Source organism: Drosophila albomicans, chromosome 3, assembly GCF_009650485.2.
Source record: "Drosophila albomicans strain 15112-1751.03 chromosome 3, ASM965048v2, whole genome shotgun sequence".
Taxonomy (NCBI): Eukaryota; Metazoa; Arthropoda; class Insecta; order Diptera; family Drosophilidae; genus Drosophila; species Drosophila albomicans.
Window position 1 is genome coordinate 1341358 of NC_047629.2, and position 138624 is coordinate 1479981.

Consider the following 138624-nt stretch of genomic DNA (forward strand, 5'->3'; position numbering starts at 1 on the left):
ATAATGATAATGATAATGATAATGATAATGATAATGATAATGATAATGATAATGATAATGATAATGATAATGATAATGATAATGATAATGATAATGATAATGATAATGATAATGATAATGATAATGATAATGATAATGATAATGATAATGATAATGATAATGATAATGATAATGATAATGATAATGATAATGATAATGATAATGATAATGATAATGATAATGATAATGATAATGATAATGATAATGATAATGATAATGATAATGATAATGATTGTATGTACATATGAATGTATCTATGTATGCATGCGCATCTACGCATAAAATTCATATTCGTATATGTATGTGTGTACGTGTAAAAATAAGCATATTATATATCTAACTAAATGTATGTATGATAAAATAAACATTTATTAGCTGAAAGACGAAAACATTTGAGCATGTAAATTACACTTAAATGCATATATTGCATATTAAATCACAATAAAGAAAATAAAAAAGAATGAATAATGTACAAACATTAATTGAGATTACCAATAAAATATGCTCTATATTAATTCACAAATTAAAAATAAAAAGAAACCAATTAAAGCTTCAATATATATAAGAATCTTGACATCCACAGCTAAAAAAAAAGTTAGAACTTAACTTAAAACTTACTTTTTGCTCAAACGCGTATTCTTTGCATTGCAATGGAGTGAAAGGAACTAAAATATACCCATTGCATTACTTATTAATGTATGTATGTCATGGAGTAAATATTTATACTACTTATGTACTTACTTATATGTATGTGTATCTATTATGGTTGTGCTGAGGCATGTAAGGGAGTCTTTGGAGTCCCAAAACAAATACATACCTATTAAATATGCGTTAAATATAAGAGAATGCTAATAAGTATATGTACTTTCACAACACTTTCTTTTATTTTTATTTTAATTAGTATCATAACTAATTTTGTATTACTCACGGATGTAGTGGATGGATCAGAATAAGATCAGAATCGATTTTCAGACTCCTCCATTGACAGGGCTTTCGCATATTTATTTCAACGCCCACATTGTACCCTGATGTAAACACTTTGTGTACCTAAAGTCCAGAACCTGACAAAAGTTACATATTTATCGCAAATACCAAACCATAATATACCATCTACATATATCTATTGTTAATGTTGGCGTATAGTCAAATGACCTGTTAAATCGACTTAAATCGAATCTTTAGTTAAATTCAGACCATCCACTGCTGCCTCGGCCAGAAACATGAATATTATTACAAAATAAATGGTATTTATAAGCAGAAGTAATTATAATTTTTTTGTTTGTCGTTATTTTGAATATGCCGCCAAAAAATATCAGTAGTTTAAAATACAGTTCATTTCTCCACAATAAAAAGTCGCAACGAAATTATGAATTATAAAAAAAAATATACAACAAAAACTAAAATCAATAAGAGAATGATTTTAAGAATACGATAAAAGGATATATATACATAAGTATATAAAAAAAAACAATAAATAGTATTTTTTATATACTTAATAAAAATCCAGTTGTATGAAAATTATTGCATACTCGTAATACCGAAATAAACCAAGACATAAATAACCTCTAGCTATAATGAAATATTAAAAATAATAAAGTATAATTGAGGTTTTCATTTATATGGTAAATTATTTTGTTACATTTAAAGCAAAAAAAAAGAAAGCAAAGAAAAATATAAATATAAATTTAATGATTAAATATAGCGAAGATATTGATGAAGAAGTAAACAGAAACGTAAAGACTAGAACAAAACATTTTGTAAGCAGAAATGTGAGTTTAGATTGAAAGAAAGTTAGTGAAAAGTGTGCTAATAATACTAAATACTCTTAAAGGAATGTATGCAAATTTAAAATTGTTAAATGGATGAAAAAATAATTGGAGGAAGGGGCATTGATAATGAGAACAAAAAGTATATTAAATTTAAACCACTTAGCTTACTTACAGAAATAATGAGTCCATTTAGTATGTACTGAAATTGCATAAATCCCTCTCAGAGCACAACAGATCAATAATAATAAAAATCTATGAGAACACACAAAATAAACATTTGCTGAAAAATTAAAAAAAAATATATCCTTAATCTCACTCAAGTGGCATATTATTATAAAATCGTAAGAAATGTCTTTAAATATTCAAAATATGTTTGAGTTGTAAATGAAAACAACTAATATCATCTCTCAAATAATCTACATGTCTCAGAATCACATGCCCCTTTTGAAAAGTTTGTGAAGCAATTTAATTGAAGACACAAACAGAAATGTTCAACATATATACGAGTATTTGAACATTGAAGTATTGAATTTTTTGTATGCTACATTATTAATTTGTGAAAATCAAATTGACATTGCTCTTTTAATTTCGATAATCAGATAAAAAAGAAGATAAACTGAAATATGTAAGTATTACATACATATATATTGAATTCCAAGAGCCGATGTAAAAGACAATTTTAAAGATGGTAGCGTGTAAGCGCATGAATTGTGAAAAATGAAGTGAAAAATAATTATAATAAATGAGAATTCATGTGTACAAAATAATAATGGAAAAGTGTCCTCATTTCTGCCACTCCACGCAATATTAAAACACATTTTTAATTTATTTTATAGTTTCCTTAATGGTTTTTATTTTAGGTTCTCTTTTCAATTTTTTCATCTTCACTAGTGAAAAATTACTAAGTTCAATTATTTGCATGCCAATATAAACTAAAACCGTTTAATAGGGTTTTACAATTTATTGTATAGATTTGTATTTATATAATTGTTATAGTTTTAGTTTGCTTTCATTTTGCCTAGTCTCTAATTTATATATGTTATCAAAAAATACGAAAAAAAAAACTAGAACAAAATGAAAAATCCGACTTTTAAGTTATATTCAATAGGTTTATGAGTTTAAGGTTAAATAAAAAGAAATTGAATACATTTTTTGATTATTTTGGAAGTGTATTTTTTATTGATGAGCTGCAATTTTACAAAACGTTCTTATAATCGTTTAATATAAAGTAATAATAGATTCTATTCATAACATAAAAGTATTAATTGCACGAAATGTTAACCCCAAAACTTACCCAATTCATAGTTCGGACAAAAAAAATTGAATTGAAGAAAATGAAAATTGGGAAATTGCGGTGTAGATAATGCAGGGAAAATTCTGAATGAATTGGATGCCCCGTTTCGGTACTAACTGGATGGAATGTTCTTACTATATGTCATGTTTCAAGTTAAATTTCGCATTATTAGTTCATTAATTAATATTATAATATAAATTTAATAATGCCATTTGCTAACTGTGTATACAATCTCATGTCAAAAACATCGGTCAGTTTTATATATATATAATTTATTTCTATTTTGCGGTTTTTCTTTCATCCTCGCTGATTACGCTTAATTTTTAGGCTGCAAATGCTAAGAAATTATGTTTGATGTTTATATAAATATATTTTTTGTTTAATTATTTATTGGTTTTTGTCCGTTTGTTTCATTCACGCCATATTTGTTATAATATACATATACATAAATTTAATTTTGTATATTTATAAACTTCAAATTTTGTTTTTTTTTTTTTTATTCTCCACTTGAATTAATTTCATTTCTGTTCCTCATTTTGTATATAATTCTGGATTTGTTTTGTTTATTTTTTTTGTTTCTTTGTAATATATAAATTGAAAACTTAATTGTAATTGTAAAAATGTTAAAACTAGTAATAATATTTATAATTAATTAATTAGCATAGTTTACGTTACGTTCATGTAATTTAAAGCAATAACAAGCCATTTTTATAAATTTTTTTTCTTTCACTTTTTTGTTAAATAGTTTTATGTTTTGTATATATATATTTGTTTTGTTTCTTTTGCAAACTTGTTTTCGGTTTTACTAATTACTGCAAATTACTTCATTATCTTTGACATAGTATGTTTATAATCCATAATCCGTAATAGATAGATGAATTTATCTCCTTCCCAAGTATAGTTTTGTAGTTTTTTTGTTTTTTATTCTTTTGTTTTTTTGACATATGAACTTGTTGTTTGTTTGTTTACGCGAAGGTGGAAATATTATTATGTATATAAGTAATCTATATACCATTTAATAAGTTATTAGTTATATTTTCGTTTTTAATTTTAATTTATATTGTTAGTTTTACTTGTATTTTTTGTATTAATATTATTTTTATTTTTACTTAGTTGACTGCACAAAATTTACAAAAAGTACGCCTTCAACTCGCCAATGAGAGAACCGACACCCATGAGAGGCATAAAAGTATCTCAAAAATTGCACAATTTGCGTCACACCTGACAGCGGACAGGTACTGCTGGCACTGCAGCTGCATTTTGTGTGTTTGTGTTCATGTTTATTTGTGTTTGTATTTGTATGTGTATGAGTTTCTTGGTATGTGTGTGTGCGTGTGTGTGTCTATTTGTGAGTGCCTGTGAATGCCATTTTATTCACCCGATTGTTGTTGTTTTTGTGGTATTTGTTTACTCGTTTTAACATATATAAAAATATGATTATAATTAATTGCTAAAAACCTCTAAAATGTATGCCATGTTTAAAGCATTTAGAAATTGCAAAGAAGAACATCACCAGACAAGATTTTTGCTGCTTTGTCTCGGTCACCAGAACAGGTGCCGAATTATTACAAAAATGGTATCAAGCGCGCTATCTTCAGCGCGTTTTCCAGAAATGCGCTCCACATATCATTCAGACGCTTCGAACGTGACATCAGGAAGCGCCAGGTGAGCAGCACAGCAACCACTTTAACCAGCTGATGCAGATAGTATAACCTAGAATACGATCGACGTTATCTCACATTATTTAATTAAAAATTGATTTTAGTTTCAATCTACCCACCTGACCATACGCTTTCTGCTGGCGGGCAACGATTCAGGGCGCTGCTTGAACAGAAACTCCCTGAAGCCCAAAACATAGCGCTCCACATACTTGTCCCAGTTGATGTTGCGCACATCGAAGATGAATATTTCACGATCCTTGGGACTGAGTGTATGCAGCAGTCCATGGACATTGTCATCCTTGAAGCGCCATTGACGTGTTGCAAAATATTCTAAGCATTCAACAGCTTTGGCAATTTTGTTTTGTACGTTGACAACACTGTAACGAAATACAAACATAAGTCGCAAATCGCTGATGTTAGTGAGCTTTGAACAAACCAAACAACACTTAGCCAGCGAACTTGGAAAGCTCTGCTGCACTGAGTGTTGTCGGTGTGAAAGCTCCCAATGTAATGAAACTTACAATGGCTTCTTGCCCATTATGCGCGCCACTCCATCCAGTATGTAGGCCGGTAGAAAGTGTTTTAGTAAACAATTCAGCGTGTTCATTGGACGATTCATGCGCAGGTCTCCAGTTGGATACCACAGGCAACCCTCTGAAAAATGACAAATGACGAAGTATATTAGAATGTGGTTTGAATGTAGTTTCGAATGTAGCCAAGACATACCCAAGGGATGTTTGCGAACACTGGACATTGCAAATTTGACAAACTCAGACCATATGATGGGATTACGTTGACCGGTACAACAATTGTATATGAGTAAATTATTGGATTTACGCGTCGCTGTACGCCATGCGGCGGCAATCATTAGATTAATCACAATATCGACAGGTACCATATCGGCCACATAGTTCTTCTCGCACATCATTGTCCGGAACATGCCCTTGGCCAGCGCAGAGACTAGACCCGTTGGCCCATTAAAGTTATCCACCCAACCGGCGAACGGCTCATTCAGACTGGCAGTCACTATGATGAGGATAATAAATTAGACTTTGAACTATTAGGCTATGTACTAGAAAAGTCTTACCAATTGAGGGCCTCACAATGGCAACGGGCAGATTCCCAGCCTCCTTAAGTAACATATGCTCCGCTAAGGCTTTTGTAAAAGTGTAGGTATTGGGACGTTTGCCAATAAGACGCGGTGTCAGCTAAAGGTGGAAAATAAATTATTAATTTTGTTTACAGTTTGTATCAGTAAGTATAAGATACAGACCTGATCGAGTATATCTTCCGGAAGCCAGTTGATTAATGAGATTATATCGTCGGGATTATAAGGTGGTGCATAGATAACCTCCGATACATCGGTTCTATCGCAATTGCAATAGGCAGTGGATACGTGAATCAAAGCCTAAAAGTACCGTGCATATTATAGTCAGAGTCACTAATAGATTAACGACCTTTTGACTTACGTCTAGGGACATCATGCGATGGCAGAGCTCAACCAAACGTTTCGTGCCTAACATATTGATTGTGACAGACAGTTTCAGTTTCTCGTCGAATTTAACAGTGGCAGCTGAATGAAATACAACGGAAACATTGCGACAGAGTAGCGTCTAAAGCGAAAGAATGAGATATATTATTGTTCCCTTAATTCATTTAATGTTATTTGCTTACCTGATCGCTCTCAGAGATACCCAGTTCCTCGGATGTAATATCGCCTGAAATCGGTATAACTTTGCTTAATTCCTTGGGCTTCTCTCGACGCAACGATTCAAAAAGCTGTCGGTTTATAGATGGATTAGCCATGCTTCGATTAAAGACTTTATTTTCAGTACTCACCGGTGCATTTAGGAGTTCCGTAAGTCGCGCCGAGACCTCTTGACCGCGTTTCGGCCGTATCAAAAGATATATATTCCTTATATCTGGACATGAACGTAGCAGTTTCTCAACCAGCACCTATAAATAAATTGCAAACAATTTAAGGATGAGCCCGAGACAATAATTGAAAGCAGTACTTGAGTTTGATTAATCAATTTCCCTGTCACCTCACTTCCATACAAACAAACCGCGTTCGTTAGACTACAAACTATAATTACGGTCAGTCAATCGGACAGCCCACTAACTAACGAACTAACCCCGAATTGCCGTCTATTGTCGGTGTCAAGTGGCAGCCAAGTAATCGGACATGAAACAGAATGAACTGCTATCAATACTCATTCACGCTTTTGGCTGCGAGTGAGAGAGCTCAGAATATTGACAGGAAGTGCACGCAGTCTGACACGCCCTAAAAACGATGTGAAAATTGTACACCCGAAATTACACCCAGACAATAACAATGTGTCTCTGGAGGGTTTTCGGATGCGGAGCGGCTGAGCGGCAGGGGCGTGGTCAGTTATGACGTACAGGTTGCAGGTTATAACATTTAAATTACAGTGCTGCGGTTACAAAATCGATGATTGTGACGCTCCGAAAAGGTTTCCACTATTCTTGAGAGCGTGTGCCAAACAAACAACACTTGCTACACTGTGCAATCGAGTAGCAGTCTGAGTGGCGCCGGTGGTAGCGATTACATGTCATAATGACGCAGGCAGGAGGCATGCAATTCAGCCAACAAACATAGGCAGAAATTGGCACAAGAACTGCAGGATGTATTAGAAGTCGAGCCGTAGTCGAGGCCGAGTGTATACTATATATACGATGTGTGCGTGTGTTCACCCACTTGACAAACAATTAGAGCTGATGTCGTTATACACACAAGCACACACAGAGCAACTGACGATGAGTCAACAAAGAGTCGCAGTCCTTTATGGTAAGGAATGCTAGCACCCCGGCTTAGATGCAACTGCAAATCATTTCTTAGCTCAAAACCCTTGACATCTGTAGTCATCTTTCGCCTTCAGATTCCCTCCCATCCCCTTGCCTTGTCTTAGCAAACTATGCCGTCACACACAGTTGATTTGCTTATAAGTATTAAGTATATTTAAGTCTGCTTGTGAGTGGTTGCTAGGCGTGGCGCTGTTTGCCTTAGGCGAGTTCAACAGTTCATGCTGCAAATTATGCGAACAAAAAGTTGCACGTAAAACACACGTGACGTATGCGTGATGCCCGCCAAAGTAGGCAATAAAAATTCCCCAACTGCAGGAACAATTTTACACTAAACTTAACTTAAATGTTCGCTGAGCTCATAGCACCCGTTTTTACACATTGGATATACATATACTAAAAAGATTATCTTGTGGGATTTATCGATCACTTACCTTGCCCATAAAGCCAGTGCCGCCTGTAATGAATACACTGCGTCCCGCATAGAATTGTCCGATGGGCACATAACTGGTATCGTCGGCTCTGTAGCGTTCATAGGGCGACTGCAATCCCCCATTGCTGGGCAGCGCTGTGGCCGGCGCAGCGTTCAGCAGAGCCGCATTGATGCCAGCTGCTGTTGCACTAGCGCCACCTACCGACGACATTCCGCTATTGCCGGAACCACTTCCAATGCCATTGGCGCTGCCTCCGCTGGCATAGCTGGCAGCCACAGCAGCTGCCGCTGCATGCGTGAGTCCGTTGCTTCGCTGATGCGACGAGTGGTTACCGTTCAGTAGAGTGAACCCAGCATCGCCGTTGCTGTTGTTATGGCTGTTGTTGGTGTTGGTGTTGTTGCTGTTGCTATTGCTGCTGCTGCTGTGCGGTTGCTGCGCAGGCTGTGGCGACTGTTTGAGGTTGCTGCTGCTGCTGCTGCTGCCGATGCAGTTTTCCGTTTCTGTTTTCTTGGCGACGGCGTGTGACATGTTCGTTGCTTTTTTCTTGTTTTTTGTGTATGCGATTTTGTGTGTATTTGTTACCCTTGTGTTATCCCTTGCGTTTAATATTAATTAGGAAGCAGTTTGATCATTTGCGATGTGCGCTTTCTTTTCTTCTTATTTCCAACTAAAATTAATGCGTTATTGTTACAAGTTTCGCTTGTCTTCTAATGTCTTTTATGGAAGTGTATTTAATTTAATTTTATTTCTTTTCTTTTTTTGTTTTGGGAAGTTTTCTGTTGTTGCTGTTGTTTCCGTGGAACACCTTTGCTCATCAGCCGCAGTACTTAATTATCAAATTGAGAATTATACATATATTTTAAATGTATAATATATTTAAATTTCACGGTAGTTTGTTAAAAATGTTGCTGTCGCCGTGGAGCGTTTTTCCATTTTCATATTGCTAACGACTGTAGTTGCTCCAAAAAAAACCTGGTTAAACCAGTTTGATCAGTAAATGGAACAGGAGCAGGAGTCTCCCCGTGTTCTCGTGTGCGAGTAAGTGAAAATGTGTGTCACGCTTAGCTATCAAGCTGTTGAATTTGAAAGTGTATCTTAGCTGAAAAAAGAAGAACAAAATTTGATAATTAATATTATTAGTTTTGACCTTAAAATAAATAGAAAACTCAATTAGTTCCAGTGTTATACTGGAACCATTTATATTTAGATCATTAGGGAGTTTGTGTTGGAGACCCGCAGCCCTTACTCTCTCTTTCTCTCTCTCTCTCCGGCTCAGCTGTCTATCAAAATGTCATATGCCTAAAAATAGATGCCTTTGACATGGGGCATTTTCATGAGGAAGCCCCAAAATTGTTGCCCCAGAATTGCCAAGCTGCGACTGAAGCAACATAAATTTTTGTTCGTGTTTTTGTTTTTTTTTTGGCCAAGTGTCACAGCGGTTGTGACGTCATTTCGTGTGATTCCAGTCCCTGAAACACAGTCTGATTTCAAATGCAAATGCTAGCCAAGCAGTGACGCTTATATCCTTTAAGAACGACACACATGCAAAACAAGACACTCAGAAGTTGACCCACAATTCTATTTTACGCACAATAGAACAAAGTATGTAAAGCTCTTAACGACTTTAAGCCACTTAATCGTCACTAAAAGGCATTAGCCAATTGAAGAGCGAAGAGCCAACTGAACACGAAGTGAAAACCGCTAACAACCGTGGGACACTGCTGCCTGTCCGCCTATCGATATCGATGACAGAACACGAATGCGCACTCTGCCGTCTGTGGCCAGGCATTCTATATTGAAATGTCCAACTCTGAGAGACGCTCCACCAAGTAATTCTATTTGGCAATTTTTCACACATCATCAGACTAGGAACAAATTTGAATTTACTACTAAATAAGCTTTCACACTGGCAAGAGTCGCCAGTTAAATGCTCTATAAACAATTAAACTTTACATTACGCTTTTCACACACACGCGATTCACCGACACATAAAAGCTTTGCCAGTCATTGCAATCACAGAAAGCTCACTAATACTCGCACGATTTGGGGCAGTAGGGAATGGGCAATTCATAAATGGTTTGCAATTTTCGAACTAACCAAAATACTCAGCCGGAATTAGTGAATTTCGAATGCAAACAAACGTCATTTCTACAGCAAGTTGAAGTTGTAAAAAAAATGAATGAATTTGTCAACAAACGCAAATCTTGCTAAGTGATTGTTTTGTTTTACAAATACCAGTACAAATAGACGAAAAAACCCACTTCGTAGAAACAAAAATAATGCCTCAACTCCCCGCTAACCGTAGCGTGCAAAGGAACACACCCAATAGGGCGAATGTAGGTAGATATATAGTATAGTATAAGGGTAATGAATTGCATATACATTCGTATACTTATATGTCGATCAAAGTACAACTCTTGTCACACACGTAAACGAACAGCATCCGCATCAGTCAGTTACTTCCCCTTTGGCATTAACATTTGTGTTTTCTCTGAGAAAACTTTGCACCTTACCGTAATTGCCTTTTGCTAATTACCATTAAGCCAACAATAGCTACAGCAATAGTAACAACTGCAAAAGTAACAGTAGTAAAAAATTCAAATTAAACACTGTCCAAATATTGATCATAGGCAGGAACTAAACAAATTCGAAATATGTAGACGATAAGGCAACGTCCATCTGACGATATTATAATATTATATTAGGGAACATCTCTCGCTGCTCCGAAATACGCCTCAAATTCAAGTTTAAGCAGCTTGGGTCTTTGATCCAACCCATACCCATGGCTTTCACTTTTAAATATCTAAATTCCGCAATGTTTTTTTTTCTTTCGGTTTTTTTATTTATTTTTTTTTTTTTTTTTTTTTGTCGTATTTAAATTTTGGTAATATTTTTGGTTAGCCGAAATGTTCAAACTTTCGTTTTCATTTAAGGTACAACACACAGAAATATCTTTTCAAAGCGTTAGAGGAAGTCATAGAGTGATACAGAGAGCTGTAAAAGCGAGAGAGCAACAATTTTTTTTACATTTCTCTCTTCTCTTACTTCTTCTGTTGGTCATTTGTATACATACATATATTGAGTTTCTTTCACTGACGCAGCATTTATTGTTGTTTATTGTTGTAGTTTCGGTTTAAGAAATGTATTAAAATGGCCCACGAAATTGGCACAGCTTTTTCGATGATATTATCGAATCATATCCGCTGATGTTTTGGCCAAACTAGCTGCCGTATAATTAAAGTTTAAACAACTTAGCCAGCCATCTGACAATCGAGCGGTCTCATCACGTAACTGTAAATTTATCAATGGACCTTCCCAGGGAATCCAGTTTTACGGTCAGCCACTTCTTCTGCCTCATTCTAAAGTGAAATTTCTTGAAATTCAACTTTTTTATCTCTCTCGGTCTCCCGCTTGCGCTCGCGCTCGCGCTCTTTTTCTTTTTTTCTCTAAGAGAGCGAGAGAGAAGACTGAAAAATTCGCGCGGCTAAGCAAAGACACAAGCCACAGAGAACCGCCATGTAACAAACCACTGTCGCACCACTGCACCACCAAGTGAACCACGCCTCTGCGCTGCGCTGCGCGTGTTAACCAAACATGAAGACCAATCTGTAACTGCAACGTGGTGTGAGAGTATTCAAGTGTGCATGTGTGTGTTCGTACGTGTGTGAGAGCTGTTAAACGGTAAACATTCAACCTGCCTTGACAAGGTAGTTACACTGTTATGCCCGTGTACAAGTATTGTCTGACCCATTTCCTATAATCGTGCCGCATATCATCATCGTCAGCGTCATCGACTTCGACAGCAGCAAAGACAACAACAGCAATAACAGCAACAACAACAACAACAACAACTACTGACCGTGGTCTTTCATTCGACGCTGTTCGTCTTTGGCTAACCATTACTGGCTTCGTTTTAGGCCAATACCCTCAGCAAAAAGCGGGCTTCACAACTTCCATATCGAATGTGTAACCTCTCCCCATATTTTTCGATATTTATATATTCGTCAAATATTTCCATACTTGATTTCAAATATGCATATGAAATGGCGTCAGAGAAGCCAGTTTTATCATTTTGCAACTTGTGCTCAATACAAAATTCATAATATGAAAATAATGAGCTGATAATTTTCGGTCTGTTAATCGTTTTGTGCAAATAACAGTCTGTGCATAGCTCAAAAGAAAGAAAGTTAATTCTCATTCTGAAATCGTAAGCCGAGAAGAAGCGTATTCATGCTTCGTTGCATCAAAACACAATATTTTTATTCTTTCATTCTGCTTTCTGATTGCATTTGAAGCCATCTCTTCTACTAGTTGTCGCCTCATTTCTCCGATTCATTCGCTCATAGCCTTGTTGTTTTCGGATTACAAGTATTTAAGGGCCTTGAAGAAGCTTTGTGTGTTTGCTTTTAGCTAGACTTTCGTCTCTCTATTTATTTTGACAATTTTCAGAAATTGTCTAATGAAAGTTAAAGTTCAAATCCTACGAATTTTCACTTTTCTACGGGTCTCCCAATCGACCCGGCCTCACATCAGAGAGTGGAGGAAGGAGGGAGATGGGGAGGGGGAGGGGGTCTCATTATGTAAATGTAATGCTCAAAGCGGATGCTGGGCACAATTCATAATGGGTCTGTGCCCTCTATATTCTATTGAACCTTTAGAGTCTCGGCGAGTGTCTCGTTAGCTGTGTTCTGTCTGCTCTGCTGTGCTGAGCTGAGCTGTGTGCTGTGCTGTGCTGTGCTGTGCTCGAGAGCTGTGCAGAGGTGCCTCGTCCCTCCGCACACCCCTTTGGGATCTATCTACTTTTACAGTTATCGTAAGTTATCTATGCTTTGTGTGTAATTGAATAAATCTGTGATGGAATCTGTGCTGTGCTGACCTGAGCTCAGCTCAGCTCTGCTTTGCTTTGCCCACAGATCTCTGCAACTCGTGCCTCTGTATCTGTGTCTCTGCCACTGTCACAGAACTTGTCCCAACCCCAACCCCACCCCACCCACAGCCTCTCTCGCACTCACTGTCCCTCTTATTCTTTCGCTCACTGTCTCTCTTGTATCTCTCTTTCTCACCACCGCCCGGACCTGAGCCCATAATTTGCGTTTTGATTAACAAACAAAGCGCTTCGCAGTTTACAGCATAAAAGTTAAATTTAAGTGTGTATAATGGGGCCCCCGCCAGAGTGAGACTGTTGTCGCTGCTGCCTCGTACCTCCATTTCTGCCCCCTCCCGTTTTCCTCCCCGCTTGTGCAGTCTCCAATTTCCATTGCCCTGTTCGCGTTCGCAGTCAGTCCGCAGTCAGTTTAGCAGACCAATTGAGACTCGACTCTCAACTGACGGTCTCTCAAAGTTAGATATTAAATAATTTACAATTAGAATTTATATTTATTTTTAGTCTTTTTGCATGAGCTAAGACTATACAAAAATATAATATATACTCTCTAACATTCTAACCAAGCCAAGAACAATGTCTACAGGCTCAATTAAGATAAAACCCATTAATTAACCGACAAAATATATATAAATTTGTCTCTCATTTCCCGCATGCCAAGTCGCCTTTTAGGCACTTTTGATTTATGAAATTGCGTTGCAATTTTCTCAAATTCAGATTTATGAATTGCGCGGACAGCACGTGAGATTGATAAGACTATATTATATCAACTAATTTCAACCCAAACGGGCAAGTTATATTAGTAGATCAAGATGCTTCTAAAGCCTGCACAGAAAATAGAAAAAGTTTACCGAGAAACTAAAAACATTCTTAAAATGAGATATTGACCAAGAAACTGTCAAACTAAATTTATACAAATTTTGATAAATTTAGAGATGACGTCTGAATATTTTCAGGAAAAGGAAAGTTCTGTGAAAAAAATAATTAACCACAACAAAACAGGTACGCAAAATGTGTGCACAATAGTTAATAATAAAATTTAAAATTTGCCAAGGAGCATTTTTTAGCATCTTAAAACCAGAAAAACAGCATATATAAATAGGAAGACAAATATTAATGGCAATCGATTCAGTTGATTCATTTTCAAAATAGCAAAAATTGTATAAACGCGTCGCTGGGCAATTAACGAGGCAATCAAAAATTCTAATCGGGTTATGCCAATGCAGACTATACACGTTTATGGGACTGTGAATCTATTAAAAAGAAAAACATTGACAGTCACATTGCAACTTAGAATTCAAGAGCGTGTTCATAATTGCGAAAGTGTTTCAACAGCAATGAAAGAAATTTCGCCAAGAGCTGATCTGATAAACGAGGCACGTATTCGATAGAAACACAGTTGATGAAATCGCGCGCATACACATTTTGACATATAAATAAATATATACATATATAATTTTCTTGAGTTGCCAAAATATTGGCCAAGTAAACTTGGAAAGCCCATGGAATTTCGACTGCACTTACGCATGCGCAGTGCCTGATTAAGTGGGTCAATGCGTTGTTGAATTGTTGGATTGCTGCTGCTCAGCAGCAGCAGCTGATGAGGCCTTTGCCTCATGCAATTGTCAGATGTTGCATTGACTGAAATACTATATACTATACACAAGGCAACGACGCATATTCAAATCGACAGCTTCCAAAAATGTGACAAGATGTCAGCGAATCAAGAGCGCATAAGTAAATAGCTTCAAAAACAACAACAACAACAACGTTAACTCTTTTCGCAACTTTTTGAAACGGAATTGCAATATGGTTGAGGTAGCTATGAGTAGTTGTTTCTGTAATCGGTGGTGTATCTGTTACGGTCTCTAGCTCTCTGTAGCTGACCGTGATCCATGTTTATTTATTATGCTGCGTCTTCATTTTCGTACAGACTCTGCAAGTGTATGTGTGTGTGAGTGTGCAAATTTTATTTGTAAATATGCTGTGATTAATATTACAAATACAAAAAAAGGTTTCGAAAATATTTGTGCTGTTGTTGTAGCAACTTTCTCGTGTTGAAGACGAAAACGACGTCTTTAGTTTTAGACTAAATATTACGTCAACGTTGCATAAGCAACCCCAGCAGCAGCATCATAGCACAGCACAGGTTTTTCAGCTCTAAGCTCTGAGCTCTGAGCTCTCAGCTCTTGCCTCGGCTCGGCCGCATGGCATTAACCCAACCCCACACCCTTAAACGGCAACGGCAAATATTTGCGATCGGTTTGCTTATTTTTAGCCACGCAGTCTCTCGGCCTTAGGCCTTACACTTACTTGTCGAAAATAAGTTAAGAAAACAAATTAACAAATCGCCGTCAAATGTAGCTAAAGATGCGGAAAGTTGCACGTTGCACGTAGCACGTTGCCAGCTACCAGCTGCCAGTTACAAGTTGCAAGTTTGCAGGTTGCACGTTGATTAGAAGATTGTTTTCGTTTTTGACCGTTACGGCGCGAAATTAAAATTTAGGACAATGACATTTGTCTGCAATATTTATGTATGTTGTTGGTAACACTTTCGTTTTGCGCGGGGGATGGCGGAGTATGCATATAATTCTATTATGAGTTGAACAAAAAAAAAAAGGTAAAACAGGGTCAACTATTTGTGTTGAATTTGACACTATCAAGGCTGGGCAATCTTTGGATTTGCTTAAATAGGTAATGATATCTCGTATGCTCGTATCGTCGTCGTATGTATGTATGTATGTGGTTGAATTGCTGGTTACTCATATAAAGCTGACACACTAAAAAACTTGCGATCGACTGAAATTCTGCTCAAGAAATTTCTCCAAATATTTTCACTTTTGCGCGGAGTCACAAAACGGAGACGTAAACGCAGACGTTGACCGATACGAACGATGTCGAAGACGAAAGACGAAGCGAAGACGAAGACAAAGACGAAGACCGAGACGAACGAAACGAAGACAGAGACAGAGACGGCGCATGCGTGTGTGTTGTCTTTTGAACCGTTGCGCATGCGCAAAGAAATCCAAAAGAGAGTGCAAGACAATGGAGAATGGAAGAGAGAAAAGAAAGAGAGCAAGAGCAGCACGCACACTATCTCACACAGAACACACGCACGTACGCAAGTACACGCTGCGACAGAAAGAGAAATATAGTGTATTGTATAGGAGGAGAGAGAGTGTTTGTATCGTAATGGGAGCGCTTTACGTTCTATTGCTCGCTTATCGGTTATAGCTGTGAACTCGATGTTATTTTCGATGTACTTCGATGAATCCCCGGTGTCGGATCGATCTCGCAAGACGCGTCCGCTACGTACGCCGGCTGGAACTTAACTAAACTTGGATGGCAAAGAAGTGAAAGACTTTATGCAGCGTCAGCCAGCGTCGACAGCGACAGCGACAGCAGCGGTGACTGTGACTCTGGCTGCAGCAGCGGCCGCGGCAGTAACTTTATGGACAAGAAAGGCAGCCACAAAGCGCACAAAAGAAAGCCATGGACATCACGGACGGCAGGTGCGGGCAGCTGTGTCACGAAGAGCGACACGTAAACGACGACTGCTACTGCGACGGCGACGGCGACTGCGACGACGGCGACAACGTCGACAACGTCGACGACGATGACGACGACGACGATGATGATGACGATGAGAGCAGCCGACTGCCGACGATGTTGATGCCGAGGCAGATGCGGCAACAGCAACAGCAACGGAACAGCGATGGTGGCATGCAACAAGCTTTAATTGAAAAAGCCGCAAAGAACTGTGAAAAACGAGTCGTGGAAATGATTGTGAGCCGCCTGAGCATGTGTGCTGTGTGTTGTGGAAAAACCTGACTGACTGAGCGAGTGAGTGAGCGAGCATGCAAAGAAATTCAATCTGCCGCATGGAGACTAGTTCAAGCCCAAAGCCAGTGGCCAACACTGACATTGACCACGGCGAAGCGCGGCGCGATGGCCAAAGAGGTCAAAGTACACACAACATAAGCTTTACGACCAATACTGTAATGGGAGTATGTTAATGTGTGTGCGTTTTAGTGCGTGTGTACGACTGTGTGTGTGTGTGTGTGTGTGTGTGTGTGTGTGTGTGTGTGTGTGTATGCACTCGGTAACGGTGTCACAGTGAGCCACATTTGCTGCCGTCTAATTAAAAGTCGAGGCACATGTGGGAGGGACAGGCGAGTGGAGGCGAAGCAGGAAAAGACGAAAATTCCCCAGTCACCAGCTACGCAATAGTTCAATGAACTAATGGAAATGAAAATGTATGTAAGTACGAAAAAAACAGCTAGAGATCGTTAACTACTATTATCAACACAATTCCGACTTGTCACTATACAATAATAATGCGAACAATATTCCAAGTTGGATCAGGTCATTTATATTTTTGCCAGCAGCATCATACATGTATAACAACCCAGTTATTGACCTAGTGTAAACTTCTCAGAGCTGACCTCATCAGAATGCAAATAATGCACGTTAATAATAATCGACTACTGCACTGGGAATTTTCACTAGTTGTTTTTTTGCTCTTATAACCAATTGACGGCCTACAATTGCATAGCTGATTTGTCAACAGTGATGATGATGACAACACTTCAGCTTGAGAGCACATTGTTGGACTGAGCTGCGACTGAGACGTCTTGAACGTTGAGCTTGCCGCTGATTTGGTAAACAACAACAAAAGCAACGACAACAGCGAAAACTTGAACTCGAATCCTAAAGCTCAACAACTAAAAAGACACACCTTAAAACGTGATTCAGACAAGTCCAGCGAAGTGAGCTTACAGCAGCATCCATCAATGGTGCTAATACTTCGATATTTGCTCAACTGAATGCAACTCAAGGAAACGACTTTGCTTCAGTCACTACTAACGTCAAACTTGGCGAATTCTGGCTGTAATTTTACTCAACTTGTGGTTGGGTGGGGCACGTGCCAGTGCCCATGCTAATCTGTTAGTTAATATTTGAGTTGATAATTGAATTTGCACACTCGCTGCCCAAAAACGGAAATCGTCCGTAGCTCATCGTCAGTTTGCCCATCCAATTGACTTGCTTAGGGCAAGTGACTAACAATTGTTTTCGCTCAGTGCAGAGCGGCGTCATAAGCATAAATACGCGCTCAGCCGCGACAAATTTAAAGCATTAGGAGGGGGGAAAAGTGAAGAGCTCAAATCAAAAGTGTTGCCTACTTTTAGGCAGCACACATAAATTGCAATCAGACCGGAAGTAAGCTAAACTGTAAATCAAAGAAAAGCGAGTCATATCTTTGGCATTTCCTAAGCTTTCTTCACTCTTATTTATGTTGCCAATTTAATATAAATTCTATTTGTAGTAGTGTATGGTAGATACATATAAAATGTGGCACATGTTCCCACATGCTCTGACCCTTTTAACCCACAATCACCAGAGCGTCAAGGGCTGCCACATGAGCCATATTTCAACTGACACACACACACACACACGCGCACACTCATGCACATTGGAATAGTCATAGAGTTGCTGTTGCCGCTTGTGTGGTCAAGTCGTTTAAATCATTATGATGACGCCTCAGCTCGAATAACGTTAACGGAAATTTCAATTTCTGTTTTTCATCAGTTTCAGTTTTGTTGCTCAGGGCGGAAATTACAATTTTTTGTATGTATTAATAACAAAACTTGTACACACACACACTATCAAGAGTGAGGGTGTGTGTGAGTGAGTGTTGATGGACATAATCCCCGCCTTGTTGCTTGTTCTTTTTTTTAATTACACACAGTTACGGCATCAAATGGCGCCCTGTTGACAGACAACGAGCGCTGTGTCCTCGTCCTCGGCTTGGCAAAATGGCAAACAATCACACTAGCACTACACGCACACACAAACACATACACACACATGCACACTCGTACTCAGAAGCACGCACACATTGAAAGCACAAAGCACACACAAAGATAGTCTCATAGGCAGGTAGACAACAAAGCGAGGAATATGACATAATGCACTTGAAATGTTATCGCCTCGTTTGTTAACAGCACAACCCTACTGCTGGCTGCCTGGCTGACTGATGATCAAACCGATTCTTTTTTCATATTAAATTAGTTAAGCAGCTCAGCAAGAGTAGCAACAACAAGCAGTAATGACAACGCTGCGAGTAATCAATAAATATCGAAACTAACAATGCATTCTCTAAGAGAAGGCGTCGAGAGCATAGCATACTTTTTGGGTTACTTCACGGGCGGCAAGTCGGTCGGTTGGTCGATTGGTAGCTCGCTTGATGGGTTGATGGGTCGATGGGGCAGTGGGGCGTTTCTACACAAACATTTTTATGCAATAGTCAGCCACTTAGACTGCGAGACACTGCTATCAACTCATGCAAAATATTTGTAACGCATCTTCGCATACATTTTCACTACCACACAAATTCTGTTTTCAATTTCACTTAATTGTTATTTGTTTTTCAAATATTTTATCGGAATATTTGTACTTTTTGACGACACCGCAGTATTAAATATATAAATTTCTTTTGCACAATGTCGGCCGCCTTGAAAATCAATTGGGGGAAAATGCCTGTTTTTTTTTCTCATGGGGTCGGTCTACTGCTCCTTTTAGCTTTTTGTAAGATTTTTCACGCGCCTGCTCTCACCAATATACACATACTAACACAGATAAGCGTACTCACGCACACAAACAAGCAAGCATACACCCACACGGAGAGTCGCTCTCGCGCAGCTGGCAAGCAACTAACATACTACTACTACTACTACTACTACTACTACTACTACTACTACTACTACTACTACTACTACTACTACTACTACTACCTTTTCCATAGGCTATTTCTACTACTGTTTTCACATCAAATGTCTACTCCCAAAGTGTTGTGTGTGTGGACTTTGCTGCCGGCTTTTGCTCACCGCTCACCGCAACAAGGGTGACCTGTTATATAATATATTGAATCATGTGTTATCTATTGATTGATCAACTTTTCTATCTCTCACGTCACTCGTATCTTATCTCACTTCTAGATAAGGCCAATAAATCCAAGTTTGTGCTCTGATGGTGATTAAATACCTAATTTCGTATTTAGTGCATTTAAGCGCGCCACTTAAAATTGCTGTCGCATACTTAACAAGCAATTTTCTGTCACATACTTTTAGGCAGCGACCAAAAAGCTAGAGCACAGCAACACTGCAGAGATAGGCTGAAGAAGCTGCTGCTGTTGCTGCTGTCGCTCATCTCTCTCTTTCTCTCTCTCTCTCTCTCTCGATTTAATCCTCTCTCTCCTTTTTTCTCTCGCCCTTACTCTCATAATTTATTTTTCTCTCCATTGCTGCTGCTGCTGCTTGCACTTGCTACGCGTGTTTGCGGAAACAAGCAACGGAAATGTCTGATTTTGCGTTAAATTTTTTACGAGCGCCGCCGTTTCCAATAGCGACATCGGTATTGTCGATGAGATAATAAATCCACCGACATACATTCTGTCTGCCTCAGTAAAAATATCATTCACTGTTCCTTCTCGAATTCTCATTCATACTCTCTACTCTCTCTCTATCTCTCGCTCTCCGTGTGGACTATGGTCCAAAGGTGTCTCGGGGCTCTAAAAATAAATGTGCCTGCTGTAAGTTATAATTCTTATTTTTCTTGTTTGTTGGCAGCAATATTTGACAACAAACTGGGCACATAATTATGCTAAATTTATACTGCACATACGTAGGTGTCAATGGGCGACATTGGAACTTAGGGGACTATAGAATCATTGGTGGGGTCTGGAGCAAGGGGCGTTGTACATACCGGCACAAAAGTGAGGTTGGAATCGTCGCTGGATGCTGCACTGAACTGAACCGAACCGAACTGAACTGAACTGTGATTACGCTGAGGGATGACAAGTTGAAGATGGCGGAGTGGAATTCACTTATTTCTTGCAGCTTCTTAATTCTTATTTTCGGCTTGCTGGTTTGTTTGTAAATTTCTCTCTTTTCTCTTTATTTGAATTTTCCTTCTATGCTTATGCCATTCATAAAACAATGAGACACACACACGAATATCACACGCGACGCACGGGCAAAAATTTGGAAAAACTGCACCCTGCCCAGGTTTGGAATAAATGGATGAGGGCAAGTTAAAGACGCGTATTTGTTGTTGCTATTTTTTTGTGTTTTTTTTTTTGTGTATTTTTTTCTTTTTTGCTTGTTCCTATAAGTTTTGTTGGCAGCAGGCGCTTTTTGAGCAGCACAGCTCGAAATACGACTAGCGACTGGCGACAGGCAACTGGGCGATTGGACGACTGTGACAACTGACTGCTGGGCCAAAAACCGGGCCGCCAGCAATTTTCACCAAGCAATTTAGGGGGCTGGCTGACTGCGCTCACAATGTCACACGCTCGCACGCTCGCACACTGAGGGCAACTCCACCCTCTTTTTGCGCCCCGGTGGTGAGTTTTGGGCCCAACAACAATTTCGTAATGAACACGAAACACTCACACACACCCTTCGATAAATTTTTTTCTTGTTTTTCTGTTTTTCCTCCTTTTGTTCCTTACTCTTCTCCTTTGCTCGTCGTTTTAGTATTTTTTTTGTTGTTTGTTGGCTCGTGCTCGCAGTTTGCGCAATGCACGTCGTCGCTCGCGTTTGTGTTGGTGTTCGTATTCGGATTCGCCTTCGACTTCGCGTGCTCGCGTTCGGGTCGCCTGATTTTTCCACCACCTTTCGATGAGATTTTCCTATTGAATGAAATACACTTCTCGCGCTGTTGCCGTTGTTCTTGTTGTTGTTGCTGTTGCTAGTGTTGTTGGTTTTGTTGTTGTTGTTGTTGTTGCAGTAGTTGTGGCCAGCGCATGCGTTTTTCAGCAGCCCGAGAAAAGAGAACATACAAATTAGAATGGATGAGAGCAAAAAAAAATTTGTTTTGCCTACGACTTTTTTGTTCGATATAGTCCGTATCAGACAATTCGAAAATTTTGGCGCATGCTGAGTTTCAAACTTAATGTCGCGTTCTCCAGCGTTGCCATCTGCGAGCGTTGCCCAAACGGCAACGTCGCAACGTTGCCACACTGCCGCCTGATTTATGTCTCCAATATATACGAAATACCATTTTCATTTCAAACAAACAATTATAAACAAAGCGACAAGATATTAATCAGTCATCAATTTCAATGAATCCGCCATGTAAGACTTAACCCAACAACACAAGAAGGGGGACCTTTGACCTTCGACTAGTAAATATTTGGACAATGCGACTGAAGGTCACAGACGCATGGCATGCAATGATAAGTGCATTGTCATCGCTTCAAAAATTTAAAATCATTGGCTCAGCATTATGGTTTACTCTGCATAATAATCAATTTCCATTTAGTTAAAACAAAGCCTAAATTAAACAAAGTCGAAACCAAAGGCAAAGAGACCGAACTTAAAACACTCTTTTGCCCTTATGGGGAACACATTTCAAATGTTATGCTTATCTACATAACAAATTAAATGCAATCAATTAAATGTAATCTCTTCAAATCTATTTAAAATTATTATTATATGATATTATATTAAATGCTTGCAATCACTTAGAAACATTCCGTTTTATATATTATATCAGTGTTGCGATCGATTTAGAAGTTGTAACATGCTTAGATTGAATATTAATTGAAGAGCATATAATCAGCACTGTATACTAAGTATACTATATATTATGATCTTTGGCAGCATTTGAAAAGACAAAACTATAACTCTAATCTCTAAGCAATCTTTCTTCTCCCCGCGCACATAAATATTCAATGATTTATGATTGAATCTCAAAAACACAATTTTATTTTGTTGACTAATTTATACACATAGTGAAATGAAAAGTTTTGAAGTTTTCATAAAGCGAAGCGACTTCAAACGTGCTTCCAATTCCGAGCGAGCGACTAAAAGAGCAAATAACAACAACATCTAAACTCATTATTCATGCACATTGTATGACGTCGCGATGTCTTGAACAATGACGCGATCCCATCCACGTGCAGGTTCCACTCGGAGACGTGACTTGCCAAATCGCTGAAAATCCCAGCCCCAGTCGGTGCCACAAGTGGCCACCAGCAACCACAATGAGGCGAGCTCGTTTTAACATAAGAGTCTCTGTCTGCGTCTAGGTGGAAAATCGATTAAATTGTAAGAGGTAATTTTCATTGAATTTTGTGGTTTTGAAATTGCTACTTAAATGTAGATTAATGCAAATTTTATTGCCATTTGTTATGGGTAATTTGCAACAAACGATAAGGATATGAATAAGATGAAGTTGTTGTTAATTATGTGAAGATACACCGTTGTGATTATGTGAAGATACACCGAATTTTAATTTCACATTTCACCGATCGGAATTTATAAATATTATTTTCGTTTATAATACAAAGAAGATAAGATAATAAGGAATTTTTAGCAACTTTTTCAGACTAATGACATACCAGATGCTATGCAATAAGTTTGCTACTCTGCATATTTCGATTACCATATTTAGATGAACCTGATCAACATATTTTCATGCTCGTGCCAGAATTTTGCCAAATACCTATTATTAGATATTTATCTTAGTTTAGCTAATCACACACAGATTTATTTATTTAGTAAATGCTGCTAGAAGCGCCTTATAATTTATGCCAATCATATAAATTATATATTCTGTAAATAAATTAATCGTAATCACTGCAATTAGCAAAGCTTAGAAGGCAATAATAATGGTCACAGTTTTCAGAAATTTGCTTAATATATGATAATTGCATTCAGTGCGCAATGGAAATATTTAATCATGGAGGAATATTGAATAGAGGTGTTAGGAAACGTACTTTTTTTGCTGAAAGTCTTGTCGACATTATTCAACAATTCATTTCTCTTGTTTACTTCAGTTTTAGTTGGGGCACGACCTGCTAATATGGCCTTGTATAGGTGATCATTGACAACACGTGAAACTCTTTGGACCCACACATAACGCATACAAAGACACGCCCCCATATGCTCACACACATACACCTCTAATAACCCACCCACTTTCTTTATTTTGCGTGTCGCACAAATTACTGTCAAATTTTTTTTTTTTTTTTTTTTTTTGATTTTTTTGGTATTTTTGTCGACATTTCTTTTGTGAGTCCAACACAAAACTTATTATATATAGACTTTGCTTGTATTTGAATGTTACTTTTGTCTGGCGTTTCTTTGTAGTTTACGGCCGTGTGGGTTTCTTTTTAGGTCAGCTGCAATTGAGCCTAGTACAGAGATCGGTAAACATAATTGATAATTGCACAATACTTTTGCAAGTATCTTCGCATTAGTTATTTGAGTATTTTCAGCTGCAAATAAATAAAATTTTATTGGCGTCAGCAGTGCAAAAGTAAGCACAATTTTATATATTTAAGCAGACCTTGCAATGAGTCCAATTTCCAATGCCGATGAAGAAGGTGGCCCCATTAAATGAAGAATTAAAGAAGTCAGCAATTCTCACGAAACCATTCCAAAGAAGAGCTCATCATATCATTGTAAATAATGTCACAATAAATGTAATTTATTTTCAACAAATTTCAAATTATTAAATTGTATCATTTACATTTAAATGGGCCCAAATACAATAGTAGCTGATTTGTTTAATGGTTTTTATTGCGTATTTCCAAAGTATCTCAGCTCTGAGAGTGACTCAAACAAGTGATAAATGAAGGCAATCATAGTATGTTGTTTTGTTGCTCTCACTCACTCTCAAAATAGCCACTCAGATGCGACATTATCGGAAGAGATATGTGAGTCCACACTCAAATAGATACGCTGCACTCGTAACAGATACGAAATTAGATAGACACGAGCTGAGCTTGGCTTTCTCAGTTTGGCCAAATAGATACCGAGCGAGCCCAACGTAGCGGGACTTTCCTGAATGACAGTTGTTGTTGTTGTTGTTGTTACTGTTGTCTTTAGGCCACTCAAAGCTCTCGTGGTATCTGTTTCGGTCTCTAGACTTGCCTCTCAAAGAGACACTATACTAAGTTAAGCTATTTGCTGACTTTGCTTTTCGGTATTTTGACTTTTAATTCTCTCTGTCTCTCGCTCTCGCTCTCGCACTTACTCTCTCATTCTCTTGGCCAAGCTCTTTCCCCTTCCAACTCGTTCACTGCGCAGCTGAGCTTATTATTTAGTGTTCCGATTTTCATTACGTCGTTTCGTTGGCCATGCGGACGTCTGCGTCTGCGTCTGCATCTTGTTGCTGCTCCAATCGTTGTTGTTGTCATCGTTACTGTTGTTGCTGTTGTTGTTGACGGTAGCGGTGGCGGTGGCGGTGGCTCAGCTTTTGCCTGCTTGGTGGGTATTTAAAATTTCCTCATGTCGACGCTCAGTTGAGCTCAGTCAGTTTCAGTTTCGGTTTCAGTTCGAGTTGAGCGTGCGTCGGCATTGGCAGCAACTTCTTCCACTAAGACCGCATATTTGAACGTTTGATCGTTTTGCTTTGGATCTGATTGAATCCAAATATAATTTTGGTTAGTTTTCAACGACACAAATTGTTAACCGTAATTATTTTTTGGTTAATTTCTAAAAACTCAAAACTCAAGTGCAAATCAAGTGAAACTCGCGTTGACTCATCGCCTCAAAGCCTTCAAGACATTTTAAGTGTGATTTCTAAATGTGCTGAAATAGAATCGAAATCGATTTAAGAATCGATTGCCAAACAAATCAAACGGAAGCACGCTCTGACGAAAGCCAAAGCTATGGCCAACCAATGTGGAAACAATGCAAAAGATATATGAAAAATTAGCTGATCTATTGAAATAAGTATTTGTTGTTTGTTTTTCCTAGCGCTTTTCCTAGTGCTTCTATTGACACGCTGCCTTTTCACTTTGCTTCCAAAAACAATTTTCAATTGGCTTTTTGTATGTTTGTTTGCTTTAGCTTTTCAACGACAGGTGTGTGTGTGTGCGTGTATGTGTGTATGTGTGTTTGTGGTCTACGTAGTATGTATGTTTGAGTGTTGTGTGCCTGTTGAGTTTTTCGCGACGCAAAGCAAAAAACTGAGAAGTCAAAGTCTCTGAGTAAGTTTGTTTTGTACGTTTTTCGCGCTCTTGCTGGAAAATTCATTGGCGTTGCGTTGAACCTTTTAAAGTGTTTTCCCCTTTTGTGTATTTCAATTTTGAAGGTTTCAACTCGAGTTGTAGCTTACAGTTTTGCAGCGTGGCCAATTTGTCGTTTGTAGTTGTTGTTGAGGTCTTCTGAGTTTTTCGTTTCTTCCACTCTTGTTGTTGTATTTTAGATGATTTATTTCATCTGTGGCCCACGGCAATAAATTGATGGACCAAAACCGGTTCGCCAAAATGTCCATAAAACTCTATTTTATTTATTTATAATTTCTTTTAACTTGACAGTGGCTCTCGTAGCCGAAAACAACAAAAGTCAATTGTCTATTTGCTATGTGTTGTTTGACAAAACACTCACAAAAAAAGGAGAAAAAATAAGTGCGAATTGCTCGGTTAGCAAGCAGCAATAAGAGCCATAATTTCACACAACACAGCGTGCATAGCATTTTAGGCGTGGCAAGTTCGTTGCCTAAGTCTTTTGTTTTAGCCCAATATCTGCACGCGACATTGAAAGCGTCAATTATGCGAGCACACGTCAATTTGATTGAACTCGTCAGACCGTTTGTCGTTTCAATGTTAAGGTCTAACAACAAAAATAAATATGCTAATGCCAACCAGCTAGCAGCAGTCAACAACAACAACAACAACGATATCGGCAGTAGCTACCGCTAAAACAAATGGCCAGGCCCAAAAAGCAAAGTGCGATATCGTTTCAAACCCGCCGCGCACTTAATACGCACTATATAAAATCTCATTGTAATTATACCCGCTACCCATAGGGTAGAAGGGTATTATAACTTTGTGCCGGCAGGAAATGTATGTAACAGGTAGAAGGAGGCATCTCCGACCCTATAAAGTATATATATTCTTGATCAGCGTCAACAGCCGAGACGATATAGCCATGTCCGTCTGTCCGTCTGTCCGTCTGTGTGTCTGTGTGTCTGTGTGTCTGTCCGTCCGTCCGTATGAACACCTAGATCTCAGAGACTATAAGAGATAGAGCTATAATTTTTTTTTCGACAGCATTTGTTATGTTTGCACGCAGATCAAGTTTGTTTCAAATTTTTGCCACGCCCACTTCCGCCCCCGCAAATCAAAAAAATCGAATAACAAGCGTAATTTTAAAGCTAGAGTTGCGAATTTTGGTATATATAATAACTACTATAGTAGTTATGATTCCTGAAAATTTGGTTGCGATCAGATAAAAATTGTGGAAGTTATTAAAAAAAAATACTTTTGTATGAGCAAAAACGCCTACTTACTAGGGGTCTTAGTTGCTTTGGCGGACAATCTGGTATATTATGCCGTCTATGGTATATTTTGAATGTGGTACTATATCGATATAACAAAAATACCATTTGGTATATTTTTAGTATTTTTGCATTTTTGGTATATTTTGAAAAAAATACCGCAATATTTTGCTTTTATTCAAAATGGGTAGCGGGTATCTCACAGTCGAGCACACTCAACTGTAACTTTCTTACTTGTTTTTGTTAGTGCTTTTGCTTATGCTGTTGCTGTTGCTCTTTTGTTTATACTCGTATGCTGACTGACTCGCCCCCAAAAACGGCTATCAAGTTCAGCCAACGCATGCCGCGAATAAATAACAAGAAATTGTTACACATTTTGTTGCTATGGCGGAAGCATCAATTCCTATAGATATGCATACCAATAAACGCACAGATATGTGTTTGTATATATCATATATAGAGTCATCAAATCAAATCTAGTATAAGAAAAGGCCAAATGTGAGAAGCGAGTTGACAAAGCGCACGAGTCAGTTGATGTTCAAGATAGCGACAAAAAGAGATCTTCAAACAGATCTCAAATTGTAAAATAGAAAGTGCCAAAATAAAATGATGTGAGATCTATGTATGTGTGTGTGTGCGTGGTTTATTCATAATTATATTCGTCACAGTTTTGCTGGCCCTTGCAAACGTCACAATGATGTTCGATGTGTTTTTTGACCGTTATTGTTTGCGAAATAGGTCAAAAAGCTGGCAAGACAAATGAACATGTGCGAGGAAAAGAAATTTCATAAGATATAATATCCATAAACGGTTTTGCTCTCTCGCATACTTAGCTGAAGATAGGCTCAGATAAATTTTACACAGCTACAGCTATAGATAAATTTACATCCACAAATACAAATGCTGCTAAACAGCGAGCGACTCGCGTCGCTGTCTTTTTTGTTAAGCAAAATTAGCAAGCGAAACGCAAAACGTCGCAAAATTATGCAAAATAAGCCACTATAGCTATACACATACTTATATACATATATGTATATACAGCAGGCAGATGGGCTTTTGTATTTATTGTACTATATGCACATGCTCATTTCGTACAAAAAAAGATATCTAGCAAATAAAAACACTTTTAGCTAGTCTAAAATCCTTACGCTTCATTGCATAAATTGCGAATTTTCTGAGACGCACTAAAACTCGTCTGTCCGTATCTGAAAAACCTTCAAAAATCAATCAAATGCATAGTCTGCAATATGCTATAGAAGCACTTCCGCTGATTTTGAATTGAGAACACACTGATAAACATATTCATACACACTCGAATAGATTCGACAAACAAGTCTATGATGTATTCAATTCAGCTTCTATACGTGACCATTCGATTAAGGGTTTTCCAACCAGACAGCCAGCACATATAATAATTGTACTTTACGTATACACAATATTATTATTGTTGTGAATTCGCAAGTGAATTTTAAATTCCACGGATCGCACTATTAAAGAGGATAGGCTTAATATCAGTTCATTGACATCATTATAGTGTAGCTTGTTGTGACCCTACACCAAAATAAAAAACAAATAAAATGATGCTTTGGGTCAGGCAAAATTATGCTGATTTAGGAGCCAAGACCTAGTCACATATAATACATATAAAAGATATTGGACAGCGACGAAATGAAACCAGTTTTTTGTGTGTTGCTGAAGTTCAGCATGATGCGGCGCATTATGTTCAAGATTTTTGGTTTGTTTGTTAGCAATTCAATTCATTGAAATCTCTCAGTTTACATAATTCTGAAGTCAATGTCATAAGATTGAAAACACCTTGAGAAAGATTCAAGTCATTTGGGCAATTAGCTCAAATGCGCGCACGTTGACTCACTCCCTCCCAAAAAAAATGTTTGGAAACGTTTTCACATGTGTGAAAATTGTTACTCGAAATTGAGCGAAGGTTGTTGAAATACATATATTGCCAAATCAGTATTTAGCACGCCCCCTTTTTAGACCACCGTCTCTCCGTCCCTCCCCACCAATTAGTTGGCTAATTAAATTAAAAGCGCAATCTCGAAAATTACCCAAACAAAAAAAAACCAACCAAAAAACAAAAAAATAAATGCAACACATTTTCAATTAGCGTAGAGTTGCCAAAAACTACGTGTCAGGGCAATCAAATGCCAATCAGCAAGAGATAAAGCCACAGTTATGCCGGAGGGAAGTACTAAAAACCCAGATGCAAACCACTAAACATAGAGCGCGGGGTATCTTCAGCTTATCGAAATCGAAAAATCGAAAATAACGAAAACGAAAATGACCGTGACCGTGCGTTGTTGCAGACGATTTGATTATTTATAGAAAAACTATGCTCACCAAATATTTGTTAGATATTGTCGAAACATAAAAATTCGGAAATATGTAGTTGCTAGTCAGACTTTGAGTTACTTTTCAACACGGCCTTGACACAAATACAAGCGTCAAACAAATCACTGAAAATGGTCAAAATTAATCTCAACACACACGAAAAAGAAGAAAAAAACAGCTACGCATGTTTTCTCGATGTTAGACCTCAGAAAACAATCATTGTTAGGCCTCTTCCGAGCATTTATGTGTGTTGTTTTCATATCTAAGAGATATTCGCGTAATTAGCAGCTAACTTAATATACTTGAAAGGTCGCTAACAATAAAAACTATTGACATACGTATAATTGTATGTAAAGATTGTTATAAAAGATTAAGTCTTTTTTTTTTAAGACAGAAAGCTAATTTTTGTATAATGCCCAAAAATAGTTTAAAGTCTGATCACGATTTTCAGTATACATTATCAGCAAAAAAGATCGCGAAAAATAACGATGATCTTAGTCGAAGATGAATTAATTTGCTTAAAAGTTAAAAGAAATGAACAAGTAAAAACTTTTGAAATAAATATTTCCATATATTTATATATAAGAATTATTGGCACCCTGTCTTCCCTTTCCTTCTATAATCTCAGCTATGAAAATGCATTACTACCTAATTTATTTTAAAGGCCGTTCTTTAGTCGCCTCTTGGTTTTGAGAATGCATTTGACTTATATATATACCTTTCTGATCTCAGTTGAGAATGCAATAGTAGCCAATTTACGTAAAAGACCACCAAAGTAAAAAACTATGGACATGCATATATTTGGAAGTACAGATGCATAACCAATATTATTGAGGCCCTGTTGTATATGAGATAAAGGTCTTCCTTTTAAAATGAAATAAAAAAAATTTTATATAATGCCCACAAACTGCTTAGTTTGATCTCGGTTTTGAATCTTCACTGCACTGCCAACTACCACCATTGTTGATCCCCTTCCAGATGTTCAGCAGATGGGCTTTAGATTGTGGGCATTGGCGAAATTGTGCCAGGCATCGCAGACACTCAGCCGTCCGTACCCCAAGTATTCACTGTACGGCGTGAACTGCGTCTTCACGGCCAGCTGATTGGAGAAGCTATCGATGGGTGTTCGCTGGCGTGCCAGTCCCTTGGATCTGACAGTCATACGGAATCGCGGTGGCTGCAGACGTTTCTTTGTGCTACTATCCAGTTGCTTGCGAGCGACCGCCTTCTTGATGCTCTCGAACCGTTTGTAGACGGGTAGGGGCAGACCGTGCCACGCAAGTTTCATGCGCGGTGGCTGTTTGGGCAGCCCAATGTCTTCCAACTGCTCCACCTTCTGCTCATCCGCATAGACTGTTGGCGACGACCTGAACACATGAGACTGCAGCAACGATGTGGGTCGCTTGAAAGACTTGTTGACCTCCTCAACGCTGTTGTCGCTCTCATCGCTCAATCTGTGGATGCGAGTGGTGAAGTCTCGGGCCAATAGATATTGCTTCTCCATGCCGCTGGGCCGACGCCTTACCGCCGATCGCTTTGTTTTCAAATGCTTCCTGCCTTCGCTTAACTGCAGGGAATGCGTCTGGAAGCGACGCACGCCGCCGTCGTAGGGTCGCGAAGGCTTCACAAAACCCCGACGAGTTTCATGGGTACTTTCATAGCCAGGGGAGATCTCCTCCGCGATATCCTCGGCCTCTGCAGTCTCGGGGTCCTGCCGCTCTGAGGGACACGTCTGCCATGTGTGCCAATATTGCTGCTCATTCTCTTGCTTGCGCTTGGCCAGCCAAGATTGGCTTGCAAACTGATTCTCGTCCGTCGATGAGGTGCTATCACCCGCCTCGCTCCTCAATGGTCGATTGTAGCCGGGCAGGTCATAATCCTTACGAGATTCACGCAACTCTTTCTCCTGGCGTTGCTTCTCCTTCAAGCGCTGCTCACGTCCTGGGCGACGCGGTTGCTGTTCCTGACGGCCCGGACGTCTCTGTGGACTAGCGCCATAGATGGGATGTTCATACGATACGCGAAAGCCTGGCGCAGTTTTGGGCTCCGTACGGCGCTGCCACCTCCATTTGTTCTCCTGTATGATGCGCGCCTGACGACGCTGGTGGTCCAATGAATGCTGAGGCACGCGTCGTCTAGACTCCACGTCCTTTGTCATTCTATTGTTGGCATCGTTGCGCTGATAGCTCTTGTAGTGGCGCTCATCATGCCGAGGATCAAACAACTCATCGCTGTATGTGTTGCCCAGTTTCGTATCTCTCCCATCCCCCGGATTACCAGTTGGCCAATTGAATCGATCGTCGTAGCGGTAGTTACGACGCTGTTCCACGCTCATGGGGGCAATCTGTCCGTTTTGTGGCATCTTCCCGGAGGCACCGCGTCTTAGCATGCGCACGCAGTGTCTCAAACTCTTGACGACATTCATCATAAAAGAAATGTTTTTTGGTATTCAACTAACTAAAAATATTGCACAGAATTTTGGCTAGGTTGCAACGAATTTCAAACCCTTTATTTTTGTTTTACTTGTACATCCAAAAACTGAAACCGAAATTTTGAGAACTGAATTCCCCTGGATCTAAAAAATAATAACTAGGGGATTACGAAGGGCAACTGAAACAATTCACTTAAGTCAACTTGAACACACTGAATTGAGACATTTGCCGACGCCTTCTCAGCACATGCGGAAAAGGTGTTTGAATTTTTCAAACCTATAAATTTTGACAAAAGACAAAACAGTCAGTGAACTAATCCTGACCTCTAAAATATTAAATAGTAATCAACAGGTTTAAAATATGTATATTCGCTGAATATAAAGTATATACTGCATATTTACTGCACATTTAATATATAGACAGTATATTCATATACTGTATTTTCATAATAAATTTAGATGACATAAAGGTTCGTTTCGCTAAAATATTAGTTTAAAGAGATATTCGTATTTTAAAATTAGTGCATAACTAATCTGAATTTATAGATATCTAATAATTTTTAAAATATATAAAAGTGTGTTTCCGAGGTCTAGTTATCAACAATCATATTTCATTCATGCAACTTTCTTTATATTCCTGCAAAGTAAATAATAACTTTGGTCAATTTTCATAATGAATGAATTTTTATTGGGATTGTAAATATGAACATTCTCTGTTACTGTTATAAACAGTTTTGTTGTGCGTTATGCAATTGTAGTTGAATTTTTAGGGAAATTTTAAATCTATCTAAATTGCATTTCCTCTTTATACACTTTTAATGACTGGCACTTAAGGTCATCAAATAAGCGTCAAGCACAGGGCAATAAAATGAGAGCTTTAGAGAGAAGGTTGATTAATTAGCATTAACATGACCGAATTTCGTGATGCATACAATCTATTGATATCTCAAAAGTCCAAAGATTAAGTTTAACGCTTATTGCACTTCCGGCGATTCGAAAGATAACTGTTAAAGTAATAAAGTCCAGTTGAAAGACGCTTTGTGATTTGTGAATGCACATATACGATTAATCAAATTGTTAACCCATTTGTGTTTTTATTATCACCTTCTGCAGCTCGCAACCGAAGACAGATCCAGCAGCAAGTTGGCGCCACCCACAAATCTAGAGCCCTATACCATGGCCGTCATAACGGAGCATGGCAACCACAACAACAACAACAATGACATCAACAGCAACAGAACCAACACGAAGATTGGTATTAGAAAACCAATAACAAATGAATCGCCACATTCCAGCCAGCGTCAGCTGAACGCAGCTCTCACCATACCCGAGTTCTTTGCCAAGAAAAATATTTTCATCACTGGTGGCACGGGCTTCTTGGGCACAGTTCTTATTGAGGCACTGCTGGACACACATCCTGACATTGGCACCATCTACGTACTGGTCCGAGGCAAACGCAATTTTGATCCCAACGAGCGTATTAATCGTCTTCTCCAGAAGCCGGTATGCATGCCTAAAACTAACAAACAATCTAACAACCAGTTGGAAAATTACTATCGAGTGCATTCGATTGTGATATACCCGCTACCCGTTCTCAATAAGATCAAAAGAAAGCCAAGGCTTTTTGATAGTTAAAGTATACCAAATCAAAATACAGAAAAAATGCTGATTATAGCAAATGAATATGGCTAAAAACTTAATAATATATGGTTTAACGATATTGTTACCTTTACATTCAAGATAAACCATAACATTATAATTTATGAGGTCGGAAAAGCCTCCATTTCCTGTTGACGCAAAGTTATAACACCTTTCTATCGTATCAGAAAGTGCTAGAAAAGCTAACACAACATCCTAAAGTTTATATAGCTGCCAGTTTATTATCCCATTGTTAGCAAATTTGTAGAGAGGTCAACTAGATTGTGTTACTGTTTATACCAACAAGTAAGAAAGCTACAGTCGAGTGTACTCGACTGTGAGATATCCGCTACCCATTTTGAATAAAAGCAATATATTTTGCGGTATTATTCTCAAAATATACCAAATATACTGCAAACATACTAACAATATACCAAATGGTATATGTCGATATATCGATATAGTACCGCATTCAAAATATACCATAGACGGCTCAATATACCAGATTGTCAGCCAAAGCAACTAAGACCCCTATAAGTAGGCGTTTTTGCCCATACAAAAGTATTTCTTTAAAACTTCGACAATTTTTATCTGATCGCAACCAAATTTTCAGGAATCATAACTACTACTATTATTATATATACCAAAATTCGCAACTCTAACTTTAAAATTACGCTTGTTATTCGATTTTGTTGATTTGCGGGTCGTGGCAAAAATTTGAAACAAACTTGATCTGCGTGCAAACATGCTGTCGAAAAAAATTATAGCTCTATCTCTTATAGTCTCTGAGATCTAGGTGTTCATACGGACGGACGGACAGACGGACAGACACACAGACGGACAGACGGACATGGCTAAATCGTCTCGGCTGTTGACGCTGATCAAGAATATACATACTTTATAGGGTCGGAAATGCCTCCTTCTACCTGTTACATACATTTCCTGTCGACACAAACTTATAATACTCTTCTAGCCTATGGGTAGCGGGTATAAAAATAAAAGCTGCAACTTATATAGAAGCTCACAATTTAGTATTGTTAGATTTGCGGAGGCGGAAAACGGCATTGCAAATATCAAAACAAACGTGGTTTGAAGTGCATTTTGGGTAGAGAGAATCTAAGTGTAAATGCGTGCAAAACAAAAACGAATATATAGTTAGAAAGAAAATGAGAGTCATGTAGTTATATTTCCTAGACTGTTTCAGAATATGCATACTTTATATTAACAAAGCTCTGTCCACATTAGTCACAAAATTGTATACCTCGCCACCATTTGGGTATCGGGTATAAAACCTGCAGACGCAGATATGGCTTAAATTAATGTAACAGGCGTGTAACGTCGCTGCACCTCGTCCACGCTCTTGACACCAACTTGACACCTCAACGACCCATTTTTCACATGGGTAGGAGGGGGCCCATTATCTCCAACAATTACGACGCATCTTAATGGCGCGCTAATTTGTCGAAAACCAAAGTGAAGTCTTCCGTCCGCCGTGTGCCTTCTTGGCATAAAGCTCTTTGCTCAGACTCGTAGTGCTTCTCTCTCTTCTGTAATAGCATTAGGTATACACTAGTCTAGCATGTTGCTTTGAACTAGCTTCTGTCTCGCCACCATCATTATACAATAAACACACAATTAATAGCGTAATAAAGAAATGAATTACGTTTTTGTACTCGTCAGTTGAAAGTCTTTTTTGTTGACTTCTCTTACGACTATTACTCCACAAGATTAGTAATTTATCCCATATCTTGCGTTCACAGATCTTCCAAAAGTACAATGAGAAAACACTGGCCAAGGTTGTGCCCGTGGTGGGTGAGCTGACCGAACCGAACTTTGGATTTGCCCCCGAGCTGCTAAAGGAGATCGTCGAGCGTGTGAATGTGATCTATCACAGTGCAGCAACGATCAGATTTAACTCGCCACTCCGGACAGCGATCTTCACGAACCTAACGGGCACAATGCGGACCATTGAGTTGGCCAAGCAGCTGAAGCAATTGTCCGCCTACATCTATTGCTCCACAGCCTTTTGCAACAGCAACAATCGTGGCCTGATCACCGAGGATGTCTACAAGTCCCAATTCGATCCATACGAGATGATGAAGATGGCGGAGAACGATGAGGCCTGGGTTGATTTCACGCCGGCCAAGTGTAAGGAATATCTCAAGGATCATCCAAATACATACACATTCACCAAGAATCTATCGGAGAATTTGCTCATGGCAGAGATGTCCGGTCTGCCAGCAGCCATAGTCAGGCCATCGATAGGTAAGTTCACACTCTTCCTATTCCCAGACGAAGATCGATTAACTTAATATGTATTTCGTTTCTTTAGTCTACGGCACACTGGAGAACCCAATGAAGGGTTGGGTAGGCAATGCCAACTCAGGTCATTTGGGCTTTTTGGCTGGCTTCGTCAAGGGCATCTTTCGCACGATGTGCGGACGCGCAAATGCCGTCATTGATATCATACCATGCGACTACGTTATCAACAGCTCCCTGGTCATGGGCTGGTATGTGGGCACACATCATGTTGAGAAGCCCGAGATAATCCACTGCACATCGGGCGAGGTTAACCCCTTGACCCTCTCTCAGTTCTGCGACATTATCAATGACAGTGTGGAGCGTCATCCACCCAACAGTTTTGTTTGGAAACCAGCGACAAAGTTACGTAACGGCTGGCGCTACAATCTGTTTTTCTACTTGTTCCATTTGCTGCCCGCTATGATCTTCATCATACCGGAGAAACTTTTTGGCATTGGCATGCCCCAACACACGTGAGTAGCTTGAAATCGTTTCACTTTACGTTAAAAAAAATAACATGAAAACCCTTTAGTTTAGTCGCTAAGTGAGAATTGGGTTTATATTAATATTTAAAAACCAAGCATATTAATATATTGCAATTGTTTTCCAACAGCGCCTATGAATACATGCGAGTATTTCAGAATGGCACCAAGGCTTTCGACTATTTCCTCGACAAGGACTTCCGTTATTCATTAAAGAACGCACTGCGCATCTCCTCCTTCATCCATGAGAGCGATCGCAAGCGCTATAACTTTGATGCCAGCCAATGCGATTGGACCGAGTTCATTGATCGCTGTCTGATCGGCATTCGTCGCTTCTACTTCAAGGAATCCGCGGTGACCACACAATGGCATCGTAACTACTGGAAGGTGTAAGTACAAATAAATCATTTAGTTAGAAAGTTTAACATATTTTCAATACAATGTCTTCCTTCACAGCTTCAATGTTCTGCATTATGCCGGCTTCGCAGCGATTCTTGCAATTCTGTGCTTTGCTCTCACCCCATTCCTGGGCTTCCAAATTGGTCTGACACTGGCTCTGCTCATATGGGGCTTTTTGATCTGGTTGTAAAGCTACCACAAATTGAATCAGCCCGGATCATTCACATTGTGCAATATGCAGTCCAAAATAACCTCTCACCTTTCACTCACCTTTAACTCAGTCGTCTTCATATTGTATTTTTACTATATAGTAAATTCTCACTTTGAGTACAAGTCAACAACTTTCAGAAGTACGTACGCGATAATGTATAGGCACCATGAATCTAATAAATAAATATATCAAATCTAACAAAAGCAACATACAACAAACAATGCAAACAAGTCCAAAACATAGCTCAAATCGTAGTCACATTAACAAATAGTCCTGGTATATAGTCAAATAGTCAATGTTTCAGCACTTTTAATTTACGAAACTAAATGTAATCGATAAAATAATAACTGTGTAACTACTATTGAAATAAATATGACAACTTTAATATTAAGGCAAATAACAATTCTTTTACTCTGCATATCGAAATAATAGAATTTGTCGTCAAATTAATTATAATTGGGAGAACAATATTAAGTTATCATAAAATCATAAGAGATCACGTTCATGTGGAACCTATTCATACGCTGTGGAACTTAGTTTTTGTTCGCCCTAAAAGTATGCAATACTTTTGATGAAAATTTCCACTTTACTTTGCGAGGTATTTTACATTTTAAATTTTCTTCTCACACACACATACAATTCAACTTTAAATGGTTATAACTTTATCTATAACACTTTTAATTAGTTAAAAACGTATGTACTTTTATAATCTAATCGTAATCTTTTAAAATATCTTCATGTACGGGTATCAAAAAATTCCCCCTGTGGAAGACGCCACTGCATAACAGGTTTGGAGCACAAGTTAATTATGAAGTTGCGAATGGGGATGATGATGATCGTCAGACGTTGACGTTCAGCGACACGAGATACTCGGGAGCTGAGAGCCGAGACCCGATCGATTGAATAGTTACGCTTCGGCCGGCAAACGTGCAAGTTGTGAGTTTGTGATCGCGCGCTTAAAGCTAAGTTTCTGTAGCGAGTCAAGTTACTCACCACATAAAGCAACGTAACTGTTCAGTAATACATATACGCATTCAAACGCATACGTGCACACCATATACGTACTTACTTGTATGTATGTATGTCGGTAGATACAGATGTGTTTGTACATTTTGTTTACTGCCGGAGCAACAGCGCTAAATCAAACAACCAAGTGAAAGAGGAAACAACGAAAACAGAGCCCCAGTTTAACATCTGACGAAAAAGAGAAATTTACGTTTGTTCTGTTTGCGACAAATCGGAGCTACGCACAAACTATTTTTGATATAAAAAAACAACAAACAAGACTTTTATCCCGAGTGTGACTGTTGATTCCCGTTAAAAATGGCCAGGTAAGCAAGATTGGGGATCGATTATACAATGGTCCATCTAACAAATATCTCTGGCCAGTTTAACTGCTTTTGCTAACACTATATATGCATGTATTTTCGTATGCACATACATACATACAGGCGTACTCGTGCTTTTCTAGAGTGTGTTTCATTGCATATCTTACATAAATTAAAATAAATTTAGCAAAATTTAGAGTACGCCAATCCAATCCACAAAGATAAAATGTGTTCGGGATGCACACAAACTCAGAATGTTCTGTTAACAACAGATGAGTTAACAGAGACGAACACATGTATGTGTGTGTTAACTGTCTAATGTTATTATTAATTATTTGCAGTTGAACAAATCTTTAATGACTTTGCTATATATGTATATTTACAAAAGTGTAAATAGATAGCAATGTGTATAAGAATAATAATAATAAATAATTTACGTCTAACGTTAGATAATCGCTTAGTTGCAACATTGTATCTAACAAGCAGAACGACCCCCAAAAAAGATACTCTTGTATTTTTTATCACCATCAGATGTTGTTGAAAACCTGTCTCTCCTTTCGAATAAACATTTAAATCTCAAAGAACTCCACCTCTTAAAATGGAAATTCGTCTACTGGTTTAGATGATACTAGCTCTCTAAATTTTGAAACTGTCCCAAAAAAGCTTGGCGGAAGATTCTCTTTATGCGCAACTTGGCAAGAACCGGATTAAATTACCAGATCATCATGATGCCATAGAAAGCATCTTACCAAATTCGACGGTTAATTAAATACATAAATTAAAACGATGGCAGTATTATTTAAAAAATATTCGTAACTGAAGTAACTACTGACTACTTCAAAGTAGATTTACCATCGAGTTCCCACAGACATCTGTCGCAGTACACGCCTTTATTTATTATAAACACACACTCTTCCAGACTTGAAGTGTGAATTATTCAAACAATTTGAAAAACTATGTAGTATCCGAAACAGTATACGCCTCTTAAACTTTGACCTAATCAATGCTTACCGCACCGAGTTTCAATTTATAAAGTTCCCAAGCGCGACGTTACCTGCAATCACATTTAGAATGACGTTAATTGTTATGCATGAAACTGGTTACCTTGACAGCAGAAGCAACAGCCTCAAGTCAAGTGGAAGAGGCGTTGATATATGATGCAGTGGCTCAAGTGGAGAAATACGACAGACAATGAGAACCACCGCAGCTGACGGCGGCCAAGTACAGTGCAAAACGAGCTCCATTACATGCAATTATGTCCGCTTCTTGAAACCACAAAATAGTGATTAAAACTCCCAATGTTCGTTCCGTCTTTTAACTGCAACAACAAGGTTGAATCAGTGTACACCTGCCTCTTGGCCCTGCCCCCTGCGCCCTCGGAAGTCTGAACATATTAGCGCTGTTTTGTTTTTGCGGCAAATTTTATGGAGCTACTTGACGAGACGTGAACATTAAGCAGCCTTCAGATAGTCATCGTAACTACTCCCTAGGCTGACCCATTTGCCGGCCCTTTGTAGCAACACTTGCCACATAAATCCCCAATTAATTATGGATACAGATAAGAGTTACGCTCTACTTGGGTCTGATTCAAGAAAACCTGTTGGCAAATTCTAATCACAGCAACTCACAACAATAAGATAATAATATAATTTACTGTAGCTTTCAAATTAAAACCCGGTAGAAAATTGGCGAACCTCTTGCGTGGCAAATTCACTAATTTACTAGCAAATCATCTAACTGGGTTTCGGTTCAATCCAAAGAGATAGCAAACTTGGGCTCAAAGTGAAAGCCAGCTAGTCGTGAGCTCAAGTGGCATCTATGAGATCTACAATTGTAGCGCTGAGCAATGACGAGGCAACTTGCAGTTGCAGCCGTTCAAGCTTTGAACTAACTTAACGCTCAAATTGCATACGATTACAACAAATATGTACTTATAGTATATGCATGTTATTTTCGTATGTAAATTGAACACATTTTCTTAATGTTGGTTTTATTTGTGCTTTCAAAACTTTCAACATCTAATTGCCAATGGACAAACTTGGACCATAAATACGAAAAAGCAAAAACGTCATTATAAAATCATTTGCCATGACCATATGAAGAGTGTCCAAGACAAACTCGGATGCGGATGCAGCGACTAACGCGAAATAAACTAATTGAGACAGTTTGTTATTGCGTGTTCGCGACTTGGCCAACAAAACCTGTCATTACAAGCGGCTTTTGACCCAATTGCAATTAGCATTTAATGTGGTTACGCGAATTTAGATTACTTTTTCTTTAATGTATTCGAAAAGTTTCCGTCTCGAGTGTCACCTTTGGTATAACGACAAATCAAAAGCTCTTTGGTGTTCATTAATGAAAAACACCTACGACATGTTGTTAGTTATATAAATACATATTAAAGTCCAACTTCAGATAGAATTCAACTATGATACCAGAAGTTCGTTCATTCGTCTTGAACTTTGGACTTTGGATTATTGTATAATCAGTTTCGAGAAGTGCGCCAAAAACTTGTTAACTCGGACCAGGGAAGCATCCACAGCCACGCACGCGTTGCTTTGCCTAATGATTTGATGTCGTAACCGAGTTGAGATGAGGCGAGTGACACTCGCCAACGAACCTGCTAGCGATTGAATGCCGACCCGACTAGGGAAAGTTTTGTCTTTTGTCTTCACTTTTTTGTATGTTCACAATGATGCTCGTAAAACAGAATCTGTAAATATAATCGTATATATGGGAAATAGCTGAGTTATATGTTAGTTATATAAACCAAACTGTGTGCGTTTTAACTGATGAATTTTTACCCACTCACACAGCACGCCGATTACAGACTTTTATGCGGGCCGCAATGTGTTTATCACGGGTGCCACAGGTTTTGTGGGCGTCACCATTGTGGAGAAGCTGCTGCGGGATGTGCCCAATGTGGGAACCTTGTATTTGCTGATGCGCGCCAAGAAAGGGAAGAACATCCAGGAACGTTTGGAGGAACTGAAGAAGAACTCGGTGTTTGATCGATTCAAGGAACTGCAACTGGAGTCGCGACTTTCAAAGATAGTTCCAATTGAGGGCGATGTCGGCCTAGAGAATTTAGGCATCTCGCCAAAGGATCGCCAAACCCTTATCGAAAATGTTAATGTTGTTTTCCATTCGGCTGCCACGCTAGATTTCTTCCAATCCCTTAAAGAAACCACAAACATCAATCTACGTGGCACACGTCGTGTTGTGGAGCTCTGTCAGCAGTTGACCAAATTGGATGCCTTGGTACATGTGTCCAGCGCCTATGTAAACTCGTACATTACTGAGGTGGAAGAGAAGTTGTATCCCTCGCCAGATGATCCCGAAAAGATCATTCAGCTGGCGGAAACGCTTAACGACGATGCTCTCAAGGAGCTGGAGCCAAAGTAAGTTGACAACGTCGCAGTCTATTTGAGAATTGTTCTTAATCTTTACGCTCTACAGATTACTAAAGGATCATCCCAATACTTACACGTTCACCAAACATCTGGCGGAACACGAAGTGGCCAAAGTTGCAAGCAAATTCCCCTGCGGCATTGTGCGTCCCAGCATGAGTGAGTTGACCGAATGATACGAGATCTTATGAACCTCACTTACATATTTTGTTGAATTGCAGTCACGGCTGCCTGGAAGGAGCCAATTCCCGGCTGGACGATTTCGAAGAACGGACCACAAGGCTTCTTCATGGGCGCTTCAAAGGGTATTTTGCGTCGATTACCCTTGGATCCCACTCTGATTATGGACTACATTCCCATCGATGTGGTGGTCAATGGCATCATAGCTACTGGCTTCTATGTCAATTCACTGAAGTGAGTTTTGCAACAAATTGTGCAAACTTATAGTATCTTTTGCTAATGACTTATTATTGCAGAGTTAAGAATGGCAATCGTCCAGCCGAGCTGCAGATCTTCCATCTTACCTCCAGCACATACAAGCCTTTCCGTTTCGAGTTCTTGACCGACAAAATCAATGGTTATCTACACGAGTATCCACTCAATAGTGCCGTCTGGTACCCAAATCTTCGTCTGGTTAAGAGCCTTTTCCTGTTCCGTCTCGGCGCCATTCTCTTTCACTTCATACCTGGCTTTTTCCTCGACTTGGTTACCAAGTTATCAGGTGGCAGGCCCATGTAATTACTATCCCTATCTACAATCCTCTTCCTTGATAATCATCCTTATTCACACTTACAGCTTGATGCGCTTGCATAAGAATGTATGGAACTCATTGAATACCCTGGAGAAGTTTATATTCACGGAGTGGCATTTTGATAGCAAACGTCTATTGGCTCTGTCGAAAACTCTAGATCCCGTTGATAGAAAGAAGTTCATTATCGACATTAGTGAGCTTACCTGGGATGAATACTTTGCCAACACTATTCGAGGTGTGCGTCAGTACCTGAGCAAGGAGTCTCCAAAGAATCTGGAAAAAGCGCGTCGCAAAGATAAAATGTTAGTAGACTTTAACTACCATCGGTATATTTAAATATCATTGCTCATTTTTTCGAATTTTTCAGTCTCTTGGGCCTCCACGTTGTGCTGCAATTAGTCTTCTACTACGGCATCTTCAAATTAATTATTGGGTTGACCGGGGTGTCTTCAGCGAAGGCTGCTCTCATTTTGCCCGTGTTTTACTATCTGTTTGGACTAATTTAGGGTCAAATTACATCTGAGCATGTATGTTATATATAGTTCTAACAGTTCTCAATTATTTATGTATCATTTGATCAAGGTTTGGTATTACATTTATTCATTTATTCTGAATGCAAAATATAAGATAACCAAGCTGTGAGTTACAGCATGAAAACAAAACAGTGTTATTGACTTTTAAATACTGTTGGGCGCGAGACTGTAAATCGACGACTTTTGATTGTTATTAATCGATCTTTTTAAAACAATGAATCGATTAGTCGAATCCAATTCCTATTTGATTCGAACGAACTGAAGTTCCAATACATAACAACATTTCGGTCATTGAAATAGAATACATTCATGACACTACTGTTTTATAATTACTTATGAGGAAAAAATATATATCAATGTATAACTTTTGGTATTTTCCATGTCTAATTAATTATATGACTCGCTACACTGACAATCATGTTTTTATATTTTGTCGATATAATATCGATATTAACTCAAAGTCGACTCCACATATTCGATATTAATTTTTATCAACATTGGTGACGTTAGATTATTGCTCAGCTCTGTTATCTATCTGTGCGCAGATGTGCTGTTTCAAATTCAGTTCAAGCAGTTTACGTGTTTTTCATTTTTTTTTTTTTGCTCTTACTTTAACCAGAATTTACATTTAAAACTTTTATTCATCGGTCATAAAAAGTGATGTTGATTCAATAAAAAACTAAATAATCGATCGATGCTAATAACAGTTCAGTAAAATGTTAGGTCTAGTTCACTGTTATCAAACAATCAGCTGTTTTCATTTGCTGCTAAGTTCGCGGATCAGACGGATCGCGTAGAAATCGAACGAAAATCAAAATAAATACAATTGTTGGATTAATAATAAATGTAAAAAAAAAGAGAAAATACCCTTGGCGAGAACGATACGAAACGGAAATTTCACGAGCGAGTACAAGTGCGTTGTTCTGCGAGTGCAAAGAATAAAGTGAAAGCCAAGCCAAAGGCCAGCAATAAAAACGGCCGCAAGAAAGAGAATAAGTGAAAACACAAAAGTTCATGCAATACCCAAGTGTTGTTGAGGAGGAATCAACACAAAGCAAAAGAGCGCCCATATTCTAATTGTCTTGTTTTCGTAAGTATACAATGTGATTAACTATTTTGTACATAGTATGTGCATATATGCACAACGACTACTATTACACATGCAACAAGTTGCATCCGTGTCTAACCCCCGTCCATAAATTTGCTACTGAAAATTAAGTGTGCGTGTGTGTGTACACAAAACTGGCTGTGCACCTTTTGGGCCATGTTTGTGTTTTATTTCATATTCTACTATGTAATTTCTTAGGCCAGACCAGATGGTATTTTATACATTTTATTTGAATTTTGTATTTTTTATCTTTTATTGCGTAGCACTGCTGCCAATGTCACCTGTTTTTATGCACTCGCTCTCTCGTTCGCACTTATTCAGAAACACTAACACATACATGCCGACGATCTGGCTGGTTTTTATCTTGCCATACCTTGTTGTTGCCGTTTCTGCTGTTAATACAGCGAGCCGAGCAGCGTCGCGTCGTCGCCGTTGTCGCTCTACGTGTCTCTTTCGCACATTCGCATTGTGTGAGTGTGTGTTTAAGTGCACGTACATACACATGTACACACAGCCATACGCGTTCATACACATACATATGTATGTGTGTACTTATCCACGTATGTATGTTTTTATATGAATATTTCCGCCCCCGCCCCATTACCACAATGATAACACAAAAACCGTGACAGGGCATAGACTTGGGAAAAAGCTATTTGGGACCCGGGACCAGGGCTCTTACCGATTTGCCATTATGGCCCAATTCTAACGAAAATATTTAAATGTGTTAGTGTGTATACAGGTATTTCTTTGGTTATATATTTCCCCATAATTTCTAATCTAAAAGTGCAAATATTGATTTTGTTTCAACGACTGTTTGCGTTCGGGGATTTTAGCATAGTTTTATCAATGGTCGTCGGACAGGTTCCGTTGTTGTCACTCGCCTACTAGAGATGAACACGGGCCTAGCACGGCGTGTCACGATCAGTTTCGATAATTGATAAGCTACGTCACCCGACAACAACAAATATTTTTGTCGACTTTTAATTTAGGTTCTCTCATTTCTTGATATAGATCACTCAATAATAGTTGTCATCTATATGTTGATGCGTGGCGCAAACTTTTGTGCTTGTACATGTTTTAAAATCTGTTGTTATTGTTGCTGCTTGTCGTTTCCATTTTACGTCTTTGTTTATATGTATGTATTGTTGTTGTTGTTGTTGTTGCGGCGGCGGCTACTCTCGAGCTGCTGGGCCTTTGTTGTTGTTATTGCGGGAATTTCCCTGCATATTTACGTATTGAAATTGTATGTACAATTAAATATGATGAACTATATACACACAACCCTCTATAAGGCTGATAATTTCAACGTAGTGTAGTTGGCAATCTAAGCGCAGAGACTATTAAACATTATTATTATTATTTCACAAAAAGTGTGTATACTTGTTTTGAGCACATTTATTAGCCTGCTCAAGCAAGCGCCTACTACTATACTTAATGTAATTAATTGCTAACAGTCAACATTTTATGTACCAGCAGAGACCTCAGATATAATAAAAGCTTAAAATAAATTTGATTGAGGGGACTCCAGTGTACAATATGCCAATCATGACTTTAAACATATGTAACTTTATCAGCACTTTCAGTTTTAGAAATTCGTAATCAACATCTGAGTAAATAATTTTAGCTCTTTAAACATGAGATGAATGTACATACATATAAGTATACAAATTTGCAAATTTGCCGCTAACCACGAAGCGGTTTTCCTGATTAGAAAACCCCAATTTAACACCATATTTTCCCTAGCAACCCCCTCAACTGGATGTCTTTTATTTATTTATTATTATTATTTTTATACCCGCTACCCATAGGGTAGAAGGGTATTATAACTTTGTGCCGGCAGGAAATGTATGTAACAGGTAGAAGGAGGCATCTCCGACCCTATAAAGTATATATATTCTTGATCAGCGTCAACAGCCGAGACGATATAGCCATGTCCGTCTGTCCGTCCGTCCGTATGAACACCTAGATCTCAGAGACTATAAGAGATAGAGCTATAATTTTTTTTCGACAGCATTTGTTATGTTTGCACGCAGATCAAGTTTGTTTTTCAAATTTTTGCCACGCCCACTTCCGCCCCTGCAAATCAAAAAAAATCGAATAACAAGCGTAATTTTAAAGCTAGAGTTACGAATTTTGGTATATACAGTAATAACTATAGTAGTTATGATCCCTGAAAATTTGGTTGCGATCAAATAGAAATTGTCGAAGTTATTAAAGAAATACTTTTGTATGGGCAAAAACGCCTACTTACTGGGGGTCTTAGTTGCTTTGGCTGACAATCTGGTATATTGTGCCATCTATGGTATATTTTGAATGCGGTACTATATCGATATACCACATATACTATTTGGTATATTTTTAGTATTTTTGCAGTATATTTGGTATATTTTGAGAATAATTCAAAATGGGTAGCGGGTATCTCACAGTCGAGTACACTCGACTGTAGCTTTCTTACTTGTTTTTACTTTTAGTGAGCACCTTCTAAATATAACTTAAATTGTTGTTAATGTTGTTGTTATTATTGTTATTGATGTTGTATTTTGCTTCGCATTGATTATTTTCACATTTATGAAGAGGGTAAGAACAAGAAAGCTAGCCGAGCACCCAACAGAAAAGCAAACTCGTCTAGAAAATACCCTATATCAAGTATACTTTAAATTGGTCCACTTACGGTGAAAATATGCTCATATATAATCGAGTATTGTGGAATTCTTCATCATAATCGCTCATTTAACAGAGAACCGAATAATATAAACTCTCTTGAAGAAATCCCTTAGCTCACATTAGCCGTAGCGGCAACGGGATTAATGTATAAATAACCCATATCTAACTTTGAATACAAATTGAATGATGGATTTTATTTCGCACTATACAAAGTAATATTGGGGCAGGAGAACGACAGGAGAAACGATACGCATTTCTGTCTTGTTTCCGATTCGAAATTCGCGCCAATGACGTCAGTCAAGGCCTGACGTCTGCAGAAAATTCCGCAAAACGCCTCTTCAAATTATTGGCAAGCAGCAGCGGGCGCACAAAATAGAAAATACAAAATATAACAAAAAAAAAATAACAAAATACAAAATAAAATTAAATTATTTTTGTTCCATTTTGCGAGTTGTTTCCATTCCATTTCATGTCTTTGCATTTGATTTATAATATTTCGTTTATATTTAAAATTATTTTCTTTTTCGTTCCCTTCGTTTTGTATTTTGTCGGTTGTTCCCTACACAAAGTGAAAGTTGTTTTCCATGTTGTGTGTATAGCACAGTTATCTAGTTATTTTCTTTCTAGTTTTTCTACGCATTGTCTTCGAGAACCGTATGTTTTCTGTTTCAGAATTGAGTGTCTGATCGGTGCGTGGTACGGCGGTACATGTATAGTATATTGTGTTTCTCTTTTTCGTTTCAAATATTATTTATTTATTTATTTTTTTGACAGAGCAGACAATGAGATTTCCGGCCGATGCATTGATACTTCAAATGTTCGGCCTTCAAAGGCTGTCGTTACGGTAATCTATACATATGTACATATGCGAGTATATCTCATTAATGTTGATTACCGAACTGATAAAAATATGCCATACGTAGAATGTATTTTTTTTTTTTTTTTTTTTTTTTTTGTAATAGACAAAAACAAGTATAATTAGCAGTTTAAAGGTCAATTTGAAGGGTTCCCAAGCTGTATAATTGCCCTAAAATCCTATAAGCATTAACTCGATTTATATCAAATCCATTTGCTACGATCTGGGTCAGCAACAGAAAAAAAGGGTGGCGCCAAATACCAAAGCATTCGGAAAAACCTAAACGTCGGAATTTCCTGTAAACGGCAGATGATCCACTTGAAAATCTGTTGATCGACTGCACGGAAACCCCAAGTATTATACCCTGTAATGTAACAGCTGTTGGTATAATATAAACGTTCACGTATTGAAGAGTTTTCTGAGTTCACTTTCATCTAATAGCAGAATAAAGGGTATTTAGTAGTCAGCACTGGCGGTTATTGAATTTTTGCTTGTTGATCTGTAAATATATTTAACGAAGAATACGCCAAGCGCCGCCAAAGTTTTCACAAAAGCATTTTAATGAATGGAATTTTTTTGCGTGAAATTACAAGAAGATCCGTTCCGATCGAGCCATAAAACTTGTACATACATATGTGTTGCCAAAAATTAATTAGTTTATAAACATTTGTTTTGTTGTTTGTTGTTTGTCGTTTTTGTTTTTTTTTTTATTTTCCTTATATGTATGTAGGCTTTATGTTTGGCAAAATAAATGAGTTACCTTTGCATTTGATAGATGTACATATGTGCACAGATGCATACAAATATACACAAGTATACCATGTTTGTAAGTATATTCAATATGCAGATGTCTGTGCATACATCCCGTTTTGTATATTGCTTTAACATACACGAGTACTCTCAGTTTCTTCTATATACTAAGCAAGAAAAGCTGCACATTTTGACGTCGATTTTCTTTCCTTTCCGAGGCGAAAACTCGTGCACATTTCGTATATCTGTTGCATATATCTGTATCTATCTGTATCTGTATCTGTATCTCGCTAATTGTGAAGGTCGTTTACGTCTGCAGCCGTTCGTTTGTTTGTCTGTCTGCGCTACACCCTCGCAATAAGGCGCACGAAACGAACAAGCAAACAAAACGTAAACGAGATAAATTATCGAAATAAAACAAATTTTCATTATTGCCTCCCCGTTCAATCAAAATTCCCCTTTATACCATTATTTTCTTGCGATCAGACAATAGACATTCGAGAACAATATATATCAATATACTATAAAAATATGGTATATAAATATACTAAAAGCTGACTGGCCTTTTATCGTAATGACATCGAAGTATTTGTATTACAAGTAAATGTTAAATTTCTTTTGTAATTATTTTATGTAGGGTATTCAACTATCTGCTTTGCTTTAAATACTATACAAGTTCTGGCCACAGAATTTTGGTTGGAATTTGATGGAAAAATAAAAAAAATCGAAAGAAAATGTTCAACATTTTTGCACTAAATTCTTGATGTTGTTTTGCCTTTTAATTACTGCTTAATTTAAAGTTCGCTCGCATTTTTCGAAATTTTAAAGCGAATGAGCAAAAAATTTCGTCAAAAAATATATAACCTACATATTGGAAATAGACTTTTGTAATATATATAAAAAGGGTATCTTAGCGTCGCTGAAAATATGTTGAATTTATTTGCTATATTTTGTTGTTTGGTCAAATTTTTCAACTAAAAAATGCTGGAAACAAATTCTCTCGCTATTCTTGTGTTAATAAATTAAAAAAAAATGAAAAAATAGAATAAATAATATTTATGCCTGTGGCCATTTTAATGGCGCCATGTTAAATGTGCCATCGCAAATTTAATGCCAATGCTTTATTATTAATGCGTTTTTTGTGCATAAATGTTGACTTTTTATTGCTAGTCTCGTATTTTTGTATGTGAGAACGAAAGTTTATTATTTGTTTTTATTAATATCGTCAGTAGTTGTTTCCATTCGAAGAGCTCAGGTGAGCCGAAAATCCCCAATATATTGTTGTAGATATTCATGCATATGTATTAGGGCTGATTTAATACATATTCTTTAATCTATATTTAATCCTTGTGACGATGTGTCTGGTAATTAAGTATGTCTAACTTGAAGATAGTCTAGCCGATTGTACATTTGTTGATTTGATCGCTCTTTTTTGATAACTAATTAATTTCGTTCCTATACAACTCTTTCACCTCAGCATATCATTTATTTTCTTCTCATTTATTTTTCGCATTCGTTTTTTTCTTTCTTTTTGTTGATCTCTTTGCCTGCTTTCAAATATTTCATTCAATTCTCGATGCTTTTGTGCAACACCCACACAAAAGTTTATTTTTAAGAAATTTATAAGAGCAAAATTGCTTACCAACACAGAAAGAGTGAGAGAGAGAGAGAGAGAAGAGTGCAGAAAAGAAAACTCAATACAAGTGCAAAATATTTCTATTACTTTTTAATTTTCTCAATGTGTGTGTTTGTCAAAAATATTGAATGATTTAATTGATTCGTTTCACTTCATAACATGTTAAAGGGAATTAATAGAACTAATGAATACAGCGTAATACGCTTTGTATTATTGTTATTACTTCTTTGTTTTTTGTTGATATTTATAGTGGAATGCATTTCACATACACATATTGTGGCGAGAAGGAAATTACAAGTTGTGTGTGTTGTTATTCGACGGCATTCATTTAATTGCGAGCATGTTTTCACATACACTTGTATGTTTATACGTATGTAGAAACAAACATATGTATGTGAGATGTATGCTTCTCAATTTTTGAAGACTCTTTGAAATTATTTTCGAAAATGTTTTCAGTTTATCGCTGGCATTTAAGGCGTACAAACGCGTCTCTGAGACTTTTGAGAATTGCGGAAAACTGCGGGAGATTGTGTTCTGTTTTGATAAAAAATATTTCAGCACATTAAAATGTTAATAAGCATATTTGAATATGTATTATAATGATTTAGCCACCAACGTGCAAAAATTTATGATTGAACATGTGCAGAAAACTGAGTTCTAATTGAATTGTGAAATAACTCGGATGTTAATATTTATGGCAAATAACACAAATAGAAAACAAACCAAAAACAAATACATATGCATTGAATGTAAATGGCAATAAACAATATTCAATTATTAAAAAAGGACTGAAAGCAAAGCAAACAAAATTGTGTGTGTGTGTATTGTTTAACAAACATCATCAATCATATTTATAAAACGATTTTCTTCGAATTTTCTAAGCGCTTTCAAGTGCGCGATTAAATCAATAATATTCAAAATTAGTTCATATCAAAATGTAAGTGATTAATAAAAAGAAAGAAATTAAATAATAAGTGCAAACTTATAATATTTATTGACAACTTAACTCTCTGGACGTCACATTTACCAATTCATCAATGCCAATAGTTGCTCATTATTTCTGCACCTTATTTGTCTTTGACATAGAGTCGATGTCATCCTTGACACTGGCCTAGCACTGGCAGCAGCACGAGATAACGAGATTTAGCTGGTCTGTCTATTTAATTTTCCCCGTTCGTCTTTCTTTTATTATTATTATTATCGTGTTTCACATTTTGCGTTATTTTCGCACAAAAGTTTTGAGCAATTTTTTATGCTTCGCCTTGAATGGTGTCATAAATATTTTTAAATTTTCAGTCATTTGTTTATTGTTCTCGGTGCTTATCCAAATTGTTTGAAGCTCTTTGATTCTTGCCAGCTTCTCTGCTTGCATCGCAGCAGCAGCCACAGCATCGACATCGACATCGGCATCGGCATATTCATTGAGTTTGCTTCGAGTTAGCTGTTTGTGCTAATTCTAGCCATGAACTAATGAGTGGGAGAGGTGACGTTCGCTTTCTATTTCCATTTGTGAATCATTTAAAATCGATTCTTAATTTAATTAGCGCACTAATTTCCATTATTATGGTTGCTACTTACAGGTCTGCAGCAGTGACAAATGATGGCCTAAAATGGCGGCTACACCACCAACGCCGCCCGGAGCCAACAATTTCCAACTAAATGGCAATTCTCCACAGCAACAGCAAAGAGCGAATAATCCAAGCCCACAACAACACGCCCTCCATAAGCGAGGCACTGCATCAACATTTTCAATTCAAGGCACTGCTCAACGCCGACGAGGATCAGCAACAACAGTTGCCCCCCAAACGGATCAGCAACAACAACAACATTAGTAGAAGCAGCAGTTATGAACAGCTGGAGGAGGCAGCAAGGCCAAAAGCAAAGCTAAGCTGCCAGTGCACAAACATTAGTATTATGCACCTGTTCCATGAGATGAAGCAGGAGTTTCCAACGCTACCCGATGCCCTGGTGACGCAATGCGTCAATGAGAATTGCCATCAGCGTGATAATTGCATACAAATGTTGAAAAAGGAGCTCTCACTGCATCCCATACCCGTGCAGTCGTATCCCGCAAAGGTGTTGCAACAGCAGCAGCAACAACAACAACAGCAGCAACAGCAGCTGCAGCAACGACAGACAAAGCCACCGACGCCTTTAAAACCATCACGTGCTGCGCCGACACAACCACCCATTGGCCATGCCAACGGTAATGGCAACGGCAACGATAGCGACAGTGTCGAGGCGCCACCAATTATACCCCCAGCACGTCCGCGTCCCACCACATTGAATCTGCAACGTCAGCTGAATGCGCAACTGCAGCAGAAGATACAACAGCGTCAGCAGCAGCAGCAGCAGCAACAACAGCCACCACAGCTGACGCCAGGTGCACAGTATAAGCCATTGAGGCGAGCGCCGCCGCTGCCACCGAAGCGACAGACAGCGATAGCGAGCAGCGGCGATGGGGCTGCGCTCTCACTCGCACAGCAGCAACAACAGCAGCAGCTGAGCAGCTTCTCCAATGATTCCTCCTGTCTCACCAGCCCTCTCAGCTCTAGCGAGTCTGAACTGTCGCTCAGTGTCTCCTTATCATCGCCAACGACGTCAGCAGCAATAACAGCAACAGCAGCAGCACCAGCCCCAACAGCAACAGCAGCGACGCCAGCACCGACGACAACAACTGCGCAATTGCGTTCTCCAGTTCGACATCGCTCAGTTATAACGCTACAGCCGGAACCGCCGTATGCACGCGAATTTTCAAACAACGCCGTCGCAATATCGCCAACGCCGCCATCGCCCACATCTGGAGCGAGCACCCCGAGCGGAAGGAAGAGCTTCACGTCGCTGAATCTCACATTGCGACAACCGCAACAGTCGAACGGCGGCGCTGCGCCCGCGACCATTGACATTACGGCCGGCCCGGCGGCCAGTGGCAACGGCAGCAGCGGCATCACATATTCGAGCAGTAGCTTTGACGCGCGTCGTGGCACCCATAAGAATTTCCAATTAATCGTCACCGACGAGGGCAGCGTCTTTAGTGCCGGTTGTGTGCGTCCTCAGGTACCGCTCTACGCGCCCTGCCCTCCCCCACCTGTCCTCGCCACCGATGGAGCAACGCCACCGCCATCCGCATTTGTTTCGTCACAATCGCAGCAACAGCAACCGCAACCGCAGCCAACGGCTGCAGTCGAAGAGATGGCTCAAGTATTTCCATATCCAACACAGGCGCAGAATCACATTGTTGCCTCCAACTACAACAACAACCATTTGCACAACAGCAGCGCTGACAACAGCCCCAGCGTCACACACATGCCCCTCTATGAGGGCGTCGTGCCCGAATGCGATCGAGAAGGTGAGTGCAAAACAATTGGAGTATGGGGATTGGGGATGGGAATGGGAATGGAAAGGTGGCAGAATCATGTGTTCTCGGTCGTCTAGTGCTTATCGTTCACTTCGCGGAATGTCCACTCAAATGTGTGTGACTATCGCTAAGGTTGCGATTAATCATTTCAACAAGTATCGATATATTCGGTAGCGACAATTAATTCGAAAAATGATCGAAATGAGATTGGCGACGAATTGAAAATCTGCTTACACGAATTATCAGGCTTTTAAAGATTTGATAAGAAATTGCTGCATTTTTAGTTATTAGATCACAGTATCATAAGTAAAAACACTTCAGTCTCAACATTTTTAATATATATTTCCAGTCAAAGGTAATTGTTATAGTTTCGTCATGTTTCGCATGCACGAAATCGCCCGATATCTGAGTTCTATTTATGGCTGCTTTTTCGTTGTTATTGTGGCTCAATCGCGCATGGAAGTCTCGTTGTTGTTTTGTCCTTATCAGACTATTCCGTTTACAATTGATAACAAATTAAATTACGCCCCGAAATGAGTACGAAAAGAGAATGCGAGAGATAATTTTGTTATTCCAATCGTTGTGAAATGAGAGGGCAGTTCTTTAATGAATAATACGAAGGTGTGGAGTCTTCGTGCTGAGTGTGTTTACTAAAAACCAACATACTACAATACTTGTAGAATTGCATTTACAGGTTTACTTATTTTTATACTCGCTACTGATAAGGTAGAAGGGTATTATAAGATTGTGCCTTTAGGAAATGTATGTAACAAGCAGAAGGAGGCATCTCCGACCCTATAAAATATATATTTTCTTGATCAGCGTCAATAGTCGAGACGAAAGCCATGTCCGTCATATGAACACCTTGATTTTAGAGACTATAAGAAATAGAGATATTATTTTCGAGAGCACTTGTTATCCTTGCACGCAAATGAAGTTTGTTTCACATTTTTTCAAAGCCCACTTCCGCCCCGCAAGTCGATAAAAATCGAATAACAAGCGTAATTTTTGAAGTTACAGGAATTATTTTTTATACATATAATAACTATAGCTTTTTGATTTCTAAAAATTTATTTGCGATATATTTTATAATTAATACCACACTACTGCTCAAACACACTGGAACTTTCTTATTTGTTTGAATACTAATTAGAATAAAAATATTGAGGTTGATCCTTAATCACTAATTTTTAAATACCTAAGTTACTATATTTTTATTGCACCTGCATATGAATTTACTGTGGCTTAATCAAATATACTTTTTGTGAAACGTAAATAGAAATGATAATATCCATAACTAATCGTTTGATGCATTTAGTTTACTACATAATCTTGTGATTAGAATATAACTTACCCAAGGTGTACAAATACACCTATCCCATCGACATACATATTTACATAGATATATGTATATGCATGCCGCCCACGCTTTTATTTATCTATATACAGAGTCCGGCACATTATTTGCTGTCGAAATGTCTCTTGTCTGATTTCTTTGGCCTTTGCCCATTTCTTTTTCGCATTCCCCATTGGCTTTATTTCATTTCGTTTTGTTTTCGCATTTCTCTTGTGTTTTTCTCGATGCTTTTAAATAATTTCAATGTGTTTCCACCGGCGGCGCATTCCCCCGCGAGTTTCTCTGACCAGTATATCGTATTTTATTTATACAACAATTTTGCTCTCTTCTCTGCGGTGCTTTGTTGTTTAGATTCGTTCAAGTTCAGGGCAAAACGAGCGACGAGAGAAACTAATTCGGATTCCGTTAGATCATATAAGGCGACTACTTGACATGTTAAGCATACGCAGCGTGGGCCGCCTCAAGAAATTCGGGGAAAGAAAATCTTTTTCAATATAATTCATAGCAAGAATGATGGTGATGAAGATAATGACGAAAATTGTTGCGCTGACATTTAATCACATGGTTCACAAACTATAATAAAAACAAAAGCAAAAACACTTAGACTCTTAGGAAACGCATTTGCTTTTAGACAAAAATTTAAAGCGACAGTCAATCAAAGTCGAATAACGCTACCATTACGATTATATATATGTATGTGTGTATTCGAGATCATTTCTTTTTCTATCTTACTTTGCAATTATTTTTCGCGCTTACCATTAATGAATTTATTTATCAATTAAAATGTTTGCAAACACCCGCAAATGACGTACAAATTTCATCCGAATTTCCTCCTAGTTTTATATAGCAGGCCACATAACATTTTCGCATATTCATACATACTATAGATGTCCGATGGGTCTTGAGATCCTCCCTTGGCCCATTGCCCTGTTTGCTATTTCCGTTAGAAATCTATCAAATGTCTAAAAATATTTGTCTCTGTTTTAATTTTATTTCATATTATTTGAATTTTGTTTTATTTTCTTTTTGTTTGTTAAAATCAAAATCGAGAAAATCGTTTCAAATAGGGCGATGCGCTGCTTATTTTCAGGAAAATAAATTATTATTAGATTGATTTTTCGTGTGTTTGCGCATTTTGACTAAATTTAAATTTGTTTATGAACTTTTAGCGTGCGCAAAAATGCGCGCCATTATTTTTAGCAACAAACAGAGTAATAAAATGTGAGGTATTAAGCAAGCCCATTCAAACAGACACTAATGCCAATAGAGGACATATGCATTTACTATATAATACATATCGATAACTGATCGTTATTTGTGCTATTCTGCTTTCAGTCCATGCAGCCACCATCGAGCGACAGAAGACACGGCGGGATAAGCTAGCCAATGTGCTGCGTGATAACAAGAAGCGCCTGCTTAGCCTTGAGCAGGAAATTAACATACTGACCGAACCGATACCAGTGGGCGAATCGGAAAGACTGGATAGAGATATAAGGAAGCTTACTGACGACTGTCAGCGGCTGCTCAATATGATAAATGGTAAGGCGCACGAATTAAGATTGTATTAGATACACTTATTTATTTGGATTCCATCTGTTGCAGATCCCCAACTCAATGGCACTGCTGCCGCGTCGAATCCCATGAATCGTCAGCTCTCAGCGCCAGCGAGTAATAACAGTCAGACACCGCAGCAGCCCCACCCACGCCAGCGTGGTGCTCCTGGCAGGGTGCCTCCAAATTCGCTGCGGCTTCATTCGGTACCGGCACCTCCAACACAGTCGCAACTAGACTATGTGCAGCAGCATAGCAGTGCGCCCAGTTCGGCCTGCCTGACGCCGCAGCAGCAATACCAACAGCAGCAGATGCATCTGCAGATGCAGGAGCCGCCACCCACCTATGCGCAATACTATCAGTTTCAGCAATTTCTGCAACATCAACGTGCTGAGGCGGCGGCGAGAGCAGCGGCAGCTGCACCGCATTCTATCCCACCTCCACGAGCCCACACTAATGATGAGGAGGAGGAATCCCTGTCCGGATCAGATGAGGACGAGGGTGAGGAGCCACTGGACACGTGGGCCTGCAACTTGTGTACATTCCGCAACCATCCGCAACTGAACGTTTGCGAAGCCTGTGAAAATGTTAGGATCCAGCCGGGTATGATACGCATACTGCCAAGCGGCAATGATAATGCAAATTCCTCGCCCACAACAGCTGCTGCAGCTGGATCCGATGGTAATCGGCAACAGCCATATGCTTTACACACGTGATTGATTGTTCGATTGATTGATAGATCGATCGCCAGCTTGCCTGGCTTGATAAGTGATAACCATCATACACTTGTGTGCTAATTGCCAAGGATTCGAGCTCCATAGGTTCTATGTAGATGCGTACATAGATATAACCAACCCAGAGTTCTCTAACATGCATGGTTTGCTCGTGTTGTGTGCATGTTGGCTTTGAACTTTGAAACTGTGATAGAATTTAATCTAGTTTCCAGTTAAGCATAAGTGAAAAAGTCAAGTCATAAAAAAGGACATCTAATGTGTGAGTGTTTGTAACCGAACTCGCTGCTCATTTGAAAGACACAACAACATTAAAAAGAGAGAAACCCAACTAAATTACATATATTAACATTCAAATTTATATATATGTATGTAGAATGCGCATACATTATTAACAATATTTACACATAGATTTGTTTAAATAATATTTATGTAAATAACAAATGCCTCAATATCTGTTTTAGCGATATCGCTCTACTACTAAGTTTATTATTAATTTAAGCAGCTTGCATAAATAAAAAACAAAAGTTATTTCAATATTTACCAAGTCTGCTTTTTGCTGTTTTTGCCTTCGCGCTTCATTTTTTTTTTTTTTTGTGTATATATAATTTTAAATAAAATGATTAACATTGTTTTGCAGCACCAATGCTCAACCGTGAGGACATACATATTACTCTCTCACCAGGTGAAAACCGTAAGAACCCCTTGCGTTTTTAATAAAGGTTTTTCGTAAACATATTTTTATTACACAGGTATTATACACTCTTGGATACTGTCGTGACAGTTGGCCCAAACATTTAACACACAGAATAACAGATAAAAACTAGACAGCACTCACACCGATTATACATATGTGGGTTCCTTAAATTATTGTAACGGATTAAATTTGCTTTTGTAATTGTATTAAAAATTGAGACGCTGCTGGCAGCGATCGTTGTATATACTTACATACATACATACACATATACTTAATAATACAAAAATAATTGTTGATTTTCTGGTATAAGAATCAAGACTTAGTAGCACTTCTGTACATTTAATATAGTGAATTTTAATTGTAATATGTACAATTTGTAAATAAAAAAAACTATACATATAAAGGTTTTCTACAACAAAAACTGGAAACTATTGTGATTTTAATAAAAGTTTCCTTTCCTTAAATTTTGCATATTGTTATAATATATATATTTACATTTTTTATGTTTAATCGAATGTTTGGTATTGGATATATCAGACGGAATAGTTATACCTTTCATGCCGGAAGTAAACTAGGATCTCAAAAACATATTTAACGCAATAAGTGATTAATAGAACCCCAAGTAATGTTGATTTTCCTTTGGCATGTACATATGTCCTTAGTGCATAAGGGAATCCCCCATAAAAAAGTCCTCAAAATTTTTAATCGTAATCGAAATTTCAAAGCAAAGTCAATGTAGCCTACCGGCAAAGGTTAGTATATGAATTTTGCTTGCACTTGCGAAACTGTTGCAACATTACAGTATAAAAAGATGCTGACAATGGAATACTTCTTGTAAATTGTAATTGTATAAATTGTATTGCGAGATTTTACTACTGCCACAAGAAATATATCGAATAGTATCGCGCAGCGTTCTATACCTAAGCAATGATTATCGATATGTTCCTTATCGATATGAGCAACTCGTGTGAATTCAACAGATAATCGCCTATCCACATTCATTCATTTTTTGTGAATACAGAGTAACAATTCTAAATATTTGTACAAGTTTGACAGTTCTTTATTCATCATTGAAAGTAGTTGTCTGCAAATCAATCTCAAATTATATGTCAAACAAATTTAGTTTAGACATCTAGCTCAAGAAAAATGGATTGTATTTCATTTGCTGTGGATTTGTGGAATGCTCAAACTCCGGCGAAACAAACATTTTACTTCAAAGATGAACTGGTGTACACCGAAGACCATGTATTAGTGAAGAACCTGTTTTTCTTTAATATTTCAAATTTGGTAAGAATATAGCAAATATTTACATAATTTTAGTGTATGTATACATTGCTTCATTGCGTTTTCATATTCAGGTGACATCGCGTCAGCTGCGTAAGTATTTCGCCAAATTTGGAAATGTTGCTCGCCTGCAAATACTGGAAGCAAAGGGAACTGCCAGTAAGCCAAGAAGTGGATATGTTTGTTTTCACAATCCTCGTCATGCGGCCAAGTAAGTAAAAGAGCATAACTGTTATCACAGAACAAATGTACCAAATCATGTGTAACAAAACGGTCGCAATTGAGTTTAACCGTAGCATAAAAGAATGTTTAAATTGAAACAGGTTCTATTTTTGATTTGCAAGTCCATTGGAGCACAAGTTCTGAAATGGTACATTTGTAAAAATTAGCAGTTTGGTATTAAACAATTCAGATACACTAGCTTTGCTCCAACTATTTTTTGATTCGCCGATGTCATATAGACAACAAGTGACTAAAACTAAATTTATTTTTTGCAGAGCATTGCAGCGCAAAGTGCACTATGTCAATGGATGCCGTCTGAGCGTGAGACCCAGCGATAGTTGGCATCAACCCGATGCGCAGGACTTGACGCGTTATCCAGCAAATATGCAGCCACCAAAAGGAAACCATTCCAAGGCAGAAACTATACCCATAATGCGTCTAAATGATGACTGTTTGGAGCATATAGTACGCATGTTAGCGCTAGCCGATCGCATACACTTTGCTCGCAGCTGCATTCGCTTTCGCAACGTTTATCAGAATGTGTCGCCAACGCTGGAAAAATTTGTGAATTTTCATACTTTCGAGTCAATGACTGTGTGGGATGTACGAGACTTCTTCAAGCTTTCCGGCAGGCATGTTCAGCATATTGAGGGTATTATGCCGGAACGTCACTGCAAACATGTGTGCGAATTTCTGGGAAAGTACTGCATTAATCTGCAATCGATGCGAGTCATGGCAAACAAACTGACATCGACATCCATGTCCAAAATGTTTGCCAAACTGAAGAGTCTCGAAAGCGTCGAGTTACGTGGTTGCGCTCTAAGCAATGATGGGCTACTGGCTATGGGTCATCTAAAGAAACTGAAGAAAATCGATTTAGCACACAATGATAGGCTGACTGGTGAGAATATGGATCGATTTCCACGTTGCGTCGAAACTTTGATCCTAACGAACTGTTCTGGCATCTTAGCCGAGAAGTTAGCTGTGGCTTGCAAGGCATTGACACAGCTTAAGGAACTGCATCTGAAGAGTGTACCAAGATGTTTTAGAGAACTGGTCGTTGAAAAGTGCTGTGAATCTCTCGAAGTGTTGGCCACGAACTGTGGAAGTCGCGAATATGCTGAATACCAATACGTTGGACAATTACCGAGCCTGAAGAAACTTATACTACATTCCTATCCAACTGATACGCTACCCACCAGATTAATTACTGGACTGGCGGAGCACAAGTCCATGCAATTGGAGTACTTTGAATCCCGCGGCTCCAACTGTATCAATGCTCCCATGCTCTTGGATATTGGCAAGTTGGGCGCGTTGCGTACGCTTTATTTGCCCAACAACAATGAAATTACCGATCAAAGTCTAGAATCTTTATACTCTCTTCAAAATTTAGAGGAGATCAATCTAAAATATAGTATCAATATAACTGATAACGGCATACTTCGACTTATACTTGCATGCGCAAAGCTGCATGTGTTGCATCTTAATGATTGTGTCCAAATCACGGACCAACTTCTAAAAGATATTATTTTGAAATTAAAACTCGCACAAAACACGCCACGAACACTTCCCATTAAGCTAACTGTGACTGGGACTAGTGTCAATTATCAGACGTTGCATCATCCGGAGGTGGCTGCCAAGAAAATTATCGATGTAACTCTCACACTGCCATCCGCGGGCACTTGTAGTTTCAACATGCACGATTTATTCAACATTGATCCTGATGACTATAACTTTGATTCCGACAATTCGTTCGACACGGAGTTCGAGGACGAAGATGACTTTCTCAGTGACGATAGTGATCCGCACTTTGATTTTTTTTGAAGAATCTAAATCTAATCTAAATGTCTAATCTAATCGATAATCTGATACCAAAACCATATTGTGAATGTATTATGAATATATAATTTTTAAATAAATATTCAATATTGGCATGAATTTTTGTAAACATTTTATTGTATTTCAATTATTTATATGTGTGTTATTTAATATTTGATACATTTGCTTTACATAGTTTTAAAATCTTTTCTATTCGCATTTCAACGTTGAAAACCTAAAGATCGTTGTTTAATTCGCTCGCCTATGCCTTTTTATTGTACGTTTTTATTTAAATTTTATTTTCATTGCTTTGATTACGCTTAAAGTCTGGATTGGCATGGCTTTTGTTTGGTGTTGTCTTTTTTCAATATTCAATTGGGGGGATTTTTGTTTTCAAACCTTACAAGCAATACGTAATTGACTTGGGAAATTGCACCAAAACAAGGAGTTGCAAATCTTTTAAATGGAAGTGCGTTAATGAGTATTAAATAGTGTAACTTAAGTAAATGTGAGATGAAATGCGACACTTTAAATACCGAGTTGATAAATAGACAAATACTAGTATATAGAATTAACAATCTCATAAATGTATATTTAAATATAACTAACCGTAAACAATTAACAAAATAACATAAAATATAATACTTTGTTCAATGTGAGATTAGGCTTAGGAATAATAAGAATAAAAGGCTTTTCTTGTAGATTAGATTATTTTTAGCAACAATTATAAAACTTGGGATATTCTGTAAACATTTTTGCATTATATAAAGATAAGTTTACAAGTAACAATATTTGAGATTTTTTTTGTATAGTAATTAATTTGTAAGTAATTGAGTTTCAAGGAATTATAAAAACAATTGCATTGCAGAGATTCTTCTTGATATTAGCATTATATATGTATGTATATATTTGACCTTTGCTGGCCATTAAAAGCTGAGCAATGAGCAAGAGAACTAGATAGGAAGTTCTATGCAGGAGTTGGTTTTTATTTACGTTTTGTTTGGAATGCTTGGGTTACTAGAGGCACACTGATTGAACGACATGGACTAAGCTAATATAATATAGGTATGTTGTATATTGTATATGTATATTCTGATAAATTATTGTACTCTCTTGCATATGTATTATGTATGTATGAATAATGTAATTGTAATTGTCCAATTAATTGCCTTCATCATCTAAATGTGTATGAGTAATTCGCATTAATATCTTTTCGCGTATGCCGTATATATGTATATTCAATGTTAGCTTGAGTTTAAATTGCCACTGGCTGTGTCTTATCAGTTGTTTGTTCGGCCTTATGAGTTACCTTAGAGTGGAACCTCTTGCTCCTCGTCGAGCATTTCCACAAATGCGCGGGGCACCAAGCCCTTCATCAGACCCTGCTTACCATACATGTAATCCTCGTTGACCGGTGAGCATTCGGTGACAAAGATGACCTGCGAATGTAAATGAATCTTGATAATGCACAATAACATTGAATACAATTTCCAACATACCTCATTCGCACTTAAATTCAATTCTGTGTGATCCTTAGCATCATAGGAGCACAACACTCGAGCACGCTGCATTTGATCGACGTTAACGTGCATTGGGATGGATTGATTTGGTTTCTGACCATGACCAGAGCTGGTGTTGTTGTTACCAGCGCCACGGTGTCCAGCGGAGGCACCGCCAGCGGAGTTGGACTTGGATGCATCGTTTAGATCGAGCGGTGCGTATGGTGTTGGGCCTCCCAAGCTGATGGAAGACGCAGAGGCAGACTTTAGAGACTTGATTGTGTTTGTAATTGATTGGGTTTGAATTTGGTTTGCGGGGTGCTATTAAAATTTGAAACCGTTGACAAATTGTGAGATCAGAACTATGAACAGAATGATTAACACATAACAATACGAAGACTAGACGAATCACGATGTGAGAACAGTAACAATCAATATAAAATCTATGACTAATTACGTATACAATATGTTAACCAATTACAATATTTCAATTTTGATTCAAGGCTTTTTCGAGAGTTTCTCAAACATGGAATTAAACTGTTGTTATGGCGCTCGTATCGAATTCGATCTCAAAGTCTTCCAACAGATGCGTCAGCGCCTTGTTCTGACCAATATGAATGCTAGTATAACCAGCCTCAATATCATTACTCGTTGCATCTAGAGCAAGTGCTAGTGCAGTGCAATTGCTATCGCAATCAGAGTCAAATGAATGAGCCGACACTATGCTGGGAGGCCCATCGACATCTTCGCTATTTATGCGCAGGCGTGGCTTGGCGGGCTGCATTCTGTAAGACCACAAAACAATACAAACCGTAAAAGGTCAAACGAATGGCCCACAACATATCTTTTCAATTGTTCATTCAGCCGACAAATGTGCAAAGTTGGGATTAGAGTGCCGCCATTTCAAAATCAAAGTATAAAAGGGAACAAACTAAATTGCATATACTAAGCATACTACACGTCTTTCAGTCACCCATTTTGAGAAATATTCGTTTACTCACTTGGCCAAATCGCGTTGCAGTTGATCCATGACATCGCCGCATTGTTTATAGTAGCGCACCTGAGTCTGTATGAATGCATGCAAATGACGCAGATGGGAGGCCTGCGATGTACTAATGCCGTCCAGCAGCAACTTGGTTATCTCCGATTGGCGATCAAACTCGGCTTGGGCCACACGAAGATCCCGTTCCGCCTGCATTGCACAACAAATAGAAATATTTGTAAATGAGATATTTTCCAATCAATTTTAGTAAATCAAGTGAAGTCAAAAAGACATTAAGAGGACACCACTAAGGGCGATACCTGTTCCAAGACAGCTTCTGGCGAGATGCCATCTTTCTATAAATCACAAATCGAGACATCCATACAGAAGAAGATATATTGATATGGTATATATGATGTGTGAAAGCAGCATAAGAAGAGTAAAAGCAAAGGCAAAAATCCATAATGAGCTTAGTGCTAATTTTATCTCACCACCCCCTCAATAACCATCACACCTCTCACACCGCTTCACTCACCGACTGCTGTCCAAGCATGCTGCGTGCCTTCTTCACACGGTTCTTACACGCATCCAGATCCAAACTGCAATTATCGTTAATATGCTTAGAACAGAAATAATATTGATCAAGAAATACACTCACCGCTTCGTCTCCAGAATGCCACGCTCTTTGCTTATGGTTTTCATTTCTCCATCGAGGAATTTGCGCAACGGTTGCGTAAAACAAATGCCTGAAGTGGCAATGAAATCATGCTCACACTGTCCCACCTTTTGTTCTGCTTGACCAACTTTAATGAGGGCTTGACCATAGGGCATATCCTGCCCGAAATCTCCGCCTGCTTCGATCATGTCCAGGGCCAGATGCTCCAGGTTGCTGAGACGTTTTGGCTTCGATTTTTCAATCTTTTCAAATATGAAGTCTTCGACACGATTCTGTGGATTTGGAATTAACACCGATTCGGTATCTCGGACGATTTTCTCTGTCCATGTTTTGGTCACATCGGCACGTTCCGCTAGATTCTGGAAGTGTAAATCGTATTCGGTACGCTCGGTGGTGCCAAGTTTCTCCTCTGTCAGCTGCAAAAGGGCAAGGGTAAACGCAAAAAAGTCAATTGAGTGCGCAGTCCAAAAAAAAAAAAAAACACCCAACACCCAACCAAAAATACTTCACAGAAACCCCCAACCACAAGAACGAGCTTAGGCAATCGCAAAAACGTTATTCTACCTGCACAACACGAGATATTGTACTGCCCGCCTCCTTAACGAGATTTTTAACATTGAAATTGGGTAAATTAATATTCATTTTAACACTTTTATTACGAATTTTGTGTTGCAGACAAAACTTTTGTTTGTATTTATCAATGGTCTAATAAGAAACTGAGATTCCAAGCAATCGCGTTTATCAATCTCCTCTGGCGTCTATCGATACTCAGTCAGGTCGTTTTCATCGCTAATCAATACTTTTCGTATCGATACGTTAATAAAATAAAATATATTTCAGAATATCTATAATGTTTGAAATTGCACAAATATGTGTGCAATGTAAGTTTATGAAAGTCACATTTAATTATTAAATTAAGCAGTAGTCTAATAAGAAATATTCGTGTCAAAATATCGCAACTATCGATATGTGCAATTCTTGTCAACGAATATTCGATGTCAGTTTGGCGGACTATTTAAAACACAAGCACAAAATGTGTTTATATATTTATTTAGTGTAAAAACTATTCTACAAAAATTGTAATACTAATTAATTTGTTTCCAAAATCCACCGCAATGGCAATGCAACCACTTGTTACACCATGCTTTCATAGCCGACGTCTTGGCCACCTTATTAGCGCTATTCACAAATCCGCAACGGGCGCATCGTCTAATGGTATGGGGGCTGGCTCCGATCTGAAGATTGCTGACGCCATCCTTGACACAATTGGAAAACACAACCTGCTCCATTTCAATGTCTTGTAGTCCAACTGGTTCCACCTGCGATGTGAAGACCAGTTGTCCTGACTTTACCGCGGTGTATCCTTGCGTGCTCAACAACGTGGTCGGGTTATATTTGGTGAGTTGTGGTATTAGCAACTGTTTTGACAACAAACTGCATTCGTCAAGTAGCAGTTCGTCCGGCTCTGCTGTGTTCTGCGCCAGCCGCGTCAACAGTCTAAAAAGTATGAGCAATACATCGATATTCTCCATTGTCTTAGTATACACAGGCAGGCACTGCGGATTCAGCAGTCCCCATATCCGGATCATGACCAGCAGTTCACGCAAACTGCCAATGGCCACAATGTCGCGACTTATATCGTAGCTGGGTCGCTTTCCCGACAATTTACTTTTCATCACCTCGTCGGGCAGCCGGTTCAGCATATTGAGCGCCAAGTCGGTGACCCACTGGATGAGCTGCTGCAGGCTCTGCAGCATCATTGGCTCAACGGTGAAGTCCTTAGCGTTCAGATTCTGCAAAACAAGATCGACATCTGGCACTGACTCGGCCAGTTTCATGGCCAAATTGTCCGCCGGTCCTTTATCCTGGCAGCCCAGATCCGATGGCCGCAAAAGGCTCTTAAATGTACTTGAAATGGCGTGCAATATGATGAGATTGTCAAACTCTTGCTGCTGGGCGCGGCACAGATTACTCTTGAGCGCCAGAAAGTTTGCATAATAAAACTGACGGACATAAGACGGTTGACGTGTGAAATTATCGGTTAACTTCTCCACCAATGCTTCCAGATTGCCCAGGTTAAGCATCAAGACATCGCTGGCATCCATGCCCGTTACAATGCAATACTCGAGCAGCAACTGGAGCAGCTGCATAGTGCCCGTGGTTTGCTTCAACATTGGAGTTTGCATGGCATGCAACTGGGCCTGACTATCGAATATAATCAGCATTTGACTTGTGGGTGTCAGATCTGCGCAAATGAATCTTGTGTCGCCATCGCGTTCAAATTGCGTATGATTCACCTTCTTTAATGTGCCCGGCTCCAGAACATCCACACTGTTGTCCTGCATTATAGCATACAACTGCTCACAGTCCACAGCAATAAGACGAGTGCTGGACAAATGAGCAATTTGGGAATTTAACTGTAGTTTGGCCACTTGTTCCCAGCTCTCGCTGGGCAAGAAATCAACGGACTTGTTGTTTCCAGCTGCTGTCGTCGATTGCTGCAGCAGAGCATGAACATTCTGATGACGACGAGTGAGCGTCCATTGCTCCAGGAGACTGCCGCCATCAGGGGAGCCAAAGACGACGAAGATGACATCGTCGTTGGCCACTCGCTTCCACAGCAGCTGCGTGATGCGCCTGCTGGGCTGTGAAACTGGCGTTGCGTTTAGAAATATGCTTGCCAACGATTCTGACTTGATTGTAATTTTTTCGCCTTCCAATTGCAGCGAAACCTTTAATTTAAATATAATTATAAGAAATCGCATTACATGAACATTTTTGTGCATTACCTTGAAGCAATAAACCAGTTGTTGAGGCTGCTGCCAACCAATGCTGTAGGCCACATTGAGAGCTCCAGTTGCGCTCGCCACTATGCTGCAGTGTTCGATGTAGCTGCGGGAGATTCCAATGCTGTGCGTCGCTGGCGTCAGTTCAATTTGATCGCCCTGACCGCTGTTGTCTACGGGTTCAGCTCCACTGTTATTGCTAGGGTTCGTTTTTTGCAGTTGAGGCAGCGTGAAAGCCGCCAACAATCCCGACGAAGTCAACAGAATGCATCCCTCGGTGGCGACGCCGCCAAAGCCTGTCAATGTTGGCCGCTGCTCCAGACGCTCGAATTTCTCAGCATAGTAGGTGTGATCTTTTTTCTGCGTGTTGAATACGACACCTTTACCGTTGTGGAAAAATTTCGCCTGCACAATGTCTTCGCTGGGAATGTTAGCATGATACTGCAGCTGCCAAAGGTTCAATGTGTGCTCTTTGGGCTCCCAAATCTCAATGCGACCGCCAATATAGCCAAGCAGCAATTGCTCGCCGTTTGCACTCCACTCCAGCACATTGATTAGCGATTTGGAAGAGCAGACCTTATAATGCTGCCAAGGCGTCACAATGTCACACACGTAGACGTGACTCGAGAGACTCTGAAGGACGCTAAATGCGATGATGTTGCGAGAAGAGACGGCGCACAGCACTACTTTGTGCGGAAACACATTGTTGTCTTTGTTAGTTCCGAATTCACGCCGACTTTCCACTCTATACAATATTGTCATCTTGTTTTGTTATTTTTCTTCTCATTTACCGCGAATAATAAACAACTGTGGCACACAGTGTGACCGCATCTAAAATTTGCAAATATGCCGGCAAATATACTAAATAACATAGATGAGTCAAAATATACAGTCTTGACTGGCTACACTATCGCCAGTGATGAGATAAATTTTTAACACGATGAATGAAGAGACTTTTATTTGAAATGCAATATATAAACCAGAAAACCAATATTGCGTATTTTTATGCATATAAATATGCAGATTGTGGGTTTAAATTGAGTTTAGGGTTCCATTACGATAAAATTCAATAAGCAACAACGATAGTATTAATCGGTGACACGCAACATACCATATTCTCGTAAAAATATTAATTATTTTTAAATTTAATATTAACCTATCGTCAATTTAATATTGCAAGTTTATACTGAGGTGAATATTTTTTTTATTAAAGTAAAGCGTTGTTTATTTATAAGCTGGCACGTGAGTAACCTATCAGCTGACGGAAACAAACGAGACATAAAACCGGCTTTTTGAATACGTTTCTTTACGATAATCTTTCAACGAATTTCACAGTTTATTGAACTCTGAAGCTCGTACATTAACTTAAAGCAATAAATACACAGTGTTTACGAATAAAGTAAATGTTTAGCTAAAGAAAGTGCCTAGACTAGATTCACATATCGCAGCCCCTTGACTAGGCTGCCACTGAAGGAGTCGCCATCGATAAAGCGGATGCCATCGACCAAACACGACTGCAGGCTACATGGATACTCTGCCCCAAAGGCGCTGCTCTCCCAACGCAGCTGCAACACGTACTGCACCTCGGGCGTCAGGACACAGGCCTGTTCTCGGCTCCAACTCAAATGCAAATCACAATTGTACTTGGTCAACTGATTCTGGATGATGTGTGTCCACACAGGATCGTCACCGTCGGCGTAAAGATCAATGCGCAACGATTCGCGATATTCTTGCGGTACGCGGCCAATGTGGCAGGTGAGATTGGGCGCCAGTCGACTGTTAAGCACCAGACCCAACACGGAAATGAAACGAGAACACTTCATATCCAGACGCCACACATTGGACTCGGCATCGATTGTGAATGGACGGCAGGCTTTGTAGTAGCATCGTTCCACGACTGTGGCTGGCACAAGATCGCGGCTGTTGGCGGCTTCGGGGGGAGGCGTAACCTGCCAGGTGGCTGCATCTCCCAAGCCGGCATCATCGCACTCCTGTTGTGTCCACTCATAAACGTACCAAAGCAGCAGTTTGTGCGGCTCCTTGCTTGCGGCAATAATGGACTTGACGCATTCCTTGGACACGTGGACGTAGTTTTCCTTCAGATAGCTCAAGTACTGATCATTGTTGACGCAACAGCGCATAAAAAATGACATGCACACATCCAGTAGTCTGTCCAGACCCATGCACACACTTAATTCCAGGGCTGGCAGAACGTTAGAGAAGCGCAGCTTGCGGGATATGGCAAGTAAAGCATCGGTTATAAGTTGATCCAGCAGATACTTCTCGGCGGCATAGTAGAGTTCAATGCATTCCTCCAGCTGCAAGCACTCGTAGTCCACGCTGCCGCTGTAGATGTATTCGATGAGCACCTTGAAGATCGCCGCACTGATGTCGTGTATCTCAATCTCCGGTTCCGGTTCCTGCAGTGGTCCATAGAACATCGCCTCAAACACGGGGCTGGCTGCGCTTAGGATCAACTTGTGACCCTTCAACTGTTGTTCACACACATGGAACACACAGTCGGTGTGCTTTTCAGCATGCAACAAATCCGCATAGCGGCGAGCCAACAATGTGCCTACATTCGCCTGTTCCTTACGATGGGCAACGGCCAACTCCATGACAGCGGCGGTGCTCATCTGAAAGCATTCAGAAAGTCTGTCAATAAATTGCGTAGTTTGGAGAAACTAAGAGCTAATGGGAAACCAGTTTTATTCGCAGATTCAGCATCATTCATTAGGTGAATTTTGAGAAATTTGTTTTGTGGGTTCGTTCTGCCTTTCCCTTGCTTAGCATAGTAAGCTTTGCCAACACCGAAAGCGTGTGCTACCCTAACCGTTACCAAAAGTACGTGTATTTCGATTCGAAGCTAAATTGTCGAATTTCCTCATGAATAATTAATTAAAAATAATAATAATGTACAGCAAAAGCTCACGCGTTCTTTGAGATATAAAAATCTCCGAAACTTTGAAGTTTTTGAAGTTCATAAATGTAATGCACTAATATTTCTGTTGTGTTGCAAATACATATATGTAGTTCAAATTGCTTACTTTTATTAATTTAAGAAAAAAACCAATAGAATTCGTATTTTTATTTTTCTAGAAATTTGAATTACCTTAAAAAAAGTGGTTCTGATTTGTGAGCGTCTATTGTATGTATGTATGTTATGTATATTCTATTTCCGTTTGTATTATCAAGTTGATATAAATCTTTCGATCACAAAAATTCGTACCTATCCAATTCTTAAGAAATACAAAACAAATTAGAAGTCCTTACTAAAGTGTCATTATAAAGAGGAATATTCAAATTTATGCTATTATATCATTATTATAAAATACTAAAATAAGTTTATTCTGTCATCGTCGCAAAATATCAACAATTAAATTCGAGTTCAAGTATATAACCTGTATAAGGCGAGTACATATTTTATTGTAGCTCTCTTGCTATTAACATCATACTTAATAAATAGATATTTATCCTTGAAAACGAAACGTGAACAGTGTATATATTTGTTCTATTAATGTGTAGATTTTTTGCTGCATAACGTTCTGATCCGATAAGAAATCTCTGCCAGGTATGTATATACACACTTGACTTGTAATACATATACTTACATACATATGTACATAGCACCTCTTTGTTTGTTTGTGACGTAATTGTCGCCCAAAATGATATTAAAATCGTGCTGATAACTACATACATATATACATAAGTGAACGCAGGCCAACGACGCTAATGCTTTGTTTATCAATAACAAAATAAAAATACTACGGATTTGCTTTCAGTCTAATGCCGGGTCGGCACCTTGCGTTCCGCCTCCTCCCTTACTAGGCAATGTTTATAACGAGGTGTGCGTATGTGAGAGAGGGATTGTGAGTGTGTGGTTCTCATTATTTATATTTCGCGCATGGGTTATATGAAACCGGTTTAAAGTGTTTACTTAGATGTGTGGATGACATTGCAGGGAGTCTAGCATGGGAACGTGGACTTAATAACAACTATATAGATTTTCGGTTAATTCGCAAAAAAAAATTGGGATTTTACTTTCAATTGAATATAATATTTACCTTTATTTATTGATGATTTTGTCGTTTTGTTATTTCACGGAATCGATGGAAGAGCGAATAATTGATTTTTCGAAAGCTGCTGCGCAAATTGTTTTATTTGAGTATTTTGTTTTTACGATCGCGATCGAATTTACATAAGAACAACGAACGATTAAGGGTCTTTGAATTGTTTTATGACCTTTGAAATAATTATGTAGATGTAGATCGCACAGATATACACATGTATACTATATTTTTCTAGTTTGTTTGTAAATGGAAGGCGAGAACACACCTTTTTAAACTTTATCTGTGCATAATATTTGGCACCGTGACAAGTTCTTGAGTATTTATAATTTTATATTTTGCACTTTTGCTTTTATTTGCAATTAAAAAGTGAATTTCACCTGCCCCGCACAGCAATTCAATGCCTCAATTTGCAATTCTGGAAAGGAGCTGAACTTGACCGATATTACCAGCTGCTATCTGAGTGCACGACAAAACGCAAATGGAGCTCAGACAACGAACACATGAACTGCCGAGCGCAACGCGCCACCTTCAACTGAGCAGAGCTGATCACTCCGATCACATCATGATGGGGAACGAATTATAATTGTTTGGTGCTCTCTCTCTCTCTCTCTCTCTCGTTACTTGGCAGCGCGCTCTCGCACTCTCAAAGACGTAGTCTCTCTGTGTTCTAGTAGTATTCCTCTGTATTAAGCTCTTGAGTTTGTTTTTATTCTAATTGATTAACAATTTTCTCTTTCATAACGAATTCTAATTGTCATAGTCAAAAATGTTTACAATATATATGTACGTATTATTTTCCTCATATAAACGAGATTACAAATTAATCGCCCGTTTCTTCTGGCTTCCAATGATCAGCTTTGGCATGGCGCAGCCTTGAACCCTTTAATAGCCTCTTCTTCAGCCAAAGTTATTTCTGTAACTCATCTAAAATACTCTACAAATAGTTGGATCGCACGATCTATTCTGTTCATTTGTGTAAATTGCCTTAATAAGATATGAAATTGTATTGTAATTGGAAACTACAAGTAGTGTGTGTTAATATTAATCCATTTAAATATCTGTCAAATTCGGGATTTATGTAAGAATTGTGTTGGTGTTTAATAATATACGCAATGTAATTATTAAGAGCAACGTTACTTCGGCTCGGCTGAACAGTGTCTTCTACTTGCCGGAGGCAGCTGCTTTGGCATGACTTTGACATTGGCATGTGGCTTTATAAACTGGTATATTAAAATTGGAGGCTGGGCTCGGCTGGATTCATGACTCTGCTCTGCTCGTACACGTGTGTCTGCCTTTTTTTTGCTGCATGTATCTGCTGCCAATTTATTGTTCTCCGAATGAAGTTTCCCTCTCTTAGCTTTGGTATTTTTCCTTCTTTTTAGGCACCTGCCTCACTTTGAACAGACTTGTTTGAATGATGGTCGATGAGGATTTTTGAGGGTGCTTTGAAGAATCGTTTTGTGTTGAACTCATTTAATCATGCTCGCAAGTTAGTATAATAGTAATATTGTACACGTTAATTCAAATTTAATATCTAAGGGCAGAAACTAATTTGAAGGGTCACAAACTAATTTGTAGCAAATAACTTAGGCTTACAGAGATACAAGTAGTTGGCTAAAGTGTAAGTGGAGTATGGCTGCCAGCCGGCTCGAAGCTGCAATTAGATAATATCACGTGGCACACTTAGAAAGTGGATAGAATTGGACACATGGTGTGTGATGTCTGTAAGCGTCTCCTTGTGAACGCCACCAAATAAAATCAGCTCGCCGTTGCCAGCTATTAGGCTGGATAATATGAGGCGATCAGGTGCACCATTTAGCACGCCAAAATTCTTGTACTCCACCCAATCCAAACCTGGCTCGCAGCCATTATCATTCTGCAGCAAACTAGAGATGTCACAAACAAACAGAGATTGCACATTGCATCTGAGACGCTTGGGCGATGGAGCGCGCAACGCTTGCGGCTCCACATGGGCGGGTGCACTGCGTCTCGAGTTGCGTATGGCATTCATCTTCTCCTCCATGCGGCGTATTCGCTCGCTGTGATCTCGAGATGCACTCCGTGAGCGTCCTGGCACATTGAAGGCTGCCATGCGGAACGGATCCTTGAATAAAATAATAAAAAATCATTTACAATCAAAAGTGTTAAATGATTCCTCAATACTGCACTCACCTCGTAATGCTCGTCAAAGCGTTTGGGCAAAAGTGGTTCGTTGTCACGACACCGCAATGCCAAATTGCGTTGCAATCGCTGAGCAGCATCTGCATCTCCATCCAGTGGAGCGGAAAGAGATGGTGCAGCAGCTGGTGCAGCTGCCCCAGGTGGCGCATGCAAATCACTGAGTCTTCCCGAACGTGGTTGATAGTTGTTGTTATTGTTATTGACATTGTTATTGTGCATAAATTGCTGTGCCTGCTGCATATGCTGGTTGAGTATCGCTCGCCTGTTTGCCAAATACTGCTCCTGTGGCGCTAGGGCAGCGGCGCCGCCCAGGCGCACATTATTAGCCCGTTGCTGATGCTGTCGCTGCAGCTGCTGTTCAGGCAACACAACGCCTGGCCTGCGATCTGGAACCTGGACACGATGACCCGGCTGCTGCTGGTAGAGTGGCGGCGGCGGTGGTGGCGCTTGGCCAAGGCCAGCGAAGCGCAGAGCGCTACCACCGACAACGGGCACGCGACTCTGCTTCATAATTTGAAAGTCAAGCGGTATTTTGGGTGAGGGTCCCACAACAACTAAGTAATTGTTAACTCTGCAGCCGGGATTGCACCACATGTGGACGGCGCCGAAATTCTTGTTGCGAACACTTAGCTGCTTCCAGCTCCATGCATCGCGAGTCATATCCAGCAGCCAGGCATCCGTATACACTCGGTTTGCGCCACCACAGCCGCCAACAACAAGCAGATGATGCTTGTCCAACTCCACTTGAATTTGTCCGTAGCGTGGTGCAGGTCGCGTATTGCCCACAAACAGTGGTTGCCACCAACGCTGCTCCTCCAAATCCAACACCCACGTATCATTCGAGTTGACATTAACATCATCTTTGATCTGATAGCCTCCAAACACAATCATGCGATTGGCATGCACAGTTGCCGAGTGCCCAGCCATGGGCGGTGGACAGGGCATGGAGCTGCGTGCCAGCCAACGATCCTTGGCCAAATCGTAGTAATGCAGCTCATCAAATAGACACCACGGTTGATACGGCGGATGCAATGAGGGATAACGCCAGCCACCAAACAGCACCAGTTTATCTCGCCATGCTACCATTGAGGCGCTACCCTTAGGCGAGGGATATGTGCCAGTGGCGAGGGGACGGGACCAACGCATATGCGTCAAGTCAAAACGCCACAGATCATTGAATGTAGTATCCGAAGATGAGCCGCCTCCAAACACAAACATCGAGTTTCCATGACGCACTGCAGAGTGAGCAAAACGTCCGGCAATTATGGGCATTGGCATACCAGTTGGCAGGCTCGGAATGTTGGCCTCTACAGCGGCAGCAGTTTGCTGGGAGAAGACCTCCCATCGCAGCCGAAAGTCAGCGAGTCCTTTCTCCAAATTGAGCTGCGAGCGACGCACGAAATCTGCAAAATTTAAGAGCAAGTTGGGGTGAGTGATCATTGGACTCGTTATGCTACTTACTCTTCACTATAGACTGCCAGCGCTTGCACACTAGGCTACAGTGCTCCAAATCCCCGTATGGCGGCAGAAAGGTGAAAATAAACTCGAGGATCTCGTCGGGCAGCACATTGAGGTTTATAGTGGTGCTGGGACATTTGGATGGACTACATACTGTCGTATTGGGAGAGTTCTCGTTAAGATTACGATTGCACGTGGCCATTATGTGGCGTTGCGTCCTTGTTTTCAAGTCCTTTGTCCTTCGCAGTTGTCCTTCACCTTTAGTGTAGCTTAGAGCCAAACACACTCAAGTGCTCAGAGCTCCAGACTATAACGAGTAGTTGCAAATGGTGCTGATATTCCAAATAACAAAGGAGTTGTTCACACACACACAATCTACTGCTACAAATTGTCTTTTTTATAATTTTGCCAATTTACAGAAACTATAAACAGCAGCAATAGTGGCTGACTTAAAATAAATATCGCACAGACGAGTGCAATCAAGTATCGATAATTAACAGCTGTTTGTCGATAGCCAATTGAAATGTTAACAGCGATTCTTTAACAGAGATATATCGCTAACAGCTTTTTTTAAAATGATTTTTCTGCAAAATAGAATTTTCAATTTTATGTTAATTATATTTAATTTTCTTATGAGAAAAAGGAATTTCAGCTAAATATTTAGAGATCACGTAGTCTAGTAAAACTACAATTCAAAAACAGTCAAAGACACTAGTACAAAATAATACTATCATACATAAACAAACTAACAAAACATTTTTCAAAAAATGTCTTTTCATTTGGCGGTATCCTTGGAAAAGCCAGTACAGCATTTGGCATTAAGTGACTGGCAGGCCCGAGTGGATCGACTTCGAAATGTGGCCAATGCCCGTCGAGCTGATGCATTCACCATGCGCAACACATCTCGCATGCTTCGCAATGAATCCCAAATCGAGGGCGACTGGGCAAATTATCTATCTAACGAGTCGCTGTCTAATCGGTAAGTTAAGCTGCTATGCTTACAAGCTGGTAAACTTATTTATATTGAAAAATATTGGAAAACGTTTTGTTCATGGAATAAATTGAAACAATTTTTTTTTAAGAATACTTAGTTACGATTTTTTTTTACAGTATTGCTGAACTGGATAAATGGCGTGATCTAATCGCCAAGGCATTTGGGCGCCTTGAGTTGGAGATTGAGGCATTACGAGAGGAAAAGAAAGCTGCAGAGAGTGAGCTGGACTCCCAAATACGTCCTTTGTCTGTAATTAGCAAAGTTATGTCTATACGCGATGGACGTGTAATCCCAGAGATAACTCATGATTCTCCGGAGACAGAAACGAAAAATGAACTCTTCATATTGGAGAATAATCAGCGATTGCTAGTCGATCTTTGTCAAAAGGCATGGGAGAAGTTGGTACGCCTTGAAGAGGTGCGCTTTAAGATTAACCGAGAGCTTAAAGACAAACAGGATACGGAGGATACCGAAAGCGCATTACTAGCAATGAATCGCAATTCAACCAATATATCCTACAAGCCAGATCCGTTGCGTAATCCCAGAGAGTAAGACAATCTTGTATTGAATTCAATATGTAAAACGACCTATCTTTATTTGTTTTAGGTGTTGTTCATACGAGCATTGGCTGGAGCATGCGAAGAATATAAAGCAACTGGCCGAAAATGAATTGGCTGAGACATCCGCTATAAGGAATGCAATGATTGTTTGTCGTCAGAAGTCACGTGATCTATTGGAAGCTCAACGTGCACGCACTGAATATACCTTTCGAAAGCGTATTTTTTTGACGCAGCAGGCCAAGAATGAGTTGGAATGGCAACAACTTAAGTTGAGGGAGGAAATTAAGAATCTCACGTGCGAGATTCAGTCGCTTGAAGACGCTTTACAGAGCAAGACTGGTTTGCTCAAGTTAGCGGAGACTCGTCTTGAGACGCGAGCAATGCGTTGCGTTACTGAGTTGTGCTTGGATGAACCACATCATTTGCTATGCAATGAGGTGGAGAAATTACGTGAAATTCAACGATGTCTTATGAACAAAATTGATGATGCGAAGGCCAACTTGAATCTTCTTTCGGATCATGCGAAAAAGGTTGACGACGACTTGGAGAATAAGAAGCAATCGCTCCAGACAGACTCTGAAGCTCTTCAGCTCCATGAAACACTTAATGAAGAAGAATTCGCTGTTCTGAAGGATCACAATCCCTGTGAACAGACCGACCGTAATGTAGAGCTAACACGTGTAGTTTTGGATCCCCGCAAGTGATTCGTTTCATTGGATGGAGAGTAAAATATGAATGAAAGCGCTGCAGATTTTAACAAAAGCATTTTCACTTCAGTTTCTCACCATATTCACACTAATATTATATATAGTATTCTACATAGAGAAATATAGCATCTTTAAAAATCATCCAAACATGTTTTTAAACTAAAAGTAACAACAATAAAATGAACTTATATTTAAAAAAATATAGAATAGAAGGTACTAAATTTAAAGAATCTTGCAAATCCCTAGAACTCAAGTGGATTTTACCTGTAGAATTTACTATAATACACTTTGCAAATAAGACATTTATATTAGTATAACACGAAGTAGCCAATTTAAAGCTCATTGTGACGCTAAAAATAAGTCTATTGTTTGTATATTAATTCAGGCAATATTAAAAACACTGTATCCGACTATAGTTAAGTATATTCGATTTTCGTGTTGATCTAGTATCCATGGCATTAAACAACGACAGATTCTACAGATAAAACTCTGAAATTTGTATCAGTCCCAATTGTGAATCACATATGAGAACACACATTCCACATAAACTAATATTAATTTACTCAATCAAGGTATAGTACATAATTACCATGGCTTCCCAATCGGTGGTAACTATGGAGAAGCCTATGGCTCATATTTCACTGACAGATTGGAATGCCCGTGTAGCCCGACTTGGCAATGTTGCCGATGCGCGTTGCGCAGACACTTTTACCATTCGAAATACATCACGTACACTCATTAATGAGACACGAATCGAGAGCACGTGGGCAAACAAAGAATCGAATGATGCACTAACTGATCGGTAATCATAAATTCTTTAATATTGGCTCATTCATCATAATATTTTATATATTTCCAGCATAGATGAGTTGGAATTCTGGCGAAAGATAATTGCCAAAACGTTTGAACGTTTAGAGAATGAGATTGAATCGCTTAAGCAAGAGAAGATTAAAACGGAGCGTGTCTTGGATACACTGGGAGCACCTATAGCACTCATAGGCGAGACACTGAGCAAGCGCGACTGTCGCCTTGGTGCTGAGCTGACATACGATGAACCTGACACTGAGATCAAAAATGAGCTGTATGTATTGGAGAACAATCAAAGATTGTTGTCAGATCGTTGCCGTAACGCTTGGGAGAAACTGAATCGCCTTCAGGATGTGAGTGAGAAGATTCGCATGGAGATCGAGGGCAAAGTAGAGGCGAAAAATACGGACAGCAAGCAACTGGCACTTGATCGTAGTTCAACAAAAATATCGTACAAACCAGACTCGCAACGTAATCCCCAAAAGTAAGAACTGAACCCCTGAATGACAACATTTAATCAAACTCTTAACAGTGCAAGCACATATGAAGCATGGTTGGAGAATGCGAAGAACATTAAGCAGCTGGCCGAGAACGAACTGGCAGACACCGCGGTCATAAGGGAGTCATTATTTGTATGTCGGGAGAAGGCTCGAAGCATACTGAATGCCCAACAGGAGCGTACTGAATATAGCTTGCGGAAGCGAATATTCGAGACCAAGCGGGCGCGCAATGAGCTGGAGTGGCAGAAGGTCAAGATGAAGGAGGAAATGGAGAGAGCAGTATGCTCCATGGACAACTTGGAGGCCGTATTACGGGAGAAGAGCGCAGATCTGAAGCTTGCCGAGACACGCCTGGAGAATCGAGCACTGCGGAGGGGCAGAGAGCTTTGTCTGGATTATGCTCAAGCAATTCTCCATCAAGAGGTGGAAAAGTTACGTGAAATGCAACGATGCCTTCGGGAGAAGCTGGAAGAGTCACAGGCAAACTATAATCTCTTAACGAGTCATGCTCAAAAAGTCGATATAGATCTGGAGAATAAAAGCCAATCGCTGAATGCTGATACACGAGCTCTTGAGTTAAGACTGCGGCTCAAAGAGGAAGAAATTGGAATGATGGCTTTCAATCCAAGTGCTCACACTGATAGAAACATTGAATTACTGCATATGGAGAATATTCCAAAGTGATATATACATTTCTTTTTATATATATTTATTTATATTTCTGTAAAATTTAATTACAATTTTTCCATTGAAATATATGTAATTTTAGGATAATAAGAATTAAATTCTTTCTTGTTCCTTGTTTGCTTAGATTAGTTTCTAAAATAAATATTTATTTTCCTCTGTTATTTATATTAAATATAATAATTTTTAATTGATATTGGAATGGAATATAATTAGAATTATTCATTTGAAATAAAGTTTTAGGATAAAAGAAATATATACATATATTCTTTTGTATTTATTTCAAGTTTGTATAATTAAAAGATTTTTTAAATCAAAAATATTTTGAATTGTTTATTGATCTTGGTGTCTATCTAAAGAAAAGATAGCTGTTTCTCACTTTTTTTTTCTAATTTTTAAAAGTTTAATAAAAAGAAGTAATTGTATGATATATTAAATAGGACTTTCTTAAATCATTCACTATCATTTCCTATTCATAGGGAAAGAAAATCAATTACGGACAATGGCTACAATTGGAGCCGTTGTCCTTGACAATGGCGCTAAGGCGACACCTTGGTGATCTAGTAGCCATCGTATAAACAAACTCGTTTTCCAATGTGCTGAAATTGGAAAATGTTCATCAGTTGCTGTTGTGATTTAAAGTAGTTAACACAAATTTTGTGAAAAAAACCTTAAGTTTATCAGTTCCATATACCTTAGTGTGATAAACCAACAAAAAAACAAAAATGGCCTTCCAATCGGTGGTGACAATGGAGAAGCCTCTGCAGCATATCTCGCTGGCTGATTGGAATGCTCGAGTGATTGGTTTGCGGAATGTGGCGGATGCTCGTCGAGCTGATGCATTCGCTCTACGCCATTCATCGCGAACTCTTCGCAATGAGACTCGCATTGAGAGTGACTGGGCGAGCATTGAGACTAACGATGCTCTGGCTGATCGGTGAGTATTAACTAATACAATCTCAGTTAGTATTTACTAGCATACCTTTGCAGCATTATTGAGCTGAACAATTGGCGTCAGATTATTGAGAGAACCTTTAAGCGCATCGAGGACGAAATCCATGCCCTGCAAGAGGAGAAGGATATTACGGAACGGGAGTTGGCGGCACTCTCGGCTCCAATTGCGGTTATAAGTGAAGTATTAACAATGCGAGATAGTCGCTTTGGCTCCGAAATGACTTATGATGAGCCCGATACGGAGGTTAAGAATGAACTGCGTATTTTGGAGAATAATCAGCGATTGCTCGCGGAACGTTGCCAAAAGGCCTGGGCGAAGCTTACTCGTTTGGAGGAGGTGCGTTTCAAGATTGGTATGGAGATCGAGAACAAAGTGGAGGCCGTCGATCTTGATAATGTTCAACTGGCACTGGATCGAAATTCTGCTGGAATATCTTACAAGCCTGATCCCATGCGCAATCCTAAAAAGTGAATTAGAACTTGTCATGATAATTTCAATGTAATTTATATGTAAATTTGCAGCTCTTGCTCTTATGAATCGTGGCTGGAGCATGTTAAGAACATCAAGCAACTGGCCGAGAACGAGTTGGCAGATACCTCTGCCATTCGGGAAGCCTTATTTGTATGCCGTGAGAAGGCCCGGAATATGTTGCAGGCACAGCAGGAGCGTGCTGAGCATAGCATTCGTAAGCGCATCTTCGAGACGCAGCGGGCACGCAATGAACTCGAATGGCAAAAGCTTAAGATGAAGGAGGAAATGGAGAGTGCTGTGTGTGAGATCAAGTCGCTGGAGGAATCGTTGCGCGACAAGTCAAACTTATTGAAGTTGGCCGAGACGCGTCTTGAGAATCGGGCTCAACGCAGTGGCAAGGAGCTGTGTCTGGATCATGCACATGATGTGCTCTGTCAGGAGGTGGAGAAGTTGCGTGAGATCCGTCGTTGTCTTAAGGAGAAAATCGATGACGCCAAGGCCAACTTTAATTTGCTCTCGGATCATGCACAAAAAATCGACACGGATCTGGAGAACAAGCAGCATTCGTTGATGACGGACATACGTGCCTTGGATTTACGCACGCGTCTCAAGGGCGGTGAGTTTGGTCTGAAGACGAGCAATCCAAGTGGCCAGACCGAGCGCAATATTATGCTTACCCACATGGAGCAGGAAATTCCGAAACCATAGACTGATGCAAAACTAAAGAAATCCTTCGCCTTGACTAAATTCCTGTGTAGAAACTATAAATACAGCTTTTATTATTCTTATTCGTGGATTTCATTAATTAATTTGTGATCTTCCAATGGTTGTCATAATACTGCACTCAATGTTTCTAAGCTCCATTTTCTAGAAAGGTTGTACGATCTAGGCGATTTTTAAGCCAAATAGCTATTGAATGCTTTCCCATTCGTTTTATTGGATTGGAATAAGCAAAAAGTGTCGAAAGTGACCTAATAGATTGTAAATCTGTTGTGATATATTTAATTTAGTATTCACTCAATCGTTTAGACTTAATTCTGAAGCAGATATTTTTATTTAATTTTTCCTAATGAACGCTTTTAGCGAAATCGTTAAAGCTCAAGTCCCTCTGAGGCAGATTTGTAAGCAGAATATAAACTTATGTGTTTATTCTTTTTTTTCATGGATGGCATTAAGCGAAAATGTAAAGCTCAGATCTCCCAAAAGAGGCTTGAAGGTGGTGCTCCATTCTAAACGTTTTTTACCATCTGTGGTCGTTGATTCAGTTTGATTGATGAAGTGCACTCCTTGGCGGACAAACATGTCCCATTTGACAAATTCACCGGGTTTAACTGGCTCAATAGGTCCCGTGCTTACGACGGATTTTGGACTGTTGTTGGCAACCAGTTGCCAATCTACCCACAATGCAATCCCGTTGCACGGGCCAGCTCTGCAAAATATAGACAAAATTATGACTTTCCATAGAGATGGGTTTGTTTAGGGCTGCTTACGCCGACAGAGCCAGTTGACCCTGTTTCTGTTGTTCCAAGCCAAAGTTGGCAAAGTCAATGCTGAGGATTTCTTGTGGCTGGGCAAGAGCACGACATGGATATTCCCAAAGGGGCTGCGGCTCCACTAACGAAAGCGCCTCCTCCGCCGATTGCTATAATATAAAGGAAATTGGTTTACAGCTTCATTCTCTGGGAATATTACAAAGTGCTTACCTGCACCATGTTATCGAAGAGTTTCAGATCGAAACCTTCACAACTAACGATGGGTGCACGTATCTTGTGCAGATCGAGAAATTCCACAGGCAGAGCATAAATGCGAGCTGCGCATGGTGATATTTTCACTGCAGGCGGCAGCTTCTCCAATAGCTGAAGTAACAATGTGCCAAAGTAAAAGTTATCCCAGGGTAAAATAGCATTGAGAAAGTAAGGCTCGGCAAAAATATGTGTCAAGTTGGCCAGATCCTTGGCTTCTAATTCTTTTATACTATCCAGAAACGTAACATTCGTGAGCTGGTTGTGCTTGGTGATGGATTCAAGCAGCCGACGCGAGAAGCGGTGCGGCTCCAGGCAACGCACAGTTGCAGCACCTAATGCCGCACCTGCGAGTCCCAACAGACAACCATCGCCCAACACAAGTAGGTGGACAGGTTCCGTCTTGGCATCTAATAATGCCTCTTCCAAATAGCTCAGGTAGCGTTTGTTCCGCGTACCCTGATTTAGCTGCCCAATGCGACTCCGTGTGTAGGTCATGTGCAGGTCACAGCTGCAGCTGTGTCGAGCCACAGGCTTCGTGGGCGCTTGACCCTTGTGCGCATCGAACCACAGTGAGTACTCGTCGTGGTAGCAGCTCAGCCAGAAGGGCTCGGTTGCGTCAGGCATCTGTAGAGGCTTAGGTATGTAGTATATGGCCTGCATCCAGTGATCCCGCCAAGGCACGACATTGGCGACAGGTCGCTCCTTGTCGACGCAATTTAACTGCAGTTGCATCAGTTCAGGATGAGCCCAGTATGGAGCACAGCTAAGCAGTATTTCACCATCATTGTCCATGTCAATTTCCCACCAGTAGAAGACTAATTCAATTGTGCCTGGCGCACACAGCTCCACACGTAAGACGTTTTCACGCTGCAATTTCCGCTCTTGCTTGCGCTTGAAGTCAAATTTAAAAATCTCTACGGGCTTGCTGAGTGCTCGAAAAGAATGGGACGGCAACTGGGATAGCTGGACATCATGAAGAGCCGCTTCGCCGCTACACTGAGCAAGTTGAGCCGGCGGACGCAACAGTATGTCGCCGTCAAGGTTGGCCAATATCTTCAGGCTGTTCCACTGAGCCGCTAAAGGAGATTGCGCCACTTGGGCGTAGCATGTAGCACGCGCAGGAATGCAGACGGCATCCTCGGTAAGCAGGTGCTGGTGTGCATGATTGTAAATGCCAATGGCACCCTCTCCAATCAGTTCAGTATCCAGCAGCTCGGCCACAAGCAAATTGGCTTTATGCGGCATATCCACACCAATCTTAATATCCGTGGAACGCTTGCGTATGAGTCGCACTTGCTCCGCCGCATTGGCTGTGAATATTCGCGCAGCACAATTCGCCATGGGCATGAATGCCTCACAGGCTGTTACGGTGTCGGCGCCCGCTCGAAGTGCCATCATAGACAGAATTCCGGTGCCGGTGCCAATGTCAAGCACGTGGACTGGTTTGCCGGCTTGACGCATTGCTGCGATGGTTTTTCGTAGAGCTGCATCGTACTTCTGGTTACGTTCCCAATCGTGCAGCATGTCGCCAAATCCAGCGTTTGCCACCTCCTGGTGGTAATCATAGTCATCGCCACGCTCCTGCCATGTGTTTTGGCCCGTCATCGGGTTGAGAACTTGCGAGAAGCTGGCCATTAATCGAGTGCGTTGATGCGAAAGTAAGCGGAATACTGCCTGCATTAAGAAATAATGAATACCTTTAGAGTGTATTACATGCGCCCATTTGAATGTAATTGAATTTATGTCACGCACAAGATAAGTCCGATGTTTATTTGATTCTACATATGGATTCACTGATTGTTGATATGTTATTAACAGTGCCGCTAAGAAAACAAGTCATTTACAGCAATCGATATAACAATCGATATGCAATCGATAGTCAGATTTGTGGTATTTTAGGAGTACCATAGCTTATCGACGGTCTGGCAGCACTCCACAAAATCGTTACGATTTAAAAACACATCAAATACGTTACAAATTAAATTGTATTACAAAAATTGAATGACAAAAAATATGTTCAATAGAAATACAGACTTGTTTCAATTTATTTAATTCTGTTTCTAAATATTGTGAAAAAATCAAAATAATTTACCAAATTTAAGCAGTTAATATTTGTTGTTGTTTGGTAAAATCAAGCTGTGAAGATAATTTTTGAAATATTGATTCTAATTCTGCCCAGTGCATATTTACAATATCAAATCTATACAAATAGAACTGTTCCTGAAAATTGAACTGTTCGCAGAATGATATAGTGAAAAGAGGCGACCTGTCAAGAAAAGTTACTAATAAAAAATATAACTATAGTCCTGCAATCTACTCATGAAAAATACTGATTTAATGAAATTCATATTAAATTTTATTATTTGTTAAGTCGCTTTTATTTATACAATATGATTAAAAATAGAAGAGAATTAGCCTTATAGTATGTTAATTACGATTGCTAAAACTAAAAGCTAAAACTAAATTTAATAATAGTTAGATATCTTAAAACTGCTGATCAAGTCGACGGCGCACCCCAGACATCACTTTTGCTCGGTGTTGTAGTCTCAAATGTCTCATTTCTGGAATGCGTAAGATAGGTGTCTGCGATTGAAAGTTGTACTGATCTTCGTTTTTGACATAAGTCGAGTTGTTGATGCGTGGAGCGGAACAGTTATCGGAACTACAAGCAAGTCTGTTTACCGAAACTGGCGTCTTCATCAGAGTTGAATTCTTTCTGCCTTGTTTAACCATATACTCCAGAAGTGCAACGATCAATATAGTCAGTGCAAGGAAACAGACTATTTTCAAAGATAGCAACGAAATGTATCCGAACATGTTTACGCTTTGAAGTTCCAAAAGTGAATGGTGCTTATTACCAAATACTTCGTCCTTTTATATTATATTCAGGTAAGTTATATTGCTTAAGGTGGAACGGATGTAACAGGTAGGCATAAATGGATTGTTTACCAAAATATTAATCCCTTTGTTTTTGTTAAGAAAAGGTCAATATCATAAAATGTTAATCCTTTTGTTTTGATTGTTATTTACCTTCCTAACATTAATTGAAAACATATTTTACGGCCACTTGAGCACTAAATTGTATATTATTTGATACAATCATTGAGATGTTTACTACAAATTCTCAGAGATTACAATAATTAGATTAATACAATTTCGTTAGGTTCATTTCGTCTCTCGGAATGCTGATAAGTTGTTGCTATAAATGAATTGGTTTATACGCGCATTTCTTCAGTCTGTTATAATTCATGACCCAGTGATGAAATGTTTGTGAAAATTGCAAGCATAATTTTAATACTGAATTTTTCAGTACTTAAGTGTGAAGAAGAACAAGTGCACACATTAGAACAAGTAAGAAAGTTACAGTCGAGTGTGCTCGACTGTGCGATACCCGCTACCCAAATTTAATAAAGCCAAAATATTGCGGTATCATTTTCAAAATATACCGAAAATACTAAAAAATACTAAAAATATACCAAATGATATGTTTGGTATAACGATATAGTACACCATTCAAAATATACCATAGACGGCACAATGTACCAGATTGTCGGCCAAAGCAACTCAGACCCCTAGTAAGTAGGCGTTTTTGTCCATACAAAAGTATTTCTTTAATAACTTCCACAACATTCCACAACATTCGCAACTCTAGCTTTAAAATTACGCTTGTTATTCGATTTCTTTGATTTGCGGGGGCGGAAGTGGGCGTGGCAAAAATTTGAAACAAACTTGATCTGCGTGCAAACATAACAAATGCTGTCGAAAAAAAATTATAGCTCTATCTCTTATAGTCTCTGAGATCTAGGTGTTCATACGGACGGACGGACAGACACACAGACACACAGACGGACAGACGGACAGACGGACATGGCTATATTGTCTCGGCTGTTGACGCTGATCAAGAATATATATACTTTATAGGGTCGGAGATGCCTCCTTCTACCTGTTACATACATTTCCTGCCGGCACAAAGTTATAATACCCTTCTACCCTATGGGTAGCGGGTATAAAAACTGGGTACTTTAAAAATAAAATATGGCAACACCACGGAAATAATTTTTCAAATTAAAGATCCAAGTATCAAGTTGTTACAATCTCAGATCGAAGTTCTGCAGTGAGTATTTAAAAATTTACTATTTTGTGTATCAAGACTCAATTACATACGTTTCAGAGCTGAACAAATTAAAATGTTTGCCGAACTCAACGCAAAAATTGACAAAATATCTACAATCAACTTAGAAAAGACAAATTTTGCCAACAGCTGTGCGGAAGCCACTTCACTGAGTCGTCGGAGTGGCGTCTATCAAATCCGAATACCCGATTACAGTCCATATCCGTTTATGGTCAGCTGCGACGAGGATGCCAACGGCGGAGGATGGACAATTGTGTTGCGACGTGAAGACGGAAGTGTCAACTTTTATAGGAACTGGAAAGACTATAAGCAAGGATTTGGAAATATGAACGGCGAATTCTTCATAGGCTTGGAAAAATTGCATATGCTGACTAAAGAACAGGATCAAGAATTGCTTTTTCTTATGGAGAATTCGAAGGGCGAAACAAAATTTGCAAAATATTATCAATTTGCGATTAGTAGCGAGAAGAACTTGTATGCTTTACAAACATTGGGCGAATATTCTGGAGACGCTGGTGACTCTTTCTCAGGGCAAATGAGTTACAATTTTTCAGCTCGGGATCGAGATAATGATGTGTATACTGGAAATTGTGCTCTTGAATATCGAGGTGGCTGGTGGTACAATAAATGTCATGGCAGGTTCGTTTCCTTAAATAAATTTCTATACAGCTTAGACAATATTCTATTTTGATAAATTTTTAGTAATCTAATGGGCATATATAATGAGACGACCTATGGAAAAGGAGTTATGTGGAACACATTTTCGGGCTTAAATGATTCATTAAAAATGGCCAAAATGATGATAAGGCCGCGGAGATAATAATAAAGTCAATCGAAGTCAAATCAATATATTACTAAATAAATTGATTGTACTACTGCTTCTGTATTATATATGGAACATCAATAAACAACACTGTTTAAAAGATTTTAGAGGGGATTTTATTCTCAGAGAATACATTTCTTATCAGCACGATTACTTTGAAATAAAATCGCCGGCTTTAAGCTGAGATTATTTAGTCGTGTTTGGCTTGGTGTTTGACAGTCATTTAAAAACAATATTTGATTAGCGTTGAAATAATGCTGAGATTGTCAATTATTTGCATAGTTATATTCTTTTATGTAACAATTGTAATATGCAATGTAGAATACATACCGAATCTCGATAAATTGGGAAACTTGACAATAAAATATGGTAACACAACCGAAATTCGTTTTCATTTAAAAGACCCCAGCAATATTTTGGTCCAATCGCAACTCGATCTGATACGGTGAGTATTCGAAATATTCGATTTGTATTTAAACATATTATAAATTTGTCAATATATAGATTGGAACAAATTCGACAAGGCGCATTGCTCGATCAACTCTTGGAGAAGTTTCACCAGTTGACTAGCCTAGAGTACCAAGAGTTTCCTGGTAGCTGTGCAGAGGCGACAGCTCTGAATCGTAATTCAGGTATCTACCAGATTCGTATTCCCGATTACAGTTTGCATCCGTTTATTGTCAGTTGCGATGAGGATTCGCATGGCGGTGGATGGACAATTGTGCTGCATCGTCAAGATGGAAGTGTGGACTTCTTTCTTTTTTGGAAGCAATATAAAAATGGGTTCGGTAACGTAAAAGGCGAGTTCTTTATAGGGCTAGAAAAGCTGTATGCCATGACTAAAGAGCTGGACCAGGAACTGATCATAGTCATGGAAGATGTGAAGGGAGAGAAGAGGTATGCGAAATACAATCGATTTGCGATTGACAGTGAAGCGAATCAATATGCCTTGAAAGTGTTGGGCGAATATTCCGGAGATGCGGGAGATTCATTGAGTGCCCATGTAAATCACAAGTTTACAACCCAAGATCGCGATAACGATGGTCATAAAGACAATTGTGCAAAGATGTTTACAGGCGCCTGGTGGTATGCCAGCTGCCACACAAGGTGAGTTGTCATTATTATGAATTTATAAATGTAAAATAATATTGTATTCGACAGCAATCTGATGGGGAAGTACAATGACAGCACTTTCGGAAAGGGCATCAATTGGCTGGCTTTCACGACTCACACGGCCTCCTTGAAGCGTGTACAAATGATGATAAGACCAAAAAGGTCGTGAAATACAATAGTGTACTTTTCAACACTATGCATAAATAAATGAATACATCACATTTCGTCAGGTGATGAAACACCTTAGATAAAAGCTCATTAGGTAATGAAGGTTTTCCTGTGTGGAGCGTATTTAGTATTGTTTCGCAGGCCGTTGAAGATGGGCAAACTACAGCTATTGCAGTGGTACCATAACTACGCGTTAGTGCTTGGAGTAACCTCGCACAGACTGGTGACCGGAAGAGTGCAGCAATCATGGCTGACCCGTTGGTATTCGGTGGTGGCAAATGTTTTCATATTGATAGCGCTGCCTGGAATGTTCTGGCTATCGGTGGAGTACATAAGGCAAACAAATTGGTTCCCGAATCTAATACCATTCACCAGCTATATACTCTACTCGGTGTCGTACGCAGCTATATCCTATACGATACTCTCACGCCGCTGGCGGGACTGTGCTCTAGTGGAACTGGAGAGCATTGTGTGCAAAATCAATAGGCAACATCCACATCATGTGGATCGCTGTTTGGAATATATTTTCTACTTGAAGTTGGCAACAATGATACTCTTGACACTGATCGGCATGGTCATGTGTTTAATGATTCCCAATGAGCACAGATGGAATATCCTGCTCATCACATTTATATTTCAGAATGCCATGAATATTCCACCTGTGGCCACCTATCGCTACTTTTTAGCTCTCTGGTATATTGCTTCCTCATATCAATCGATCAATCGCCGTCTGAACGAACTTGTGAATGCCTTCGAATCCAGATTACCCAAGCGCGGGGAGCGCGACGAATTGTTCCGTTTGTGGTCGATGCATGCGGTGCTTGGACGATGTACTTTGAAGATCAACAAGGTGTATGAATTCCTAATGCTGGCCGCTCGATTCGATTTTGCGACATTCTGTGTGATATACGGTATTGGGGAATGCTCTTTGCGTTTGCCGTCGACACTCCTATTTATGCGATCATGTTTGGATGCTTTAACTACTGGATTCGTTTTTTGGACTTTTATCTACTGGATGCTATGTGCGATCTGACAATTCAATATCAAAACAATTCATATCATGGAGTCTCCGAGGGACATTGGTTCAAAGAGGTATTATATATGACTATCACATTGGCCTCTACTAATTTAAGTTTTCTTTCACAGTTGAATTATTACTTATTATATACGAAATCATCGAAATTTGAAATATCAGTTTGTGGTCTTTACACAGTAAATCGCAGTCGCTGGTTTCAAATGCTCGGCTCTCTCACGACATTCACTTTATTGCTGCTGCAATTTCATTTGATTTTAAAAGATAAATTCACACTGTAGACAAAAGTGTATTTCGAGTCGCATTTTCAATTGGCTTTAATAAACTACATTTATTTGATTATTCGTGCGGTGATTCAAAATTTTGTTCTTTAATAGTTTTCCATAGAAGGCCAAATGAAGGGAAATGCCAAGAAATTGATCACGTTTTTGCTTTGCCATTGTGTTATTTATTTTGTTTTCTTGTTCGCGTTTGCATCGCATACAAGCACATTACACATACAAACTCGTACAATCTACAATAACAATAAAAGGCAAGAAGAGCACTGCAGAAGCCAATAATTCCTGTTCGATAATTTCCAAATGAATGCGTTCCGCAAATAAATTTTCCTTTGACAGCAGCAGCAAAGCGTTGAAATTTTAAAACGAAATCACGTTTTGCTGTTGCATACTTTTTGGCGTATGCACATCTGCTCAACAACATGCGTACGTGAGAAAAGTTACGTTATATACACACTCACACACACATACTCACACTAACTTATAAACTTATTTATATTTTACATACATAGTATAGTATTTTCTGTATGTTCGCTTGCTTCCGTCGGGTTGGGCAGAGGTGTTGCATAGATAAAATCAAATAAAATAAATCAAAACATAATTTTTGCGCAGCAAATTCGTGTCTACAAATCTAATTCCTTTCGTTGGCGAACGTGTTAAATTTATTGCGATTTATACGGTTTTCCATTTATGATTGCCATTCTATGTTTATCTGTATAAACTGATAAAATATCCTTTTTTGTAGCTTAGTTTTTGTGATTTTGAAATTATGAGAGAGGCTTTGTTGTTGCTGGTAAACAAGTAGACACTAAGTAGAAGGCTGCAAACAAATGAAAATGTAGTTAAATCCATTTAAATTAGCATTCACATGTCAACACAATTATGTTGGATAACAACGGCAACGATTTATGTGCACGTGAAGAGTGCCCAAGTTACATAATGCCAAACTGCTCTCCCTTGTGTCCGTCCCTCCAGCACTCACACAGACAGACAGACGGACAGGCAGACACATTCGTAGTCACACTCGCATAAGCACGTAGCAGAAAGCGGAGTTGTTGGGCGGTAGGAGGCGGTAGGCGTGGCCCGGAGCTTGGCAATTGTCAAAATTGCCGCCATAATTCACGTGTTGCCAGCAACAGAGACAGCAACAACACAGCTCACTGTGAATTGAATTGAAGCAAATGCTCAAAATGCAAATTACGCAATGATTTACATTTCGATTGACATATTTTAGGCGAACTGTTTGCAGTACATACTCGTATTATCTCTTCGATACCCCCTCCCCACCCTCTGGCAGTTCCACCCTTTCCTTGTTGGCCCACGGCCGTAATTCAAAAATACATCTTCAACCAATCCCCAAAATTGATGTCAATGATGTGCGTTGACAGGGCACGTCAGTCGGCCAAAGTCTTGTCGTTTCATCCTTTTGGTAATACTTCAATTGCAGTTACAAAAGAGTACTATAACTCCGTCTAACATAAGCCAGCTTAATCGTCATTGTCTTGAAAGTACACAATGAGAAAAAGCAAGTACTTTTGTTTTTGAATCAAGAATTGCAGTATCAAAACTTCAGAGAGACTAAAAATTCTATATTCAAGAGGTTTCTAAAAATTCTTGATTTAAAAATGTTGGGATAATTTTAAAACATTGTTCTTTAATTTAAAGTTCTGAAACTAAATACTTTTATTTATTTACTTATTTTTGTATATTAGCGTTTTAGCTTGTGTGATTCAAGCTCGGAGTTCTACATTCAAGAACTTTCATAAAATTGTTTATTTAAAAATGTGGGGATAATTTTATCACATTGTTCTTTAATTTAAAATTTAAAGCAATTTTTTTTTTGTATATGAGCGTTTGCTACTTTAAAACATGTTTCTATTATATGTATTTGGTTGTTACATATTTTAGTGTGCAATATTCGTTACAATGTTTGAAGTTATATTTATATCCGAACCGAATAAATATTTAAACTTCAGAATTTATGTCCAAATATTGTAGGATAGGAATTAACACATTCGCTGTGCATCAATTCACAATTTCTCGAATTTTTGAATTTTTTGTTTTTATATTTATAGGAATAAATTGTACTTATTTCAATCAGAATAAAGCTTGTATGCATTAAAGAACGACATAAGTAGTTTTCACTTAAAATAGATACATATTCCGGTTTTTAGATTTTTTTCGTTCGTTTATACTTTTAAGAACGGTTTGTCTAAAAATTATAAAGCCTAAGCATGAATCGTTCTGAACAAATTCTAGACGGGATTGATTTAAGAATTTAATTTTATAGAACGCGTTATTGCTGAGCATACTCCTTATGCGTTTCCATTATCCTTATATGTTACTATATATATTATATTACCTGGACAACCCTGAGCTGACAGTCGTTATTAGACAGGTTCTCGTAAAATGGCGCAAGATGCGTTATATTATATTATGATTTTCAATGGCGAACAGCATGAAAATGACACTTGAGAATGTCCAGAGCCAAAGTAAAAATGCATGGCGACACAATGGCGCCACAATGCACCTGCAATGACAACGCAGCAAACATTTTTCATGAATCGTTTTCTGGAAAGTGTGGGGTTGGCGAGCCGCAAACAAAGACTGCGAGCCAACCGAGTGTGGTCATCAATGCAACTTGGAGTCAAGCACAAGAGCATGCTGAATGGCCTGACTTGCATTTTGTGGCAACTCCTCGGCCTCAGCCTCAACCTCAGCCTCAGTCTCATACACGGTCTCGGCACGTAAATTCAATGATAACAATACAGCGAGCAACGTGATGAAGGCTGCATGCTGGACCTGGTTGAGCTTTGCAAACTTTGCCCACCAAATACAATAAGGAATGACAGGCCCAAAAAACTTTTAATGATGCCGCAAAGTCGTTGAACCAAACTGCTGTCTGGCATTGCCAAGAACCAGATGAATTTGTAAGACCGATGCCTTGAAGTAATCAGAGAAATGTACACACAATACTATGTATGTGTACAAGACTTTTCTTACACACACACACACACAATAAAGAGTAATGTGCTGGTTGCGAGTCCCCTGCTGCTTGCCTCTTACCACTTGGAAATATGTGTCAACTGTACCCTGGTGCTCCAGTTCCACAAGGACCAGGAGCAGGAGCAAAGTGAAAGTTTATTTGGGGGCCGACGCGCACTGCACTAAAAGTTTGATGTTTCTTTTTTTTTGCCTTAAAATGTTGTGTGGCTTGTTCTTGGCAAGTTGCTCAGTAAATGCACCCACACACTGCACACTATACACACACACACATACACTCAGTGGCAGCTGTTTTGTTTTCAAGTGCAAAACTTGACACCAACTTATGACGAAATTCCATTCCATTAGCTGCCTCACCAAAAAGAATGCAGCCAACTGGCAAGTACTTAAGACAGGCGAACACCAAAGTTTTTTAAGCTAAAATTATTATTTTATTTAGCCGACTTAAAGTACAGTATTGACTACTAGAGTAAAAAGCTATTAGCGGCCATAGAAGCCGCCACCGCCAGCAGATGCTGAGGCTGAGGCACTTGCACTGGCACCACCGAATCCACCACCGTATCCACCGGGATAACCGCCGTAGCCGCCTGGGTATCCTCCATATCCTCCTGGATAACCGCCATAGCCTCCGTAGCCGCCGGGGAAACCGCCAAAGCCGCCAAAGCCATGATGACGATGATGTCCAAATCCGCCACCAAATCCAAACTGTGGCCGTGCCTCAATCAGGCAGAAGAGCGCGAAGATCACAACAACGAATACCAAAGTAGCTCGCATCTTGACTTGAGTTCCGTTCACAATGAGTTTGATTTCGAAATGTGCGTGCTCGCTTTAGATACTGCCTATTTTATATAGAAACTTCTAGTCTGGTTGCAAACAGAACTGGATCTGCGATGACGATAATCGTCATCACCATCATCATCATCATCATCATCGTTATGATGACGCTTTGAAGTGTGTACGAATTTCGTTCTTTCTAACTAATGGATGTAGGCCCCCTTAGGCGAACCGGTTACAGGTAAGATTTTCGCTCTTCGCTACTTCGGCATCGATGGGGGATTTTTTGGGGAACCACTTTGTCTGCCGCTCTGTCTTCTTTCTTCTTGTTATAATATATTCAACTGCGTTTTGCTTTTTTTTTTTTTTTATTTTTTTTTGGTTATCACATTGGCAGAGTTAGGTACCTATATACATTTGTAAACAAATGTTAATAAACTCATCCATCTGGTTTCTATTTGAATCAAATTCGTATTTTGATACCTTCTCCTGACAAATTGTGACTTGTTCGCGATTGTTTATTTTATTTACTCAAAGGTCAACAATTTTAAAGATAATCACACGTATTTTTTCTAAATTATGCTAAAGCATGTGACAATGTTTGTTGTTCATTTTGTGATGATAACATGTTGTGATGTCATGGGTTTTACGTCGAATAGTTGCCCGATGATTCAATAAAGAAAATAAACATGTGATTAAGTAAGCAAAGTTAAATAGCTCAGATATTAAAATGATCAAGCAATAGAATTCGTCAACAACAAAATTTTCAGTTTTACGTGTATTAACCATGCCCAGAAGAAGAAATTATGATCAACGAATGGCCGCAGGCCGTTGTGATGCTTCGGTGAAGCGCACCTGGAACATGATCTGCAGTGGAGAATATCCCGAAGACATGGCCGACAAATACGGCGGATATTTATTGAATGATGGCGAACCCTACAGCGTATTCAGCATGGAAAAGAAACAAACACATTATTTGATTTTCTTTCGCAGTGAAACGATTGCCAACTGCAAAACTCTGGAGTTTGTTAATTCTACGTTTTTCCGCTGTTTTGGAGGTGTGGGAAAACCGAAACCTCTCAGCTATCCCCGTAGTAAATTGTCGTGCGTCAACTATTCCTTTCGGATGACAGATGAATTGGTCTCCTATTGCACCACCAGATATTTACCGAGTAATGAGTTTTCGGCCATTTTGTATGCCGAGTATGAAGAAAAAGTGACGGATAATGCTAGGGAACATAACTGTAGCTCATTCTTAAATATGAACGTTTGGCTGCTCTTAGTAATAGTTATAATCTCATTGTTTATCATCATTCGATTGAGATAATAGTGGGGCAGCATGTATGTAACCAGAGTATGTAATCAACAGAAGAACAGATAGTAAACACTAATTTAATTGAACGATGTAACCAGAGTATGTAATAAACAGATAAAAAGAAGATGTACAATAATTTAATTAAACGCATTAACTGCTTTATAGTAATTGTTGCTGATACATAGAAATGAGTAGGAATTATTTAATATCTGCCTAATAAGTAATATTTACAGTCTCCCAATTGACTTCATATTTTGACAGTACGCGAGTCAACTCAGGGTGCCATCGTCGTGGTGCACATTTAACATAAATGGTTCTTTTACAGTCACAAATCTCATCACCCTCGTCATAACATTGGTTTGGGCTCAAGAAGCTGTCAAGAGGGCTGCGGCTGCGCCTCGGATCGTCTTTCATCTGACAGGACAGAAGCCAACAGAACAGAACAGAACAGAAGTGGCCCTTGTCAAGATGTTTCCCGTGGCATCACAACAAACATACATATGTATCTACTTATGTGTATGAGTGTGTGTGTGTGGGTGCTCATTCATCTGTTTTGATGTGTATGAATAATTACTTTTTAACAGACGCAAAATTATCACCTAATTATAGAGATTTGTGTGTAATGCGCCATATAAGTAAGCATTTGGCTGTGTTTTAAAGTCATAATTATGTTGGATTCAATGGGATTCAATCTGTAAATGGAATATATAGTATTTTCCTATATCTAGATATTCTCAGCGATTTGCAGTTGCATTTTATAAAATTTATAAACTGTCAAGCTACGACTGAAATAGATATGCGAACTCGGACAAAACGTCCTGTTTGCCCTGGAATTTCTGCCTGACATTTGATTTGACAGTTTTTATTCTCTCTCTATCTCTCTCTCGTACTTTCTCTCTCTTGTTATGTGTGCAACGTATGTGGGTTTGTATTTTTCTCCTACGCAAAGGAGTTCATTTACTTTTGGACACGAGATACTTTAGAAGGCGGTTATTTACTTTGTTCAGCGAAAGAGCTAAGGTGACGTGGTTCCTAACGTGGTTCCTTTTTTATTAATTTTCTATATCGAAATTGTGTATAAACCTTGGAATGCATTTTCTTTGGAAATGTTAGGTAAATAATTAATTTGTGTATTGATTTCTAAATTTTAAGAAAATTCAACCGGAAAAGAAAACTTGTAGGCATCCCAAAACAAAATGCAAATATGTTTACCCTAATCAATTGTGATTCTAAGTGTATTTGAGCGTCTTCTATGCCTGGGATAAATATTTATCTTCCTTTTTATTTTGCTTTATGCAAAGTTCTGCAACATGTAGCATGTCAGCAAATGTCGTGGCTCAGTTAATTTCCCGTCCTTGTATTCCTTGGCGGTAGCAACAACTATGTACTACTTATATGTGTACAGATATTTTGCCGCATCGCAAAAGGACAAAAAGCATTCTTCCTTTGTGCTGCCTTTCAGGCATTATTGCAATTTTGTAAATATTGTAAAAATGCTTAATACACATGGGGCACTCATCGCTCTTACTGCCACCATTCGTTCTCTTTCTATTTATGTCTCTCTCTCTCTCTCTCTCTACCTCTCTCTCTTTATGCAAATTAGTGGTAGATACCGTATACATTCCAAATGTTAATTTGCATTTTTTGCAACTCCTTGCGTTCCCTACTGTCATGTTGAAAAGGGAATTTTTTTCTTTTTATTTGCATTTAAACTTTTACATGGTACTTGTTAACCTTTTGTCTATTAAGGGGATAGCACCAAGAAATGTGTATGTGTGTGTGAGTGTTTGCCCAAGAAAGAAATTCCCCTAATGCCACCTTATTGCTTTGGGTGCTTAAAATAAGAGATGGAAAATAAGTTAGAGCGAGGCTTTGCCATATGATAAATTACATTGGCTTTTCTCGAGATTTGAGAAGAATCCTTAATTCGTTCAACTCTTTAACCTTTAAATGTCGATTTACTTCAGTTTCCCCACAGGTGCTCTTTACTGTCTACGAGTTTATTTCAACATTTCCACATATCAGCATTGTAGTTTGTCTGTTTATTATGGCAATCTGTCTTTTTAATTGCTTTCAACACCGAGTTGGCCACAATCCTAATGTATTTGGTAATAGTGGGTTGTGGCTTCTCACAAAGTTCTCCCTTACCTTTCTTTTGATTGCTCGCCTGTTTTCTTTGACTTTAATTAAGTTGTGTTATACAAATTAACACATGCGGGTAATAGCTACACACACATGCACATATAAGCACACACACACGGGCTTGTATCTGCCATATGCACACTCAAACAAAGGCTTGAATATGAATTTTTAATTAATTCATCAATCCAAGTAAATAATTAAATCACCAATGTCAATTTGGCAGGCCACTGACAGCACCATAATTGAAAAGCTGAAAAGTTGAAAATAAGAAAAAATTTTCCATTTAAGGGAATATTTTGCATAGATAACGTATGTATATAAATTACCTCCCCTTCCCTTTGATTGGAATGTCTTCAAAGACATATTAGGTTAACTTGAATTATTCATAATTTGGGTTAATTAATGTGGCTACATAAATACGAATTACGTCTCATTTCCAAAAAAAATAATTCATTTAAGAATGCATTTTATTATTGATGGGTGTTTTTATTTGCAAAAAATTACCTTTACCGATAATTTGAATATACATATATGATTTTGGACAATCGTTCTATGTATTTAGTATTTGAAAATGTATCAATAATTTTTCTATTATCAAATAAGTAGTAAGTTAACTTGAATTATTTATAATTTGGGTTAAGCAAGATATGTATTATTGGTGGATATTTTTATTTGCAAAAAATGATCATATATAGCACCTGAACACTACAGAAAATAAATACCACTATATTTTGCATAATATGTATATAATTTTATTGTGAGTGCAGAGTTTTTTTATAGCTAAAAGTTTCATTAACATTTCCTCAATATTATCGAACAAATATTTTATTTTTTAAAGGGTTCTCGTTTATTTTTCTATATAAATATTAAAAAGTCAGGTATAATTCAATCTTAATTCATTCTAATAATTATGTTATGTGAATAGAGCAAATTCGCTAATTGAAATACATTTGAGTCTATGCTTTGCCTTTCAAGGGTGCCAGCAGTATCATCAAAGGGACGGATAAGCGTTCTTCGCATAGTTCGCTGCCATACAGTAATTGGGCGCCCCAAAGAACGAGCAGACGCCGCTGCTGCTGGTCGGGTTTGCTGAGAATCCGCTGTAGCAGTTGGTATAGTTCTGACAGGAGCGCAGCTCTAGTGGGGCAAAGTTGAGGGCATAAGCGCCAGGAGGTCCTGTGTGTGAGAGATTCGGGTATTTGTGGATGTTGTTGGGTATGGGAGCTGGCACCAGTTGAGTGGCTGCATCCAAGAGGGGACGACCTATGCTGACACTGCGCTCATTTCGCCGGAATTTGGCTCGACGATTCTGGAACCAAACCTAGATTGAGGCAATAAAAAAGTTGGAGATGATTGCCTTTTTTTTCTATATTTATTTAACTCACTTGAACTCGTGCCTCGCTCAGATGCACTTTTGTCGCCAGCTCCTCCCTCACAAAAGCATCGGGGTAATGCGTTCTCTCGAACACTTTCTCCAGGGCCGTGAGTTGAGCTGAGCTAAAGGTGGTGCGATTGCGTCGGGGCTTTCTTGAGTGCCCAGATGTCAGATTGTTGGGGTAATCAACGGTGGCGGTGCCTGCAAGCGGAAGACAATTATAAAACAATTTAGGAAAATCTTTCACTTTTGTTGATATTCTGGGAAGTGGTGCAATTTTGATGGCATTGCACGACAGCCTCGTAAATAATCGATAAGTGCCCGGACATCAATTAATTCGACAGCCCAGGATTTTTGGTATGTTTTTATGGTCGTGCATCCATAAAATTTTGCATTCTGTTTGATCCTTTTGGCTCCGCTTATTGTCATCTGGGGGGAGGTCATAAACAAATGGCATATGTCATAAAATATATACTATCATCTCGCGTCGACAACATCGCCAGGCAGCTGTCTACTAATTTTAGGTGGCAACCCGACGACAAAGCAAACGCAACAAATTTACGATCTATTAATTAAACTGAAATTGTGACATTAAGCGACAATAAGCGAGAGGCAACTTTCACTAATTGATTACGCTGGCCAAGTATTTTCATTTTGGAAAGCATTCCGAGAAATATGGGAAAACCGATAAACATGTGTACATATCTGATTGTATCTACACACATATGTACAATGTGTGCAAGGAATAGACATTATGGTGTGATATTTATACCAAGTATTTGGTGACTACCGTTTAATTCAAAGAAAAAGTTATTAGAAATAAATTATATAATAGTTTTAAAACAATAAAAATTATATATGAAACTTTATTATAAGATTATATATTATATTTACAATATTTTTTTAAATATGAAATATTAAACAAGAATCACTAACATTATTAATAAATTATTATTAATATTGTTTTTAAAAATATCAAAGAATTCAAACAACCATTTTAAAAATGTCCTTATATTATTTAAAACATATTTATAGAAGAAGGAAAGTCATTATTATATGATAAATCCAACAAATTTAAAAGTCGGAATAATAGGAAACAAAAAATACATTAAACAAATGTTATATTTGAGTTGATATAAACAATTTTGAATAGGTTATTTAACCCTAGAAAATCACAGACGCTTTGGTTGGCACGATATTAGTGATAATGATGATTATTTTAAATTTCGAAATTGGTATGAAGCTCTAATGAAAAGTTATGGTTAAATAAAAATAAATTATTTACAAAATTGTTTGTTATTGTCTGTAGAAAAGAGTATTTCTCTCATTATCAAAAAAAAAATTGTTTTTTGGTCAAAATTGTTATTTATTAATTTCATTAAAAACAAGTAGAGTCGAGTACGCTCGACAATGAGTCACCCATTTTCGATAAAAGCAAATTAATACTGTATCGATTTTAAAATATACCACAAAAATGTATCGAAAAAATACTGAAATATACTAAAGTCTTTATTTTGCACATGAATATATACTTCGTCGAAAATATACCATATATTTCAAAGTATACCAGATTCTAATTACTTTCAACCGTTATTAGGTTAGGTTTATTTTTCATATATTTGATTTTGCACTCTATCTATTTCTATTTCTACTCTATCTTCGAATTGTCAAAATAATACCTTATACATTTTGGATTCTATTGAGAGTCATAAGATTTATATGTTTTCACCTATAGCAGAATTGAATTTGTTGTGCTTGTGGCGTTGTTCAACCCATAAATGATAAATTTGAATTGAAATGAGCTGAGAATTTATGATATCATGCGCAAGCAGGCAGAAGATGTATGTATACTCGCTTGCCTAGCTGGGATAGGATATGCATAAATGTGATGATGTGTGATTTATGTAGGTGACTGCAGCTGTGTGTGTAGGTGAGTGTGTAAGAGTGTGCGTGTGTGCGTCTGTGTCTGTGTCAGTGGCAACTCATGCATGACATCTAGGTGCCATATGTGGGCGACATTCGCTCATTTATGCCGCCGCCAATTGCATATCCAAATGTCTGACAGTGTCATCTTGATGCATTTTTGTTGCTGTTGTAGTTGCTGCTGCCGTTGCTGTTGTGGTTGCGGCTGAGCCACCGTTTTATGTAGGCCCGTACTTCATGTCTTATGCCTCTGTCACTGCATTGGCGGCGGGATGTCAACATTAAAGGCGCTTCTCTCGCTCTCGCTCTCTCTTTCTTCTCCATCTCTATCCGTTCAAGGCGACATGTTGTCTGTTGGCCTGGTTGTTGTCCTTGTTGATGCTGTTCAGGTTGTCAACGGCATAATTTGCTATGAAATATGCGCGTCCTATTGTGATAGCTGGCAATGGCAATGGTATCAGAAGCTGTCTTTCAATCGCTAGTTTTTCCTTTTTGGTAGCAATTCCGACGACTGCAGCAACAGCAGTCACACAGACAAGCGGACTAGTAGACAGACAGACAGACAGCTAAAGAGACAGACAGCACTTCAACATTGTCAACATGACAAAACGTAATCAAAGCTGACATGATATTCCCTCAGAGGCCGCATGCCTTTGAACAAGCGAAAGCGCCCAGCACAGCACAGCACAGCATCAGCATCAGCGAGCATCAGGCATCAGCCACCAGAGCAGTGCCTATATTTTCCAAGTGGAGCATAAAACGACCAGCCAGATCGCAGTACTAGTTGCAGCCCCCCTTTTCCAGCTCAACCAGGCCGCCTATCCCGCGTGTGCTGTAAATGGTTGAGGCCAGAGGCGTGTGTTTATTTTTGTCATTGCTTGGATTGTAACATGTGCCAGTCTCAGTTCCATTCGCTTTTCCTTTTCGTTTTCTTTCCCATCCCATCCCTTCCGTTTCTCATGCCTATCGCAGTTCATGCTTTTCTGATTGAGGTTTCCCTTTCGGTTTTCACATCTCGTGTTCGGCTCTTGCTTTCTTTTTATTAAGCTGCAACTGTTTTTTATCGCTCGTTGCCCGATTCGCTGGCAATTCAAATTAAACATCTCGTTTTCTACCCCTCCCTGGGGACCTCATTGGGCACTGCAGTTGCTCCTATGAAGTGCTTGGCATACTGCATAACGTGCCGCTGATCTACGATGCAACTCTGCGGACAGCCTCGCTGACAAATTGAGACAAATGGCGTGGGTAAAAGATTTGGTTGGGTAAACCAAAAAAATAAAATAAAATGCACTGAATTTATTTCCTGATGATTACCACCCTGAAGAAGACGTTTGCTTGAGTTAAAAAATGTATTTGTACAATCATTTCACAAATCTGTCGAGGGTGTTTAAGAAGTGAGGAAACTGATATTCAATGCTAAGTTATCCAATTGAATTATAACTGATTAAGAAGATTAAACATTAATTTATTGCAAAAGTTTTCTATAAAGATCTAATATTAAAAAGATATATTTAAAATAAGAATATATTTGATAATCTTTGAAATTCATAAACATCTAGGACTGCTCGACCATGAGTTTGTAATTATAACACGTTATAGACACACAAATGCAAAAAACCTTACACATTCTTTAAACATGTATTTGCATAATTACAAGTGTAGTCCAAAATATTCTTTAAAAATGTCTTTTGATCTGCTACTCTAATTTATATCGAAACCAAGAATATCATTTACTTTAAAAATCATAAGCTAAAAAGCTCTGGCATTCATTCATTGTGTAATTTAATTTAAACAGGAAAAAACCTGTAAGTCTCTAATTGACTCAATATTTTAATTATTCTAGATTAGGGATTAAAATGTAGTGCCACATGGAAGTTATTTTCTTATTTTGCATATTTAATGCACTTATTTTCAAACTTATGGTATTTTATTTTTCCGAATCTTCATTACAACAAAAAAAGCTTATTCATACTATATAATATTTTAATTCGTCCTTATATTTTTCCCCTTCTTTATTGCACTGTTTTTTGTGCTAAATTTTCAATTGATTTTATTATTATATTTTTATTGTTTCATATTATACGACATTAGTTGGGTATCGGTGTTTTTAGCCAGTAGATAACCAATCCTTTAATATAGTTGTGTTCCGTTGTTATTTAATGTGCTATTTAAAATTGTTAAGTACCAAAAATAATGATAATGTGCGCCAAAAAAGAAATTCTGGCCGATAATGAACGAAATTCGACTGCGTCAATATGCATATAACATATATACATATTTTCTATTTTCAATGAGTGCTGAATATTAACGTTATATATGTTTATTTCAATGCTACAATTTGTTTTATTCAATCAACTCTACACATGTTAATTTGATGTCCCATTGGATAAACCTAAAATCATACTAAATATTTTGAATGGAACCCTTAAGAGCAGAACAAATTTAATTAGCTATTGTAACTAACACGTTCTTTAAAGTGCGTTTCAAAGTGAAGCAATAATATTAATGACATAATAGCATTATTAATAACATAATTAATGGGACAAAAACACTCTACTCGAGAATGCTTTATTACTAACAAAACGTGTTCATCAATAAAAAAACACATATGTAACTAACCATATCGGAGCTTTAAAACAAATACACAAAAATCCATTAAAAAATAGCAAACAATTGTTTTAACATATATTTATAATGGTTTCATGGCTCATGGGAATAATTTTAATATATTAACGTCACCTTTCTATAGTCGAGAAAATAAATATATATATATATATATATATATATATATATATATATATATATATATATATATATATATTGAAATATTGTGCTTTCAATTATCCATTAATTCATAAAAAATTGTTTCATAATTGAAAAAAACATTTTTGTTTTCACTTTTAATTATAAATATTGTGTGAGAAATTAAATAACACATTTTAAAAACAAAATTAAACAAGTAAGAAAGCTTCAGTGTGCTCGACTGGAAAATATCCGCTACCCATTTTCACAAAAAACCAAGGATATATCCCAAAATACTAAAATATACTAACGGCCATATTTGGTATATCGATATTGAACCTCACTCAAAATATACTATAGACTGCAAAATATGCCGTATTTTCTGCCAAAGTCACATTTACAGTAATTAATAATTAAATAATTTCTACAATTTGCATCTGGTGGCAACCAAATTTGAGAAACATAAATACATACTACATTGTATGTTCTAGCTTCAACATTACACTTAAGCGTGGTATATAAACATATATAGCAATTACTATTCGCTTTCATAAAGTCAAAATAGTATAATATAATATAAAATAATAAAAAGCAATGGCAATTTTAAAAAAATAAAAATATATATTGAATTTTGAGTAAAATATTTGAAATTAAAATCGTTTATAAGATTTGGAATATAGGAGAGAAGACTTGATTCGCTAAAAGTCCTTACATAGTAGATTTCATTATATTTATATTAGACTTACCAAAATTATTAGACATTTCCAGAGGCAATTTGCTCTTTGCATGCGCATCCTGTTTCAATTCAATAAGATTATCAACGGAGAATCTGTGCATTTTGTCAAACTCTCTTCGATTTGCACTGAGTTTATCCTTCGAATAGAAACCATCGTGCAGCTTCTGCTCCAGTTCCATTGGATGTGGCTGTGAGGGATACGCGACCTCAGCGGATGACAGAGAGTGAGGTAGAGATACAGATGCAGATGCAGCTGCGGATGCGGATGCAGATTCAGGCCCGGATGGATTGGATGCTGCCGACGGGATTGCCGATGTGGCGGCATAATAGAAATTGCCGGCATTGCCGACGGGCAGCGAATGCAACTGCTGCTGATAGTTTAGCATGGTTGACAAATTGAATTTAAATTTCTTAAATCACTGTTTTAGCTAATTGAACAATTGGTTCACAGTGACAAGCGCGTTGACAATGACACTGCTGATGATGATGATGTTGATGACGATGATGATGACGGAGATAATGAGAGGAATAGAATGCAACACAATTCAATTAGGTATGCGAATTGTGCGTTAAAATTCTTCATTTGTCTCTCTAATTGTATGCTGATTGAATTAATTTATTTCGTTTCACTGCCACGTTGCATGCTGCGTCTTCTTGGGGGCATCCTGCGCGAACTTGGATAATTGGATTAGCACACAACACATAAACGAGTTAATTACGATAATTGTCGCGACGATACTAAACCGTGCCAAAGTCGTGTGCCCACTGAAATTAGCCTCAAGATGCGAGCAAATGCTCGCCTCGTATCCAAAAGATATCCATCCTCACACACGCACACATGAACATCTGTATGTGCTTTGAGCAAGAGTCTTTCAAGCATGTTTGCTCTCTTTTTCTCGCTATGAACGATCGTGCCTAATTATAGCATTCAAATGCTATTGGCTGTTCCATAAGATCTGTGCCTTCCGATCCGACATTTTGGGGGCGTTCACTTTGTCGATGCTCTTGTGCCTAGTAAAATCAGATGAAATACGAGGTGAAAAGTAGCAACAAGTTCTTGTTGCATTTAAATAGCAATAAATACCAATTAGGTGGGACGGTGTGCGCAGCCCCGCCTCCTATCCTTGGCATAACTGTTGCTGTTGCTGCTCCATTTTCACAGGATGTGCATGAGAAGTAGTGCATCAAGTACTTGGGTTTCGAGCTGAGCATAAATCTTGGCACGCACAATGTTTGTCATCCTTTCCAGCTAATTTCCATAACCACAACATGATGTTAATGTTCCTCTTCCACTGCCACTGCCACTGCCAGCATGACATGCCCACGAGCTCAGCTCAGCTCAGGGAGCGGAACGTGGGCGGAACTGCCAGTTAAGTGCATCGCTCCATCGCTCCTGTTGTTGATGTTCTTGTTGTGTATCATTTGCAGCTGATACAGCTCTGTTTGCATTGGGATGTGTCTATTTGTGGCCTGATAATTGATGGTGCTTGGTGTTTATTACGCAATAGGTCACGTAAACCAACTTGTGTTGGCTGATATGTGAGAATTATTGTACAATATGTGTCCGGCATCACTGTAAAGAGTGTGTGTAAAAGCTTAAAGCATCGACTTTTAGTATACAAATTGCGTTAATTGCTCTGTCAACTGCATCGCTATGAGCCCGTCATTAGCAGTTTGCTCTTTTACTTACTTACATCTCCTCATTAGCTTCCAGCAAAGGCAAAGTCAGATGCAAAGGCAGCGAAACTATCAACTAATATTCTAATATTCCTGACATAACCACAAGCAACGCGCCCTCATACGATTTCTTCCCCAAATTGAGCTGTCACAAAAGTTTATCCAAAGTACTTGACACTCTCTACCGCGGTAAGAACACTATGAACGATGCCATTCACCTGCCCCCGAGTGTCTAGGAGCAGGCTCTGTCTCACGGCTCCGACTTCCTAAATTATCTCACGTTTTCGTGTGCAAAGTTTTTGAAGAATGTTGCGGTGTGTATTTTTAATAAAACTTCAAAGTTTTGCGCTACTTGCAACGCTTTACAATGTCTCACAGACGTTTTTCTTCAGCCACTGCTTTTGGTTCTGCTTCTGTTTCAGTTTTGAAATTCTTTGTCACGAAACATTTCTCGCGTGCAACCGAAAGGAGTCGGGGTACAGTTTTTATCCATTTTCTACACACACACACACACACACATACATAAAACACAAACAAAACAGCGAAAAAAGCAGCAGAAATTCTTCGGGCAAGTTAGAAATTTGAGCAGACACTTTTAATGCTGTCAGATAGCATAAAGTAACTGCACTTGGCATGACCATTGGAATGGGTGAAGGCGGAATGTCTAAGACAACGGACAGGCATCTCAATAATTTTGTGGAACGCCCATGTTGTGTTTGTTGGCTTTGAGCGCCAACTTCTCAAATTACATGCCATTCAAATGTATGAAGAATTGTACGGTAAATTGTAGAATTTTACCGCTGCTCCCAAAAGTATGCAACAAATAAAATTTCCATTACAAAAAACAACAAGAGTGTTTTTTTTTAGACGAGACGATTTCCATTTTGAAGTCTTTCTATCGAAATAAAGTGAGTATTTCGTGTTATAACAAAAAATAATAAATATGTCTTTCTTATTTATTTGAAAAACTGTGCAAACTCAGCAGACACATTTTTTCAGTTTTCTTCGAATTACCTGTAGAAGTAATTTTTAATATATGTGGAATATGTCGTCAGTATTTCATAGAGAAGAGCTCTGCATTTTTTTTTTTTTTATATATTTATTTTAATTGTAAAATTATAATTTCACAACCTTCAATTTTTACCTAGTCTATACACTGACAAATAAATATTTTAAAATGTATAATAATAATATATAATCATGTTTTGTAACGTTGAATGAATCGATACATATTTAGTTTTTTTTTAAACTGATAACTTTCTCTGAAGTCTTCAACTACTAGAAGTGAAGAACTCCTTAAACAAGTCAGTGAATGGATGTATTATAATTTTCATGAATTCAGCGTTTCAGTCGCATGAAAGAGCAAGGAAACGAGCTCCGGCAATGGCAACCAAACCGCATTGTGCAGTGCATTTCGCGTTGTGAGGATTTGGGGGTATGAAACATGGCAACATAAATTGCAATGTCGGGATGCCTTTCATAAATTATGCAAGCGACTTCAAAATCGAACTAGGCCCATAGTTTCACATAGTCAGCTTGGAAAAACTGATGCTGACCCAACTCAGAAGGAGGGAAGACTTCCTTCGTGTGCGTTTGTATGAGTTTGGATAGCCAACTAAATGGACATTTTGGCGTGTGTTGAGGAGGTCACTCTTAACATGCTTTTAAAAGTTTGCTCCATTCCGTGGGGACTGAAATATTCATACATTTTATATAGACACCACACACCCACCCAATCACGCATACCCTCGTAGTTACGTAGTTACCAAGCCTATGTCACAATAAAAGTCAAAAGCTTTTTGTGCCGTAATTAATGTAAATCCCCATTCTCAGAACTTTCAAATGTTGCAGCTGCAGGACGCTAGTGGGCGCCAGTTGTGTATGCACATGTAATTGATTTTCTGTTTACGCATACTCAACCGGGGGGTGACACGGTGACAGCTCTTAAAGGGAGTTAAGGGGTGCGGGTATCGTAGTTGTATGTGCGGTATGTCAAACAGCACGCTTCCTGTGTACTGCTTCCGGTTATTTCTTGTTATTATATTTCATTGCGTACTCGCATTCGCATTCGTATTCGCATTCGCATTGTAAAAACAAAACAAAAAAAATTGAGAAAGCAAAACTTTTCATTGAGAAGGCGCAGAGCAAGTTTTGTGTGATAGAGATGAGATGAGGTTGCTGGAGAGGGAGGACAAGGAGGAGGGAATGGCAAATTCTTGGTAGAAGGGCACATGCCAACACTTGTTTTCTGTTAAGTGATTTAGGCAAAGTTTTACCCTTCGCTACCCTATGGCTGCTGTCAGGCAGCCCGTTTCGTTTGGCATTTTGGTTAGACGACACGCTCGACATGAACTTAGGCAGGCTGTAGGGGAAGGAGGGGGAATCAAGTGAAAAGTGGGCGTGTTGCGGTGTGCAGCTGCTTTGGTGCGGTGTTATTTGAAATATCGGAAATGTTTTACAAAACTTTTGCCAGTGCTACAACTTGGCTGACTGAATGGCTGCCACATAATCGCCGTCAAGTGAAATTCATTTTCTTGACAAACAACATGAACTTCAAAGACCCCGTTTCCCACATTCCACAGAGCCTCCCTCCCCCTTCTCCTCCCCACTATTACCGCATTACCCTAGTACCCCAGTAGTTCCATGTTCATTTTTCGCGCTTGTTGCTGTCTTTTCCGACAAGGAAATTGAAAGGTTGTATGTTCGAGTACAAACTCGTGCGAGAATAGTTTTGCTGATTAACTGCGGCTACAAATTGCTTTAACTTTCTAATTAAAAACTATTTTGCCATAATACTCCAATGTTTTTACTACACATTCTTTCAACTTGCAATAATTTTGAAATCATTTTATTGCTAAAATACCCCATTATGAGGGAGAATTCGAAATTCGCAGTGGGTGCAGTTATCGCCAAGTTATGCGTCGATTGCACATTTTCAATTTGTGTCTCGATACTCGTTTGTGCACAGAGAGTTGCACAGAGAGTTGTCAAGAATACGAATGGCCACAACTGGTAACGGAAAAGTTGACTCTCTGAAAAGAAGAACATTAATTTCTAATTCACTATTAAAAACTATAAAAATATTTATAAATTTAAAAAGTATCACAAAATGTATGTTATACAAATTTTAAAATAAAGTAATATTGTATAATGCTTACTTTATGATTATTTCAAAGCAATATTAATCGGTAGTTGTGTATACCACCATTTTTGTATTTATTGTATTTTTCATATGGGAGTGAAGAGTATTTGCAAGTCAACCGATTTCAACTATCGTTTTCTGGGTTGTTTCTCTTACCGTTTGATGTTCTTCTTGTTACTCATAGTGACAGAGCTCAGTGCAGTCAGCTGCAAAGTCAGCGCCATTTAAATTTCGCTCACGGTTGCCGGCGGATGAACTGCAGCAAAAGACGCGAATTACGCGAATTGAAAAATCAACGGATGCCGATCTGCGGATGCCAGACTAGCAACTGTCATTGCCATCCTGAGCTGCTATCGGCCAGCTAGTAACTTGGAACTGCAATCAGATGCAATTAGAGCACCAAACCCTCCGACCAAGTGCAGAAGAAATGACAATAAAATTCAATTGAAAATTGTGAGCGCAAAAAAAGTGCAAGCGATTTTTAGCTTTCACTTTAGCGCATTTGAATTTGGGTCAAGTAGATTGACGACAAGCAGCTTAAACGTAGTTAATGCAATATAATGCTCACATATCGTACTATAACTACAATACAGTTGCGAGTGCATTGACGAAATGTAATTATTTTAATGCTCAGCTTTTCGCATGATTAAATTGGGTATTGATTACACATTCAAGTGCGCATCCAACCACTCAACTGGATGACTGTTCTACAAGTCTTTTGAGTTTCTCCTATGGCCCACTTGTTTGCATTTGCAAAAAAATGTTTACAAAAACATCGAATGTTAAGCATTTTGTTGACATTTTGCTGAAGATGGTTTTCGAGCGTAAAGCAAAATTTTTGAAATGTACATATGTTTGGGTCTTGAGTAAGCACCGTTCAATTTAAATGATTCACAAATCTCATTGATGGCTGAAATAAAGGGTGCGCCAAGATAAGAGAATTTTGTACTAGATACCTTACCTTTTTTACTCCTTTCAGATTTCTTATTAACTTTGCGAGATTATTTTGATTTTCGCTACTCAACTTAAAGAGTGACAAGGCTAAGAATTTAGTTTATGACTTTCAACTAGGCGCTTGTTATTCAACCAGCCGCATCAAAAATTTATCCTTGGTCAATTTATTATTTACCTTGGTATCCAAGGAGTTACTTCTACTTTATGGTTATCAGTGCACCTGAGATGCAAATAATTTAACTTCAAGTGCTTTTCAGAAGTTGTGGCAGAAGCATTTATTAATGCAACTCGCATTGGAATTGCAATATTCGATGGTTGACGAGTAACAAAACAACGACAACGCCAACGACAATGAGTATGAGAAAGACATCGTTATTTTATATCCACATGGATAAGCATACATTTTATACTAGCCGCAGACTAATGAGTGGGCGTGGCAGCGGCAAAATACTCGTGCCTTAAGAGCGACGAGAGTAGCTCATAAATCACATTGCAGCAGCAGCAGCAACAGCAACTTTGTTGCTTGAGTTTCAAGTTATTTCGGTGGGAATATTTCATGTGCAGCGCTTAGTAAAAGCCATGCCCACCAAGGATTAGGCCAGGATGATATACGCTCCCGGCGCGTGAGCAGATTGCGCATCCAGCTACTATATGCCATAAAGGAAAAGCTAAAGGTATATGTGGCCTCCTGCTCCTCCTCATCCTCTACCCGATTGCCACACACACTCCTGCCGCCTTTGCTCTTTTTATGACAACGCCCATCAAGCCTGCTGAACTCCATTGCCGTTTTGGGCGAGGGCGGCACTCGCTGGCGTTGATTGTGTGACGCCACTGTCGCATAAAGTCAGCGCCAGGTGGAGCCAATCTCAGCGAACACCTATGTATATGTGTGTATGTGTGGGCGTGCATACAACTGCGTGTGTGTGGGTGTTGTGTCTGCAGGTGTCTCCACATTAAAAGCCATAAAAGATTCATAAAATGCATTTCGCACGCCGAAACCAAATATGCCGCAACATTCACGACGCCACATCCATAAATACGAGCCGTACACGGACCAAAACTCCCTACAACCTTATACACACACATAAATTTTAAAGTTTGTAATGTGCAGGTGTACATAAAAAGTATTTACGAGCACCGGCTTGTGCCAATGTGAATCTCACACACTCGTTGTACTCACACTGGTAGCAGTACATTCATTCATCCTAGAGCTTCTTAAGACCCTTCTTTGTATGATGGCCAGTTTGCATCGCAACCCTAATGAAAGTATTAACACAATGTTCCCTAAATGACAAGCATACTACATCTAGTCTATGCGATGCTTATTGCAATGGCTGAAAAGGCACTTTAGGGAGCAGCTTAAAACACAAAATCCTATTATAATATGTTGGTAAAAGAACAAAATGAGAAAAAAGAAAAATGTAAAAGAAATAATAGCAAATAGTTTATATATTAAGCTTAATCATTTTTATAGAATTTTTAAAAGATAAAGTAATAAAATGATTAAGAAATTATGTAAAACGTTTGTGTTATATTTACAGAAGTACTCTGTAGTATAACATACATATGTATACTCCAAATCCGAGTGTTTAATAATAATACAAATATTTTGCAATCGATTCTATTGTTTAGCAAACATGGAAATTTTATTGGCAAACTACACTCAAAAGTATTTGAACCTTAAAACTGATTGGAGTAATATTATCCGGCGAATATTCCCATTCCATCTATGTCGAATGCACTTGATGACGTTTGAGAAAATCGCTTATGAAAATCTCATCACGTACGCGACATTCGCCAATTGCTGAAAATTGTGCACAAATTATATCAATTTTAAAACGTAATCATTGAAACTTATCAATTTTGTTGGCACCCAAGCCAGCGCGTTGGCTGTAACAGACAGAGAGACAGAGATACAGACAGACATATCCGGCCAGACGGAGACGTTGTAAAATGTGAAAATCAAATATTTATGATACTTTTGAGCACAATTTTTGGCCTTCGGCAAAAGCAAACTACAAATTTTCATCTGACGCCATCTTTCGAATATTTCTTTCGTACTGTTCACTTTACTTCAACGTTTTGGTTGTTGTTGTTGTATTCTTTCATTTGCCCGTTGTATCCACGGTTTTTGCCCTCGGATTTATGTGCGTGCCTTTTGGAAAATTCAATTTAATTTTCATTTTTCTTGCACGGGCTGCGGGATTTCCTATGAATTTTTGAGAATGCGCACCGTGCCAGGATGCTGACATATTTTTTGTAAGTCATAATCCAAATTTGAAGGCACAGCCAATGCCAGCATATTGGAAATTCCGACCAGCAGTTGCAATGATCATTACAATTGCTCTTGTAACTTTGCAAAGGTTTCTCAGCAAATTTCTCTAACTTTAATATATATATATATATATATATATATATATATAAAAGTGCCTGCCAAATTTGGCTTCCATTGAAAGCAATTTCTAAGTACAAAAATTGGTTTTGATCTTAGGTGTTTGATATGATGATTATTTGCAATATTGTCCACATACTTTAAATACTGTCCTGCATTAATAAGAGTAAGAGTTGTTCAAAAATAATAATTAAATATATTGTGAACAAATGTGTTGCCTTTTTAAAAAAATTATATTTTATATTGGAATTAATTTAGCCACAATCACATTAATTTGTCCTTCATCTAAAAATTTTTTAGCCTTTAAGGATTAGTAATGCATTGGTTGAGGGTATCTCTTTGTCGAACCCTCTGGAAAATAATGTTCAAACTTATCGTGACATCCTTAAGGAACAAGATAAGTACATAAGTATATTTGTTTGCTTGTATTGATTTCAAACTTTACCCATCCAGCTAAAGCCGGTTGGACACTTTAAGCCAATTGAATTGAGCCAAAGAAATAGACAGGACATTCATCTGACCGCTTCATGTAAAGCATTTGTACATATTATTGTAATTGGGGCCATTTTACGGGACATGCACTCAGCCACTTTCGATATACATAGATCAGATCCAATTGAAGTTGCATTTACCACTCGAACACGACGCACGATGCATACACAGTGAGCTCCTCTCCCTCTTTCATCCCACACTCTCGGTGGCGTGTCAGAAGGCAACACTCAGTGAGTCGATTGTTGTCCTTGTCGTGCTGTTGGTTTTGGCTTCCAACTAAAGCTGCTGCAATGCATTATGCTAAAATGTCAATGCAAGCTTATTGGCGTTACGCCCGTCCGTCTACCAGTTGGCAATGCATATTGGACCCCGGATAAAACAGCGACTTATGCTAAACTGACAGCCGGCAGCCAATCAGACTAGTGGCAGGAGCCATAGCCGAGAACCAGAGCCAAATACAGAATCGTTGTATTCTCGTGCTCGTGGAAAATTGAATGGAAGCTCGTTTATTTTGTTGCCATTTGCCATTGTGGCAAAGAATTGACGCTCCATCGAGCTCTGCGATGCTATGCGATGCGATGCCGTGACTCTGCGACAGGATTTGTCAGTGTCGTTGGGCGAGGACAAGGAGCCAAGTTATAAATGCCTGGCAATCGCAACACAAAGGAATCCTGGCATGGCAATACCCATTACCCTTTCCCCATTACTACTGCCATTCCCAAAGTCCATAGAAACATCCACACACTTTATGAAACTGGCATTATCGCTCTGCTTGTCTGCAATTACACATACCATTGACAAGAGAAAACGATACAGTTCTGCTTGTAGTGGATGGACACCTTGTTGCTTCTTACCCTCCTGCACCTGTTATTGGGTATTTGGGCTTTTTATTACACATTCAGGACATCGTTAGAGACACCCCCTCAACAGATATATTCCTCTCTACATAGACACCCACACTACTAAGATAGCTGATGCTCGACTGTGAAATACCCGCCATCCATTTTCAATGAAACAATATTTAAAAAAAAAATACAAATTTAATATAATGTAATAATACTAAAATATACTGAAGGTTATTATTGGAATATACTACTATATTCAAAATATACAATAGAGTATAAAATATACCAGATTGACAACCAAATCAACTAAGATCCTAAATTATTTCGTGGCAAAAATAATGAGCGCTCCAAAAAAATTATTGTTCTATCTTTTATAGTCTGAGATCCAGTGTTTTATTTCGACAGACGGACGGCTTTATCGTCTCGGCTGTTGACGCTGATCTAGAATATATGTATATACTGTATGAGATCGAAGACGACACCTGTTACATACGATTCCTGTACGCACAAAGGTATAATACCCTTCTACCTTATGCGGGTAGCGGGTAAAAAAATCAGACCCATGCAGCTTCAAACTGAATCTGTGTCTGCCTGTCAAAAGCATATTGTGTTTTCTTTGGCCGCTGCTTCATGAATTGCTCTACTTCATTCATGTTGAAAGGATGTAACTACATCCACAGCCACACATACATAGATAGATACGCACGTATACAGCCGCACACAATTCGAGTGTGCAGATCGATAAGAGAACCTTAAAGTCGTTGGCTTAAAGCGTCTCATATCGAACTTCAACAACTCTACTTTAGGTAAGAACATAAATCTTCCTTTGTGTAGCAACTTGATTTAATTTAAAATTAATACAATATATTAAAAAATAATCTACATATACACAACAACTAATTTCAATATTCTTGAAAACATATATTATTTATATTGGTTTAAAGTTTTAACAATAGACATGTTAAAAGAAATAATTTTAAAAAGATTAGAGCAAGCTTATCAAAAATTGCAAACTTTATAAATATATTTATATTTTGGTTATTAAATTAAAATTGTATATTCGATCTATACGAGTTAAAAAAGTTTTTCAATGTTATAAATAATTGAAATATTATTTAATTACATTTATTTATGCCTACGAATATTTCAATTCATACTGGATGAGAACTATGGAATTTATGATAATTGAATTTGTCATTGAAATAGCTACTGTCTTATTCATATTGTAGAGTCCAAGGATGGGAATCTTAAGGGGATGGTGTGCTAGTTGAAGTTGAAAGCTTTCGAACTATTGGAAAACTTTAGATAGAAAATATTTTTATAATTCGTTAAGCATACATACGACCGCCTCGAGCCTCTGATCTAATCCGATGGCAAACGACGAGTATTCGTTTAATAGCTGCTCTAATTCGTCGTGGTCATCAAGAACAGTGAATATATTATCGACGGTGATTCCAAGATCCAGAAAATAAACTCCAATTTCAATGGAAAGTAGGAGGTATACATAAGGCCCCCAACTCATTCCAGAGGTTCTTTTCAGAGCAGCGAAGGTAAAGTAGATGGTACCAATACATGACATATAAGAGCTGCTGGATAAACAAAAGCCTTGAATCCCAAAGATGATAGTCATGAGATCGATCAGTTTCTGCAATTCGGATTGTCTCTTAGCTATGGCCTCCAATTGATCAGCTAAAGTGCAACATTTGATCATGAAAGTAGCTTTTCTTCGCTCTTCTTCCAAATCTCGAGTTTGAGAAAGTACTGAGCGCAGTTCTTGTTTTAACAGTATATAGTGATTATGAACATGGAGCATTATAAAATAATAATGTGATACGATGACATTAACTAGGGCTGTTACCATATAAACTGCAAATATACTGATGATTAAGTTTAGAGTTAGAACAGTATGAAGCGTCAGAATACTGCCCGCCATTTGCACAACTTCCGACACAAAAATGCTTATGAATTTTCTAATAACTCCTCGTCGCATCATTTGAACCACTTGTGGTTTTTGTATTGTCAATTGTCGAACTACATTGACTAGGTAAATAAGTCGATGACGTTGCAACCAGCGACTAAATAAAGTTGCAATTACACAACCTACTCGCATGCCCATTACAACCAGGAATAGATACTCATGGAGCTGGCCGGCATGCTTCCACATTATGTGCAGGAGTTCACTTTGCGTCAGCAAAGGAAACAGGCAAACGAGTACCACATTGACAACTGCTGCATAGATCGTAGATTGTGTCGTGATTCGAGCGTGTCCAGTTTTCGAGTCAATTTCAAAGTTGAGCACACCAAGAAATCGCGAGTAGTAATACGATAGCCGTAACATCGACTGCACTATGTCGAACATTCTGACAGACTAAAGGTCTAAGCGAATAAGCTAGTCATGATTACGAGTATTCGACAATTACATTTGATGCTTTTGGGCAGATAAGATGCAATAATAAAGCTAATAAAACAATGAGCAATTACGAAATGGATTACCTACCCATTTTAATGGATGAAAAACAGTGCGGTATTAATTTAAAAATATATCAAATTAATATACCGCAAAATTTTGGTGTGTTGATATACCAGAATATATACCAGATTGTTGGGCGAAGCAACTAAGACCTTTACTAAGTAGGCATTTTGCCCATAAAAAGTATTTCTTTAATAATTTCTACAATTTATATCTGATCGAATCTGATTCGAGAATTATCGATTTGCGGTGACGAAATTGGACAAAAATTTGAAATAAACTGGATCAGCGCGCAGACGTAACAAGTACTGTCGAAAAACAATTATATTTTTATCTCTTATAGATGTACATATGTAGGTGTTCCTATAGACGGACAGACAGACGGACATGGCTAAATTTTGAATATTTGGAATACCCTTCTACCATATAGGTAACGTAATAGTCGTAGTATAAAAACTGATTTATTTAAAAGTTTTGTATATTATATTGAATTAAAACCAGGGAACTAGTAACTACTGAGCTGACCGTTGCAATGGCTCTGGATTTCTTCATTTCATACATTCCCAGAACTGTGATCTTCATTGGATTGCATGCCAGTTGTATTTGAAAGTTCTTAAGCTACAATAAAAAATGTAATTACATAACAAATTCGAGTTCAACGTAATGTTTGCTTACAGTTACTTCCAATCGCTCATCCAATCCGTTACCAAACACCGTGTGATTAGAGAGCAGATTCACCAACGTTGCATGCACTTCGTGAATGGCATATGTTATGTGAACGGTAATATGAATGTCTGTGAAATAACATACAAATTCAAGTACGATCAGAACTCTTCCCCAGAAAGTCAACATGCGAGTTACTTCAGCAGATCGTAGCTCGATGAAACAAAAGTAGACAAGTGCTACTGAGGACATGTAATAACTTCCGCTCATCGTAATAATCTGTAGCCCGAATATACTCGTTATTTGCTTTACCAGTGCTTGGAGCTGGAATTGTATTTCAGCAATGGCATCCAATTGATCGGCAAGTTCACAGCATTTAATTGTGAAAACTCCTTTGCGACGTTCAGTTTCCAAGGAACGCATCTCATCCAGCAATACGCGAAGTTCTTCGTTGATAAGAATGTAATGGCCGTGGATATTTAATAGACCAAAGTAGTACTGTGAAACTATAACATTGACTTGTGCTGTAATTGTTGAAATAACTGCGATGGTGAAACACATTTGGAGATTAAGTGATTCGTGAAGTATAAAAAAGCTGATTAACATTTGAAATAACTCCGACAGTGTGATGCTCACGACTTTGGAAATAACTCCGCGTTTCCACAATCTCGTAACGTGTGGTTTTTTGTGTGCAAGGCGTTGAAAGGCATTGACCAGATTAACGTAACTTGGACGTTGCCACCAACGAGTTATTAATGTAACCATTACGCAAAGGATGCGTCCAGCCATTATGGCGAGATAAAGATACTGATGGATACGACTGGATCGCGACCAGAATAAAAAAAATACTCGATGATTGGATAGCCAGTACAATATAGCAATAGTTAACATATTTTTGAATGCGGTATAGATAGTTGCTCTTTTGGTTACTCGAGCTAGACCTGTCTTTAAGTCAATCTCGAAATTTATTACGCCCATTAATCGCGCGTAGTAATAGCAATTCGTCAATATCTGCTTTACCAAGTCAAACATTGCAAAAGACTGAATGTGTTTAAGTCAATAAGTCAAATGGGCTTACAGTGAAGGATGAAATGATCACGATATTACGATTATCCAATAAAATATTTTTATTAAAAGTCCACCCAGAGGATTCTGAATTTCCTATATATTCTTGATAAGCTTCAGCAATTAAAGCCATATATCCGTGTATATGGTTGTGTGACCATAAACCTGGATCTCTGATACTATAGAATCTAAAGCAATTATTTTTAAATACGCTATCCATAAGGTAGGACTGTATTATAATGTAGTTCCCACAGGAAATGCATGTAATAGACTAAAAAAGGATCATAATTTTTAATTAGTGACAGCAGTCGTTGCGATTTAGCTATTTAATATTATAAATAAATAAATATACACAAAAATTAAAATATACCGAAAGCTATATATGTATATACAGTAGAATCCGGTTATAACGACTCCGCTTATAGCGTCCGTCCGGTTATTGCGACGAAAAGTCGATGGCTTGGTTGGTCCCAATACAACCTTATATATATACAAATGCAACCTTATTGATAACCAGAGTAGAACTAGGATTAGGCAATTAACATAGTATCAGCTGGATGTCTAATGTGTACCATTGCAACCTTCCAGCACTACAAATAACCAGACCGAGATGGCATATCACCAGTCTTCCTACAACACGGGCGCTACAAACTACTTCCTTGAATAATGTATAGCAGTTGGTTACTTACCCAGTGCATCGAGTAGAACTATGGTGGTCTTCATCCTAAAGATAAAGCTAAAGTCGAGTGTGCTCGACTGTTAGATATTCGCTACCCTTTTTGAATAAATCAAAATTATTGTCAGCCAAAGCAACTAGACGCCTAGTAGGTATTTGTTTAATAACATCGATAATTTTTATCTGCTCGTAACTAGCTTTAAATTACTCTTGTTATTTGATTTTTGACAATTTATAGGGGCGGAAGTGGGCGTAGCAAAAATAACAAGTGATGTCGAAAAAAATGTATAGCTCTATCTCTAGATCTAGATCTAAGTGTTCATACTGACAGACAGATAGACGGACATAGCTAGATCAAATGTCCATCAGATTTATTAGTTAAAGATCGTTTTTATTGAAAATTATGTGAGGGCTTGCAGATTATAGAATATGGAACACATAACTTAAGGAGTTTCCGCTGCAGCATGCCCAAATTGATGCAAATCATTACAAAGAGATGACCATAAGTGCCTTCCTACATATATTTAGGAACCTCCAAATTGAAGCAACAGAACAGAAAAGTTACTGTCATTATGACGCCCACAAAGGTTTGCCCCCAAGGGGGGCTTTCATTTTTTCTGGAGTCTACTAGTCGACGAACTACTAAAAAAAATTACTCAGCAGGGGTATTCGATGTCGAAACTATGAATGAAATGGTTTATTAGCAAAAAGCTAATTCAAAGAATCGTGGTTGGCTTCAACCTTAACCCTGCTATGACCGTCATTATTCCCTTCAAAAAAAGAGATAAAGTATAGAGGACGATACTAACATTTCTCTTTTAGATTGTATTAGAAACTTTTTCGGAGTTTGAAATTCTCAAAATTACATTAGATAGTACATTACTCTTCTTCATAAAAAGAACTCATTTACTAGTTCAGCCGGATAGTAGCAGGACATAAGAGAAAAATTCGTCAAAGCACCTCAACAATTTGGAGGAATAGGCAGTTAAGGACAATATTTAGAAAAAATAAAATATCAGTGAAAACTCAACAAAAAATGTGCAACAACTTAATAAATAATTTCAATCAATATTCGTTTTAAATGCATTTTTCTCTATTTGGCTTATACGATCAGAACATTTTACTTTTTACAAATTACTTTCCTGTTCTATTTATTTATGTATTGTATAAAATTAACACTCACTTATTAATTGCATTATTATTCAATCAAATTTGTTTATGCCTACGAATATTTCAATTCATACTGTATGAGAACTATGGAATTCAATATAATTGAATTGGTCATTGAAATTGCCATCGTCTTATCCATATTGTAAAGTCCAAGGATAGGAATCTCCAAGCGATGGCGTGCTAGTTGAAGTTGAAAGCTTTCAAACTATTGAAAATATTAAAATTGAAGATATTTTTATAATTTGTTAAGCATACATACGACCGTCTCGAGTCTCTTATCCAATCCAATGCCAAACGACGAGTATTCTTCTAGTAACTGCTCTAATTCATTGTGGTCATCTAAAACCGTGAATGTATTATCGATGGTGATTCCAAGATCCAACAAATAAACTCCAATTACAATACCGCTTAACATGTAGACGTTGAGCTCGCAAGTCATTCCTGCGGATCTTTTTATAGCAGAGAATGTAAAGTAGATGCTACCAATACATGATATATATGAGCTGCTGGCTATACAAATGCCTTGAATCCCAAAGATGGTACTCATAAGATCGACCAGTTTCTGCAGTTCAGATTGTCTCCTAGCTATGGCCTCCAGTTGATCAGCTAAAGTGCAACATTTGATCATGAAAGTAGCTTTTCTTCGCTCTTCTTCCAAATAACGAGTTTGAGAAAGTACTGAGCGCAGTTCTTGCTTTAACAGTATATAATGATTATGAATATTGAGCATTATAAAGTAATAATGTGATATGATGACATTAACCAGTGCTGTCACCACATATAGTGATATTATGGTAATGATTAAGTTAAACGTTAGAACTTGCCGAAGTGCCAGAATACTGCTCATCATTTGCACTACTTCCGACACTAAAATACTAGTAAATTTTTTAATAACACCGCCTCGCCACATTCGAATAACTTGTGGTTTTTGTATTGTCAATTGCCGAACTGCATTGACTAGGTAAATAAGTCGATGACGTTGCAGCCAGCGACTAAATAAAGTTGCAATTATACAACCTACTCGCATGCCCATCACGACCAGGATGAGATACTCATGAAGCTGTCCGGCATTCTTCCACAATATATGCAGAAGTTCACTTTGCGTCAGCAAAGGAAACAGGCAAACGAGTACCACATTGACAACTGCTGCATAGATCGTAGATTGTGTCGTGATTCGAGCGTAACCAGTTTTAGAGTCAATTTCAAAATTGAGGACACCAAGAAATCGCGAGTAGTAATAGGATATCCGTAACATCGACTGTACTATGTCGTACATTCTGATAGACTGAAGGTCTAAGCGAATAAGCTAGTCATTATTACGAGTATTCGACAATTACATTTGATGCTTTTGGGCAGATAAGATGCAATAATAAAGCTAATAAAACAATGAGCAATTACGAAATGGATTATTACAAACACTGGGTAATAGTCTTAAGAGGAGTAGATTACTAAGGCTAAGAGAAAAGAGCTCACAAATGAAATACAATACAAAGTTATTTAGAAGTTTTTTATATTATACTGAATTAAAACCATGGAACTAGAAACTACTGAGCTGACCGTTGCAATGGCTCTGGATTTCTTCAATTCATACATTCCCAGAACTGAGATCTTCATTGGGTTGCATGCCAATTGTATTTGAAAACTTTTAAGCTGCAATAAAGTATGTAGTTATGAAATAAATTCCAGTACAAAGTGGTGTTCACTTACAATTTCTTCCAATCGTTCATCCAATCTGTTACCAAACACCGTGTGCTGAGAGAGCAAACTTAACAACGTTGCGTGCACTTCTTGAATGGCATATGTAATGTGAACGGTAATATGAATGTCTGTGAAATAACATACAAATTCTAGTAGGATAAGAACTCTTCCCCAGAAAGTCAACATGCCAGTTACTTCAGCAGATCGGAGCTCGGTAAAACAAAAGTAGATAAGTGCTACTGAGGACATGTAATAACTTGTGCTCATCGTAATAATTTGTAGCCCGAATATACTCGTTATTTGCTTGACCAGTGCTTGGAGCTGAAATTGTATTTCAGCAATGGCATCCAATTGATCGGCAAGTTCACAGCATTTAATTGTGAAGACTCCTTTGCGACGTTCAGTTTCCAAGGAACGTATCTCGTCCAGCAATATGCGAAGTTCTTCGTTGATAAGAATGTAATGGCCGTGGATATTTAATAGACCAAAGTAGTACTGTGAAACTATAACATTGACTTGGGCTGTAATTGTTGAAATAACTACGATGCCGAAACACATTTGAAGTGTAAGTGATTCATGAAGGATAACGAAGTTGATTAACATTTGAAATAACTCCGACAGTGTGATGCTCACGACTTTGGAAATAACTCCGCGTTTCCACAATTTCATGACATGTGGCTTCTTGTGTGCAAGACGGCGAAAGTCATTAACCAGACGTACGTATCTTGGACGCTGCCACCAACGAGTTATAAATGTCACAATTACGCAAAGGATGCGTCCAGCCATTATGGCGAGGAAAAGATACTGATGGAGACGACCGGATCGCGACCAGAATAAAAAAACCATTTGATGATTGGATAACCAAACCAATACTATGATAGTTAACAAATTTCTCAATGCGGCATAGATAGTTGCTCTTTTAGTTATTCGAGCAAGACCTGTTTTTAAGTCAATCTCGAAGTTTAGTGCGCCCATAAATCGCGCGTAGTAGTAGCAATTCCCCAATACGTGCTTGGTTAGGTCAAACATTGTAGAACACTAAAAGTTTTGTATTCGGAAGTAAGCAAAATGTGTCTACTGTTCAATAAAAGCTGTGACGCAATCAGTCCGATGAAATGATTACACTGATTATCAAAAAAATAATTGAAATGCACACAGAAAGAAATTATGAATTCAACCTAGAATTTGGGTATACCAACCAAATTCGAAGCGAAAACGAAATTTGGGATATTCTAGGTTCCACAGTTACTGAATAAAAGCAAAACAGTGCGGCATTTTTCTTGATATACTAAAATTATATGCCGCAAAATAGTAAAAAATATACCAAATGTAATGTTTGGTATATTGGTATATTACTACATTCAAAATATACCATAGAGTGCTAAATATACCAGATTGTCAGCACAGCAACTATGACTCCTAGTAAGAAGGCGTTTTTGCCCATGTAACAGGCATGTAACAGGCAGAAGGAGCCACCTTCGACTTGATGAGCATCAACAGCCGACATGACATAGCCATGTTCGTCTGTCTGTATGAACACCTACCACCTATATATCACAGACTATAAACGATCGAGATATAATTTTATTTCGACAGCACTCGCTATGTTTGCAGGCAATGTTGTTTCAAATTTTTGCCACACTCACTTCCGCCCCCGAAAATTAACAAAAATCGAATAACAAAGTGCAACATTTACATCCAGTAATATTTAATGTCTTTATCATTGCAGAAAGTTTGGTTGCGATCGGATTAATAATGTCGAAGATATTAAAGAAAAACTTTTGTATAAGGAAAACGTCTATTGCGGTGGGGTCTTAGTGACGTTCATATATATATTTTGCACTCTGTGGTATATTTTGAATGTAGTATTGTATTAATATACCTAAAGTACCCTATGGTGTATTTTCTAGTATGCAGTATTTTAATTTGGTATATTATAAAATTAATACCGCCATATTTTGGCTTTATTCAAAATGGGTAGCGGGTATCTCAGAGTCGAGCACACTTCACTGTAGCGGAGTCGAGAACGTACGGATAGACAGTCTTAGCTATTGACGCTAATATATATACTTTATGGGGTTAGAGATGCCACCTTCTGTCTGTTACACATATGTATTCCTGCGGGCACAAAGTTATAATAACCTTCTACCCTATAGGTAGCGGGTATAAATATACAGAAAGCTTAATTTTGGATATCAATATATACTTACATAAAGTAAAAAATTTACCAAATTGCAAACTTAAATAATGTTTATAATTTGTATCTAATCGCAACAAAATTTTCAGGACTCAAATATACTTTAGGTATTATTTTATGCGCCAAAAATCTACTTGACTGTGATTCCAAAGGCAGAACTATATAGCCATGTTCATCTGTCCATATGAACAAATAGATCTATAGGACTATAAAAGATAGATCTGTAATTACATTTTTTTTCGACACTTCCGGCTACACAAATCTAACATGTTCGAATAGCAATCGTTATTCTGAAGCTTGAGCTTATACAAAAATAATTACTATGTTTATGATAATAAGAGTTAATAATTACAATAATAGGTACAAAATTCGTATATATCATATGTAGATATCATATTAAGGCAAGAGCACATCATTAAAGTCTACAGCAGCTGACATACTTATGTACACTACGTGTCGAGGACAATGTGAAAGTCATTAATTACACGGTGCTTTCATTTTCCATGTCATATGCGACAATGACTTTTCCAGATGGCTATTCAAAGCTTTTCATCACAGAGATACACACAAGCACACACATACAACAGACTTGATTTGAGGCTTTCGTCGGCCATTTTCCACAATCCTTATACGTGTATTTTTCATTTCCGCTTCGGCGTTGCGGCATTTCCGTTCATTTTTCACATATTTTACGGCGTTGAGACTTGGTTCATGTGTGCAAAGAGTCTCGCCAAGTACGTAGCAAATGAAGACTCGCTTTGCTCTTTCTTTTCTTTTTGTTTCGTTTCTTTCCTTTTTCTTTTGCCATTGCCGTTGCCGTTGCCGCTGCCTTTCATTTCATTTTCTTTCTTTGCAATTCATTTTTCATGTCGCCATCGTGGTCGTGGCCCTTGTGAATGTCGCTGCCGTTGTCGTTCTCGCTGTCGCTAGCTTTGCTTTAAAGCTTTTCGTAATCCTTTTAGAAATTACGTTTCTCTTTTCAATATTATGTTTTACTCCTGTGCACTGGGCCACATTGTCAATATTTTGAACAATGAGCTGAGCTTGGCTGGCTAGCGAAGGAGCTGCTCCGGATGTGGTTGTCGCCATGGCCAAGCATTAATCTTAAGCGCAATGCCACTCACCTGAGCCCTAAGCACGGTGTTTCTCGAGGCGATAGAAGCTTGCAAATACCCAGGGGCAGTGCCTTTTAGTGTTTGGATTTAGCTGGCAGCAACAACAATAATACAAAACTACAAGTTGCAGGCGCCATAAGGAGTCATAAACCACTCAGTGGCCAAGTGAAAATACCGCAAATATTTGCCGCTAACCAACTCGCCAGCAAAATCTCACTCCATCTTCTAGATTTCAATGTATGTAGTACTACTTCTCACTAGTTCCCACAAACACACTCCTGTTCCCCAATGTCTTTCTCGCACTCGCCTGCTCTCGTCTGAGTTTGGTCGGTTTATATGTGCTTTACTCTTTCGACTTTTGATATATGGCCAAAGCCATCGCATCCACCTTTCCAAATTGCCTTTTTTTGGGTAGTGTGAAGCGTCGACGTTACGTCCTCAACAGCCTTGGCAGTTGGTTCTGGCTTGGTTTGTGCGGGTAAAACCGAAAGTGCTGCCATTTATTTTATTGCCACCTTGGCGAGAGCTGTTGCGGCTCTGACTGCGGCTGCAGCTGCTTCGTTTGTTCAGGTGGACAGCTCCACAATTCGACAGACAGACGGACGGACGGACGGATTGGCGAACCGACAGTCGAGGCAATGAGTAAAAACTTTGAAAGCTGCCATAAAATAAACGGAAAAACGGAGTGACCCAAATGCTGTAGTGTTCGTATTTTTATGCTATTTGGATTTCTGGCTCGCTATTTTTATGATGGGATTTTTAACGAAATTTGCTTGTCTAAATTGGAATTGGAATGGATGAGAAGTAACCACAGTGTTAGCAAGGTTAAGCTACTCATCAGCTGTTGGTAATCCACACATTTACCTTTCAAACTCTGTCAGCTATTGAGCCAGCAATTCCCAATCCATAGTCCGCAGTCCCCAATCCCCTATCTCAATGTGAATTTCAAGCACTTGCCAGCTCATTATGGCCAAGTTCCAAGCCAGGACATTTTGGCTCATCCCGTTCATTGGGTCGCTGGCATTTCGAGTGGCAATTTCACAACGTTGGCACTTAATGCGGCAATACTTGGCTGAACTCAGCTGAACAGTCGAACAGCTGTGCGGCATTCAGCTTAATTGAAAAGCAATGTTCCTACATAGTTTATGCTTAAAATGCGATTACATTAATTTCACACACCACAAAACAGATGACAAAGTCAGCACTGGGACAATACAAAAGGGTTGTCCGGGCTGAGACCGGAACGTTTGCTTGTCCACAAGCGCCAAAGTAGCCCAAACTTGTTGAGAAAACTCAAAAGGACAACACACGCACACATTTACTGAGTGAGAGAAACCATATACTATATATATATATATATATATATATATATATATCTATATATGTACACATAGATGGGGAAAGAGTCATCTCACATGGAGACACGGCAACCACTCGAAAAGCCACTCAGTCAGGTGTTAAAACTAATTTACGACAATTTGACCAACAAACAACAATGGGTTTTGCCCAGCCTTGCGAGCCTGTGGGGCCCAGTGGGTGTGACACATCAAGTGCCACACACAAACATACTTGCACATATTTCACACATTTCCTGAAAAGGGTGCACACATTGACAGCATAAGGCCACCCAGATTCCGACCGCAAAGCTTCTAAATCGATCCAGAAACCAAGTTTGGACAGAACTCAGTTTCAGATTCAGATTCAGATTCAGATCCATCCTCAAGTCTAGCAGGCAACCAACCGCAGCTTATCCCATTTGCAGTATTGCAGCATATTGCTTAACGCTGACAGCTGTTGTGCCCAGTTATAGACCGAATAAGTTGAAGCTTTCAATTCGAAAATGTCTGAAGAATTAATCAGACCAAAATTAAGGGAATAAAATACGAGAATATGTATGCAAAGGTGAGCACTAGCTAGTTAGTTGGTAGCTGGTAGCTGTAACGCAATAAACCATATAACCTGAGGAAATGCAATTCATTTTGCCTCAATATTTGCAGAATCATTCCCAAACAATTTGTGCGTAATTAAAGCTGTTACGCACCATTGCTTGCTCTACGAGTGTGAGAACAGAAGGGGCAAAGCAGATTGCAGATTTGCGTTAATGATTGTTGCTAAAATTTCAAGGTACCACAATTAGTATGCATTAACATTGATAAATGAAGGAATTAGCTCTACTTTGACGTGTTAAATACTAATTGATAGCATTGCCAGTAGAAAAATAATTTCATTCGCAACATACTGAACAAATATAGTCGGTATATTAAGCACAATTCTTGGCTTTTCCAATTCTAAATTTAAAGAGTTCGTCTATCCCGTTGACCGCCCCATCCACTGCAAATGTGACGATCGCAAACATCGTCTTGGGCGAACGACTTGCCCAAAGTGCTTCTAAGCTCGGCATCGTAATTGGCTTTCTCTTGGATCAACAAGCTGCTCATCTGATTCCGCCTGGCTGCCTTTGCTAGTTTTTGCAAGCTCTGCAGCTCCATGGTCATAGGACGCAATAGTTTAGCTCGAGGTGCATTGAAGGGCGGCGTCTCGGTGCCATGACACTTCATCCAGTTAACAATACTAAAAAAAATGAGAAACTTAGAATAATTTATTCTCAAACGAGTTTTTAGAGATTACGTCTGCTTACAAGTTGCTCATTGTAATAAATGTGTTTAAAGTATTTTATTAAAACAAAAGAAAATAGCTCGTAAAATTATTAATGTATGAGTTGGAGTTCTGTCTCTGTATGTGAGAGAAAACAAACTGCTTGAAATTTATACAAATTAACAGCTACGCTTGCTGCGTATTAAAATTGTTTTAAATATGTATATGTATATTGCTTTAAATTGTGATAAGAAACCATTCAACATCTTTAAGCTTACAGTGTAGACAAAAACAGAGTAACCCTAAATACACTACTTCCGACTCCTGTGCTGCGTGAGCTTCTCCTCACTCATTCATCTGGACGAGCGCCTAATGAATTGCAAAACCATCTCAAACAACGCAAAAAAAAAAAAAAACACCCGCAACACTAAAGGTAAAGTCATTATATTATACATTTGGCCTAATGAGATTTTTTATGGTGATGATGGCCACCATAGTGAGAGTGAGGAAAAGAAATGGTGAGAGGGAGAGAAATCTCATGAGTACGGGAGAGAGACACGCGAGCTTCTGTCTTAATTATTCACAATGAACGAATATGGCATTAAATCTAAGTTGAACGGCGACCAGACATTTTGACACCTTTATAGCTCAATAAATTGGACGCTATTTTCGAGTATGTGGAGAAAAGAGAAAAAACAAAAGAAACTGGTTCATTAGAAACGCGATAGGGATTTGATTTCGTTGTTGATTACACACGGGTAGAATGTAAGGAGGTATGCGCTCGGACTTCGGTTTTTGAATTGCCTGAAACGCAGCGCTTTAAGGTTAAGAATCATCAGAGAGACTTTTCAGACTCGCATTGGTGCAATTTGAGCTGAAAGGTCGTAAAACACCGACTCCTGTAGTATGTTGCAGCACAGACGGTTAGTTGTTCGTTGGCAGAAGGGGCAAACAGTTTCGTTAGCCAGCCATTAGACGGATCCGTGGCTAGTCATGGCCATGGCGAAGCCATTCACCAACCTAGCTGGCTGTTTATGAGTAATGTTTTAATTTCAGGCTTGCGAATTGAACTCGTCCTCATTCTTGGCATCGCCGTCGTCGCTTGTGGTTTGTTTTGCCCCTTTGGCACGCAATTGCATGTTAAATGCATATGATTCCTCCGACTCCAATGCGAAGCCAGGCTGCTCGACTAATATGCGAAAATTATGGGTTGTAATTTAAGAGGTACTTTTGCTTATTTTTTAATGACATTCCATGTTCATACGAGCACATTAGAATTTAGTTTCAAGCTCCCATCATCTGAGTCTACCCGCATGCATATACATATATATATAATGTATATATATATATATATATATAGTATTAGTATATATATATATATATATATATATATATATATATATATATATATACATATGTTTGCGTGTCTATGTTTGTCTGTTTACATGTTTGTGAAAACACCTAAGTGATTAGGCGCAAGTTGATGTCGTTTAGAGGCATGCACATAAATTAATGACGTCTGCACTTGAGTCCCTATACCATGGACGTATGAAAATAGTCCAGAGAACACTACAGTATAAGCAAGCACTTTGTTATAGTAATCTATGTATGCGATGCTGATTAAAGATAGATAAATATGGTACAAGTGATTAAATATTAACAGTATACAAAATAATGATTATTATTCTTAAATATGTTTATTTTATCTTTATTATTAAACATACTTAGGTGCTCCATCATTCTCAATTCTGAAATTCCGTAAAGATATTGAAACAAATATCGACTCAACGCTCAATGTTCAATTGTTATATTCGTATTTCATTAAGTTTAATTTTTATCAGAAACTGTGTCTACGAATTTAAATAAATAATTTGTTTAAATAACTGTAAATAAAGAAATACACGCATTTTATGGTACATATTACACATTTTAATTTAAAAGAGAATGTAAGCTATGTATTTCCTTTACAATACATTTTAAACTGCGGACCTGAAAATATGCAACAGTTTTTGTATTCACTTTTGCATTTCATTTTAGACGGCGACCATGTTGCTTTTTGTTACCCCATGCGTTTCCGCCGCTGCACCTAAATTGTTGGTTTGATATCACATTCTGAAATTCAGAATCTGAATGGAATTTTTTTGTTGAAATATTTTATTTTACTCAGTATTTTATTAGATTTTTATTTGATTCGGCTGTTGTTTGTTCCTTTATCAGTTTTATTTGTGGGCAAAATTAAAACATTTTCCAGAGCTTGTGATTTTTTGTAACTTATCGAAATTACAAAAAAAAAAAAAATGAAAGTAAGTAAATTATATTTTGTACTAATTGTCAAAATCAAATAAAATTCAGATTTGTTGCTTTTATTTCTGATTATTTACTTTATTTTGCTTCTGAAATTTATTTTTGTTTTGTAATATTTGCAATTTTAGACACCTCTTCTACTGAGGGGAATTTTAAAAACGTTATGTTTAGATGCAACTTTTCAGACCGATATTCTACTGAACTTCTTTTTCGAGGAAACAAAGGAGAACACACTGAGATAATTAAATGCTTATAATTTTTGGTAAAATTAATTTCTTTTGATAATAAATATTTAATGATAGATAGTATTTGTAGTAGAAGTATCCGAGGCTCCCATAGACTTTTCTATGTATTTGCTTTTAGATTCTTTTGCTTTTATTGCATAAACTGAAGCTTAACGCTTAAAGTTACCCCAATTTGCTGACATCCAGCAATTTGGCCATAAATAAAAAATATTTTGTGTTTACTGCAAGTTGGTGTGTGTGTGTATAGTTATAGTGTGCGAGAGAAGGTCCTCACCTAGCATCTGCATACAGAAGCCTTCGGCTTTTGTCTACCTCAATGTTTGCCGAAGATGCATCGACACCCAGGACGGGCCCGGGGCAGTGTTTAATCTGCTCTCGAATGGCGACACCGTCGATGTCTTGAATCGTCTTCCATATATATATACATGTACCTAATGCTAAGGCGGACGCAACTAGGCAGCAGCAGCCGCAGTAGCAGCAGCAGGCTTTTCAGAGAAAATAAGTGTTGTGCAAACATTTGATGGTTATAGAAATTTTGCAGCAACAGCAGCAGAATCATCAGCTTTGTTGCCTCCCCCAATCCCAGGGAAATAGGGCCATATTTGTCAAACTATGAACTAGGTTTCGTGACGGCAAAGATTGTTTAACACTTGTAATCATTCAGCCCGTGGGGAGGTTAACCATATTGACTAAAGCCCATTGAGGACTAGTCGAGGGTAACGCTACACTGCTTAATTCAAGACGAGAAAATATCACTAATTAGCCTGCTTCAAATGCAACCCCAGCGAGAGACAGTACTTTTATTATAATTGAGTACATTTACTTGGACTTGATTTGAATTTTCTGTCTAAACTCTTTCGGAATGATTTTTCTCAAAAAGAAACCGTATTAAAATTTCGTAAATATTTCAGTGAAAATCTTGAGTACAATTTGCAAAAACAAACACACACACACACACACACACCAACAATAAATTAAGGTTTATCAAAATTTTCGGTATACCCGAGACCATGGATGTCCTCTCAATAAATCAGCAGATATATATCCGTCGATCCGACGGTCGTGTGCATCTGGCAGGCATCATCAAATTGGATGGCAGCAGCAAAAACCTTGTGACCGTGGAGTGGCGTGAGGGCGAACTAACCCGTGGCAAGGAAGTCGCTTTGGATGCAATCATTGGCCTCAATCCGCAGATCTATGGAACGCCTTGCAACAAACGAGGAGCCGCATCAGCTCAAGCCAATGCTATGGTGTCCATAGCTCCGCGGCCGGCCAATCCACAGCTCCATCTTCCTAACCTGAATGGTTTCATTGTGCCACGCCTTGCTGCAGGCAGCGCCGCACAATCGGCTGTGGTAACTGCCACGCCGCGACAGACCGTACAACTGAACATCACTCAGGATGATGTTGTGCACAAGATGGAGCGACTTCGCATGCAACGCGAGTGCCGTCGTCAGCTGAATAGTCAAACACGAGCGCTGCGTCAGTGGTGCATGAACTCGTACTCGGGCAATCCGAATTGGGAGGTCGCACGCATGCTGCATCTGTATCGCCTCGAAATGGATTTACAACCGGCGCAGAGTCTGGCTAGCCGATCCAACAAACAACATCAGATACTCGTATGTGTGCGCAAACGTCCGCTAAATCTGCGAGAGCTGAAGATGCAAGAACTGGACATGGTAAGTGTGCCGCACGAAGAGCTGTTGGTGGTGCACGAGCCGCGCAAGCAAGTCACGCTGGCCAAGTTCCTGGAGCACCATCACTTTCGTTTCGACCACACCTTCGACGAGCATTGTAACAATACTCAGGTATATGAGCGCACGGCACGCCCACTTGTGAGACATATCTTTGAGGGCGGCATGGCCACGTGCTTCGCCTACGGCCAGACTGGCAGCGGAAAAACCCACACCATGGGTGGCGAGTTTATGGGCAAACAGCAGAATTGCCGCGATGGCATCTATGCCCAGGCTGCCAACGATGTGTTCGCCATGCTGTTGTTGCCTTGCTATGCTCGCCTGGGACTTACTGTAAGCTGCAGCTTCTTCGAGCTGTATGGCAGTCGGGTCTACGATCTGCTTATGTCGGGCAAGCCGCAACTGCGTGTGCTCGAGGATGGCCAGCAGCATATACAAGTGGTGGGACTCACCGAGGAGCCAGTTCAAAATACCAATGATGTGCTCACGTTACTAGAATTGGGCAACAGTGTGCGCACCTCTGGTCAGACATCGGCCAACTCCAAGTCGTCACGTTCCCATGCGGTTTTCCAGATTGTATTGCGCTCGGCAGCCCAAAAGAGTCTTCGTGGCAAGTTCTCGCTCATCGATCTCGCTGGCAATGAAAGGGGTGCGGACAATTGTTCCGCCAATCGGCAGACACGGCTTGAGGGAGCGGAGATTAACAAGTCTTTGCTGGCCCTGAAGGAATGCATTCGTGCCTTGGGTCGCCAATCGGCGCATTTGCCATTTAGAGGCTCTAAGTTGACGCAGGTGTTACGTGATTCATTTATTGGTGGCAAGAAGGTTAAAACCTGCATGATAGCCACCATTTCACCAGGCTTACATTCAGTGGAGCACACGCTCAATACTCTACGCTATGCGGATCGAGTTAAGGAACTAACGCCACAATTACGCAAGAAAGGCGCAAAGAAACCGATTCTTAATATAGAGATTCCCACAATTGTGCAGACCAATTCGCTGCCCGATATTACAAATCAGGGAAATCAATTAAATCGTGTCTCTTCCAGCGCTTCTCTCCCTGAAACTGAGCACCTTAACAATGATGTTTGGAGTGCTTTTAGTAATAATCGCGAACTAGAAGGCGACAATTTGGAATACTTTAATCAGGCAACCGACGACTATTCGCCATCGCAAGCAAGAGATGCGAGTTCATCTCTAAAAACGCAACATTCTAAAACCAATTTCTAATGACAATGCCGCTGACCTCAATCAATTTTATACTCAATTTTTTATTTTTTGAGAAAAATCTAAATTATGCTAATATATTAAAAGGAAAAACTATTTTTACTAATTTTTTTTTCTGGTTGGTATTTATTTTATACAACTATTATGAGTGCCAACAAGTTTGTCTTCCGATATAGAATTTCTATATAGGCTACGAATTAGCAGAGCACGACACAAAATATAAATTAAACAATAGAAAATTACAAATATTGATAACGCTTATGTTCATTTTATTTGTGTAAGGTTTAAATTCTCATTAAATATTAATTTTTTGTTGACTGTTAATTTAAGATGTTATGTTTTTCCAGAAAGAACGTTTACTTAATTTTGAAATTTGAAAACAAAGTTTAGTGAACTGACTAAAATATTTTTTTTTAAATGAACTCCATTCCGATATAAGCGAAATTCATACGCAACATACTGAATTAAGTCGCACTGAGTCGCAGGTTTCTCGCAAAAATGACTTCCATTGTTTATATCTTGAAAATTAAAAATTATTCAGAAATCAACATTATTAAGTATTTTGATTTGAAATTTCTCATTGAATGCGTCTGATGTCAAATGCGACAGTGAGCAATTTTCTGTATGCGTTCCCGCACTAATTTACCCGCTATCCAAAGGGTAGAAGGGTATTACATTTATGTTTGCAGAAGATGTATGTAAAGAGTCATCTCTGATGAAATAAAGTTGTGATCAGATAAAAATTTTAGAAGTTATTCAGGAAATACTTTTCTATGGAAATAAATGCCGACTTACAATCTGATATATTTTATGCTTTATTAAATGTACCATTTTAACAACATACTGAATACAGCCTTTTATATATTTGAGTATTTTTGTGGTGTACTAATTTGGTATATTTTAAGTTTTTCCTGCGTGTCTTAGCTGTATTTCTGCGGCAATTTGGTATATTTTGCACTCTATTGTATAGTTTAAACTGGGTACATTATTAATAAACCGAATATAGATTTTGGTATATTTGTATAGTATTTGGTATATTTTAGGAATACTATCACGCTGTTTTGCTTTTATTTCAAATGGGTAGCGGGTAGCTCATAGTCGAGCTCACACGACTTGTTTTTAGTATATATCGTTACTAGAAATTTATTGGGAGCCGTCTGAATGGCCATCTGAGTATTGAAATGCATCGTAATTAATATACCATTTATTATTGAGTAGTTGAAATCATCTTATAACAACAATATATTCTGGTTACAAAATTTAAGTTTAGTAATTTAAAATGTTCAACCTGGTCAAGTTCTTATTGCGACTCACATATTATTAATCTCGATTTTTAGAACTGATAAACTTCGAAATCGATGATAAACGGGAAGAGCACGTTCCAGAACACGAGCTTCGATTTATGGTACAATTGTTACCGTAATGTACTTGAGCAGCACAGCATTTCATCTCTTTAAATGGAAAAGGCTGGCGAGCCACTGGAATGGAAATGACCAGTTAATAAGGAATTTATTTGCGGTCATGTGCGGTGTAAAATTAGTGTGTGACTATAATCTCCCGTTGGTATCAGAGACGTCGATTTCTTCGCCTAACAAATGCATTCCATCGTCTGGCATTACAGAGGCCATATGTTGTTAAGCTGTGGCGACGAGCAGGTGTTATCAAGATATTAAGCGGTACAGCAAAAGAAATAATGGAACTGTCTACCCTATGGGTAGAAGGGTATTATAACTTTAAGCCGACAGGAAATTGTATGTAGAGATATATTATTCATTTATATCAATGTATAAGAGTAATGGCTTTCTTCTGACTTGTTTAAGGGTAAATTTATTTTGTTTTGGTATATCTATATTGTGTTATATCCTCTTGTTGTAATCTTTTTCCGAAAAATTGCTTAAAGATACAAATTCACGTATAAGTTAAATATGATAATGAATATATATTCTACAAATACACCAAAATACCGCAAAAATATTTCAAAATACCAAAAGCTATATTTTGGTAAATCGATAGAGTACAAAATATACCAGGTTTTCAGTCAAAACAACTATCAATTTTAGGGAAAATTTGAAAAAAATTTCATCTGCGTGCAAACATAACAACTGCTCTATCTCTTATAGACTCTGACTCTGTATTTCATACGGTGAGACAGACACACCGCCAACGCACAAATCATACTTGATAATCAATATAATTGTTGTGTTATTCAGTGGGAGCGTTTGGTGACTGTCTATTCAAAATATTTTCTATGCTTTATGGAATCTCTTGTATACGTTTGCTTGACGATTTAGTTGGCTGTTAAATTGAGCAATTTAACTATTCACTTCCCTAAACATACATATTCCCTTCTTATGTGATATTCGAATTCGAACTCACACTCATAAAGGCAAATATTTTCCGCATAGTTGCGCAATAAGCCAAAAACTTAATTTTCCCTTCAGTTTTTTCTTCGACAATGTCGAGAATATTGCGCAAGGCGATGTTGGGGACAGGGCGGCGCAGCCAAGGGAGCTAACAGTGACAGCTGTCAATATACAATATTGAGGATTATGATGGTAAAGACACGTCTTACGAAAAAAGCTTTGTGTCAATATATTAAATTATGGCTTAAAGGCTTTACTTCGGCGACTTAGTGACGACGTTCAACTTTTTGGCTTTTCGCACAGCGCGCCAATCCGTAAATAAATGTAATGTCAAATGGAGGGCAGGTGAGGTCGTGATTAGGTGGGGAAGGAGAGGCCAATGCATAGGTAGGTGACAAAAATTTTGATACTAATTAAAGTTTTTGCAAATTTAATTTGCCTAAAAGGCAAACACACATAAATTGCCATTTAATTTGCACAAGAGTCATTGGCTCTATAGATATGAATAGTAGAAGAACATTTGCATAATGCATTCGACTGTAAACATTTTCATTTGGTTATGCAACCAGACAAATACTTCCATCACTGTGCTGTGATAGACCAACAAACAAAACAAAATATTTGTTTATAAAAGTTATGCAGCACTTGCAACTTTTGCCATTAACATTAAAATCCAATTAAAATTACTTTAATCAACTAGAATGCAGTCACGCCGGCCACAACAACGTTCGCTGTCTCTTTCTCCTTCTAACTCTTCGTCTCTTTTCATTTCTATGCTATACTCCTATCTTGAGTTTTTTTATAGCATCCTCTTGAAGTTACTCATACGCCAGGAGCGCCACTCACCATTTACCATCCAGCAAATAGCGGTGTTCAGTGCGACGTAACTCAAGTTTAATAAACGTGAAGAACTTGCAAAGCTGATGAAGGGAAATCTTTTTTAATTAAAAAGCAACTGTTTACCACCATATTACGGACACGCCCACCGCTGTCTAGATTCCGCCGCTTTTAATTACATTTTTTGTGCTCACTTTTTACTTGAGTTCATTTTGCTTTCTTTGCACTGAAGTCATAACTTTCATTTTGTCTAAGATTTTTTCCGCCATTTTCCTAAGCACATTTGCGCCTGTATATTAGACGATACTATTTTTATCATTACGTTGTGCATAGCTATCTCCGACTTGGTTAATTATGCTTTTCTAACGATATATTTAAGTGTAAGTGACATTAAATTAATCTTTTGTATAAAGCTTTACTTAAATGGTTACTGCAATTGCTCCTAAATAAATCAATAAAGCTGCTCAAAAGAACTGAAATAATAAAATTGATTTCTGGCGTATTTTATTTGATTTGTAGTCTGATTTTTGTTGCTTTTATTTGACAAGAGATATTTTTGCCGCAGGCTGTGAATGCCACGCCCACTTGGTTGGAGACTTCAAGTGTGACAAGTGTCACGGCGAACGCAATGCGAAATGAGTCGTACAATTTGTCATAACTGCGAGGGACGATGAAATAAAGTTCACAGGCATCAAGAAGCAAACATTATTCGATTTAGGAGCAGCCCAAAGCTCGTATGTAGGAGAGCAAGACTAGGTCGAGGTCGCCACGAAATTGCCACGAGGTTGCCACAAGGCAATCAGCTGCACGATTGGCATAAAAACATTTGTCTCGCGCACATTTCACACGCTCTCTCATCATCTCTCTCTCTGGTTTTCGCGTTTCATCTCACTCATTAATGAGCTGTCAACAGTCGTTGGAAAAATGCCTTGAGGCCGAACAATTTGTCGTGAAAGTTTCATTAGCCGTTGACTGTCTGACGTTAGCCAAAACAGTCATGAGCTTTGCACTTAATGAAGCAACGAATTGACACAATTATTTGAAATAAGCCTCGGATTTTACAACTCATTAATTTTGCGGCATTAATTCGGACGAACAGCTGTCACTATGATAGAGAGCATTGCATCGAAGTCCTTTCATTACAATTCCAAAGAAAAGCCCAATTGAATGGAATTTCAAGAACCCTTTACATCTTTTGTGTCGATTCAAAAGTTTCATCAATTAAATACATTTATTATTATTGCGGGCCGGAGTCAAAGTTGTTGCCTCCCCCTTGCTTTGTGATAAGCTAAATTTATGTTGAACAATACTTTCAACGGTAAATTCGAAAGGGTAAATAATGTAAAACAATAAACATGCGAACGAGAGATGCCACCTAGAGAGAGGAAGAGAGAGATGGTGAGAGAGAACAGCGGTTGTCTGAGACTGACTCTGAGTCTGAGAGCACAGATACGAGTAAAAACTTGACGCATTTTTATGTGTTCACTTTATTACATTTTGACAAACAAAAACTTTGCTACTAGAATTTTACCAACATTCTCCGTCTCCGTCACAGTCTCAGTTACAATAACAGTTACAGTTTCCGCCTTGGTTTCCTCTTGTCTGGCATATGTATGTACAAAAACACACCCACACATACGATGTTGTATGAATATCTGTAGTGGTCCCCCTAGAAAACATCTCGAGTTGTACTACAGTTTATTGTTGTTTGGCTAAATTATGTTGTACTTGGATCACTGTAGAAATGGCTCTGGTAAATACTACGAAACAGGAACAACAACTGTCTGCAGTGCGAGTATCGTAAAGCATCAAAAACTTTGCAGTCACCGGGTGCTATCAAGTGAATTTGTAACAGTAAAAAGAGTCAATAAAGTTTCACAGCTCATTGTTCATTGTTCATGATACACTTGGGCCTTCCGTATTGCCCCATCCCCTCTTCTCCTTCCCTGTCCATTACTTTCGATGTACTTTGTCGCATCTGGCGGTTGCAAAGCTGTAGGAAATCAATATGAAATTTATGAGGCCACAAAAGTTGCTTGCCGCCTCCAAGGCCGCTTTCAGTGCAAGGTCAAGTGTGCAGCGACAAATTAAAATTAAAAATATTATACACTTGTCCTATATACTTACAATTCCATTGCGCAGCCCTCTGCCTCCTCTCTCTTGGTTTTTTCGTTCTGATATTTTTTCGTAAGTAGAGTGAAAGTCACGCGATTCACTCAAGTAGTTTTCATTTAATTACTGTTTGGCTGGTTTCAAGCAATTATATTCGTAATACTCACACTCATGGCAAAATATAAAGGAACACAGCGAGCCTGGCATTTGATATTGATTGCTGCATGATGAATAGCAAATAATGAGTACTCGTACTCGTTCTCGTACTTGTACTTTAATTGCAGTTGATATGAAAGCGTATACCATTGAGCCATAAAAAAATTTGTAAAACCGCTGCGAATAATAATAATTAATGAAATGTCAACGCTAATTAATATTTCTTGCATGATATTGTTTTACTGGTAATGCGGCAGCACAAACAGTTCAGCCCAAATTACATAATCTTTTCAAATTGTACAACGAGGAACGAACTCAAATTAGCCAGATGCACTATAATTCTAATGGTTTCTTTGTCCTCTTTGGACTGAGTGGATACTTATTTTTAGGGTAGATAAGTATTCACTCTTAACTAAGCTAAAGCTGCTAATCCTTTCGCTCCGTTGCACTCGCATAACTCTTACATTCACATACAGTTTCATATATGCGTGAAAATCATTTGCCTCTCGCTTCCCTGACATCGCTGCCATGAATGCGCCCCTCTGATTTTGGTGGCAACGAATTTAGTTATTATAAGAGCACAATACACAAATATATCCTTCCTGCTGGCCGTCGCCGCACGTTGTCTTTCATTGCTGCTCCTCACTCGGTCTCCTGGAGCGCATTTGCATGTTGCTTGTTAAGAATGGCACAAGCAGAACAGACCACGAATTGTCGCTAATGGATAGCATATCGCGGGGCATATTACTTATTTCATATTTTTATTTCTAAATGTATAATTCAAAGTAAATAAAGTTATGTTCGTCTTTATTAAGAATTTAATTTTTAAATTTTATTT

The 138624-nt window shown here is 38.5% G+C and overlaps 23 protein-coding genes across 38 annotated transcripts; 12 read left to right on the forward strand and 11 right to left on the reverse strand.

Moving 5' to 3' along the window:
• Positions 1 to 3934: 3934 nt before the first annotated feature.
• Positions 3935 to 21783, reverse strand: LOC117567780 (putative fatty acyl-CoA reductase CG5065). Of its 4 annotated transcripts, none has more exons than XM_034247987.2 (11): positions 20667 to 21783; positions 8021 to 9119; positions 6603 to 6719; positions 6438 to 6542; positions 6233 to 6376; positions 6037 to 6171; positions 5851 to 5971; positions 5490 to 5789; positions 5285 to 5417; positions 4883 to 5140; positions 3935 to 4815 (listed from the first exon to the last, which is right to left on the reverse strand). In XM_034247987.2, exons 2-11 carry the CDS (start codon positions 8546 to 8548, stop codon positions 4668 to 4670), a joined length of 1989 nt encoding a protein of 662 aa, XP_034103878.1. In that variant the 5' UTR covers positions 8549 to 9119; positions 20667 to 21783; the 3' UTR covers positions 3935 to 4667. The 4 variants fall into 4 exon arrangements, with proteins under 4 accessions (XP_034103878.1, XP_034103873.1, XP_034103871.1 ...); XM_034247982.2 differs by lacking the exon at positions 20667 to 21783 and adding an exon at positions 16110 to 16213; XM_034247980.2 differs by lacking the exon at positions 20667 to 21783 and adding an exon at positions 15216 to 15473.
• Positions 21784 to 25216: 3433 nt separating this feature from the next.
• On the forward strand, positions 25217 to 37412 carry LOC117568710 (putative fatty acyl-CoA reductase CG8303). The gene is made up of 6 exons (XM_034249525.2): positions 25217 to 25356; positions 33091 to 33480; positions 35376 to 35880; positions 35948 to 36389; positions 36530 to 36787; positions 36855 to 37412. The coding sequence occupies exons 2-6, from the start codon at positions 33154 to 33156 to the stop codon at positions 36985 to 36987; spliced, it is 1665 nt and encodes a 554-aa protein (XP_034105416.1). The 5' UTR covers positions 25217 to 25356; positions 33091 to 33153; the 3' UTR covers positions 36988 to 37412.
• Positions 30323 to 32153, reverse strand: LOC117566794 (uncharacterized). The gene has a single exon (XM_034246337.2). It carries the CDS (start codon positions 31972 to 31974, stop codon positions 30529 to 30531), a length of 1446 nt encoding a protein of 481 aa, XP_034102228.2. The 5' UTR covers positions 31975 to 32153; the 3' UTR covers positions 30323 to 30528.
• Positions 37413 to 37912: 500 nt separating the features above from the next.
• LOC117566995 (putative fatty acyl-CoA reductase CG8306) lies at positions 37913 to 43162 on the forward strand. Its single transcript, XM_034246670.2, has 7 exons — positions 37913 to 38339; positions 41153 to 41737; positions 41796 to 41905; positions 41968 to 42160; positions 42223 to 42480; positions 42542 to 42799; positions 42865 to 43162. Exons 1-7 carry the CDS (start codon positions 38332 to 38334, stop codon positions 43001 to 43003), a joined length of 1551 nt encoding a protein of 516 aa, XP_034102561.1. The 5' UTR covers positions 37913 to 38331; the 3' UTR covers positions 43004 to 43162.
• Positions 43163 to 43779: 617 nt separating this feature from the next.
• LOC117566996 (ataxin-2 homolog) lies at positions 43780 to 58083 on the forward strand. Of its 7 annotated transcripts, none has more exons than XM_052003526.1 (6): positions 43780 to 44120; positions 51628 to 53396; positions 56098 to 56301; positions 56365 to 56916; positions 57685 to 57738; positions 57797 to 58083. In XM_052003526.1, exons 2-6 carry the CDS (start codon positions 51707 to 51709, stop codon positions 57823 to 57825), a joined length of 2529 nt encoding a protein of 842 aa, XP_051859486.1. In that variant the 5' UTR covers positions 43780 to 44120; positions 51628 to 51706; the 3' UTR covers positions 57826 to 58083. The 7 variants fall into 7 exon arrangements, 6 of the variants coding, with proteins under 6 accessions (XP_051859486.1, XP_051859487.1, XP_051859484.1 ...); XM_052003528.1 differs by lacking the exon at positions 43780 to 44120 and having other exon boundaries at positions 51658 to 51712; positions 51747 to 53396; XM_052003527.1 differs by lacking the exons at positions 57685 to 57738; positions 57797 to 58083 and adding an exon at positions 56974 to 57563 and having other exon boundaries at positions 43781 to 44120.
• Positions 58084 to 58721: 638 nt separating this feature from the next.
• LOC117567705 (uncharacterized) lies at positions 58722 to 61185 on the forward strand. Its single transcript, XM_034247835.2, has 3 exons — positions 58722 to 59028; positions 59100 to 59236; positions 59523 to 61185. Exons 1-3 carry the CDS (start codon positions 58888 to 58890, stop codon positions 61069 to 61071), a joined length of 1827 nt encoding a protein of 608 aa, XP_034103726.1. The 5' UTR covers positions 58722 to 58887; the 3' UTR covers positions 61072 to 61185.
• On the reverse strand, positions 61182 to 64965 carry LOC117567706 (endophilin-B1). Of its 5 annotated transcripts, none has more exons than XM_034247836.2 (7): positions 64787 to 64965; positions 64205 to 64638; positions 64082 to 64145; positions 63867 to 63902; positions 63566 to 63756; positions 62565 to 62805; positions 61182 to 62504 (listed from the first exon to the last, which is right to left on the reverse strand). In XM_034247836.2, exons 1-7 carry the CDS (start codon positions 64862 to 64864, stop codon positions 62376 to 62378), a joined length of 1173 nt encoding a protein of 390 aa, XP_034103727.1. In that variant the 5' UTR covers positions 64865 to 64965; the 3' UTR covers positions 61182 to 62375. The 5 variants fall into 5 exon arrangements, with proteins under 5 accessions (XP_034103727.1, XP_034103732.1, XP_034103733.1 ...); XM_034247841.2 differs by lacking the exon at positions 62565 to 62805 and adding an exon at positions 63103 to 63349; XM_034247842.2 differs by lacking the exons at positions 62565 to 62805; positions 63867 to 63902 and adding an exon at positions 63103 to 63349.
• A 342-nt stretch (positions 64966 to 65307) lies between these two features.
• On the reverse strand, positions 65308 to 67849 carry LOC117567704 (mediator of RNA polymerase II transcription subunit 16). Its single transcript, XM_034247834.2, has 2 exons — positions 67012 to 67849; positions 65308 to 66954 (listed from the first exon to the last, which is right to left on the reverse strand). The coding sequence occupies exons 1-2, from the start codon at positions 67768 to 67770 to the stop codon at positions 65308 to 65310; spliced, it is 2406 nt and encodes an 801-aa protein (XP_034103725.1). The 5' UTR covers positions 67771 to 67849.
• Positions 67850 to 68172: 323 nt separating this feature from the next.
• Positions 68173 to 71475, reverse strand: LOC117568139 (uncharacterized). Its single transcript, XM_034248546.2, has 2 exons — positions 71073 to 71475; positions 68173 to 69644 (listed from the first exon to the last, which is right to left on the reverse strand). Exon 2 carries the CDS (start codon positions 69642 to 69644, stop codon positions 68433 to 68435), a length of 1212 nt encoding a protein of 403 aa, XP_034104437.1. The 5' UTR covers positions 71073 to 71475; the 3' UTR covers positions 68173 to 68432.
• A 1021-nt stretch (positions 71476 to 72496) lies between these two features.
• Positions 72497 to 75213, reverse strand: LOC117568136 (F-box only protein 42). The gene is made up of 3 exons (XM_034248544.2): positions 74721 to 75213; positions 73251 to 74662; positions 72497 to 73182 (listed from the first exon to the last, which is right to left on the reverse strand). Exons 1-3 carry the CDS (start codon positions 74917 to 74919, stop codon positions 72739 to 72741), a joined length of 2055 nt encoding a protein of 684 aa, XP_034104435.1. The 5' UTR covers positions 74920 to 75213; the 3' UTR covers positions 72497 to 72738.
• Positions 75214 to 75398: 185 nt separating this feature from the next.
• Positions 75399 to 77119, forward strand: LOC117568138 (tektin-2-like). Its single transcript, XM_034248545.2, has 3 exons — positions 75399 to 75696; positions 75828 to 76259; positions 76318 to 77119. The coding sequence occupies exons 1-3, from the start codon at positions 75485 to 75487 to the stop codon at positions 76973 to 76975; spliced, it is 1302 nt and encodes a 433-aa protein (XP_034104436.1). The 5' UTR covers positions 75399 to 75484; the 3' UTR covers positions 76976 to 77119.
• Positions 77120 to 77478: 359 nt separating this feature from the next.
• LOC117571398 (tektin-B1-like) lies at positions 77479 to 78984 on the forward strand. 2 transcript variants are annotated; one of them, XM_034253521.2, is made up of 3 exons: positions 77479 to 77780; positions 77838 to 78256; positions 78318 to 78414. In XM_034253521.2, the coding sequence occupies exons 1-3, from the start codon at positions 77569 to 77571 to the stop codon at positions 78401 to 78403; spliced, it is 717 nt and encodes a 238-aa protein (XP_034109412.1). In that variant the 5' UTR covers positions 77479 to 77568; the 3' UTR covers positions 78404 to 78414. The 2 variants fall into 2 exon arrangements, with proteins under 2 accessions (XP_034109412.1, XP_034109411.1); XM_034253520.2 differs by having other exon boundaries at positions 77483 to 77780; positions 77838 to 78269; positions 78318 to 78984.
• Positions 78985 to 79588: 604 nt separating this feature from the next.
• Positions 79589 to 81179, forward strand: LOC117569294 (tektin-B1). Its single transcript, XM_034250401.2, has 3 exons — positions 79589 to 79906; positions 79960 to 80391; positions 80446 to 81179. The coding sequence occupies exons 1-3, from the start codon at positions 79695 to 79697 to the stop codon at positions 81101 to 81103; spliced, it is 1302 nt and encodes a 433-aa protein (XP_034106292.1). The 5' UTR covers positions 79589 to 79694; the 3' UTR covers positions 81104 to 81179.
• Positions 81180 to 81419: 240 nt separating this feature from the next.
• On the reverse strand, positions 81420 to 83989 carry LOC117569292 (protein arginine N-methyltransferase 7). 2 transcript variants are annotated; one of them, XM_034250400.2, is made up of 4 exons: positions 83893 to 83989; positions 82099 to 83814; positions 81886 to 82037; positions 81420 to 81824 (listed from the first exon to the last, which is right to left on the reverse strand). In XM_034250400.2, exons 2-4 carry the CDS (start codon positions 83773 to 83775, stop codon positions 81542 to 81544), a joined length of 2112 nt encoding a protein of 703 aa, XP_034106291.1. In that variant the 5' UTR covers positions 83776 to 83814; positions 83893 to 83989; the 3' UTR covers positions 81420 to 81541. The 2 variants fall into 2 exon arrangements, with proteins under 2 accessions (XP_034106291.1, XP_034106290.1); XM_034250399.2 differs by having other exon boundaries at positions 82099 to 83920.
• A 1479-nt stretch (positions 83990 to 85468) lies between these two features.
• Positions 85469 to 87198, forward strand: LOC117571107 (angiopoietin-related protein 2-like). Its single transcript, XM_052004922.1, has 4 exons — positions 85469 to 85491; positions 86212 to 86254; positions 86312 to 86911; positions 86975 to 87198. Exons 3-4 carry the CDS (start codon positions 86328 to 86330, stop codon positions 87090 to 87092), a joined length of 702 nt encoding a protein of 233 aa, XP_051860882.1. The 5' UTR covers positions 85469 to 85491; positions 86212 to 86254; positions 86312 to 86327; the 3' UTR covers positions 87093 to 87198.
• A 77-nt stretch (positions 87199 to 87275) lies between these two features.
• On the forward strand, positions 87276 to 88455 carry LOC117571106 (ficolin-2-like). Its single transcript, XM_034253087.2, has 3 exons — positions 87276 to 87540; positions 87600 to 88202; positions 88257 to 88455. Exons 1-3 carry the CDS (start codon positions 87350 to 87352, stop codon positions 88375 to 88377), a joined length of 915 nt encoding a protein of 304 aa, XP_034108978.1. The 5' UTR covers positions 87276 to 87349; the 3' UTR covers positions 88378 to 88455.
• Positions 88456 to 88522: 67 nt separating this feature from the next.
• LOC117566793 (putative gustatory receptor 59b) lies at positions 88523 to 89930 on the forward strand. The gene is given in 3 exon segments (XM_034246336.2): positions 88523 to 89281; positions 89284 to 89468; positions 89523 to 89930. Coding segments are annotated over 3 exon segments (1107 nt in total). The 5' UTR covers positions 88523 to 88527; the 3' UTR covers positions 89691 to 89930.
• Positions 89931 to 93170: 3240 nt separating this feature from the next.
• Positions 93171 to 93464, reverse strand: LOC117566792 (neuropeptide-like protein 31). Its single transcript, XM_034246335.1, has one exon. It carries the CDS (start codon positions 93462 to 93464, stop codon positions 93171 to 93173), a length of 294 nt encoding a protein of 97 aa, XP_034102226.1.
• A 682-nt stretch (positions 93465 to 94146) lies between these two features.
• Positions 94147 to 94920, forward strand: LOC117571561 (uncharacterized). Its single transcript, XM_034253765.2, has one exon. The coding sequence runs from the start codon at positions 94252 to 94254 to the stop codon at positions 94789 to 94791; it is 540 nt and encodes a 179-aa protein (XP_034109656.1). The 5' UTR covers positions 94147 to 94251; the 3' UTR covers positions 94792 to 94920.
• Positions 94921 to 97792: 2872 nt separating this feature from the next.
• Positions 97793 to 104444, reverse strand: LOC117569845 (ALX homeobox protein 1). Its single transcript, XM_034251174.2, has 3 exons — positions 103708 to 104444; positions 98307 to 98497; positions 97793 to 98242 (listed from the first exon to the last, which is right to left on the reverse strand). Exons 1-3 carry the CDS (start codon positions 104081 to 104083, stop codon positions 97913 to 97915), a joined length of 897 nt encoding a protein of 298 aa, XP_034107065.1. The 5' UTR covers positions 104084 to 104444; the 3' UTR covers positions 97793 to 97912.
• An 11690-nt stretch (positions 104445 to 116134) lies between these two features.
• On the reverse strand, positions 116135 to 117364 carry LOC117566791 (putative gustatory receptor 59c). Its single transcript, XM_034246334.1, has 3 exons — positions 117274 to 117364; positions 116345 to 116874; positions 116135 to 116287 (listed from the first exon to the last, which is right to left on the reverse strand). Exons 1-3 carry the CDS (start codon positions 117362 to 117364, stop codon positions 116135 to 116137), a joined length of 774 nt encoding a protein of 257 aa, XP_034102225.1.
• A 1931-nt stretch (positions 117365 to 119295) lies between these two features.
• On the reverse strand, positions 119296 to 120519 carry LOC117566790 (putative gustatory receptor 36a). The gene is made up of 3 exons (XM_034246333.1): positions 120265 to 120519; positions 119503 to 119937; positions 119296 to 119448 (listed from the first exon to the last, which is right to left on the reverse strand). Exons 1-3 carry the CDS (start codon positions 120517 to 120519, stop codon positions 119296 to 119298), a joined length of 843 nt encoding a protein of 280 aa, XP_034102224.1.
• A 9723-nt stretch (positions 120520 to 130242) lies between these two features.
• LOC117570753 (kinesin-like protein Klp59C) lies at positions 130243 to 132424 on the forward strand. Its single transcript, XM_034252576.2, has one exon. It carries the CDS (start codon positions 130408 to 130410, stop codon positions 132319 to 132321), a length of 1914 nt encoding a protein of 637 aa, XP_034108467.1. The 5' UTR covers positions 130243 to 130407; the 3' UTR covers positions 132322 to 132424.
• The last annotated feature ends 6200 nt before the right edge of the window (positions 132425 to 138624 follow it).

Bases quoted from the DNA above. Each gene is read 5' to 3' on its own strand.
- LOC117567705 (XM_034247835.2), top strand. From the start codon at position 58,888: ATGGATTGTATTTCATTTGCTGTGGATTTGTGGAATGCTCAAACTCCG. The intron at 59,029-59,099 runs GTAAGAATATAG...TTTCATATTCAG, and splicing joins TCTTTAATATTTCAAATTTG to GTGACATCGCGTCAGCTGCG. The intron at 59,237-59,522 runs GTAAGTAAAAGA...TATTTTTTGCAG, and splicing joins AATCCTCGTCATGCGGCCAA to AGCATTGCAGCGCAAAGTGC.
- LOC117567780 (XM_034247987.2), bottom strand. From the start codon at position 8,548: ATGTCACACGCCGTCGCCAAGAAAACAGAAACGGAAAACTGCATCGGC. The intron at 6,172-6,232 runs GTAAGTCAAAAG...CGGTACTTTTAG, and splicing joins ATCGCATGATGTCCCTAGAC to GCTTTGATTCACGTATCCAC. The intron at 5,418-5,489 runs GTATGTCTTGGC...GTCATTTTTCAG, and splicing joins TGTTCGCAAACATCCCTTGG to AGGGTTGCCTGTGGTATCCA.
- LOC117571106 (XM_034253087.2), top strand. From the start codon at position 87,350: ATGCTGAGATTGTCAATTATTTGCATAGTTATATTCTTTTATGTAACA. The intron at 87,541-87,599 runs GTGAGTATTCGA...GTCAATATATAG, and splicing joins TCGCAACTCGATCTGATACG to ATTGGAACAAATTCGACAAG. The intron at 88,203-88,256 runs GTGAGTTGTCAT...TGTATTCGACAG, and splicing joins TATGCCAGCTGCCACACAAG to CAATCTGATGGGGAAGTACA.
- LOC117568136 (XM_034248544.2), bottom strand. From the start codon at position 74,919: ATGGCCACGTGCAATCGTAATCTTAACGAGAACTCTCCCAATACGACA. The intron at 74,663-74,720 runs GTAAGTAGCATA...TAAATTTTGCAG, and splicing joins CTGGCAGTCTATAGTGAAGA to ATTTCGTGCGTCGCTCGCAG. The intron at 73,183-73,250 runs GTGAGTGCAGTA...ATTTTATTCAAG, and splicing joins GCTTTGACGAGCATTACGAG to GATCCGTTCCGCATGGCAGC.
- LOC117566995 (XM_034246670.2), top strand. The intron at 41,738-41,795 runs GTAAGTTGACAA...TACGCTCTACAG, and splicing joins CTCAAGGAGCTGGAGCCAAA to ATTACTAAAGGATCATCCCA. The intron at 42,481-42,541 runs GTAATTACTATC...TCACACTTACAG, and splicing joins TTATCAGGTGGCAGGCCCAT to CTTGATGCGCTTGCATAAGA.
- LOC117568139 (XM_034248546.2), bottom strand. From the start codon at position 69,644: ATGAGCACCGCCGCTGTCATGGAGTTGGCCGTTGCCCATCGTAAGGAA.
- LOC117566791 (XM_034246334.1), bottom strand. From the start codon at position 117,364: ATGTTTGACTTGGTAAAGCAGATATTGACGAATTGCTATTACTACGCG. The intron at 116,875-117,273 runs GTCTAGCTCGAG...TCACCATCGCAG, and splicing joins CGAGATTGACTTAAAGACAG to TTATTTCAACAATTACAGCA. The intron at 116,288-116,344 runs GTAAGCAAACAT...TTTTTATTGTAG, and splicing joins ATGAGCGATTGGAAGTAACT to CTTAAGAACTTTCAAATACA.
- LOC117571398 (XM_034253520.2), top strand. From the start codon at position 77,569: ATGGCTTCCCAATCGGTGGTAACTATGGAGAAGCCTATGGCTCATATT. The intron at 77,781-77,837 runs GTAATCATAAAT...ATATATTTCCAG, and splicing joins AATGATGCACTAACTGATCG to CATAGATGAGTTGGAATTCT. The intron at 78,270-78,317 runs GTAAGAACTGAA...AACTCTTAACAG, and splicing joins TCGCAACGTAATCCCCAAAA to TGCAAGCACATATGAAGCAT.
- LOC117570753 (XM_034252576.2), top strand. From the start codon at position 130,408: ATGGATGTCCTCTCAATAAATCAGCAGATATATATCCGTCGATCCGAC.
- LOC117568710 (XM_034249525.2), top strand. From the start codon at position 33,154: ATGGCCGTCATAACGGAGCATGGCAACCACAACAACAACAACAATGAC. The intron at 33,481-35,375 runs GTATGCATGCCT...TTGCGTTCACAG, and splicing joins ATCGTCTTCTCCAGAAGCCG to ATCTTCCAAAAGTACAATGA. The intron at 36,390-36,529 runs GTGAGTAGCTTG...GTTTTCCAACAG, and splicing joins ATTGGCATGCCCCAACACAC to CGCCTATGAATACATGCGAG.
- LOC117567706 (XM_034247841.2), bottom strand. From the start codon at position 64,864: ATGAATATTAATTTACCCAATTTCAATGTTAAAAATCTCGTTAAGGAG. The intron at 63,757-63,866 runs GTATCGCCCTTA...TGTGCAATGCAG, and splicing joins CAGAAGCTGTCTTGGAACAG to GCGGAACGGGATCTTCGTGT. The intron at 63,350-63,565 runs GTGAGTAAACGA...GTGGTCTTACAG, and splicing joins CTGCAACGCGATTTGGCCAA to AATGCAGCCCGCCAAGCCAC.
- LOC117568138 (XM_034248545.2), top strand. From the start codon at position 75,485: ATGTCTTTTCATTTGGCGGTATCCTTGGAAAAGCCAGTACAGCATTTG. The intron at 75,697-75,827 runs GTAAGTTAAGCT...TTTTTTTTACAG, and splicing joins AACGAGTCGCTGTCTAATCG to TATTGCTGAACTGGATAAAT. The intron at 76,260-76,317 runs GTAAGACAATCT...TATTTGTTTTAG, and splicing joins CCGTTGCGTAATCCCAGAGA to GTGTTGTTCATACGAGCATT.
- LOC117566996 (XM_052003529.1), top strand. From the start codon at position 51,658: ATGGCGGCTACACCACCAACGCCGCCCGGAGCCAACAATTTCCAACTA. The intron at 53,397-56,097 runs GTGAGTGCAAAA...TTCTGCTTTCAG, and splicing joins GCCCGAATGCGATCGAGAAG to TCCATGCAGCCACCATCGAG. The intron at 56,302-56,364 runs GTAAGGCGCACG...CATCTGTTGCAG, and splicing joins GCTGCTCAATATGATAAATG to ATCCCCAACTCAATGGCACT.
- LOC117569845 (XM_034251174.2), bottom strand. From the start codon at position 104,083: ATGCTAAACTATCAGCAGCAGTTGCATTCGCTGCCCGTCGGCAATGCC. The intron at 98,498-103,707 runs GTAAGTCTAATA...TTCCGCTTGCAG, and splicing joins GGAAATGTCTAATAATTTTG to GCACCGCCACCGTTGATTAC. The intron at 98,243-98,306 runs GTGAGTTAAATA...GCCTCAATCTAG, and splicing joins TGAGCGAGGCACGAGTTCAA to GTTTGGTTCCAGAATCGTCG.
- LOC117571561 (XM_034253765.2), top strand. From the start codon at position 94,252: ATGCCCAGAAGAAGAAATTATGATCAACGAATGGCCGCAGGCCGTTGT.
- LOC117569292 (XM_034250399.2), bottom strand. From the start codon at position 83,820: ATGCAGGCAGTATTCCGCTTACTTTCGCATCAACGCACTCGATTAATG. The intron at 82,038-82,098 runs GTAAGCACTTTG...TTTATATTATAG, and splicing joins TCTTCGATAACATGGTGCAG to CAATCGGCGGAGGAGGCGCT. The intron at 81,825-81,885 runs GTAAGCAGCCCT...TATATTTTGCAG, and splicing joins GGTCAACTGGCTCTGTCGGC to AGCTGGCCCGTGCAACGGGA.
- LOC117566792 (XM_034246335.1), bottom strand. From the start codon at position 93,464: ATGCGAGCTACTTTGGTATTCGTTGTTGTGATCTTCGCGCTCTTCTGC.
- LOC117566794 (XM_034246337.2), bottom strand. From the start codon at position 31,974: ATGATGAATGTCGTCAAGAGTTTGAGACACTGCGTGCGCATGCTAAGA.
- LOC117569294 (XM_034250401.2), top strand. From the start codon at position 79,695: ATGGCCTTCCAATCGGTGGTGACAATGGAGAAGCCTCTGCAGCATATC. The intron at 79,907-79,959 runs GTGAGTATTAAC...ATACCTTTGCAG, and splicing joins AACGATGCTCTGGCTGATCG to CATTATTGAGCTGAACAATT. The intron at 80,392-80,445 runs GTGAATTAGAAC...GTAAATTTGCAG, and splicing joins CCCATGCGCAATCCTAAAAA to CTCTTGCTCTTATGAATCGT.
- LOC117566790 (XM_034246333.1), bottom strand. From the start codon at position 120,519: ATGTACGACATAGTACAGTCGATGTTACGGATATCCTATTACTACTCG. The intron at 119,938-120,264 runs GTAGGTTGTATA...ATACTGTTAAAG, and splicing joins TGGTCGTGATGGGCATGCGA to CAAGAACTGCGCTCAGTACT. The intron at 119,449-119,502 runs GTATGTATGCTT...TATTTTCAATAG, and splicing joins ATAAGAGACTCGAGACGGTC to TTTGAAAGCTTTCAACTTCA.
- LOC117567704 (XM_034247834.2), bottom strand. From the start codon at position 67,770: ATGACAATATTGTATAGAGTGGAAAGTCGGCGTGAATTCGGAACTAAC. The intron at 66,955-67,011 runs GTAATGCACAAA...TTTAAATTAAAG, and splicing joins AACTGGTTTATTGCTTCAAG to GTTTCGCTGCAATTGGAAGG.
- LOC117571107 (XM_052004922.1), top strand. From the start codon at position 86,328: ATGTTTGCCGAACTCAACGCAAAAATTGACAAAATATCTACAATCAAC. The intron at 86,912-86,974 runs GTTCGTTTCCTT...ATAAATTTTTAG, and splicing joins TACAATAAATGTCATGGCAG to TAATCTAATGGGCATATATA.